This window comes from Rissa tridactyla, chromosome 12, assembly GCF_028500815.1.
Source record: "Rissa tridactyla isolate bRisTri1 chromosome 12, bRisTri1.patW.cur.20221130, whole genome shotgun sequence".
Classification (NCBI taxonomy): Eukaryota; Metazoa; Chordata; class Aves; order Charadriiformes; family Laridae; genus Rissa; species Rissa tridactyla.
Window position 1 is genome coordinate 16,396,545 of NC_071477.1, and position 137,839 is coordinate 16,534,383.

General features: G+C 57.6%; 2 protein-coding genes across 14 annotated transcripts; both read left to right on the plus strand.

Moving 5' to 3' along the window:
* The first annotated feature begins 15,830 nt into the window (after positions 1-15,830).
* On the plus strand, positions 15,831-87,672 carry EPB41L1 (erythrocyte membrane protein band 4.1 like 1). Of its 11 annotated transcripts, XM_054218707.1 has the most exons (24): positions 15,831-15,939; positions 26,114-26,163; positions 44,173-44,248; positions 55,202-55,374; positions 56,018-56,182; positions 58,735-58,839; positions 58,921-58,963; positions 59,650-59,725; positions 59,981-60,199; positions 60,305-60,392; positions 60,705-60,857; positions 61,644-61,741; positions 61,880-62,055; positions 62,472-62,620; positions 65,098-65,289; positions 66,641-66,739; positions 76,327-76,725; positions 78,126-78,236; positions 78,647-78,724; positions 78,916-78,978; positions 80,007-80,102; positions 81,034-81,114; positions 83,223-83,339; positions 84,537-87,672. In XM_054218707.1, the coding sequence occupies exons 4-24, from the start codon at positions 55,216-55,218 to the stop codon at positions 84,543-84,545; spliced, it is 2,676 nt and encodes an 891-aa protein (XP_054074682.1). In that variant the 5' UTR covers positions 15,831-15,939; positions 26,114-26,163; positions 44,173-44,248; positions 55,202-55,215; the 3' UTR covers positions 84,546-87,672. The 11 variants fall into 11 exon arrangements, with proteins under 11 accessions (XP_054074682.1, XP_054074681.1, XP_054074683.1 ...); XM_054218706.1 differs by lacking the exon at positions 44,173-44,248 and having other exon boundaries at positions 55,197-55,374; XM_054218708.1 differs by lacking the exon at positions 44,173-44,248.
* A 1,177-nt stretch (positions 87,673-88,849) lies between these two features.
* Positions 88,850-96,196, plus strand: AAR2 (AAR2 splicing factor). 3 transcript variants are annotated; one of them, XM_054218553.1, is made up of 4 exons: positions 88,850-89,667; positions 91,639-91,868; positions 94,121-94,180; positions 95,001-95,109. In XM_054218553.1, exons 1-3 carry the CDS (start codon positions 88,917-88,919, stop codon positions 94,151-94,153), a joined length of 1,014 nt encoding a protein of 337 aa, XP_054074528.1. In that variant the 5' UTR covers positions 88,850-88,916; the 3' UTR covers positions 94,154-94,180; positions 95,001-95,109. The 3 variants fall into 3 exon arrangements, with proteins under 3 accessions (XP_054074528.1, XP_054074527.1, XP_054074529.1); XM_054218552.1 differs by lacking the exon at positions 94,121-94,180 and having other exon boundaries at positions 95,001-96,196; XM_054218554.1 differs by lacking the exons at positions 94,121-94,180; positions 95,001-95,109 and adding an exon at positions 92,464-94,111.
* Positions 96,197-137,839: the final 41,643 nt, after the last annotated feature.

The following is a 137,839-nucleotide window of genomic DNA, read 5'->3' on the forward strand; positions in this document are numbered from 1 at the left end:
CCATGGCGAGGGCGGTGATGGGCTGCAGCGATGTGCTCCTGTGAACCAGAGGTGTCTCTGGCCCTCAACGGGGCTGCTCCTTTTTATGAGCTTCAGTGGTGCTACAAGAAGCGCTGTCTTTGTCCCCCTGTACGCAGCACTGGTGAGGCCCCTCACTACAGGAAAGACATCGAGGTGCTGGAGCATGTCCAGAGAAGGGCAACGGAGCTGGTGAGGGGTCTGGAGCGCAAATCTCATGAGGAGCAGCTGAGGGAGCTGGGGGTGTTCAGCCTGGAGAAGAGGAGGCTGAGGGGAGACCTTCTCGCTCCCCACAACTCCCTGAAAAGAGGGTGTAAAGACGTGGGGTCAGCCTCTTGTCCCAGGTAACAGGCGATAGGACAAGAGGAAATGGCCTCAAGTTGCGCCAGGGGAGGTTTAGATTGGATATTAGGAAAAATTTTTACACTGAAAGGTTTCTCAAGCATTGGAACAGGCTGCCCAGGGAAGTGGTTGAGTCGCCATCCCTGGAAGTATTTAAAAGATGGGTAGACATAGTGCTGCGGGACATGGTTTAGTGGTGGTTTTTGTCAGAGTTGGGTTGATGGTTGGACTCGATGATCTGAAAGGTCCCTTCCAACCTAAGCAATTCTGTGATTCTATGATGTCTGCCCATCAGTCCTTGTGGCCAGCCTGGGAATCCGCCTGCTAATCAGGCACCTCAATGGCAAAGGCAAGAGCTGAGTGTGGTGAGAAGGGTCATCTGGAGGAGGGTGGATGTCTGTAAGATCTGCTGGCTGGGCAGAGCCATCAGACGGCCTTTCTAGCAGGCAGCAGGTTTGCTAGGAGCGAAGGTTGGGGTGGGGGCACATGGCTGCCCACCCTCCACACCTCCTCCTCTCTTCTTTTGAGGGTCATTTGGGTGCTCAACCTTGCAGAGCTTTACCTCTCTCCCTCGTAATCTTGCAGTCCACCCAGGCTAAATAAAATTTATTATCTCCACGGTACCAGGTGGACACACAGGCAAATAGCTTCTAGCCTCACAGGGTGTTTCTTTCCTTCTCTACCAGCTGCTGGTTAATGGTTAACTTTCAGGAGTTCTCCTCCTGGCAAACAGGGAGCCCTTCAACATTTTCTTTAACCTCTTGGTTAAAGAAAAACCAAGAGCTGGTTGGAATCTGGTGAACTTCTCTCCATGCCAGGTGGAACCGGTGCCCACCTTGCAGATGCCTCCGTGCGGGTGCAATGGCAGAAGGACAGGACAACACTTCCAGGCCAGTGCAGGCTGGGGCGGCCGGCCACAGCCGCTAGTGGCGTGAAGCAGGGGAACATCCAGGGAGGGTTCACTTTCACCTGGAGGGTGTAGAAGCTCGGGCTGATGGAGTGCTGCAGATGCAGCTGAGGGTGTGGGGGGCCTGCAGTGACTGGTGGTTTGCCATCGGGAAAAGGGCTACAGTCCCCATTGGGCTGTAAATCAAAATTCCGCCCATCTCCTTCTCCAGGGGAAGTGGGCGGGAAGGGGGATGTACGCAGGGGAGCCTCAAGCCCTTTACCAGTAAGCGCACAAGACACCCTCTGGGTGCAGGCGGTTGGTGCCAAGGCATCAGGTGCTGGCAGCTCCCTGAGAGCAGTGGCCCTCGGCTCCCTCATCATGGCATTAGAACGGGTGCACGGGTTTCTGCTCACTGTCTCTAAAAGCAGAGCTGCGTCGTGGTTTTGGCCAAATTGGCCAACTGCCGGCGACAGATGCTCCCCCCCAGCCTCTCGTACATGGAGGGGAGGAGGAGAGATAAAGGGATTTTTACGAGTTTAGAAGAAACTAAACTACTTTAATGAAATATTAATAATAAAATAAAAAGGAAAATAATGAAATAGATACAGTATATACAAAACCATATTAAGCTCCCGGGATGATGTCACCAGCAGGCACTGGGGAAGTCCCAGGCTGGACTGAGCGACGGGTGGGAACTGGGTTCCAGGGCTGGAGTCAGGAACACACGGATGGGGATCAAAGGCAGATGAACAGGCAGGGTCCTCCTTGGACGCCGGCCATGAAGGAAGAGGGCTGAGCCTTTGATCCCTCAGCTTTTGTACTGAGCACGGGGCAGACGGGATGGAATACCCTGTTGGTCAGGTTTGGGTCACCTGTCCTGTCTGCCCCTCCCTGCAGCTGGGACCCCTCTACACCTTTCCGCTTCCAACCCTCCAATGGGGCAAATAACAAAATTAGCTGACCGTGGTTGTTATAGCAATAAGTATAAGCAAGAGCCTCTCCACATACCATTCCTTGGCATGAATTATAAACATCGGGTCTCATCACTCTGAGAACGAACCGTTTTCGACACCACATGCTGTTAATTTCAGAGAGTTAGAAGAGGCCTAGCAAAGAAGTAAAATTACTGAACAGAAAGTTGGTTCTGTTTTGTCTCAAACCAGGACAAGCTGTCACCCCAGAACTTCATATGTTTGAAAGAGGGTCAGATTCTGCCGGTAACAGTGCAGAGGGGCAGAATATTTTGCAGTCTTGTTTGCGCTCCGCTGATGGCCGTTCACAAACCGTCACCACGCGGTGACCCTCGGACCGTACGAGCAGAGCGACCGGGGCTGCCCTTGGGTGGCAGCAGCGTGGCATGGTGCCGCGTCCCTTCGGTCTTGACTGGCACGTTAAAATATCACTTGATTTCCATTCTCTCTGCCGCAGTGGAAAAAACAAACAGGCAAAGAGGCTTTGCGCTTGGGTTGTTAAATTCTCATGGCAATTTAGCAAGGCTGGTTGAGAGCCATTTTCCAGCTAATTTCAGTTCCTTCGCGCCGCTCCTGGGCTGCAGGGCCTGGGCTGCAAATGTGACAGCGGGGAGCTGCTCGTTTGCTGCTCAGAGCCTTGTCACGGAATAAAGCTGACCCGGGAAATGTTGTTATCAGCATTTGATAAGAGATGATAATGCTAGTTTTTGCTCCTAAAATCTTTTCCTTAATAGAAATGAGCAGCTCATATTTATGCCAGCAATTACAGCTGCAAAGAGCTCACACAGTTAGAGAATATCCACCTTCTGCAGCTGAGAGAGAGGAGAGGTTTACATGGATCACGAGGACTAATGCTAACATGGCTTTTTGAAGGAAATTCTCCATTTGGAGGATAAATCGGCACCTGGCTGTTAGAAATCGGGCCCCGTTCTCCCATGGGACGTGCTGTCCCACAGCTGCGTGAGGGACGGGCGTCTGCCAGTCCCTTGGATGCCTCTGGCTTTGGTCCTTTGCAGGATGCAGGAGGCAGGACCCGGCTCAGCTCCAGCGCCCAGCGTGGGCTTGGGCTCAAGGTCTGGCATTGGGAGTGCTATTTTTGAGGACGCCTGCAAGGGCCTTTTGCCAGAAAATGTCCCTTCCAGGGCATCGGGTCTAGGTGGGCAAATGCACCCCAGCCTCCGCTTGACCCCTGAATCCTGCTGAAGTGCGGAACTGCGTGACCTGCTGAGGCGCCACCGCGCGTGTCCCAGGGTGCCATCAGTGCTTGCAGATATCAGCCCACATTTCTCATCGAGCACGTGTGGCCTGGAGGCTCAGCGGGACCCAAGGCAGAGCACGTATGGCTCCACAGTGGGGATGCTGGGGCTGCTGCCAGGGAGCTTGTGTTCCAGGGGCACGGGCAGACCTGCAGAGCTTTTGCAGGGCATATTCTTATTTTCGCAGCAATGAGGAAAGAGTTTTCCAGCCTGCTCCGGCCCTTGCAGCACTGCAAAGCGCAGTCCTTGACTGCACGCAGCTCGCTGACTGCTTTCCGTAGCGCCAGCCATTAACCTTTCTCCTCTGCCCAAACAAATTGATGTGTCCGCAGGGCCTTTGGAGCTGGCGAGCGATGCCAGCCAGCGCCGGCGGGGGGATGGGGGAAGCGAGGAGCCAGGTGATGCTGGGGAAGACCGTGCCAGCCTGGTTTGTCTGGGTCCCATCTGGCCGCCGGGTGACCTGTCAGCCAGGAGGATCGGTGCCCGCCATGGTGGTGCCCCGACAGCCGGCCCCATGGTGCACCGGCAGCGCCAGCACTGGTGCTTCTGCCAAAGGGCAAGGGCTGAAAAATACGTCTTATGTTCAAAGCACCGATGCCGAGGACAGAGGTGAATCCCCCAGTGCTCCCACAAGCCAGCCCAACTGGTTTATGCAAAGGGGAAATCACTGGCATTTCTGCGTCGGTGCTTACGTCTGGTCCAGGTCTCATGTAGAACAGCCTCAATTTTAGCATGCCAGGACTTTCAGAAATTAGATTCTCTGACTGACTCCAGTGATTGGGCTTGTCCACGTGAGCACCTTCAGGGCAAAGCCTGCCAGTGCTGCCCGCTCTCCATGGCCGTTGACCATCATCTTCCTGTGCCCAGTCCTGAAGGGAGGAATCTGGCACCCTCCCTGGTCCCCTCCAGGACAGGGAAAGTGCAGCACACGTGTCGAGGATCACAAGGAGATATGCAAGGGGTGGAGTAGGTCCTCCTGGACCCAGATGACCATTGACCCAGCCCTTCTTGTTGTGAAAGACAAGAGTGTGTCCCCAAAAGCACCCAGCTGTCAGCGTCGGCTGGTGGCCCCTGTGCCACCCAGTTGCAGCAGGAGCTCTGCCACCCGTCTGGTCTCCTCCCCAGGCTCCAGCATCTCACAACAGCGATCAGCGAGGGCCAACTACCCACATCTGTCCCTCAAACTGGCTAACTGGAGCGTGTCACTGAGCCCAGGGCCTCTGTAGCCACCACCAGAACTGGGGTCCCCAGCCCCTCACCCAGGGCATTTCAGGCAGGACCAGGGATCAGGAGAGGTTCCTCCTGCACCTTCTCACCCTGACCAGCGTACCTGCCACCACGGCCACGTGGACTCTGCTCCTGCCAGCAGTGAGCTTTGGAGGGGGACCAGCCAGCGGTGTAGACCCTCCATGGCTGCGGTCCCTCCTCTGCACCCCCCTGCTTTCCTCCCTGAGCCCATGCTCAGCCCCCAGCCCATGGAGCCGGAGCTGGGGGAGCCTCGGGCAAGCCCTGCACTGTCTGCGAGGGGTTGAGCAAGACCACGGCAATCACGAGAGCCCTGGCCAGGCAGCAGAGCTGGCCGCTGGGCAAGCTGGCCCCACAGGCCCCTTCCATTCTTCTCGCTGATGGTCCCATTAAGCAGCATCAGCTGAACACGGCAGAGTGCTGGAAGCCTCGGCAATGCAAATAAATACCCTAAAACGAGGACCACACCTTCAAGCCTGATCCTGCGCTGCTGGAAGAGGCTCCAGCCGGGTGCTGGACACCCCTGGCAGGGACTGCCTGTGCGCGGATCTTTATTTTCCAAATATTATGCGTGACCCTGAATGTGATGAGGAATAATAAGGCTGGGATCTCAGTGTGTGCTGCTGCCAGGGTGCCTGGGCCAGGGAAATTGGCCGTGGAGGCGTTTGAAGTGCTTTCGCAGCAGGTGTCGGAGGGAGGGGGCTGAGCCCTGGCAGCCCCGCGGCTGCTCGCTGCTCTCCGTGCCCTCAGCCATGGGGTCGGGGGCAGCTCGTGCCAGAAGCTGCGGTGGAAGTTGCTCGGAGTCCAGGGAGGCAGGAATCTGGGACAAAACAGGGTTTGTTTCCCCAGCCGTGACTTCTCTCATCAGCTCAGCTGCGGGCTTGTGTTCCCACATCTCAGTGGGGCGGCATCCCCCAGGAGGATGCTCCTCTCATCCCGTGGCATTTCTGGGGTGGAGGCCAAAGCTCCTGTGTCCTCGCTGGAGCCTCGCTGGGGACATGACGACCCCCTTCTCGTGCAGCTTGTGGGACTGGGTCCTGCGGGGAGGGCTACCGCTGGCCAGGGCTGCAGAGGAGGAGAGCTCAGCGAGACCCTGGGGCACTGGTCGCGTCCTGCAAGGGGCTGGGGTGGACGGACGTGGGGAGAGGGTGAGCCAGTGCCTTTCTGCTGAGGGGCCACCCCCAGGCCAGGCTCGGGGACGCCCAGGGGAGGTACAACAGTGGGGAGGCGATGGCGTGGGGTCTGGGTCCCCCCCAGGGAGTGCACAGCTCCCCGCATCATCCTGCCCACGCACCATTCCCAGGAGTTCTGATGTTCCCAGCTTGGGGGCTTGTTGGTCTGAGGCTGTGGGGAGGGAGCGAGGCACGGCCAGTCTCCCTTGTGGCACGGGAAGGAGAGGAGAGCTGGTCCCCGGGGTTTGGCAGCCGTTTGGCCCCAGCTGGGGCTGGGCTCTTCTCCGGTCCCTGCGCTGCCCTCCCAGCCATGGGCACGGCCAGCGCTGGGGGTACAGCCACAAGCCTATCACTGGGGATTTGGCCGCTAATCCGCTCTGGAAGAGATGGCTGTAATCTAGCAATATTGGCTCAGGCTTTTCTTATTAACTTCTCCCAGGCTGCCAGATGCTTCTGGCCAGTACATCCAGTGGCGAGGGACTGCCTTCTCTCCGCACCTTCCCGGGCGTTTGGAGTGAAGAAATGGGGTGAACTGCGCAGCACCGTGTAGGTGTCAGGTTAGTGGGGTGATGCTGGGGCTCGGTTCACAGGACACCCCCCCGCCGCCATCAGGGGCATTAAACCATTTGGGAGCAAGCCCTGCGCTCCAGGCCAAGTATGAGACAGAGCCACGTGGAGAGGGCAGCGGGGAGGCAGGTCCGTCCCCAGTTTGGGAGGCTGGAGAGGGCCACGATGGCGTCTGACCCTGCGTCACCACCTAAAACAGCGACGCTGGCCCAGCTTTCGCCCTGGATCTCCATGGAAATTTGCCGGCTGGCTAGGGGGGCCTGACCAGGGGCAGGACACTCGCCACGCTGCAACGGGCCAGGGCTGTCAGGCAGGCAGGACAGCGGGCATGGGGCCCCCCCTCGCCTTTGGGGCAGCCGCCCGTGTGGGTCCAGCAGCCATCAACGGCCGCCCTGCCGTGGCTGGCGTGTGGACGGAGGGAACAGGCAAAGCTCCTGCTTCCAGCACCAGCAGTGCCAGTCAAACCTGTGATCCAACCAGGCTTGGATCCGGCTGCTCGCGGGCTCCCTGGTGTCCCTGACTCTCTCTCCCGCTGGCCTGGGAGAGGCTCTCCTGTCCCAGGAGCTGCAGAGCTCCAGTTTCCGTCAGAGATGGACCAAAGGCTGATATTCCTGAGGGATGGGACAAAGCTGTAGGAACTCAGAATCTTGGAGACCGCCTGGGATGCAGTGGGGGGTGAGTTAGGTGCCTGCCAAGGGGAGAGCCTGCCCTGCCTGCCTGCTACCGACCCCCTGCCCTGACAAGACCTGGGTCACATACGCCACCTGGGCAAAGCCTGGCTCCATCCAAACTCTTGCTTGCGGAGCAAACTAAACCCTTTTCGTGCTCTGACAGATCCCCTGTCAGAACGGTAAACAGCAGAGGCTGGGCACTAACAAGAAAAGGATGCTCCAGCTGCAGCAGCCACGCCTCCATCACAGGTGGGAGAGCAGGCTCTGGTCTGGGCAGGACCACCTCTCCTGCCTGGTGGAAACTTCTCCAAGCACTCATTTTGCAATTGGTGCTGCCTAGGGCTAGGCAATCGAGTCCATCCTAGTTGCTCCCTGCCTGCAAGACGTGCTGTGGACTAGTGGCCCTGCTCTCCTAGAGGTGGTCCCCAGGGGTGGTCACGCAGGGTCTCTCCTCACCAAGCCCCGGAGACGCTGGTTCTTCCCCATTCCCCAAGCACGTCTGCTCTTGCCCAGCTTCCCACTGGCCATGCCAGGACCCGGCAGTGTCCATCCTGCCCACTCTGTGCTCCAGGTTCAGGACAAGGAAGTTTGCAAGATACCGCTGGAGCAGTCAGGACAGGGGTAGATCAATTGGAAATAAATCCCCTCCTTACCAAAAGAAACTTGGGCTGTAGCTGATCCAATCCCACCTAAGTTATCTCGCCATGCTTTGCCAGCCTCTGCAGCAGGGAGGCTGTAAGCAGTTTCGTGCCTCTCCTGGAAAAGAAGATGAGTCTCAGGGCTTCTCCATAGGGTCAAAGTAAGTCGAAAGGCCAAGAGCCCCAGTAGAGTGCGTGCTGGTGAGGAGTCTCCTACTCCAACAGGCTGCCAATGCCAACCACATCACTGTTCTGCCCAGAGAACTCCTCCCAGGTGCCCTGCAGGGGCTTCCCCGGTGCCTGCTGCCCCGCTGATGACTACCAGCATGATTGCGGCTGTTGGGAAAATGTGGGGGACCGGTCTCTTTTTATTCAGGGAAGGTTGGAGCACCCTCCAGCGCTGGGATCTGCTTCTGATCAGTGCAATGTCTCCAAGTAAACTTCTGGCACGTACTCTGGGATCTTTGGCGGGAGATGGGAACCATGTGTATCCTGCATCCAAACCCATGAGCACCTTGCCAACATCCAGACCTCAGTCTGGCCAACATCCAGACCTCAGTACAGAGTGCTTAGGACCAAACGTGGCTTTAGCAGAGGTTTTGCAAGCTGTTCAGCCCTCCCTACATGCTGATCCCAGGACTAGAGTCCTTTTTCATTGTCCCTGGCAAGTCCGTGCAGCACAGCCCTCACAATAACGTCCCTCAGCCCAGGTGGTTTCGTGTCATTGTATCCAGGGGAAAGGTTTTCATGGATTCCCTCCATTCAGAGACATCCCAGGAAGACGCTGACAGTAGCCATGGGGTGCACTAATTGCTTTGAAGATACTGGAGGGAAGCCTCTGCTCCTTGTCACCCACGTCCCTACAACAACTTCTTCGCCTGTCTTCATCGGCAGGGAAGGGGGTTGTGCCCACCTCTTCCTTAGCTTCAGCCCAGGTACGGAGCACAGTCTCCTGGGGACCCTTGGCAGACAAAGTGTTGTTCTTCCTACACCCGTCCCAAATCCTTCCTGTACGAAACTGAGTCTCAAATGTGTCTTAAACCCACAGACATTCACTGGCATCCCGTATGAAGCCGAAAGAGATCCAAAGAGGGTTGCAAGCCCAGCTAGGGTCAGAAGAACCTGCGTGGCAGCAGCAGACCGAAGAACTTCAGCTTGTTGGGTTTTCTCCAGGAGAATGCCCAGAGGTGCACGTGGGAGCCGCAGGCACCAGCGTGGGGACAGGCTTGTGCGTGACAGAGCACTCTGTAACCAACGCTACATGCAGCAAGACCTAGTGGCTGGGAACCGGAGATCCTTAAATTGTGGCTGAGATGCTGCTCATGCAGCAGAGGTCATGAACTTCCTTAGGACAGTGGTCAGTTCACCATCACTCTTCAGCTGGTTGTCCTTCCCACGGACACGTGCCTGCCCAGCCACCAGTCCTGGACCTCCAGTCCATGGCTTGGTGCCTTTTCCACCTAAAAAGATCTTTAGATCGTTCTTGACCCTCTCTGGATTTGTTTTCTGCCATCCCAGCCTTTAGGTTTCACATTTATTATAATTCACTGTAATTAATGTTGCACCCTCCACTGGGGCTCCCCGAAGCAGAGCGATTTAGGACAGTCAGTGTTAAGGAGCATCCTTCTGACAAGGGATGAGGGATACAGGAGCCACGTGAGAGGACGAGACACTTCATTGCGGGGTTGGGGGGGGGCTGCAACATCAACCTCATCTTTCCCGCCTCGGAGCAGCGACGTGAGCAGAGGGGTTAGCAGAACGCTCCCCGCTTTGCACCTTGTTCTTCGTCTTTCCCCCTTTTCTCTCTCTTTGGTGCCACGAGTTTCCGCTGGGGGTCTCAGCTGTTCTCCGTGGGGCAGGCGGGGGTCAGACTCACCTTTGTTCAATCCCTGCCGTCATCAAACTGGTGGTTGATTGAGCTGTCAGAGCCTTCCCTTTAATCAGAGCACGTCAGACCTGTGCCAGGGGCTCCCCTCAGGAGAACCGCACTTCCCTGGCAGTGCCGGGATGGAAAGGCACGGGATATCCCATTGCTCTGCCTGTCGCGCAGAGCCTCAGCCTCTCTACGTTCCTAAACAGGATGGGACCGATGCTCTCCAGGGACCCGCAGCCCAGGATTGCGTCCAGCCGGTCCGTGCAGAAAGCCCAGCTGAGGAAGGAGAGGCTCCCATGGGGCTCTCTCCTGTGTGGGGCAGGACGTGCCCTTCCTCCTTCCCCTGGCCGCTCACGGGACAGGAGTCACCTGTGGACAGTATCATCGCTCTCTTTGCTGGTGGCTCCTCACCCCACTTGCGGACTCGCTGGGGACCCCATCTGCCCCCCAGGCCTGCTGAGGTGGCCGTAGCACAAGTGCTTTCTGTGGTTACTGTGCTCCTTGTCACAGCTCTGTTGGGTGGCATCAGGCAACCCACATCCCGCCCCAGGTCTCAGGCTCCCTGCCTGTAAATTGGGCAAAAAAAATCCTTCCTCCCCGTCTCCCAGGGCTACTGCAATTCTGTCCCCCGCAATCCTCCTACCCCTGCAAGGTGTCAAGGTGGGAGGTGTCATAACTGTTACTGGGGTCATTAATCTCTTTGAGTTAAATTAAAAAAAAACAAAACAAAACGCATTTCCTGCCTCTTTTGTTCCTAGTTCTCCATCACATGCAAAACTATCCAAAGTCATGCCCGACTGTCTGAAGGCCCGTGGGCATTGACAGTCTTTGAGCGCTAGGTCCTGCTCCTTGGGAAGCAGAGGATGAAGGCAGTGGGAAGCCCGCTCGTCCCCCACGACTTCAGTCCTCCAGACACCCAGGGATAGTAAGGGCTTGATGTGACGTCTCTGATGACATCTCAGTCCCAGGGACTTCTTTGAGCTTTGGATCCCACTCAAACAGCCTGGAGGAAGATGGCACCAAGAGCTGGAAATGTTTTCTTTGGATGGAAACCTTTACCTGGAGATGCTGGAGGGGAAGCAGCCTGAGCTCACCATTGTGTTCCCATCATCCAAAACGCGTGAAGGGCAGAAGGTGCCCAGGAGCTCTGCGCCAGCAGCTGTGGTCCCTCTCCTGGGGGGTGGCCATTTCCATGAGCCCTCCTCAGCCCGCGGGCACCCCCAGGCCTCCTTGCGGGCACAACTTTGCCGAGGGGGATGGAGCCGAGGAGCACACAGGGAGCGTCTCACTAATCCCAGCTGGCAGCCAGCTCCCCGAGCTGCACAAAGGGCCTTTTCATGCCCTGCATAAACAAGCGAGAGGCATGAAAGGTTGTTATCGCAGAGCATCAGCACTAGCAGTAGCTCAGGCGGGGATTCCCAAAATAGCCTCCTCCCAAAAGCGCATAGACATGTACACCCCTTTTTCCCTGCTGCTGGGCTTTATGGAATAAAGGTTTCGGGTGCACCCAGCTCCTGGGCTGAACGCTGTAGCCCGAGGGCTGGCTCAGCCCTGGGCCACCAGTGCCTCCTGCCAGGGAAGGCAGAGCTGGCGGGGCACCAGCACACACGTGTGTCTGCGTGTGCCCGCGCACACGTGCACGGCCGTGAGCGTTGGAACTGAGGAAGAACACTTCAACCACGCTTCAGCTTCTGCTGGGTCCTTGCGCTTTTAAGTCTGATGAAGAATACTCTGCGAGGATTACTGATAACTGGCGGTGTCCTTCCCTAACACTGGTATTGCGAGGGCTAATTGCCAGTTTGCTCCGTGCTCGGAAGGTGGAGCTCCAAGGTGTTCTTTCTTGGAGGAGGTTTCATCTTCATAGCTGCACCTGTGAAGCCGGATCCCTAGCTGCACCCCTATCTCACCTGTCTTCTCCAAAGAAGAGCAGGTTTCCATGTAGAAATACACCCAAGGGTCACTAGTGGAGGATGTGCTGATCCTCTTTGCTTTCTGTCCCGTAAAGCCAGGCCAGAGACGCTACAGGGTTAAATTGTAAGGGGAAAACTCGCTGGAATAAAAGAGCTTGGACGCTCTCAAGGAGATCATAGAATCTACAGAGTGGCTGGAGTTGGAAGGGACCTTAAAGACCATCTCATTCCACCCCCCTGCCCTGGGCAGGGACACCTCCCACCAGCCCAGGTTGCTCCAAGCCCCGTTCAACCTGGCCTTGAACCCCTCCAGGGATGGGGCAGCCACAGCTTCTCTGGGCAACCTGGGCCAGGGGCTCACCACCCTCACAGCAAAGAGTTTCTTCCTGATATCTCGTCTAAATCTCCCCTTTTTCAGTTTAAAACCGTTCCCCCTTGTCCTATCCCTCCACTCCCTCATAAAGAGTCCCCTGGTAGAGATATGACAAGACCCCGGTGACCGAACCCGTCCTAACATTGAACCATGAAACACCTGCAATGCCTTGCAATTTATGCCAGTATTTATTTGTGTGGCATTTGTCTCCCCTGAGGTCGTTGTTTCAAGTAGATTCTGCCGGACAACAGGAATCTCGCCAGGAGATCCTCACTTGAGTCTCAAGAACGACCCGACTCCCGAGAGAGTGATTCCATGGAGCTGCTGCCCGTCAGCGAAGAGGGCTCGCAGGCTCCTCCAGCCACGTTGCCGTTGTGGGAGGCTCAAAGGTTTCCCTCGTGCGCCGCTGGGCAGCAAAGGTCTCCAGGGTCCAAGGGGCAAGCGGAGAGGTACTTCCACCCAGCGGCGCAATGGCTGGCTTTGGCGTTTGAACGTCTCGCTTTTCTGGAAATGGATTCGGTTTATCCGAAAAAAATAACCGGACAAATGTCAGCTCCCTTAAATTTCTTTAAATTCTTTCAATTTCCAGTTCAGCTCCTGAAAACCTCGTAAAGTTTACGGTTCCTCAACGTTTTCTAGGGGAAAACAAAAAGTCTTGCCGTCCCCTCCCCGCCACCCCGTCTGCAATGTGTGGCCGGAGCAGGTATCTCCATCGCTCCCGTCGCTGCAGCAGGAATCTGGGAGAGATGCGGGAAAGCTCGTTTGTCTGTTATTGAATAACCAGGAGAGGGTCCAGCACACAGTGGGGTGATGAATAGCTCACAGGTGATTATTTTGCAAATTAAGCTATTTTCCTCATTTCAGCGGGGAGGGCTGTACGGGCATAAATTGCATTTTCTATCACTTCAGGACTGTTGAAGAGTTTCCAGTTTTAGCTTGGCGGTAAGCGGAAGGCAGTTCAGGCTGGGCTGTTGGCACCAGCGTGAGAAGGGGAATGGAGGATTCGCTGGAGGAATTTCTTCCACGCGTTCTTCTCCTGGCTCCTCGGCTTTGCAAGGGGAACGCTCCCTGCGGTGGGTACTGGGGAACTAGACCGAGAGTATCTGCGCTCCTACCTCTGCCAGTGCCGTCACCCACTGACTTATTTGACCCAAATTCACTCAAAAAGGAATTTAACCTTTACATTTCTGAGATTTTCCTAGATTTTAGAACATGAGCCGTTGAGCAAAATTTGCTATTTTTCCTTCGAATGACCTCAAAGATGAAAACAGGCAGTAACGGGCCTCAAGGCGCCGCACAGAGCTACAATCGCCATTATTTTTTGCAACAGGACGGCGCAGGTTTTCTCCTGTTCCCTACAAATGCGGCTCCGTGTGGCACATGAATGACGTCACTTGCAGCGCAGCCACCCTGGCAGCGAGGTGAAGGAGCCATTCAGCATCGTCCCCTCGCGAGGCGCAGTGGTGGAGGGCCAGAGGTGAAAACCATGGCTGCAAGGGGAATCTGAGCAGCCAGTTGAAATGTCTTTTATTTGTAAATGAATGCCGTCCCTCAAGCTTGGCTCTGCTGCGGTGGGTCGTTTTTTTTTCCAAGAGGTTCCTGCTATTTACCCAACTTTCCAGCTGGGCTTCTCCGAGGCACAAAGAGGCAGGACCTGCCTGAGTTTGTACAGTGAGTCAACAGCTCGGCAGGGGATTAGAGCCCACAATCCTGCTGGCATCGCTGCCTTGGCTCCAACCACTGGACCATGCAGCCCCATTTTGTTCCTGGTACTCTCTACGGGTATGTGGTTTGTCGGGAAAAAAGCCTCAGTGTGGCTAATAAAGGAGGCGCTTTAGAAAGCGGTAGAAAAAAGCCTGCCTCCTCCCAGCGCTTCGTCCCCATCCCGCTGGCGCAGGGGGTCGGGCTCCCTGTGGGATTGGGAACGGCAGGTTCCTGAAGGTTGGTGGAGCGGGAAGCTGGGGAGCAGCACCCGGAGGCAGCCGGCGCAGGGCGCTGGCACCCACCGCTGCCAGGCGGGCGACCGTGTGCCGACACACGGAGAGGAGACACCCCGGGCCAGCCCTGGCTTGCAGAAGACAAGCAGAAGCAGCCCGGTCAGAGTCCCCCAGGCTTCCCCCTCGCCGCTGGAGACCTGCCTTTGCCGGGGTCCCGCGCAGAGCTGCACCCTTCTCCCTTCGGAGGACCACTACAGGAGCTAACGGCAGGTGAAGGGCAAAATGAAGGCCCCGCAGGGAAGTCCAGGGGCACGACATGCTGCTTGGAGCCCTACGGGATGCGGCAAGTGGTAGTGGGTGCTGGGTGCCGAGTCAGGGCTAGCCACAGGCTCTGGGAACGAGGAAAGCTGACCCAGCGCTAAAACCTGTGCCTGACATATCCCCTCCGTCCCCGGCTCCTCAGCATCAGCAAGGCAGAGGGCTGAGTGTGCAGCACGCCTCTAATCTCCTTCCTCCAGTTTATGAGCGCCACTCTGACTTCTCCAAAGTCCTCAGTGGCCATTGCAGCCATGCTGTCCGTCCAGTTCATCCCTGCATCCAGGGCATCCATGCTGTCCATCCAGTGCATCCCTGCACCCAGGATGTCCATGCACCCATGGCATCCATGTTGTGCATCCCTGCATCCTGAGCATCCATGCACCCAGTGCATCCCTGCATCTTGGGCATCCATGCTGCACATCCATGGCATCCATGCACCCAGGGTGTCCCTGCACCCATGGCATCCATGCTGTGCATCCAGGGCATGCCTGCACCCAGGGCATCCATGCTGTGGATGGACACGTGTATGGTGGAGCAACTGCGTTCCCCCACCCCGCGGTCCCTTTTCATCTGCATCTCCTGGAGGGGGCTGCTTGCCCTGACACACTCAAGACATGCAAGTCAGATCAGTTGATGATGTGGAGATCTCCTGGGAGTGGCTTACAGATGTCCCACACAAACACCCCGTGCTCTGGGGCTGTGGGCAGCGGGTGGGCAGCCCCGGCCGCTCCAGGAAGGGCCAGCCACCCCTTGGGAGCTGCAAAACCTGCCGAGATGTCCCACCCAGCTCCTTCCTCGAGGAAGGGAACCTCAGTCTGGGGCTGCGGCTCTCCACGGGGATGTGGCAGGAGGAGGCTCTGCAGGGACGGGAGGTCTGGCGGGGAGAGTGACTGATGCACCAGTCTCACCAGCGGTCTCCCCGGAGCGGAGCAGAGGGGCAGAATCCCCCCGCCTCGGCCCTGTTGGCCACACTGCTGCGGATGCAGCCCAGGCTTCGGGGGGGCTTTCTGGGCTACGAGCAAACATTGCCAGGTCATGTTGAGCTTCTCATCAACCAACACCCCCAAATCCTTCTCAGGGCTCTCTCAGGTGGTCGTCTGCATGGCTAAACCATGAAGGTGAGCATCCTGTGCTTGCTGGCTGGGTTGGTGGGCAGTCCTGCCCAGAGCTGGGCTGGCAGCATGGTCGACGGTCCTGGCGCGGGAGCCAAGACACTCGCTCCCGGTCCCCTCTGGAGAGTCCCCCTGCGGTTCCTGCCGCAAGCGTGTCCCCCGCGTGAAGAAGCAGAGCCCCGAGCAGGCCGGGCTGCTCCCCGCGGCGGGGCAGGACTCGGGCTGCGGGGTCTTTGCGTGGGAGCGGGGCTGGGCTGGGCTGGGCTGGGCTGGCAGCGGGGGCGCAGGGACTGAGCTCCGCGACGCCTCTGCGGGACCCTCTCCGCGGCGCGGGGCGAGATACTCGGGACGAGCGTGGAAAAAGCCCCGTATCCCCCCCCCCCGCCCCGCACCATCCGAGGGCCGCAGCGGAGCCGAACCGCCGCTTGCCCCGCCCTGGGCGGCGGCGCGGAGCCCCCGCACCCCCCGGCTCGGCCCGGGGGCGGCTCCCGCGGGGGCGGGGCGGCGGCGCTGCGGAGGGGGAGCGGCCCGGCCCGGCCCGCCCCGCACGGCGGGCAGGCGGCAGGCAGGGCAGGCGGCGGCCGCTGCGGCGTGGGGCCGCGCCCGGGAGGCGGCGGCGGCGGCGGAACGGAGCGGGCTGAGCCGAGGTGAGCAGCCGGGAGGTGGGTCGGGCGGCGGCGGCAGACCCAGGTGCGCTGCCTGCAAGGGAGGAGGAGGAGGAGGAGGCGGCAGCAGGCAGGGCTGCAGGCAGCTGCTGGGAAAGCTGTTCCAAGGCGGGCCTCCCCTCCTCGGCAGCGCGGGAGGGAGGGAGGGAGGCAGCGCATCCCGCACCGCGGCCCGCCGGGATGCTGAGCTCGGGGCGCGGCTCCCCGCGGGGGGTCCAGCCGGGCACGATGTGGGGTGGGGGGGGTGGGACACACGGCGCTTCCCAGCCGCCAAAGAGCAAAGCGGAGTGCGGGGAAAGATCAGTGCGGGTGGGATCCCGGCCTTGCGGCGGGATGAGCCAGCCCCGGGGATCCGTAGCCCCGGGCTGCGGGTTGCCGTAATAGCGTTTAACTGCCGGGCTGTGATTTCAGGGAGACGATTTACATTAGAGGGAGAATGCGGAGAGAGCCAGGAACAACTTGGAATGGGTCCTCGCATATTTCTGTGGTTATTTTTGGAGTATCGTCATATGGCAGGAGGTGGGCTCTGGAGGTATCCTTGAGCTCAGCATTTTCCCCATAGGCTGGTTACCCGGGAGATTGTGTACTAGAGGACCTGCGTGGCCCTTTTCTCTATGTAAAACACTATTCCTCTGCCTGTTTCTGCGGTGGTATTGTTTTCCTCTGGCGTCCCCAGCCCTCGGCGTGTTATGGTGGGGACCTTTCTGTGGACAAACAATGGTCCGGGTATGCGTGGCGGAGTATTCGCGGTGTGTTGCGGGAGCAGGCGATGGAAAAGCTGCGTTTGATTCAGCTGTAGATGGTGTGTGAGGTGACTCCTGATCAGCCCCCTCTCCGATGCCGTGGATGAGGTGTGGCTTCTTCAGCATCCCCAGAGAGACCAGCCCATGCATCAGTCTCCTTCCTGCACTTAACTCTCACTTTCCCTCCAGCTTTCTCATGCCAGACTTGTCCAAAGGGATTTTTTGCTTCCAAACAGCTTGAGATGGGGGAAGCACGTTGTCGCCAAGGTCTGCTCCGTGGGTCCGCCTTGCAGATCTCTGCGTCCTTTGCGACCCGCTGGAGGACTCGGCATGTGCCACGTCCCTTTGACCACGGCTGCGGCAGGCTGGAGAGCTGTTCTGGTGGCCTTCAGTTGCATGCCCTTGTTGCCATCAAGCAAGTTTGGAGCTGAAGGAAGGCTGGGTTTGGGTGACGATTCTTGCAAGAAGGGAATTACTCTTTGATTATGGTGTGGTGGTTTTGTTTTTTGTTGGTTTTTTTTTTTTTTAGAGTCTGGATTGGTAGGCATGGAGCCTGTCTGTGGAGGTCCCCCCAGGGTGCTCAGTGCTGAGGTCCCCCCAGGGTGCTCAGAGCCGTGCTCTCGATGAGGACCCCTCTCTCTGCTGAGCGCGGAGGTGCAGGGCATGTTCTGGAAGCTGTGCCAGACCCTGGCTGTTACAGCGTCTGGTCCACAACCACCCTCTTTCTCCCAAAGCGTTCCCTCCTTATGCAGGGGTGACCTCTCTGTTTGGTGTCAAAGGACCATGACGAACCCATCCTTCGGGGGCTGCGAGCCGCCTCCCCGCCTGCGGCCCCACCTGGGAGCGGGGTTTTCACCTCTCCCCTCTCTGCGCCACCCTTGTGCCGTGTTGATTGCTTTAGCCTCAACTCCGGCAGATAACGCAGTCGTTAAACCAGGCGCCACCGCACACAGGGAGCCCTGGCTTGGGCTGCGGGGGCTCTCGGCGGGTGTGATGCAGCTCCGGGTGCCCGTGTTTAGGCTGCAGGTGATGTGTTCTTCCCCCGCTGTTTTGGTTGCTCGTTGGTGTGGTAGCTAGACTCTCAGGGGAGGTGTTTTGGTTTGGAGGAAGCTTCTAAAAAAGGGTTTTGAAGGCCAGAGTTGTATTTCTGGTCAAAAAGCAGGAGTGTAGAAGACAGCCTGTGCTCCTGGTGTGTGGAGGGTGAAGGTTTTGGTACCTTTCCTGCCCAGTGCAGGCACGGAGCTTGCTGGGCCCCCTTTCCTGGGCAGCTGCCATGGTTGCCACCACCACAACAACCTTCCAGGGTAAGCGTCTTCTGGCACATGGCTTATGGGCAGCCAGGAGGGGTGGTGGGGTCAGCCGAAGGAGTCACCGCAGTGCAGAATGGGGAAAAATCTTAAAAATCAATTGTCTTCCCCCGGGCAGTTGAGCTCCCGGTTAAGCTGTGGGTGATGACCTTGGTCATGGCGAGGAGCTGGATCTGTCATCGATTTACGGAATAACCTTTCACGCTGGCAGCACCGAGCCCTCGTCCCGTGTAGAACTCCAGCGTCGCTCTGCGTTGCCCGCGCTCCTCCCTGCTCTAGCGCTGCTCATGACTTCTGCGTTACTAGAGGAGGTTTTCGGAGACAGACAGACCTTTCATATTGTCCCTAAAAAAAAAACCAAAACGAACCTGACACCTTTCCCGTAGCTAATTAGGATTTCTAAATGAGGAAGTCGCAGAGAACGGCCTGTGGGTTAAAGGGCGGGGGTGGGCTCGGCTGTTCCCGGGCTTGGTCCAGGTTTCCTACTCAGTCCCGCAGTCATCGCTTGAGTGTCCTTTGCCTTAATTTTATTTGGCTATGGACCGGGGACATTTCCCTGCCGCCTCGGGCACAGCGCTACGGCGCCTGAGTGACAGCTGGGATAGCGATGGGGAAGCAAGCGTGTGCGAGGAGATGGGCTGAGTACGGGCTTAAGCTTTGCGGCAGATCAGCGTGGGCGTCTGTAAGGCCTGTGTTTAGCTCTATAGTAGACTTTCATGCGGTGCCTGTCACTTGGAGGTCTGAGCCGAGTCTGTAGCTCTGTTTTAAGCATAGATGCAAAAGAAGAAACGTGAAACGGCGGAGGTTCCCGAGTCCCCAGTTGCTGGAAGCTCCCATGCAGGAAGAGTTGTGCAGCTACGAATACGTGACTCTCATATGGCATCTAAAAAAGTGCTTGTGCTGAGGCTGTGACAGTGATGGCTGCGTGGCTTATTGTTCTCATTAGAGCAGTCGGGTGGCTCTGAGTCAGCAGGTTTGGATTTGTCACAGCCGGGGCGATTGCGGCGGGGAGACCTGTGAGGTTCCGTGGTGATGGGTGGAGGGGTGGCCCCGGCTGTCCCCTCCTGCCTGGGGACGCTGGCGTTTGAGCCTGGACTTGTGCTCGCTGTTGGCTTGTGCTGTCACTCCTGCCGTGAAGGAGTTGTATGTATTTGTTGGAGCTGGAGGACAGTCTCCCTTGGGAGCTCCTTTCCAGCACCTGCCCTGTGCAATTTGGGTCTATAGCGTTGAGCATCGCTACTCCCAGGGGTGCAGCTTGCCGAGCGGACCGGTTGTTCTCATGCACGTCACCTTGTCTGGATTACAGGAGAATGGGAAGCGTGGTGGGAGGAGACCGTCTTTGATGGGGACGTATTTCCTTGCGGCTGCCGATCCATCTTTCTTATCCTCCCAGCCCTTGGGTGGAAGCTTATGGGTCATCCAGGACCTAAGTGTGCCTTAAAGGGAAGAGGAGGAGATCTGGGCAACCACGTCTTCCACTGTGGAAGTGGTGGATGTCCCTTGTCTGGGATGAGAGCTGCTTCTTCCGCCCTGCCTTGCTGCAAGGAGGTGAACCGTTTTGGGGCCGCACGGAGGCATCTGTACCATGGGCTGAGGTTTTTTTGTACGGCTGGGCCAGGAGCCAGGGTTTGCTCTCCCGGCACCGGACAAGGAGCTGTGGGACTGGGTGGAAAGGGGCTGTCACCCCAGAGCCCTGGGTGGGTGATTGGGTACAAACGCGTCCTGTCTGCTTGTCCCAGTCAGTGCCCAGTTTATAACGTGTGCGTGCCCGTGTGCACGCTGGTGCACCCCCCGCCAGGGTTGCTGTCTGCGAGGCTGGGAGTAGCAGACAGAGCCTTAAAATCGGGATGATAAGGCTCGGGAAGAGAAAATTCTTTCCATCTTCTGCTGATGATCAGATTTTGCCCCCCCCTTCCCCGCCCCCCGGAGGGCAATACTAGCTCCCCCTGGGGCTCAGCAGCGCCCAGCGTCCGAGAGCAGCACCCCGGGTCCGGCGTGACCACAGCGCGGAGAGGAGACCGGGCTGACCCTATTGTGCTCAAAACACGAGACAAATGAGGCTGAAACTGCAGATCCGCGGTTGCCAGCAGGTCAGCAGTTTTGCTCGGGCACTTGGGCTCTTTGTGGAGACGAAACATGGTGGCAGTTTAGGATCTGCTCCATCCCCCTTTCGGAACCAGCCCTCTGCCCGCCAACTGTAACTGGACCATCTCACTGGGCTTTTGCTGCCCCCGAGTCTCGGTCCCGAAGGCTGACGCTCCTTCGCGAGGTATCGGGCGATGAGGCGGAAACCAGGACCAGGTGCCGCGCTGGTGTAAAACGCATCCCGCGTTTGAGGCGCCGCTGAATGAGGATTCACAGCGCAGCCCCGCTGCCAGGTTCCACCCACCGGCTCCTTCCTCCCTCTGCTCCTACTAACCCACTGCCGGGGCCCCGCTCGCCGCCTGGCAGCGGGGATGTGTGCTGGTATCCTTCCCCAAGCATCAGATGGAGAGGAAAACACAGGGTGGAGTCATCTCTCGCACAAAGGAAACGTTGAGGTATCGTTTCTGCCTTCAGTGGATTTTTTTTAGGGGGCTGGGGAGAGATTAAACGGGATTTTAACACATCCGCAGCCCCCTTCCCACCTCGTTTTCCTGCGAATCTGTTGCTGTCACGGTATCTTTCAGAAGATATTTTTAGCTTTGTCTTTTCTGTTTTCCCACCCTCCCCGCCCCCCCCCTTCCTCGTATCAGGCTTTTGAAGGGAAACATGTTTCTATGGGAGAACAGAATGAGCCATTTCACGAGACATTTTGTTATGGGCAGAAGGGCCGGGAAATCTGATTGTGCGTTTTTTTTAAATGACAGCGTTCCCCTTTGTAATCAGCTAATGGTGCTCACTGGGGTGAGCGCCAGCAGAAAGCCACGCGCGCCGGCCCGGCCGAGGCGAAGGGGATGGACCAGGCCTCCTGCGCATCCTCCTCCTCCTCCCGCCCGTCCACGTGGGACCGTCGCCCAGGTGGCCACGCACGAAGGGCTCCGGGCTGGGAGGGGTCCTCCAGGCTTTTCTCCTTAATGATCCTATTGGGGAAGCAGTGCCCCTGCGTATGAGAGGAGCAATTAAACGTTCTAATTAGGTGCGCTATCGATCTGGCAGTGTTTCTGCTGGCAGGAGCTCCTGCTGAGCGTGGGATGGTGTGGCATCTGACACGGCTTTGGGTCTCCCGCTTTGCCGGTGACGGGAGGGACGTGACGAAGGTCTCGAAGTGGGAGGGCGGTGCTGTGTTGAGGGCTAAGGGCGCTGCGGCTCGCAATGGGAGGGCGCAATTTTTGACAAGGCGGCAAAGCCAGCATCGATGGCGAACTTTGGGGTGGGGAAACTTCCCGCCTGAATTCTCAGCAGTGTCGCCCTTTAGGAGATTTGCTACAAGTCCTGGTAGGTGAAGGTCCTGCCGAGTGAAGTGGCCAGAACAAGAGAAACTTGCTTCGCAGTCCGATCTGGCTTTGGGTGTACACATGCCTACGTGAGGCGGGGGCTATTTGCCTCTGCGAATTCACTGGGGCTCTTCTCCAGGGAATCAAAAAACGCTTTCTGGTAGTATGGCATGAGTAAATCCCTGCTGGTCACCTTGTTCTCGTGCGTGATACAGAATAAGGGTAAGGAATGCAGCTGACTTCAGGGTGACTGTTGGGAGTGCTCCAGGATGGTAGAGAAAACGCAGCTGGCCACGTTGTATTTTGGCGGCAAGTTCCACTGTTGCTGTAAGCCCACCCGGTCGCTTCTGGGCTGCTGCAAGAGCTTTGGAGCTCAGTCCCACCCCGGCGCGGTGCCGCGCGTGGAAGCAGGGTGTTGCGTGAAAAGGGGCAAAGCGGTTTTAGCAGAAGATAAACCCCCTTGCGTTCTAACACTCCTCACCGAGGTGGGAGGCTAGGTGCGGCTAGGTTTAAATTCTGAGTGATGCCCAATTCAGCACTATCAGTCCAATCGCGTTTAATATATATTAAACTATTACGATTTGGATACACTAATAGTGGACTGCACCTTCAGTCTAGTCGTGCTCATGAACTAGCACGGCCACTCTTGAGTTTTTGGTCGCGTTCAGTGAGAAAGCGAAACGACTAGCTACTTAAAAAAAGTGCAGTTTATTTAAACAACAGATATATAGGTTCTTAGGATTGCCGGTGATAAATACACTGTCTGCAAAGCACGTGCAAATGAAAGTATTGTTACATATACAAAACGCGCGACAAAGTTATAAACGATACAGCCTGGCTTTAAATGTAGGAAAAGAGAGTCTCTAGAGAAATTTCTAAGTTTCCCGAGGAAGCACTCGGTATAATCTAAGTCTTACCCAAAGGCGTCCCTATGGGGGGGAAGAGAGGCTCAGCCCGTCGACTGATCCCAGAAGTCAGTGATGTAATTCTTTATGATGGTGTCTTCCCTGGGTATCCCCCCTCTCTTGGGCTATTTTTATACTATTTGTTATCTTCAAGGTGGAGTTTGAGTGACTTTAGTCATACATACTTTTATCATGATTGGTGTAAATTTCTCTCGCTTCACAATTAAAGGTATAGTTTACGAGAAATTCAGGGCGCAGACTCAAGAAGGAGTGGTCGCACCTTGGAGGCGGGTAGCCTTCGGGATGGAGGTGTGTTTTGGTATTATAATGACATTATAATGAGCAAAGTTCGCACAAAGGACAGCATTTCATCAAAATTTGACAAAATGTTGGCTCTGAGCATCTAGCGGGCAGCTAATTGGCAGCTTATCTGTTTCATGGTATCATCCCATTCCTGTATCCGCTATACATCATAAGGTAAAGCCACGGAATAATTGCATCCCGTCCCGTACCTCATGTAGCTTATCAGGGAACCACAGATATTGTGTCCTTCATGCCAGCTGCGGCTATTTTCTACCTCAGAAGCCTCTTGATTTTATACTTTTCCTTAATGTGTGAACAATGCTGTACTTTTGTATTTTTTAGCCAATTTAGTATTTATTCCACACAGGGCAACCTGCAAGGCCCGTGGTGCTGTGGTCCGTGGTCATCTCCTGCTGAGCGCGGGTTGGGCTGTTCCTTCTCAGCTCGGCAGGGCTGATGTGATCCCAGCCCAGGGCGGACCTGTGCACGGCTGGACCTCTCCCCGTCGTGCTCAGCTGAGCTGCCCCGGGGCTGCTGCCCTGTTTCCGTTCCTGCTCTGGGGGACAGGGAAGGGAACGGCAGAAATCCTTGTCCCCTTCCTTGCCCTTTGTTGGATGCGTGAGCATTTTTGCAATGTGCTGGCCCAGATTTGAGTGAGCTGGGCTCAGCGTGTGGCTCCTTCCTAACCCCATCGAGAGACCGAGCCAGCCAGCGGTGCCGGCTGTCAGTGCCCCTTGCACGGACCGAAGCCTTCGCCTGGCCGCCCTCGGTGTCCCAGCACCTGCTTCCCCAGCCAGCATCCGCTCTCGCCCCGTCAGGGTCAGGCCGGATGATGGTGTTGACGATGTTGTGACAATGTGGGTCACTCTGGGATGTTTTCAAGCCCGGGGCACTGTCTGTGGCTGAGATGGTTTATGCGCCGGCCTGGCGCTGGGGAGAGCTGCGTGGCAGGAGGCGGCGATGCAATCTAGCATGGATTTTTGCAAGCAGGAGCGTTATGGGGAGCCGCTTGTTTGCGGGCAGAAGCGAGCAGGGTTGGGGGAGGGTCTCGCTCCTTCTGCCTGTATTCTCAGAACGCTTCATTAATACAATACTAATTGATGCAGTAGCTCAGATCCCAAAATGTCTATAGCTCAGAGCCCGCCGCGGTGCAGCCAGCCCTGGTGAATGCTGCTTCACGCAGCAGTGAGGAGGGACCGTCGGTGTGCGACGGAGAGCGCAGGGGCTTTGTTTGGCAGCGTTGACAGAGGCAGGTTGGGGAGCGTCGAGTGCCACTGCTCTGCCTTTGGTGACAGCATCCCCCATCCTGCCTCGCAGCAGGAACACGGTGCAGCCCTGGATGCTGGGGCTGCTGGTGTGATACCCCTTCTTGGGGGTCTATCGGGAGCCGGCTGCTCCTGCGCCGGGCTGTGTGTCCGCCCGCCCGTCTCCGCTGCGCGTCCCTTGTCTCGCCCTCGAGCTGGGATGGGAGACAGCAGAGCATTTGAACCTGGGAGCGGCGCAGGGCCCCCACAAAAGGCACTGGGCTCGGCAGAGTAGGAGCAGGGCCACGGAGGCTGCGCCGGAGAGGGGAGCAAGCCCCACAGATCCCCTCAGCTTTGCACGACCGTCTGCGGGTGGGAGCAGGAGCTGCTGGTATCGGAGAACGTTCCCCACATCGGCCTGTTGAGCACCCGTGTGCCCTGCCATGGGAGAGGGCAGAACCATCTCCTCCGGATGGGGCTCCTTCTCTCCTGTGGCTCGTTTGCCCCTGAGCAGCAGCATCTGCAGGAGAAGAGGAGGGAGGGATGTCCCGGGCTCTGGGATGGAGGGGTTTGGGAACGTAGGTAATGGCACAGGACAGTAGCCTCCACACACCAGCGGCATCCCTGGGTCCGTGGGCAGCGTGGGCTCTGCATAAGTGGGTGGTGAAAATGCCGTTTCCAGGTCTGGGAGACCGGGCCACCCATTCAGCTCCTGTACTGGGCACTGACGTGGAGGTGTTCGGGCCCTGTGACACCCCGCGGTGCCTGCGGGTGGGGGGACGCAGGGCTGCGGGTGCAGCCGGCGCTGGTGCCAGCCAGCCGGGTACAGGGATGCCCCCCGTTGCATCCCAGCCCCACTCGGTGAGACAGTGGAGCCAGTAAAACCAGTCTACATGGTGGCTGCGAAGGAGTCCGTCCCTGGTGGGCAGGGGTGTACAAGAGCATGCCCCATGCCCGTGCCCGATGGCATCCCGCTTGTGCTTCCCCTTGGGTGACAGCGGCGGAGAGCTGGGACAGGACCACGCACGCGGTGGCGTAACTCCCTCCTCTTTCCCCATCTCTCATGCAGATCATTTTGGGGGTGCAATTTCTCCCCGCTCAAAGGTGATTTTGTTCCCTTGGAGGTGACGAAGTTCCTGGCCTTATTGCGTCAGGTTTTCTGCCTGGGGGACAGCAGCGGGTCCTGTCCTTGCCCGGGAGGGAACGGCCGCAGCCCCACGCAGCCACGGATCAATCGCCGCCTGTCACCGTGTTGCCTGGGGACTGTGTCCGAATGGAAAGCGGAGCAGCTTTTGTGCCCCGAGCGAGCTGTTGGGAAAGCGGCTGCGGATCGGTGTCGCTCAGGGCAGGCTGTGCCGGGCCACACGCAGCTGGCGTTTGCCCCGCGGGGAGCGCAAGGTTTTTTGCTGAATCCGTGGCTGCGCTTGTGGGAGGATGGTCCTTGCCTGTTGAAGGGACGATGGAAAATTAACCCTTGGAAAAGCAGGAGGTATCCTTGCCGTGCTGTGTGGGACTGTGCTTCCTCCTTCACGGAACTGTAGCGCCTGCTGGGCAGTTTTTCCTCCCCCATCAGGTGCCGTTGTCGTCTAAAAAGCGGCCGTGAAAATGCTGTTGCAGGATTTGGGCTGTTCCTGTTAAAACTCTGGGTGCGCCGGAGCTGCTGGTCACTCCATGGACGGGCGAGCGGGGCTCCCGGGGGGTCCTGCATCACTGACCTGCGTCGTTACCTGGGGGGAAACGTCCTGCTGACCAGATGTTGCCCTCGGCATTGCCGCAGGGACCGCGCCGGGGAGCCGGAGGGACGGGTGACAATGGGGTGGCACAGATGGCCCTGAAAGGAGAACTTGGGTAGCGCCCGGCGGCGCGAGCCAGGAGGGGTATCTGTTTCACTTCTCGGAGGTGTGTTGGTTCTGCGGCACTGCCCGTAGTAAATATTTGCTTTTTATCGCTCAACCGAGCAGCGCTGGCACGCAGCGCAGGCAGCGGGCGGGCTGACTGCGCGAGAAGGTGCTGTTTTCACGCCGGTCTTTTTGAGAGTCAAGCGGCATCTCACGTAATCCGGAGCTTACGTTCCCCAGCAAAGCAGATTCGTACGGAGTCCGAAAGCGGTGCTCAAGCCGTGCGGGCACCATCTTGTGATGGGGAGCCCGGCTAACGTCCCTCCCTCCACTTGCCATCATCTCTGCGAAGGGGTTTTTTTTTCCTTCTTTTTAACCGAATCTGATTTCTTCTTTGCAGGTTCTGAATTGTGCCCGAGCAGAGCGCTGAGAACAGCCCCTGGAAGCAGCGTGAGTTTATCCTGAACGCTTTTCTTCTCCTTTCTAGATCCCACGTCAGGCTGAGTGGGTTTTGTAGCGCAGAAGGGGTTGCTCAGCCCGGAGCTCCTCCGCCAGAAACCCCTGGCGGGACTGGAAATTTGGCCGGCTACCACCGAACCACGAAACTGCTGGCCTTGTTCTGGCGTTCCTTATGTGTTGGGATTTTTTTTTTCGTGGTTTAGTTAGGAGTCGGGCAACAGAAAGGCTCCTACCGGCTGCCCAAGCCTTTGCCCGCTGACGGAGTGGGACGTCGCGCTTATGGCTGAGTTTCCGTGCTCTCTCTTGTGCAGCGGAGTTGAGGGAGGTGGTGTGTTTGCAAACCAGCGTCGGATTTTGTCGGGTGTGGGTCCGAGTCCAGGGCGCAGGTCCCCGGGCTCGCGGAGTCCGGGCACGGCCGGGCAGTTGGGAGCGGAGGCCGGGAGGGGACAGCGGTGGGTCTGAACTGCAGAATTAAATTGTTGGGATGCCTGGAAGAGCGGAGGGCTCGTGGTCCAGGCCTTCTGGGAGACCCCTGGGGTCCCTCCGGCGGGGTGGGCTGCTCCGCTCCACGGCCCCGGTGCGCAGCGGGTTTGTACGGTGCCGTCCCTGCGAAACCGGTCGGGAGCTGCTCCCGCGTGTCCCGCAGATGGTGTGTGGCTGGGGAGGACGAGGAATCGCTTCTGCTTTCGCTCCCTGAGCCGCGGGGTGAGCCTGGGCAGAGCAACGTGGCCACGCTCCCTCGCTCTGCGTCCAAAGTGGGAGGAAGGTGTCACCATCTGAAAACTGGGGACAAGAAGCTCCGTGCCTGCACCCCTCTGTTTTGGCTCTTTCCCAGGAGACAGGAGCTCACTGCGTCCACGGATCCATGCTTCCCGGTGGGGTTCGGCTCCTGCCCGCAGGGAGGCAAAGGGTGCAGAGGCAGGCAGTGCCCGGGATGCGGGCAGGGGATCCCCGTCCAGGCCGAGGGCAGTGATGGGCTGCAGCGATGTGCCCCTCGGGGCTAGATGTGTCTCTGGCCCTCAACGGGGCAGCTCCTCGCTTTTCATGAACGGTTTCTCACCAGCGGTGCTCCAAGACCATCCCTCCGGCGGGGGGTGTGTGTCTTTGTGGGTCCAGCAAGATGCCAGCTCTACCCACGTCCAGGGCATTTCTCTAGGGAAAGCAAAGGAGAATGACACGGTTTCGTGTCCTGTCTGTGTATGCTGAAGAGTTTGGGTGCTGGAAGACCAGTTTGGGAATTGGTGGAGGCAGAGGTGGGTTGTGCGATGAAGATGCTGGGAGGGCTGGAGCCCCTCTGCTGTGAGGACAGGCTGAGAGAGCTGGGGGCGTTCAGCCTGGAGAAGAGAAGGCTCAGGGGAGAGCTTAGAGCCCCTTCCAGTCCCTAAAGGGGCTCCAGGAGAGATGGGGAGGGACTCCTGATCAGGGGGATAGCCACAGGACAAGGGGCCATGCCTTTAAACTGAAAGAGAGGAGATTTAGACTAGATCTGAGGAAGAAATTCTTTGCTGTGAGGGTGGTGAGCCCCTGGCCCAGGTTGCCCAGAGAAGCTGTGGCTGCCCCATCCCTGGAGGGGTTCAAGGCCAGGTTGGACGGGGCTTGGAGCAACCTGGTCCAGTGGGAGGTGTCCCTGCCCAGGGCAGGGGGGTGGAATGAGATGGCCTTTAAGGTCCCTTCCATCTCTGCCCATTCCATGATTCGATGTGATCCCGCATCACCGCGTGCCTCGGTTTCCCTCTAGCACGGAGCAGGGTGTCTGTGAGCTTCTGCTCCGGGGCTGTGTGAGAGGAAGGCTACTGGAGACGCTGGGCGCTGGCCACCGCTGACATGGGAACATTTGTCTCCTGGTGGGAAGCTCTGCCTCTGCACTGGGGGGTGAGTCCCTGTTGGGGTTCCCTGCTCTGGGGTGGCTTGGGGAGCAGGAGGACACACACCGCCTCCATGGGACCCTGGCACCCAGACAACCCCTTGCTTTCGCTGGTGGCCTCAGCGTCTCAGGTCCAGCTGGTGGTCAGCGGCCCAGATCTGGGTGTCTTTGGGTTCATGTTTCCCTCTTTTGGTTGCGTCTCATGAGCCAACACCGGGGACTTGGGGAAGCACTTGCCCGGCAGAACTGCTTACGGCTTTGTGCTCTGAGCAGCCTCACGAGCCCTGTGCCAGTCCCCTGCGGGTCCCAGCTCCCTGGCAAGCCTGGGCAAGAGAGGCCTTGCCAGCACAGCCCGGGCCGGCTGCCGCTTTGTGCTTGAGGGAGTTGTCCCTCCACTTCTGGAAGGGTTGGTGACGCTCCCGTCACGGCACAGTAATCGTGGTGATAAACTTCTCATTACTCTATATTCCTACAGCTCCCTCTCAGCTCATGAGACGTCCTACCTCCTGCACGCCATGAAGGGCTTGCTGCTGGGATGTGGTAGGCAGGCACGAAGGGAAAGCACTGTCTCCTTGGGAGCTTGCTCGAAGGAGGTGGTCGGCCATCAGTTGGACTAGGTGATTGCTGTAGGTCCCTTCCAACTGAACTACACCCATCCTCCTTCCACCGCGGAAGAGGTGTGCAAGACGTGACCGTTGCCTTGGGGGAAATGGCAATTTGTAGCCACTGCTTTAGAGCCCAAACAAGGCTCTTCTGGGGCTGCAGATCAGAGGACGATGACCGTAGGCAGAGAGCTTGGCCTTCCGTTGGAAGGAAAGAGAAGATGGGAGAAGGCAGGGCCGAGCATGTGCCTGAGCTGGGCTCCCTTCGGTGGCTCCCCTTGCTCTAGGGGCTCTTCACCTACTTGAGCTCCTCTCCTTCCAGCGCGCTGCTTACAGGCTGGCCTTGTGGTTTCCAGGGTGTCTGGCCCTCTGTTCTTCTTCCACATAAGGCATCTGCTGTCCCCTGGCTGCTCCATTCCATCGCGAGACGGCTGAACCCGCGGTCTCTACCTTCCTCCGCTTGCTTTTGTCCCCGCGTCGTGATTGCCGCAGAGGCAGGGGGTGACCTGGGGCAGGGGGTGCTCTCCACCATCACCCCCGTGATGGGTGGTCCACGTGGTTTGCAACGCCCCTGCCTGCTTCTGGCCTGCATCTGAGGTGCCTTGCAGGTGCTCTGCAGTGGCCAGCCACAGGGCGTCCCTGCAGCCGGGTGGACTGGGTTCAGAGAGCACTGGTTGGTGCCATCACAGCCTTTGGTTCCGTCGCCATCCCTCTGCGGCACCAGAAGAGCCCTGGGCTCCACTCGGCTGCCGCCCCTGCCTGAGGCTCGGAGTAGGAGGGGAGGGACGGCTGCAGCGCGGGTGGTCCCGGGGTCTCCCTGGAGAGCCCGCTCCCTGCCTGGGCTGACTGCTCCGTTTGGCCGCGGCCCCTCTTGGACAACCCCTTCCCCATCCAAAAAAGCGCAGAGGGGCTGGTGGCACGGCCATCCCTGCAGCAGGACAGCCCTGTCCCCCCTCAGCAGAGCCCCCAGCTCTGGATAAGGCTCTGGGATGGTTTAGCCCCGTAACTCTGGTTTGTGGTGGCTGCAAAGCGCAGATGAGCACAGAGGTGTGTCGTCCCCCCCCTGCTGCCAGCACCCTGGGCAGGATTAGCCCCTTATTATAAGAATTGGCCCAGGATGGTGCACGGATTGCCTTTTGCTGGAGAAACGGCCTCGGTCTATGTTACGGAGCAGTTAGGAGGATGAAGCTGGTCTCTCCCCGCTGCCCTTCACCCCGTGCAGCGGCGGGAGCCCGGCGGGAGCTGGCAGCGGGTGTTTGCAGTGCTGGGGAGGCTGCGCCTGCTCCGGCTCGGGGCTGCTGGTGCACTTTCCTCTTGATTTGGGGCCCGTCCTCGCTGCGAGACGTGCCTTGGTCAATGGAGCTTGCTCTGTGCCATCCCAGCTGCTCTGGCCCGGGCTGAGCAAACAGGTTTGCGGTATGTGGCAATGCGTGCCCCGGAGGCTGGCGAGAGCTGCCAGCTCCCTCAAACTCCGCTTGGGAAAGGCTGGCTTCGGGCCAAACCCCCCGCTTGCTTTGGCTGGTACTTTTAACCTCTTCTGCATCACGTCGGTTAGGAGCTGGGCTTCCCCCGTGCTGGGGGGGGGCAGGGGGGGTGTGTTGGGATGCCCACCCACCTCTGCCCCCCTCTGCCTGGTTGTTGAAGGCTTCTCTGCCTGCGAGCCGTGCTGGGGCTGGCATCTTGCCCCACCTTTGACACGCGGCAGGAGATGGGGCTTTCCTTGGAAGATGCAGCTTCGCTGCTCCGATGGCGCTCGCCCAAGTCCTTGGCAGGTCTCGGCGCGGCAGAGAGCTCTGTTCCCGGGTGATGTACCACCCTCTCCGCTGGTGTTGGGCAAGGGTGTGAAGGGCTGGGACTGCTGCTGCCTTGCTAAACTGGTGATCCCACTGGGGCTGGGTGGAAAGGAAGGGCTTGTCCATTCTCAGATCCCTGCGGAGGAGGACTTGACCACCCGGGACTGGTGTTTCAGCAGCTTTTTTGGCACAGCGGGACCCAAGGGATGCGAAGCTGTAGGCAGTGCCTGAGCAGGCGCAGTGCGGGCTGGGGACCTGCAAGCCTTGCTCCCAAGGGTGGATGTGGAGGCTGGACCACGTGCAGGAGAGCACCCAGCCCCGGCGTGGGTATGCTCCAGGGCATCATCTTCCAACAGATGGGTGCTGGTGGTGGCACCTCTCTGGGCTTCTTCCAGCCTGGCTCCCCCACAGCCCTTGCTTCTCTCTCCTTTATTCTGGGACGGAGGCTTTTGAGTTTCCTTTCTTGGCTTTTCCTCCCTTTGCTGAGGGGTTAAACAGGGTTTGGGCCGCTTCCCATCCTCAGCAGCTACAAAAGCATGGGCTGAGAGCTGCTGGGTGGGAGGCCAACAGGTTCTGTGGGGCATGATCTGCTCCCCTCATTGCAGCCCGCGGGGCTCAGCCCCATCTCGAGCGTGGGTCCGGGTGCTGGGGCTCGCCTGCCTCCCCAGGGGATGCTCCTTCCGTGGGGGCTGGGGGCTTGTCACGCCTCTGCGTACAGCATCTCGGCCTGCTGAGAGGGTCTGCAGCGTGGTGTTTTCTCTGCGGTGGCATTGCTCAGGGACCTCTGGGAAGGGCCAGTTCTTCCTGGAGCCGTATGCTGCCCTGGGACTCAGGTCTTGGTTTGTGTCCTTCCCCACCTGCAAAGAAGGCAGGACTCTTGGTAGGGTGATGGAGAAGCTGGTGGGGCACCAGAGGGAGCTTTGTGCTGCGGTGAGGAGCTTCTGGAGCCTCTGAGGCCACCAAACGTGCCGGATGGAGGGTGAGGTTGGGTCTCCTCCACTGGTGTCACCTGGGGGATGCTTGTCCTGCCCCTATGTGCGCGTAATGGCTCAGGCCGTTTGAGGCAGCCGGCATTGAGACAGCGCCTGTCACTCCGTATGCGGCTGCTGCACAGGTCCCGCTTTCCCCCAGCTGTGACAGCCCAGAGGTACCCAGTAAACCCCACGGTGGTGGTGGTGGTGCTTGGCGGGGTGAGTGGGAGCGCTGCCGCTCTCCATTACCCTGGCACGGTGCTTCGTGTTCCTCACTGCAAGGTTGTGCTTTAATGATGAATTTTGAACGGAAAGGGCAGGAGGGCAAGGGAAGGAGAGGGCTGCTGTAATCCCGCTATGGATTCGGCGTGGCTTTTGCTGCACAAGACCGCTGGGCTGCAAGTAAGAAGGCGCCGGTACCCAGGTTGCCGGGGAGACGGAGACGTTCAGCCGCTGGGGAGATTGTGGTGGATGCTGCGGCCGTGCCGGGCGGATCGCTGTGCCACCCCTCGCTGCCACCAGGGACAGTCCCAGTGGCTGTCCCTGATGCTGTCGCAGGGGACGCAGTGCTGAGCGGTGTGGGTGCTGCCTTGTCCCGAGAGGCATTGGTCATGGAGTCCCCACACCAGTGTCTCCTGGTCGCTAGTGGCCACACCAGTGCCCTGGATGGATGCCCCGAAGCTGGGGCAGGCTGGGAGAGCTGGGTGAACGTGGGTGCTAATGGCATTGATCAGGGGCCTGCACTCCAGAGCCATCCCAAGTGGGTCCCTTGTGCTGACCCTGGTGGGGTGATGCTGCGGGGGGGTGAGAGGCTGTCTGGGGTGGCGGTGGCCTTGCCGCCGCTGGGCTTGTCCACCTGGTGACTGAGACGGGCAGCCCCGTCTCTTGGGAAGTCCAGACCTCTTGTAGAAGGGCCTTGATCCCATAGAATGGCATCATGGGCCACCTTCAGGTCCCTGAGGGGTGGCCAGGGACCGCTGAGCAGAGGCACGTGGTGCCGTGCCAGCCCGGGGGTGGGTGCAGCGTGTTGGTGCTCTGCCAGGGCTACAGCCCTGCCTGCGTCCCCTCATGGCTGTCACCCATCCAACACCTCTTCCACCACCACCCTTTCTGCCCTGGGCAACCTCCGGCAGCTCCCCTGTACTGGTCCCCCACGCACCTTCCTCCCGGCTGTGGGACAGCTGTCCTGCCCACCCTCCGGAGGCCACGGTGGGAAGCGGCGAACCCATCAGGGACGGCTGCTGGGTAGAAGAGGCATCTCTGTCTTGTTCCCCTCATGCTGTGGTGACAGCGCTGGAGCCTCATGCTCCTGGCAGACGTGGCGACACTGCTCCGTGCCCAGTAGCCCCAACTGCCAGGCTGGGCTGTGTGGGACAGTGGTCAGGCTGGGATGGGCCTGGCTGAGCCCAGAGCCACCACTGGCTTTGTGTCCCCAGTCCTGGCTGAGGCTGCCCCAGTTTAGCTGGGAGGGCAGGAGCCGTGCCAGCCCGTGCCCAGGTCTGCTTGGCACAAGCCGTGTGCCGGGGAGCGCCGCCGCCTCTGCCAGCCGGGTCCTCGGGACAAATTTCTCCCTTGGGCTGTGCCATGGTGGGGCTCGGCTGCGGCGGTGGGGGTCCCTGCTCCCCAGGTTCAGGCTGGCCGCAGCACCCTCCTGTGCCGGGAGCAGGGTTTTTTGCCCAGGGTGCCTGCGCTATGGATTGGGACCTTCCTCTCCGGGCATGAGAGGAGGAGGCACTGGTGGCCACCATGGGCTCTGCCCTCCTTGGGGCTGTGCCCTTGGGTGCGGTGGGGAGGAGAGGCTTCATTCAGGTTTGCTTTCTTTCCTCCTTTATTTATTTATTTTATTTTTTTTTTTATTATTTAAAAACTTCTCCTCCAGCCCTTCCTTCTGTTGTCATTTAATTGTGCAAGTTCCCTGAATACCCGTCACCTGCCTGGGGGTAGAATTTGAGACACATCAAAGCTGGCTGAGCTTCTGCAGGCGCTAAGCGTACATCCTCTGGGAACTGGAGAGAGATTAAACAGCCGAGAAAAACAACTGCTCAGGATTGTCCAAGAGGTAAAATGGAAGGATTGGGGGAGAGCTAGGGAAAACCGGCAATATTGACTTACCAGAAAATGTCTGCCTCGTCCTTGGGCATGGCGGGTCCCCCCCCCCCCGGGGTGAGGCCTGGAGGGTGCTGGCTGGGGGAACACGGGGCTGGAGCGGTTGTGCAGTGGGAGCTGGGGGTCTCTGGGCATCTCTGCCAATGTTGACCCTGGCATGGGTTTGTACAGCTGTTGTTCAGGTTTCTATCTGTGCGTCACCTAAATGACTCTTGATTCCCGTCACCCCTCTGGCAGGGTTGGCGTCTGGTCGCGTGGAAGCGGAGGAGCGGTGCCAGGGACGGGAAGGGTTACAATGAAGTGGCAAACTCGGCGTCGTACCTGGGCTGGATTCCCTGCGGGGGGTCTGCGGGGGCTCTGCGGGCACAGCGCGGGCAGCCGTGAGCCCGGGCTGCGGGAGCGGAGCTGCATCCACCCGGCTGCCTGCGACCAGTGGGGACCCGCCTGCGCCTGGGGGTGAATCAGACTTCAACTGCCAGTTGAAAAAAAAAAAAAAAAAAAAAGAATTTGAGCTTTGTGTTTGAGAATAATACAACGCAAATGGAGTAAACCGCCATTGTAGTGTCAGGACCAGACCTTTCCACTCCCCTGAAAAACCTTTGTGTTTGAGGATGCTGGTGAGTGGGTTGGCTGTGGGACACTGGGCAAGGCCGGCTGGTCACCTCTCCTGTGCCACCCATCGTGACCCTGGGCAGGGGTGCGAGGGAAGACGGGGACCATTGGGAGGGCGGCCTCTGGAGACCCAACTCCAAGTATCTCAGGCTTTTGCCTCCCGTGGTGCTGGCACCCAGTGCCAAGCTGCAAGGAGGCTGTTACTGCAGGGCTGAAAGCTCGTGGAAGCCCCTCAGCTTTTTGGTTTTTTAAGGAGACTTTGGGGCAACGTGCTTGCGGTCACATCGATTTCTTGCGGCACCGATGATTAATCGGATTTTCAGGCGCCAAGCCGAAGGAAAAGCTTGGTTTGCTTCTCTAGCTCTGACCCAGGAGAGGTCGGACCTCTGCTAGAGACACCGGTGCTGGGGACAGTTTCAGGAAGCCCCAGAAGGTCTATTTTCCAGTCTCGATTTTCCATGGTTAACATACCGATTTCCCACTCCTCTTTCCAGCTAATCTGTCTTCACTCAGAAGTGAGATGAACAGCAGCATGAAGTGCAGGTGGTGTCCAAGAAGACATTTGCATGAGCAATTCCCTTCCTTGACCTCTAGCTCCTTCTGTTTCACTTCCTAATCTGCTGCTTTTCTTCCTTATAAACTTGTGGCATTTTCTGCCCTGCGAAGGAATTTTCAGATGTTGGGAGGGATTTTCCCAAGTAAGTTGGCCTCTATCACTTGGGAAGCAACAGCGATGCCGAGGCTTGTGATTCACAGAATCATAGGGTCAGAAGGGACCTCTGGAGATCACCCAGTCCAACCCCCTGCCAGAGCAGGGTCACCCAGAGCAGGTGGCACAGGAAGGTGTCCAGGTTGGGTCATGGAGCCACCTCTCAGCAAAGATTTGCCCTTTGCAGCTTGGGGACTTGCTAGGAGGGAGCCAAGCTGCGAAGGATGATGCTGACCAGGGCACAGGGTGGGGGCTCAGATGCATCGGTGTCCTCAGGAGAACGGGTTGTGTGATGCTGTGTGATGCTCGTTCCAGGTCAGCTGGGCTGGCAGCTTGAGATGGGCTCAGATGACGTAAAGTGGTTTCCGTTTGTCCTTCTCCTTTCCCTGTCTAGCATTTATCAGCTTCTGGAGGCAGCAGCTGGGCTTGGGGTGGGATGTCTGTCTCATCTAAAAGCTTTGCTGCCTTTCCTGTAGGCCTTGGCTCTGCGGCAAGGCTGGGGGCTGAGACGTGGGGACCGACGGGGCGCAGGGACAGATCGCAGCAGAGCGTGTCCCCGGCACAGCCAGGCCCCCGGTGCTTCAGCGGGAAGGGGGAAGCTGGCGGATTCCAGGTGAAGGTTTCTGGTCTCACCTCCGCTGCCAGAGCCGTTGCGGCAGAGCTGGCGCTGCTGGCAGGGACGTGCGGGTGAGGTGGCTCCTGCGGGATGCCGGTCGCTAAGCAACCGGCAGAGGTGGAGCTTTCTGGGTACCATTCCCAGCACCGCTGCCTGTCTGCTCCGGCATCGCCCGCATCTTCCCCAGGCAGCACATGGAGGTCCTGCCACCACGCTGGCCGCCCCACGCTGTCCCCAGCCACAGGGGCACCCCAGGGCATCTCTGGGCATGGCTGAACCCTGCTTTGGGGTTCCTCTGCCCGAGATGGCTGACACCCTCGCCCTGGGGAAGGAAGTTGTCTTGAAGCTCTGTTGACCCTTTTGGCTGGGGCTTTCGCCTCGGTGCTGCTTCCCTGCCTGGTTCTGCCGTTTTGCCACGAAATGGGGCAAAAAGCTGGGAGCCCCAAGGCTCCGGCACCCTGTGGCTCGCATTCAGCCGGGGGCTGTGGGTGCAGGGGGGGCTGTGGGTGCAGGGTGGGCTGGCTGTGAAACGCTGGGGGAGCCTGTTTCCCCTCTGGGACGGTTGTGCCAATGGCGCCTGGGCCTCCTTAGGTGGTGGCTGTGTCGGGAGAGGCGGGGGGTCAGGGTGGTACGGGAAAGCTGGGTGATGCAGAAGGGTTTGGGGAGGTGTCGGTGCTGCGCTGCTCAGGTGTCCCTCCTCAGGGCTGTCCCTCAGGGTGACTGCAACCCTGCCCTGAGTCGGTCCCTTTTCTTTACGACCTTCCCGAGGGCGGGTGTTGGTAAGGTAGTTGGAAAGTCTTTGGATGAAGTGTCATCCTGCAGCGTGGGAAGGAGCCGTGTCGCTGACTGCTCAGGGGCTGGACGATGGGGAGGGTGCTCTGGGTGGTGGCTTAAACCCTTCAGTGCATCCACAGGGCTGGTTCACCACGTGCCGTCGCATCGGAGGATGTTGTGTGCCAAATGTTAAGCAACCTGCTGTCTCCCTTGCCCTCTCCTGCGATATTCCTGCCTGCAGCCGGTGCTTCTTGCTGGACCTTTACTGGAAGAGCTGAATGCCCCGGGAGCACCGTCGTATCATAAATCTCTCTCCCAGCTCCTAGCGTGCTCCGAACTCTGCTGACAGCGCAAGCATGCCTTTTAAAAAGGTATGCGTTTGCCTGGAAGAGGCACATTCCTGGTTTTCCAGGGCCGCCTGACGTGAGGGAGGAGGCAAGCTGGGCAGCCTTTGGTTTTGCAAGAAGCCTTAATGAACTCCCACACCTCCCACCTCCCCGGGCTCTTTCCCGGAGCAGCAGGATGTGGGGAGCAGCGGAGGGTGATGCCGGCGGGGGGGATGCTGGCGGCTGTATGGTTTCTGGCAGAGAGGCTGCCTGGTTTCCCACTGCATCCTGGTGCCCGGGCCTGTCCTGGCTGCGTCCTTCGCTCCCGAGCGGCCACGCTGATGGTGGGAGCTGGTGCTCGGGGCTGAGGGGGGTCCCCGTAAGCCTGCGGGCTGGTGTGACTGTACTGTCACCAAGGTGCTGCATGGTGGTGTGCCCACCCGGTCTGAGGAGCCGTTCCCTGCTGAGATGTGCCCCTGTCCCTGGGAGCCGGCGACGCGCCGGCATGGGGCAGCCTTGCCACCGGGGCTCTTCCTGAGGAGGCGGCGAGGTGGCCATCGCCGCCTGCCTGCTGAGCCGCTTTGGAGATGCTCTGGGGTGGGTGGGCAGCGGGGATGGCTCTCGGGGAGCAGCAGCAGTGACGCTGCCTGGCAGCAGGGCATGGTTTTCAGCTGGTTGGTGGCGGATGGGCATTTCTGCTTGTGCTCCCGGGCGGCTCTCGTCAGGGGGAAGGAGCTGAAGTGTGAGGGGGTCAAACCGAAAGTGGGGAAGCTCTGGAATAGCTCCTTGCCACCTCCAAAGGCTGCGGGACTGCAGAGCTGTTGCCCTGGGCAGGCGCAGGCAGGGCCCTGCATGGCCAAGGGCATCACAGACACAGACTGGTAGGGGTCGGAAGGGACCTCTGGAGATCATCTCCTCCAACCCCCTGCCAGAGCAGGGTCACCCAGAGCAGGTGGCACAGGAACGCGTCCAGGCGGGTTTGGGATGTCTCCAGAGACGGAGACTCCCCCACCTCTCTGGGCAGCCTGTGCCAGGGCTCTGCCACCCTCAAAGTCAAGAAGTTCCTCCTCATGTTTAGGTGGAACTTCCCATGGCCAAGTTTGTGCCCGTTACCTCTTGTCCTGTCGCTGGGCACCACTGAGAAGAGCCTGGCCCCATCCTCCTGACACCCCCCTTTCGGTATTTATAAGTGTTGATAAGGTCCCCCCCCTCAGCCGTCTTTTTTCCAGACTGAAGAGACCCAAATCCCTCAGCCTTTCTTCATCAGAGAGGTGTTCCAGTCCCCTCAGCATCTTGGTAGCCCTTTGCTGTCCCCTCTCCAGCAGTTCCCTGTCCCTCTTGACCCGGGGAGCCCAGAACTGGACCCAGCACTCCAGGTGGGGCCTCCCCAGGGCAGAGCAGAGGGGGAGGATGACCTCCCCCCACCTGCTGGCCACACATCGATCGCCCTTGGCTTGTGGAGGGAAAAATGGGTGAGACTGGAGGGACCCGTGGGTGCCGAGGAAAGCAAAGAGATCCCCAGAGTGCCGAGCAGGTGGGGCATGGTCTGCTGAGAAGACAATGCCAGGGTGTCTGGGCTCAGCGATGGCACATGGCACGCTGCGGCTGATGCTGCCGGTGCCATCCCACGTGGGCCTTGGGGAGAGCAAACCGGGGGGGACGAGGGGTGGCTGGGGGTTGCGGTCTGCCCCCGCGCCTTCATCTGGCTGGGGGGTGGTGTCTGGGTGGCACTTTCATCTGGAGAAGCGAAGGGTGTTTTTGCAAGGGCTGAATCACCGCCCTCCTGCCCCACCGGTTGAGAGATCTTCGTTTGCACGTTAATGAGGTTGTGTGGAAGGGGCTTCTTGGCTTCCCAAGGTGTCTGCTACGAGGGGTCGCAGCAATGTATTCCTGAACTGGTTTATTCACCTGGGATGTGTCACTTGAAAAGGGTAGGAGTGAAACCTTCTGTAAAATGGCCCGAAATTGCCCGGGTCTTGCAAAACGACTGTGTGCCGCTGTGCGTGGTGGGAGCGGGGCAGCAGGGAGGAGGACGTGCTGCTTTCACATCCTGGCAGGCTTGGAGGAGGAGGAGGCGCCTCAGCCCCGTCCCCCTCCCCAGGGACACAGCAGGGGTCACGCTCCTCTTCCCTGATTTTTGCTGGAACCAAAGGAGGGAGCGAGCTGGAAGGAGGGAGCGAGCTGGTCCCTCGGGACGGACTCTGCCCCGGCTACTCTCGGCACTGGCAGCTGAGCCGGGGAGGGGGCGAGTTGCCATCGCTGATTTGGGGGACAGCCCTGCCCTCTCCCTGTGAACTCGGTGGCTTTTTAACTTTGTGCTTTTTTTTGCCCTAATTTTCTCATGATTCATTTTTGACCCATGACACCGTGCCTCTGAGCCGCCGGGGGAGCCTGAGCCCGGCTCCCGCAGCGTAGTTTGGTGAAATAGGTTCAGGCTGCTTCGTTAACCCTGGAGCAGGGCGATGCCACCCTGGGCAGCGGGTCGTTGCCCATCTCCCGCAGGCGATGCCCGCGGAGGACGGGGTGGTTTGTGGCGGGGGAGGCACTTTTCTGCCCGTCAGCTGTGTTTGCAAAAGCCCAGCATCCTGCTCTGGGGTCAGATGTCTCCGCGCTGCCTGGCTCGCACATGATGAGCGAGCAGATGTCTGGGCTCTTGGCAACTGCTGACATAATGTAAATACATAATTGCCCCCAAACAGATTCAACACGTGTCAATTAAGTCTGAGCTAGCTGCAGGAGAGCAGCTTTGCCAGCCCTGTTCAGAGAGGTGGGGGAACTCCACGCCATGGACTTCTCCCATGTGGTGGGTCCCAAAGCTTGTGGAGGCGTTACGCAGGACCCCCGCTCTCACGTGAGCATATTGCCGTGGGATCATCTCAGCCTTGCTGCCTTTACTCTCATATTTTTCCCCGCTTGACCCAATTCATCGCTTGGCAGCTCCAGCCTGGCCGTGGTGCCCCCTGTCGATGAAGAGCCACCGTCTGCTGCTCGTCGTGGTGCTCGGCGGCTGCTCCAGCCTGGAGCCTGGCTCCTTTTCCCCGGCTCAGCATCCCTTGGGAGCCTCCAGGTCAGGTCAGCGGCTGCAGAGCACACCAACCCAACAGCCCAAGCTTGCCAGGCTTGCTTGGGGCTGGAAAGCAACCACCTCCCCTGACAAAGGTGTCTGGAGTAGCCATCAAAGCCTACGTTGATTTAAGACCTGCTGGTGAGGCAGGCTGGGGCCTGCCTTCAGGAAGGGACTGATCCAGACAGCCTTGATGAGACCTTCCTGCCCTCCATCGCCAGCCGGGCTGTGAGCTAGGCCTGTCATCTCTGCTGGAGGGACAGGAGCTGACGTGTCCTTGCAGTTTCACTGGGAGCAGCCTCTTGTGGTTAGTTGGTGGCGATCTCCTGCACCAGCAGGTTCAAACCTCGTTGCTCTTCCCTACCTGAAGGCAGGAGCTGTGGCAGGGCCGGTCCTGCCGACGCTGGGCTGGTGTGTGGTGGGCCAGCCTTGGTCTGGTTAGCAGGACAAGGCAGCGGAGCTTGGTCGGGGCGGCGCGAGGTCTGCTCGCAGGCTGGCGAGAGAGGCATCCAAGGTGAAGAGGGAGCGCTCACGCTGTCCTTCGCCTTCCTAGTGTGACCTACTTGAGCTCCCACCATCCTGCTGGGCAGGAGAACATCCTGCGGTGTTGGTCTGACGTCTCCTTTCCAAACGCTCCTGGCAAGGGGGTGGGAGGGAGCAGGCTTGGAGGTGGGGGGAAAAGGGTGAGTTATGGGCAACGTGGCCGTGAGGCTACACGTGTCTGCAGTGGCGTGGCTGGACGCGGCGTGCGAGGCTCGGGGGTGGACGGAGCGACGACGTCTGCAAGCAGCCCGTGGTGGCAGGGAAGGCCAGCTGGCTGAGCTGGGTGGTGGTGGTGGAGGATGGGAGGGCAATGAAGCTTCTCCCAGCACCCCAGTGCCCTGCTGCTTCTGCGGTAGTCGAGTCCTGCCGCGCAGGGCGCTCGCGGGGTGCGGTGCCCATGCTCTTGTGCTTTAGTCCTGCCCCTTGGGTGCACGTTCAGGTGTTCGCTGGGCGGAGGAGCCGGGTCACCGGGAATTGGAGGATGCCTTTGGTGTGAGGCGAAAGGGGAACTGCTTTACTGTAAATGGAGAACATCAGAAGAGACTGCGATTGTCTGGAAAAAGACTCGGGTGCTAAAACATCCATCTGTGTGACTGATTTGAGGAGCAGAGAGAAAATAGCAGGATATGAGGAGGGAATGTAGAGAATGGGCTTGAGACAAGCGTGTGGGCATGAGGGGTCTTAGAAAGCTGTGGTTACGCACCAGACGGCAAGTCTCAGTGCTGCGATCGCAAAGCCTTGCTGTCCTGGCTAACAGGGATCTTCAGGAGCCAGGCGGAGACGGGAGGTGAACACCCAGGTCCATCTGGCTACCAGGCAGCACAAGGGGCACGTGGACCTCACGGCACGGCCAAGGCCCTGATGGCAGGAGGAGGAGCCCAATGCTTTCGGTTTGGACCCAGCAGCGCTCAGTGCCCAGCAGCCCGTGCCTCTGCCAGCTGTTTGCTGCTCTTTGAGGGTTGAGCAGAGAGGACCTCCTGGGCCTGGTCCTGCAGGGACCTCCCTGGGCAGCTGCCTTTGCCTTGCTTCAGTGGCTCTGTAGACCTGCTGCTCTCTGAGGGCCTCCAGGTCGTCGCTGGGAAGGCCCAAGGCTGGAACCTGATGGACCTGAAAAGGCACCGTCCCGTCAGGGTGGCCACCAGGTCCTTCTGGCTGAACGGTGGCCACAGGGGTTTGCTGTCCCTGGGCTGAGGGAGCTACCGCAGGTGTTGCCTTCTCCTCCCTGCGGGGTCGAGCTGCTGCTGGCACCGGCTCTCTGTGGGGCTGCTCCCGCGGAGGGGTCACGGTGGGCTGGGGACAGCAGGGAGCTGCGGAGCTTGGAGCAGCGGAAGGGCAGGAGCTCTGCCCTGGCTCCTCGGGACGGGGACAGCCACAGCCCAAAACAACAGGGCAGGAGGTTTGGTGAGACGCTGGAGAATACCTCTCGGATGCGACGAGGATAAAGCCCTGGCGCAGGCAGTGGTGCAGGGAGAGGAGTTTCCACCGCAGGAGACTATGAAAGGTGTGTTGAGCCAGTCGGGATGGAGCTGCTCCCCGCGTTGGGCCGAGTGGGATGAAATGACCTCTCGAAGCATCGCCTCCCCGCCGCAGCGGAGGGTCTGCCGCCGCCTCCCCGGGCGCAGGGGCGGCGTGGGGACCTGAAGGAGGGCTGTCGGGAGCCAGCTCGCGGGGGGCCGTGGGGACCAGGGCTCCTGCGTCAGCCGCCTCTGGAGCCTCACCTCTGTGAGTCAGCGTTTCGCTGCCGATGATTCACAGCGGCGCTGCAAGACAGCCACGGGCTGGTGCAGGGCTGAAATTAATTGTCTGGAAGGAGGGCAGCGCGAGAGGAGGAGGGAGAGAAGATGTTTTCCCTCATCTTATCAGCGTTTCCCAAGCCTGGCTGCGAGGTACGCCAGCTCCGAGCTGGAGAGAGACGCGCTCTGCCTGCAAAGGGACCTCCACCTTCTGGTCCCTTCCCTGGCAGTGCCCGGGGCGCAGCGTTTGGCGCCCTGGCACCTTGACGAGCCGGTGGCTGCATCCAGCCATCGTTGGCCCAACCCGAGAGCACAGTCCCCTGCTTGGCTTGACCTCCTGGTGTGCCACGTCCCCCCCCCGGGACCCGACGGGGGGGTGGCGATGCCCTGCCGTCTCCCCGTGCGTGCATGGGCAGGCACCTCTGGTCCCGGCAACCCGCGCTGCGGGGCTCCTTGCCGAGCAGGTGTTTCTCTGAATTTCTGTAATTCAGATTAAATGTGTGTGTGGGGGGGGGGGGGGTCACCTCCCTTTTCCCGGGGGGAGGCGGGTTACTCCCCGCACATCTGGCCCAACTGTAAATCCGTTGAGCTATTCTGAACCAACTCGAGGACAAGGGACAAGTCCTCAAGTTATGCTTCCAGAATATTATTTGGGTATCTTTCCACGTCTTTTTCTGGGCTTGGATGCCCTCAACCCGAGACGTAAATTGTCGGTCCTGCTCACAGGTGTAATCCTTTCGGGAGGCTTGGCCCTGACTTCCATGCTGTAGCTCACAGCTGGGTCGGGGGCATCCTCAGCGCACGCGTGTCCAGGTCGGCGCTTTCCAGCCTCTGATTTCCTTCTCTGAAGGATTTTTGCAGACCAGGTGCCCTGCAGCAAGCCGAAGCCTGATGGCAGTGGATATTTTTGGTTGCATTTTGCAAGTCATCGAGAGGTTTTCCATTTGTACTCAGTTTGGGTGTCCATAGTGTCCGGACAGTCGGATGCCAAAGGACGGATTCTCCCCAGCTCTGCGGGGAGACAAATGCTGTTGCTTGCAAATATGTATTGGAGTGAGACTAGTGAAGTATTTTCTTCTTAGCAAAGCGGAGTGGAACCCGGTAAGAAAGGTTTTTTCAAGGCCGTGAACGTCTTGCCGTCCATCTCCACCAAGGTAACCACGTGAAGGTTGTTTTCTGCTGCCGATGGGGAAGCGTCTGGCTGCCCGCCCCGTGGTCCTTCTCAGCACGTGTAACCCAGGCTCCTGGTTGCTATTTCTGGCTCCTGCTCCAGCCCTGTGACTTCCTTAAGCTCCTTTGATACCTTGTCGGTCCTTCCGTGCGTCTGTGAAATGCTTCAGAGCGTGGAAATTTCAGAGTTCCCCGTTTTCCCCGCAGCAGCTGGAATCCAGCTATGCCGCGCGTATATTTTAGGACTCGGGCGTAGGAGCGGGCACTGCAGCGCTGGTCGCTGCGGTCACGGATGGGGACTGGCGTCACGGTGGCTTTGGGACCCGGACCTTCTGAAGTGATGGTGCGCGGCGCGTTTGACTGCGCGGTGATGACGCTGCGTTGGTGTATGTAATACATACGTTATACATACATCCTGAATATAAAAGAGGCAGGGAATGCAGCCCGGGCAGAGCTCGTTGCTGCTGAAAGACAAACAGGGGACAGATAAGGAGTATTAAGCAGGAGGGAATGGGAATAAATCCCTTCTCGAGAACTGGTTGTCTGGTGTGCGGGTGCTTCTCGCCTTGTGCCGCGGCGAAGCTGGGGCAGGGCCGAGGGGAGATGGCGCCCCAGGTCCTGGGGGTGCGACCTGGGGGGGAGCTGATGGGAGAGGAGACGGGGTCCAGGAGCACGTGGGACTGGTGAAGGCGGCCATGGGGCAGCCCCGCTCCTGCTCCTCCAGCCTTGCTGACATGGCCTGTCCCCTCCCTGCCCCCTCTGGGATGGGTGGGGGCCCCTCTCCTCCTTGGGTTCCCTTGCCTCCTGGAGGGTTCCCGACAAGGGGGACCCGGGGGACACGGCGTGTCCTGCGCTCTGGGGTGGCGGGAGGTGGCAGGACCCTGGTGTGGGCAGCGCGAGTCAGGGGGGTCTGGGCTGGGGCGCACCCCACAGTGCAGTGCAGTCCTGGGGCAGGACCGAGGTACCTTCTCCTTGGCCCCGCTTGAGCAGCCGGGACTAGTGGGAAGTGTCCCTGCCCAGGGCAGGGGGGTTGGAACTAGGGGATCATTACGGTCGGTCCCTTTCAACCCGAACCACTCTATGATTCTATGTATTATTTTTTTTTTTTTCTCCGCAGTAGCCCCAGATCTGCCCTCATGGCCCGAGTTCCCCGCAGTGTTCCACGGTGTCCCACGGTGCCCTCTGTGTGGAAGGTTAGAGCTGATGATGGAAGCCCATGTGCTGCCCCCACCCCACGGCGGCTCCGAGCCGACTTGCTTTTCCTTCTCCCCACCCTCCGTCATCCCTCTTCCGTCCCTTCCGGCTTTTAAAACATTTATCTTTGATAATTGCCTGCAAGGCTTGAACGTCACCAAGGCCTCAGAGCCTTGGAAAAAACTAAAAACCTCTTTTCTCTCCTGCCTGGGCACCTGCAGAGGGTGCGTGTCCTTCTCTGCGGCAGCCTGCGAAGCCGCCGCATCCTGGGCATCGGGGGTGCTGGGGGAGGGAGGGGGGGGGGGGGATATTTTGGTGCGTAGGACAGGGTTCCTCCTCCTCTGCCCGCTCCTGGTTGGAGCTGCGGGTCTTCACCAGTGGACAGGCTGCTCCCCACTTCGCTCCTGCCTCCTCCGGTGGGTCGGTGCCCCCCGACCCGGCTCGTTAGCGGGAGATTGAACCCCGGGATGCGTCGGGGTGGGGCGTGCTGCGCGTGCTCTTGTGGTTTAGTCTTAATTGGCGACGCTCTGGGGTTTCTTAGGGTCCCGATCCTGCTTCAGTCTGCTGTCACCGGCGGGGATGTGGTGCGTGGCTGCGCAGCCGCCAGGGTGCCGTGAGTCCCCTCTGCCGGCCACGCGTTCCTCGTGGCTGGGAGAGCGTGGGATGGGGAGAAACCAGAGCGAAGCCTGTGCTGGTGTTCTTCAAGGTATTCAGAAAGCGTGAGCCAGGCACCCCGGAAGCGCGGGAATTGGGTTAAAACCCACCAATATTCTTGCAACAGCCCTTCCAGCGCTTGCTTCAGCCTGTGCGAACCTCCGAGGGAGGTGCCGAGCTCTTTTGTTGCTAACGCGAGGACAGAGCTGAACAGGCAGTGACAGGGACAAGTGGTTCCAGTGGGGTGTCTCGGGAGAAGACCGTGTGGGGCATGGCCCAGGCGTGCCGCGCCACAGCCCCTGGCCCCCCGAATCCTCCCTCCTGCTCGGGCTGTGGGGGGCAGCAGGGGGTGGGCACGGTGTCCCCCACCCGGGGCGACCAGCCGCGGGGTGCCTGTGGATGCCTCTGGTGGCTGGAGGTTACAAGTAATGATTGGCTCTTGGATTTAAAGCCCCCTGAGGATTTATGTTGTGTTTTGTCCTATGCCCGTCCCTCTCCGGGGGCGGCAGCTGGGTGCAGGGGGGTGGTTGCAGGGTGAGGCCCGTCCCAAACACCTACATCCCCCTCGGGGTGGGAGTCAGGCAGAGAGCATTGCTGTGGCGGCTGTGTGACCGAGCCCTGCGTGCCTCAGTTTCCCCTGCTAGGAGCTGGGCAAGCTCCCAGCTGTGGAGGAGGCCACCCCCGCTCCCCGCCTGAGCCTCCTGGGGTGATGGGCGTCGTGTCACCCTGCTCCCGGTGTGCGGGCTCAGGGCCGGGGTGGGGACAGACCCCATGGTGGGGCAGCCCTGGGGGACACAGCCCAGGGAGGAAGGTGCTTTCAGCCCTGGCACGGAGCAAAGGGCTGGTGCTGCAGAAGCGCTTGGCGAGTCCCGACCCCTGCAGCCCCACAGGCCCCTTCCCCAGCAGGGAAAGCCATCGTGGCCACCCCGGCTGCACCCCCCCCAGCGCTCCCCTCCATCCCTGCGGGCAGGCGCAGCAAAGGTGGTCCTCCGCGAGCCTTCCTTACGTGAGGTGCTTCTTAGTTTTCTAAATGCGAGTTTGGGTGAAATGGAATTTTTCCAGTATTTCCAGGGCAGGGTTTGGCTTTGTCAGCCCTGGTTTGGGTGTCCCACCCCCGCAAGGTTAATTCCTACCAAATCAATCAGAAACATTTTGATGCTCGAAATCATCAGAGGCGATCTCTGGGACTGAAGGAAACCTTGAACCAGCTTGTGGATAGAGCTGCTCCATGCAGGAAGACCTCTCTGTCTTCCTCCGGGTTTGCAAACGCCTCCGAGAGGCAGCCGGCTTTGCCAGGCTGGTGGGGGGAGGATAAGACCGGTGCCCCTCTGCCCCCACAGCATTCTCCGCTGGGATCTAAGGACTGTGACGCTGAACTGAAACCTAAGCCCAGCTTTGCCCTGACCCCTTCTAAGAGTTGAGCTGTGCCCCACCGTGGTCAGAGGGAGCTGGCTCCGCTTCGGTGCCCGAGTCACCAAATCGCGCTTCGGGTGGCAGTGGGGAATGCAAACGGTCACCTCCTGTGGCGGGTGGGATCGCCAGGACACGAGGGAACCGTGCCAGGGGGTCAGCAGGGGTGGTGGGGGCAAGGAGGGACTCGCCAGCAACCACCGCCTTTGCAGGAGCTTGGCTCAGTGGCATGGCTCAGTGCGTGCTTTGGGGGGACACTTCTGGGGTGAGCGGGTCCCCAGGCTGCTCCCTCCCCCGGGAGGGGTCTTGATGTGGTGGTTTTGGTGGGTGAGGAGGTGCAGGATCAGGCCCAGCCCATGGGTCACATCTCCGTGGGATGACCCAGGCGTGGGTTGCCCGGTGGCACCGTGGCTCTTCTCTGGGGTGGTACCGCGTGGCCGACGTCTTTCTGCTGGCCCCAACCCTGTGCTGAAACGCACATGGAGGTCTCGGGCGCTGCCGGGACTCTGCCATCACCTCCCTTTTAAAGGGAAAAATGTGCCATGGCGAGTTGGCCTGTGCCACCCTGTGGAGCTTGTCCATGGGGAAGCTTCCCCCTGCTCCCAGCAGCACGTGCCATCCTTGGCCGCTGCCAGGGCTTCCTGCCAAGAGGACGGAGCCAGGCTCTTCTCAGCCTAGGGACAGGACCAGAGGCCATGGGCACAAACGGAAGGTCCCTCTGAACATCAAGAAACGTTTTTCCGCTGTCAGGGTGACGGAGCACTGGCACAGGGTGCACAGGGAGGTGGTGGAGGCTCCATCCGTGGAGATACTCAAAAGGCTCCTGGACACGGTGCTGGGCAGCTGGCTCTGGGTGGCCCTGATGGAGCAAGGGGCTGGACAAGGTGAACTCTGGAGGTGCCTCCAACCTCAACCACCCTGTGATTCAGTCCTCAGGCACAGCGTGGTGGCCTCTAGCGTGGGCAGCGTGAAGGGGTTCAGCAGAGCGCAGTGGGGTCCTCGATGGGGTGCAAGTGCAGACACTGATGCCACAGGGACCAAGGCGCCAGCAGGACTCTCTTGGAAACCCATTGCTGTTCAGTGCGTCCCGTGGGTCTCACTAGCGGCAGATTTTGGAGCCAGGGACAAGGGCATTTCCAGAAGCACCTCCATCCCCGCTAGGGTGTAGCGGGCGCAGAAGGTCCCTTCCAGCCCGGCCCCCTGGGGCCCGAGCGCCTCCGGCTGGGTGCATCACTGCTTCTTGCCAGGCATGGAGGGAAGATCCTTTCTGCTCTTGTTTTCCCTAGGCTGCCTTCTGGAGGTGGCACAGGGATGTTTCATGGGGCTCAGTGCTCATCAGAGAGGGGGGACATCCCATGGACATCGCCTGCCCCCCACCCAGGCTGGCTCGCTCACTCCCCAGGGGTGGGCAGGCGTGGGACAGTGGCAGCTCCTGCTGCCTTCCTCCTGCTTCGGGCAGCGCTCCCCAGGCCCGGGGTGTTTGGCTGAGCCAGGGGGTTGCGCGTGACATGATAAATTAGGTCTTTCCCATCACGTGTCAGGTCCGATCTGAGGCATGGCTCGGGTCTCGGGGTCTTTGTCTGCCGCCGTCTCTCCCTTTCCCCTCCTTTTCCTGTCTGTGTTTCGTCTCCTCTCGCGGCTCTGGGCTGACGTTTCCCCCCGCTTTCTGTGTCTCCTCCTCCTTGTTCCTGTGGCGGCTCCGCACAAGGAGGTTGTGCAGCTGTGGGCGCTCAGAGATGGGTGACGCCAGCCCTGGCCACCGTGGGAGGGGTGCAGAGCAGCCGAGAGCTGGTGGCCCCTGGCCCCACACCTCCACGACCGCAATCCCCGGCAACGCTCGTGGGCACTGCACTGCCAGGGCTGGGGTGTCGGGTGAGGGTGCAAATGGACTGGGCGAGGATTTTGGAAGTGGGGGGGGGGCTTGCTGGGAACTGGGGGATGACTGGTCCTCCCTCGCCGCAGGCTTCTGCATTTTGCGTGACAGAGACCCCCCGCCCCCCCGTGGCTGCCCTGCTCCCACGGCTCAGGAGTCCCTGTGCGGGGAATTCCCATGGCGTGCGCCAGCCTGGCTGAGCGGTGCCTGGCTCCGCTGGGGGCTCGTGGCAGGGGGAATGTCAAGGGTGCAGCCAGGTCCCTGCCCTGCCGGTTCCCCCAGGGCTGATGTTCATGTCTGGGGGGGGTGGCCCGTGAGCATCCCAACCCACGGGTACCATTTGGGGAACTCATCCTGGTGGGCAGTTGAGGCTGAGCGGGGTTTTGTTCCTCTGCATCCAGCGTGGTCAGGCTCTGCGTGGCCTTTGGGCTCCTGGTGGCTTGGCACGCTCTGGAGTTTTCATCCATTATGTGTCCAAACTGGGGGGGCTACCTGAGCACTGCTCCCCCCGGCAGCCCGCCCAGCCGCAGCCAGCCCTGCCTGCCCGGGAATGGGGTGCTGGGCACCCGCTGCCGTCCTGCAGCTGCTCTGCCGCTGCCCCCCGCCTCTTCTCTGGGGTTTCCCACCGCTCACCGAAGGCAGGATCCGTCCCTCCGCTGGTGGTGCGGGTGCTCTGCTTTATGGACGCTTCGGGCTGTTGCGTTTACGGGGGTACGAGGCACCTTTGTGGTGCCCCAGCCCCAATGTTTGCTCCTTGGTATTGTCCCTTGGGGGGGACAAGGAGGGGACAAGGCCCCACGTGCCCTTGTAGGCAGGGATGTGCTGGGTGTCACGCTCCGCACTTCGCTGCGGACAGAGGCCATGAAAGAGCTTCTGTTCAGCTCTCGCTGCTGGTACGTCTCCAGGCTGACTGGTGCAAGTGGGGCGCTTGGGTGCCTGCTTTGGAGGCAGCGCGGTGTTTGCTGCCCTAGGACCCACTGACGAGATGGGATGGGGGGGCGGGGGGTGATGGAGGAAAGTGCCGGCTTGACTCGGGATGAAGGTCTAGAGTGGGTCCAGCTCCTTGCTGAGCAGCCAGCTCAGGAGCCGAGTTCTCCTTCCCTGCCGGTGCGTGCATGGGGAAGGATCCTGGCAGATCGGCAGCCTGCGCCGGCTCTCCGGTGCCTGGCCCGGGATGAGTCAAGTGTTTGCAGGCAAGGAGAGGGTGGGGGGCGGACGGGGCTGGCACCAGCACCCACGTGGCACCCTCCGACCAAGCCAAGAGGCTGCGGTGAGGGCACAGAGCTGCTGGCGAGGGCGGGGGGAGCCCAGCGGTGGGATGGGAAGGCAGCCCAGTTCCCAGCTCGGCTGCGGCTGCGGTACGCATCAATCACTGCGCGGGGGTGTTGGGGTTGGGGAAGAGACGGCTCTGCAGAAAGCGCTGCCTCGGCCGCGGCGGCAGCCTGGCAGCGACGAGCTGCGCTGGAGGCATGGGGACCTGGCACCAAGGTAGGACTGGCCCCGCCGTGGAGGAGACAACTACGCGGGATGCCCTGCGGCGCTGCTGGCTGCCCGAGGGATGCCCTGGGCTTTAGCCAGCAGCGGGTGCCCCGAGCAGGGAGCACGAGCCTGGGTGAGATGCGGGTCCTGGAGCCTGGGGAGGGGGGCGGGGGGTGTGGGGGGGAAAGACAGAGAGGGCACTTTTCCAGCTGGGGAACGGTTTGGGGCAGTGCAGATCTCTGCCCCTGCCAGCCCCGTGTGAGGAGGAGCGATGTGCTGTCTCCAGGAGCCGGGGACACCCTGTGTTTCTGATCCGCATCCCCCCCCACCCCCCCCCCCCAGCCTTCACCATAAACAGGGGGCGGCTCGTATGGTGTTTTGGCCTTGCTGCAGAGCAGCACCGGGGAGCTCTCTGGGCTGCCCGCTGCGCTGCGGAGGGATTTGGGGATTTGCTTGTCCCCCGGTGCCAGAGGGTGGGTGGCAGGGGAGGCTCAGGGGTGCTGCGTGCTGCCGGGGCTTCAGGCACCGCTTTCCTTGTTCGCTTCTTATGTGTCCCGGGAGGATTTCCAGGACTCCCCGCTGGGGCTGCTCTCGTGGTTCCAGGATGGCTGCAAGGCGCTGGCCTGTGCCGTCCTGCCCGTCCCCGGCCCGCTCAACCCCCATGGCAGGGCTGCTGGGTGCCACAGCCCTGGGAAGTTCCTCCGTCGTTCCTTGGGGGCTGGCGAGTACCTGGACCTCCCCCCCCGCCCCGGGCCTGGTGTCTCGCAGCCGTGGCCACCCCCGCAGGGTTGCTCCCTGTGCCCGGCTTGCTCCCCGTCTCTTTCCGGCCATCTGTCCCGCAGCACGGTGGTGGGTTTGGCTGCCAGGATCAGCCCCACGGAACCCTTGGCAACTGCCGGAACGCAGTGGCGAGGGAGGAGGGCACTTGGTTGTCACCCAGCTCTGTGCACCCCGGGGAGATGTGTTTGGTCACTCGGCACGGGGCTTTGCACAGAGCCTTGGGCCTGTTCATGTCCGTGATGCTTCAGAAGTGAAGCATCGTGGACGGGGCAGTGTCCTCAGCAGGGAGCGAGGAGGGGAAAGCAGAGCCCAGGAGCAAAGGGGGATGCTCAGCCTCGAAGAAACCAGCCCAGCAGCAGGGAGTGAATGGGCAGGGGGAAGGGGAAAGCAGGCTCGGGCGAAACTCCGTTTGGAGGTGGCAGGGAAGGAAGGAAAGGCTCTGGGAGGGGAGCACTGCGGAAGCTGGAGCTGGGATGCGCTGGGGAAGTGCGGGGGCAGAGCGTCTGGGAAAGCCGTGAAGCCACACTCCAGCTTGGAGGGGGAAGAGGAAAACACCAAGGGAAGGAGGAGCAGGCAGGGAGATGATGGGAGGAGATTATAAGCATGACAAGCAGGTCTCCCTCGGATCCCGCTGAGGCTTTCTTTGCAGTCACCGTTCCCACGTGCCTGTTTGGGTAGCCTGGAGCTCTGACCGGCTCCAGCCATTTCACCTGCTCTTTGCCCTGAGGAGAATATCCCCCTCTATTTTGGGTCCAGCCGCAGCAGAAGTGAGCCAGCCCTTGCTGAAAACCGGGGTTGTGCTTGGCACGTGGCAGTGGGGACCGTGGGTGCGGAGGAACCCTTCAGCCAGCGCCCGGCACGGAGGAGGGGGCCGGAGATGGTGCCCGCTGCCCAGGCAGCTGCCAGCATCGGCACGGAGCTGCTCTGGCCCTGGGTTCGCTCCCGAGGGGACATCTGTGAGCAAGGCTGGGTGCCGGGAAGGGCTGGGACAGCCCCCATAGGCTGCCTGCCCTGCAGGATGGGGTCCTGCTCCTGCTGTGGGTAATAATTAGAAACAAACTAAATGATTTTGGGAGAGCGTTTCCACTAGTCTCGATCGAGCTCGCTGCGGTTGTGGTCTAAACCTGCTGTAAAAGTTTTGTGATGGCAAATACATCCGTCAGATTGTCCCTTTGGCAGCATGCTGGGACCCACCTTCTTTCTCGACCCGTTGCCCCCCACATCGGGGTCTCCTGGGGCAGCAGGAGCTGAGTTTTGTGTCTGGAAGATGCTGGGTGAGGGCAAGCGCTCCGCACCACCAGCTTCTCGCTGGCTGAAAGTGGGCTTTCTGCCTTTAAATCGGGGGTAGGTCCTGCATAAGGCACAGAAACGCTTCCATAATCAACATCTTTTGAAGCTCTTGGGTGCTGTAGGAAAAGTCCACGGGGAAAAAAATCGAGCTCCCACAGAGGGGGAAGAAGGGGCTGGGACAGGTCGCACCAGCTGCCTCCCCGTGAGCGCTGCTCCGATCCCTACGGAGGTCCTGCAGGTGTCCCCAGGGCGCTGAGCACCCCGAGCTGGGCAGAGGGAATGGTTGGGGTGCTGGTGGCCGTGCCAGCCTTGGTGGCCTTCTCCCATGGCTGGGCCTGCAGCAGCCCTGGGTGCAGGTGGCCGGGCTGCGGTGAAGGGTGGCAGCGTCCCACTGCTGGCCCGAGCCCTGGGGCTGGGTGCCACCGGGCAGAGGCTGACCCTGGGTGCCCAGCCAAGGCCTGAGCCCCCCCGGCCCCACTGCCACAGGAGAAGCAGCGTCGGGGTGAGGGGCAGTGCTGCGGGTGCTCCCCACCTCTCTGCTGGGCTCCACCACGGGCAGAGGAGCCCAGGAAACAGCACTGCCCACATGGATGGGCTGAGAGAGTTGGGGGGGCGTTCAGCCTGGAGAAGAGAAGGCTCCGAGGAGACCTTAGAGCCCCTTCCATTAGGGGGGATTAGGGGACTGGAACACCTCTCTGATGAAGAAAGGCTGAGGGATTTGGGTCTCTTCAGTCTGGAAAAAAGACGGCTGAGGGGGGGGACCTTATCAACGCTTATAAATACTGAAAGGGGGGGTGTCAGGAGGATGGGGCCAGGCTCTTCTCAGTGGTGCCCAGCGACAGGACAAGGGGTAACGGGCACAAACTTGGCCATGGGAAGTTCCACCTAAACATGAAGAGGAACTTCTTGACTTTGAGGGTGGCAGAGCCCTGGCACAGGCTGCCCAGAGAGGTGGGGGAGTCTCTGGCTCTGGAGATATTCCAAACCCACCTGGACGCGTTCCTGTGCCACCTGCTCTGGGTGACCCTGCTCTGGCAGGGGGGGTGGACTGGATGATCTTCAGAGGTCCCTTCCAACCCTACGATTCTATGATTCCAGTCCCTAAAGGGGCTCCAGGAGAGATGGGGAGGGACTCTGGATCAGGGAGGGGAGCCATGGGATGAGGGGGAATGGTTTGAAACTGAAAGAGGGAGATTTAGATGAGGTATCAGGAAGAAATTCTTTGCTGTGAGGGTGGCGAGCCCCTGGCCCAGGTTGCCCAGAGAAGCTGTGGCTGCCCCATCCCTGGAGGGGTTCAAGGCCAGGTTGGACGGGGCTTGGAGCAACCTGGTCTGGTGGGAGGTGTCCCTGCCCAGGGCAGGGGGTGGCACTGGATGATCTTTAAGGTCCCTTCCAACTCTGATTCTATGACGTGGCACCAACACCCCACCGGCTCCTGAATGCGGCCGTTGTGGCTGTGCTCGGGAGTGTGGTGGTGCCAAGCGTGGCCCCCCCCTCGCCTGCACAGCCTGTGCCAGGGCCGTGCGCATCTGCAGGGCTGGGCTGCAGCCGTGCTGCGTCTAGGTGTTGCTGGCTTCCCTGCCGGCCCCGTGTCCCTCGGGACATCTCCCGGACCCTTTTATCCCGGTGGTGAGTTTGCCCTGGGGGTTTGCAGACCCCTTTGCCGGGGCTTCGCCACCCTGGTGCTCCCGTGTGGTGCTCTCATCTCCTTCAGGCTCCCTGGATCAGGCTCCTTGTCCATCATCACAAGGTTTGAACTGGAGCTTAATATGCGAAAGTAGGGCTGGCTGAGAGAGACGGGATGAATTCCCAGCCTGCCGTCCTTAAAGAGCCCCCATGAGTTCCTCAGGGATTGGTGCTTCCCCGTGCAGGGGAAGAAGTAGTTTGGAAGAAAATTTAGAAACCTTGAGTGAAAAACTCAGCGCGTTTTTGGCCCAAAGTGCCGGTTGTCATTTTTAGAGGTTTCACATCAATTAAAAAATTCGCACGCTGAGATCCAAACGGAAGCGCTTGGGAACGGTCACATAGGGACCGGAGCTAGAAGCATGCCACCGCTTGAATCTGCAGTGGAAAAACAGCAGATCTGTTTCCTCTGCAGAAAAAATAAACCACTGGTGACCTTTGAAATCTTCTCGTGCCCTCGGCCGAGCCCTGGGGTCTGTTAGGAGAAGCTGAGCTGATGTTTCTCAGGGGCTGGTGGCAGGTTGTCCTGCCTGTTCTGGCCAGGAGAGCGTGGCCCTGGGGCAGGGGGGTGAAATCCTGGCTCTTTTGGTGTCACCCAGGTCCCCCCCGCGGTGACCACACAGCGCTTGCACAGCCGGGAGAGGGCTGCTCCCGGGCAGGCTGACTCGCTCCGTCTCCTCCGTCCGTCTCTTGTCCCTTCCCTTGCCTCCCGTCTGTCCCCTCCCACCCGCGGGAGCCAGTTGTAGCAGTTTTTCTGGGTAAGGTTTCACGTCTCCCCATTGTGCTGAGGACACCTGAAAGGCAGAGGGAGGACACGAGCTGTGGTGTAACGTGTTTTCCGCGTAAAAGAAAGTCAGCAAGTTTGCGGGGGACACCGAGCTGGGTGGTGCGGTGACAGGCCAGAGGGACGGCATGCCACCCAGAGGGACCTTGGCAGGCTGGAGAAGTGGGACCGTGTGAACCTCATGAAGTTTAACAAGGGCAAGTGCAGGGTCCTGCAGCTGGAGTTGGGGCAAGCGCAGACCAGGGGGAGAAGGACGACCCGAGGGGCGGGTGGGTGACGGTCACAAAGGGTGCTCGGTGGCCGGTGTGTGCATGGACTGTCCCAGGAACCCTTGCCAGCCCCGCACTGTATTTGCGTAAAGGCTGCAAAAACACATTACTGAGCATCCCGGCCCGGAAAGTGCCTTCCCCTCCCCTGTTCTTGGCCCCGGCTTTGTTTTTGCATCTCACGCAGGATGGGCAGCTGGAGCCGGAGGCAGGTTTTGTCCCGCCGCCGCCGGGGGGTCCGGCCACACCGGCCGTGGGAACCCAGCGTGCTGCTGCTGCTGCTGGGAAGCCCAGAGAGGAAAAAACCAGCCATCCCGGATGCAATATGTGGAGTTGTCCGTGTTTGCAATTTCCTGTGTCAGTGCAGCCTTTAACCTGACTCACAGCCTGGTTTTTCCTCCCAGAATAAACCCTTCCAGTCATAAAAAATACTAGTGGAGGTACCGAAGGGCCCAGGGCTGGGGGGAGCAGGGGGTTACGGCCAGCCCCGCTGTGAGTGAGGGGATGGGGCGGGAGCCCTGTGCCCTGACTGTGGTGGGTCCCTGCCACCGGTGTCCCTCCCCTCCTGGCAGCGGATCCGTGCGTGCAGGCAGCGGGCGGAGATGGGCAGGTCCCACACCTGCCCGTGCAGCCAGGGCATCCCGGGCTGCTGGCTGCCCGGCCAGCATCCGCCATCCCCGTGCGCCCGGGTGACACCTCCTGTCTCTCCTTGTGGGTGGCGGTGGCAGAGCAGGGTGACCAGCGGCCATGACGACGGAGACGGGCCCCGGTTCGGAGGTGAAGAACGCGCAGGAGGAGGCTCCGCAGCAGCAGCTGGAGGCAGCCGCAGCCACCAACCCCGCCGGCCGGGACGCTGAGGCTAATGAGAAGCCCGGGGCGCAGTCCGATGCCCGAAATACGGAGCCGGTGAGTGGGTGACAACTGGGTGCCATGAGACGTGTCAGAGAAGGAGGCGCAGCAGGGGAAGGGGACGTGCCACCTCTCTCTGGCTGCCCATCACCGTGTCCTTGCTGCAGTGCTGGGGCTGCAGGGAGCCCGGTGAGGTGGGCACGTCCCCCGTGCTGTCGGCCCCGGGGGCACATCCCAGAGGGGACCCCCTACAAGCAGGGCAGGACGGGCAGAGGAGCAGTACGGCAGCCCCGAGCGCTGACCGTTCTGGAAATGGCACTGCCGGCCAGGGCGGGGGGACAAGGGGGTGGCCCTGTCTCCCAGGACTGAGCCGCCTCTGGCAGGGCTGGAAGCAGCGGCTGCACCCCGATGTCAGCCCCGGAGCGGGCACGGTGCTGCCCCGGCCCTGCCTGCGGCACCAGGCGGTTGGGCAGCGAGGTGTTGGGTGCTCAACTCATGGATATCCATTTTCCAGGGACCCAAGTCGTGCCGGTGGCGTGGGGTGGGGGAACTGGGCTTGACTGTGGACTCCGAAGAGGCCACCAGCCTCCCCGCCATCAGCTGCCCTCTTCCACCTGCTGTTGGAGGGCTTGTCTCGTCTGTCTGTCCATCTCTCCGGGCAGTGGCGCTGGGTTAACCCCGTGCCGTCTCCCTGCTCCAGGGCACAGACATGGAGGAGAAGGACTACAGCGAGACGGACGGGCTCTCTGACAAAACGACCCCCAGCAAGACCCAAAAGTCGCCCCAGAAAACCACCAAGAAAGTGAAGAGTGCCCTCTGCAGAGTGACCCTGCTCGATGCCTCCGAGTACGAGTGCGAGGTGGAGGTGAGTCCCAGCGTCAGGGGGCTGTGCTGGCACCAAGGAGGGGACACGTCTCAGCCCGGGGACCCTGCCCAGCCCACCCAGTCCCTGACGTCAGGGTTCTTCTAAGGACAGCTTTGTAGTACCTCTCTCCTATGGAAAACAATCCACAGAAAAGTTCTAAAGTTGGAATTTCAAAATAAGGAAAGAAATCCGGAAAGACAGGCCCTAGCAGGGAAATTTCAGCCCAGTGAATCCAAATTTGGCAGCCCGGCGAATCCAAATTTCTATTCGCAATAGGAAAGAGTGTCTAAAAAGCAGACATTTAATAGACGGGGGATAGAGCTCTGCCTGACAATACGTGCACGGCGCATCCGTGTGCCAGCCTGTCTGCCGCCACCTCCAGGGCGCAGCGTGTTGGCTGTCCCCTGAGGCGAAGGACGTGTGTGCACGTGTTGGCGCAAAGAGGTTGACGCGCGTGGACCCTCACGGCTGCCCCAGGCGGGTTTGCCTCCAACCTCTGCGTATTCATCTTCTTGTCCCTCCCCATAAAGCCGGGGTCCTCATGGGGAGCGCGTTTCCCTGGTAGTGGCTGTCACCGCAGGGAGGGACAGAGGGGGCTGGCGCCTGCGTTGGGAGATGCTTCAGGGCTGCTGCAGCCGCTGTCAGCACGGCGACCTCCCCTCCTAGGGCAGGCTGGGGGACCCCCAGGATTAAATTGGGGGTGGAGGCTGGGTTCTGTGGCAGGGTCCTGCGGCCCTGCCGCGGGGGCGAAGGCAGCTGGAGGAGAAGCGCTTGCCGGGAGCGCCTGTTTCTATCCCCAGCGCCCGCCGCTGTCTCCTGCCTGCCGCATCGCCCCGGTGGGAGGGACATTTGTAAGGAAGGACTGGCAACTCGGCTTAAAAATGCAAAAAGCTGAGGTTGTTCGGGAGCAGAAATCCTGGAGCTTTTGCCAGGGAGCGCTTTGCGCTTGCTGCTGGCGAGCGGGCAGACGGGGTTTTGTTGGCAGCCGCTCGGAGCTGGCTGCGCAGAGCGGACCGGCATCTGTACGCAGGACCTGCCTCCCCCGGCTCGGGGCCGCGCAGGATCCGCGGCCATCAGGAGGGTGGCTCCTGCTCGCTGTGGCTGCCTGGCGCGGGCAGCGGGGCCTTGGATCTCGGCTCTCCGGCAGCCCTGGCTGTCGCTTTCGCGGTGAAATTTGTCACAAAGCTGTGGGAAGGTGGGTTGACAAGAAGATGAAAGCCCCCCTGAAGAAGAAAAGGAGGGGATGGCGGCGGGGCTCACGGGGCGCAGGAGCAGCTTGTGCGAGCCCCCGGCGGGGTTGTCCTTCTCCCAGCTCTCCCGGTAGCACTGGCCGAGCCAAGCCGGCGTGCAGGCAGAAGCCGGGCTGCCAACAGCTTTGTGAGCAGAGCGATGCCCCTCGCCGGGCCTGGGTAAGGACGATCTCTCCGCTGTTGCGGTGCAGAGGATGGGGTTGACTTTTAAAGAGCTGCTGCTCTCTAAAAAAAGCCACCTGGGGCACAGGGGGAGAGGGTTTAGCGTAGAAAGGCTGGTGCTGCGTTTCTTTCTTACCCGCAGGCCCCGTGGCAATAGTTGTGCCTTGCCCTTATGCTCAATTAAGGCTTAATTCAGTAAAAAATCAAAAAGGGGAGTCAAGCCGGCACGTGTGACAGCCCGGCACGTGCCACGGGTGAGCCCCTGCCTTCAAAACCCGGGACAACGGGAGGGAGGAGACCCAGGAAGCAACGGCTGGGAGAGCTTTGCAGAGCAGCGGGAGCCCAGGGTTGCCGTCGGGGGCAGCGGGCTACCGGGGCTGTGCCGCTTGGTGCCCTGGGCATGCCATCCCTGAGGCACATCGTGAAGGTGCTCCAGTAAACGGATGCCTTGGAGAGGGCAGATGGGAGCTGCCAGGCTGTATAGAGGGGAGAAACGCGCATGGGAGGGGTTGTTCAGCCACCTCCAGGAGCGAGCCTGGGCCTCGCTGACACTGGTAATGAAGGGAAATGCAGGGGACCTCAAAGGACCAGGTGACGAGGGTGCCCTCCATCCCTGCATGTGGCTTGGGCTCTTTGTGGCTCTCGTTTGCCGTGCCCGTGCTTCAGGACCCAGCCGCCGCCGCCACCAGTGGGGAGGGTGTGGGGAAGGAGCTTGTCCCACAGTCAGTGCCGGCCACCAGAAGCTCTGGGGCGCATTTGTCCCAGCAGGGACATTTGTCCCAGGGTCTGGAGCAGAGGTGCCTGGGCCGGCTGGACCCCTCTCCGGTTTGCCATCACTGTCTCCTGGTGTGAGGTGGGCACCGGGTCCCCCTGGCCCATGGGACCTGCTGCCCTGCACCGCACTGGCTGGGCTCGACCGTGCCCCGTCCCTGCAGCCCTGGGACTGCCTTGATGTCCCCAGAGCGGTGCTGCCGGGTGAGAGGGCTGCCAGCACCTTGTGGTGGTCGCCTGGGGGGCCAGGGCTGCCCTGAGCATCCCCAGCGCTCCCTGCCCGCCCCCAGCGGGTGCTGCCCGTGCCTGCCGGCTCTCCAGGGGAACAAGAGAGCTGGCTCACCATCAGCCTCTCCGTGTCTCCGACAGAAGCACGCCCGAGGCCAGGTCCTCTTTGACATGGTGTGCGAGCACCTCAACCTCCTGGAGAAGGACTACTTCGGCCTCACCTTCTGCGACTCGGACAGCCAGAAGGTGAGCGTGGGGGGGGTCCCTCTGTGGCTTGCCCCCTCCGTTCTGGGGAACCCTGCCTGACCTGCTGTCTCCTCGTTGCAGAACTGGCTGGATCCTTCCAAGGAGATCAAGAAGCAGATCCGCAGTAAGTGCCTGGGGAAGGGTCCATCCTGCCCAGCCCTGGGGTGTCCCACAGGGCTCCTGGATGGCTCAGCCATGGCTGTCCTGCAGCAGGTCCCCTCCCCACCTGCCCTGGCGGGGACCTTTGGCAGCTGGCCTGGGGACAAGGACGGTGTTGCTCGTTCAGCTGCGGGTTACCCACCTCTCCTCTTACTCATGGCAGGCGTTGGCGGGGCAAAAACCCTGTCTATGCCACTGGAGAGCCGGCTGAGACCTGGTCCCTCTCTGGGCACCATCCCCACCTGCCCTGAGCAGGAAGGACAGGGAAGGGGGGAATAGCGGGGTGCTTGCTGGGAGAGGTCCCGGAGTGACTTTGCCCATGGTGTTGCCTTGCTGGGGTGGCAGAACGGCTGTTGCCAAAGTGTCACCTTCTGGGACGCGTGAGCCTTTTGCTGTGACGTTGGTGGTCATGCTGAGCTGATGGCTCCTGAAGTTGTGAGGCTTTTCTCTCCCCAGCTGTTTAGGGCGGGTTAACCGAGCCGTGCTGGTGTCCTGGTGGCTTTTCTCCCGACAGCTTCTGGAACCCCCTTGTCCCTGTCCTGTGCCAGGCTTGGGGGGACTTGTGGGACCCTTAGTGGATGCCCGCATGCTCCTGCACGCCTGTGTGTAGCCAGCATGGGTCCTGCCCTTACTGCTCTCTCCCCTCCCTAGGTGGGCCCTGGAACTTCGCCTTCACCGTGAAGTTCTACCCTCCAGACCCTGCCCAGCTCACGGAGGACATCACACGGTGAGGACCAGCCCTCCGTGGGCACAGCTGCCAGGGGATGGGCTGGGAGCGTGTGGAGGGGCAGGATGAGGGGGAATGTCTGGGGTCTCGCTGCCTGTGACATGTCTAAATCATGCCGAGCAGGGCCGGGAAGGTGGCCGTGGGAGGTGGCAGTCCCCGCGGAGAGCAGTGCAAGATGGGGTGCCCGCTGCCGCTTCCTGGGGAGCCCCAGCCTGCTCCAGAGGGCACACTCTTACCCTCTGCCCCCTCCTGCAGATACTACCTGTGCCTGCAGCTCCGTGCGGACATCATCACGGGGCGCCTGCCCTGCTCCTTCGTCACACATGCTCTGCTGGGTTCCTACGCCGTGCAGGCCGAGCTGGGCGACTATGATGCCGAGGAGCACGTGGGCAACTATGTCAGCGAGCTCCGCTTTGCCCCCAACCAGACACGGGAGCTGGAGGAGCGCATCATGGAGTTGCACAAGACCTACCGGTGAGCCCCAGGAGAAGATGGGCTGGTGGCGAGGAAGGCACCAGACAGCTGGCCCACGCCCGGTGGGGCACCTGGCCATGTGTCCCCCTCTCTGTCTCCTTGCAGGGGAATGACCCCCGGGGAAGCAGAGATCCATTTCCTGGAGAACGCCAAGAAGCTCTCCATGTACGGAGTGGATCTGCATCACGCCAAGGTATGGGGCCATGGGGCTGCCAGAGCGATGGCCAATGCTACCCCATCCTGCCCTGCTGCCTGCACACCCCTCCCTGCCCAGCCCCTTCCTCCCACGATGAAGGTTCAACAAGGATGTGGTCCTGGGCAGCCGCTCTGGGTGGCCCTGCGTTGGACCAGAGGACCTCCAACCTCAACCGGTCTGTGATTCAGTGACCCGTCAGCTGGTCCCCCATAGCAGAGCACCGAGCAGGAGGGAGCGTGGTACTGTCGGCCAAACCGGTTCTTACCAGGCATCCGAGCAGTCCCCTCCTGTCCCTCTTACCTCCTCCAGGACTCCGAGGGCATCGACATCATGCTGGGCGTCTGCGCCAATGGCCTCCTCATCTACAGGGACCGGCTGAGGATCAACCGCTTCGCCTGGCCCAAGATCCTCAAAATTTCCTATAAGAGGAGCAACTTCTACATCAAGATCCGCCCGGGTGAGGTGGGTGCCGTGCACCAGTGCGGCCCCAGGGTACGGCACAACGCCTCCTCTGCTGGGCTGGGGCTGCCTGGCGGGGACGTCCTCGCCTGGCTCCAGCCTCTGCCCCAAAGGTCCCAAGTTAATGACCGCATTGGCCAAGGGAGCACATCTCCTGTGGTATATGGAGGCTTTCAGCAAGTGCTTTCTTGTTCGTGCTCTCATTTTCTCACTGGCAAAGTGACTTCAGCAGGCTGAGGGCACCCAAGGGTCCCTTCCCCACCAGCCAGATGCTGGAACCCTGCTGGGATAGGGAGGTCTCCCAGGAAGGGGGGGGTTGAGGGCCATTTTTGATGTGTCTTCTGTGCTTCACAAAAAACCATCAGGAAGCTTTTTCGTTCGTTTCCTTGACTTCATTTTCACTCTTGTCACTTTTATGTGTACTGACGGGAGAATGCATTTCCACCCACGTTTTCCAGCGGGCAGGAGGGCACGGGCAGCGCATCTAAAAGGGAGAGTGAGGCACTCTCACCAAAACGAGCTGTAAAAGGTTTTTGTTTCTTGAGGGAATTTATCTCGCACTGAAAAGCTATTTACAGTTGAGGAAAGTGCTTAGGCCAAAAGTGTGGGGGCGTGATCCCACCACCCAGTGGGACTGGGCACGGACCTTTCCAGCACTGCTTTGAAGACTTTTTTTGGCGTAGTCATGGCTCCTGCCAGGGGAACCTGAGGGCCTTGGCGAGGTCCCATCCCATCATGTCCTCTACGGCAGGATCTGCCTGTTAACGGTGTGTCTCTGTCTCCCCCAAGTACGAACAGTTTGAGAGCACCATTGGCTTCAAGCTGCCCAACCACCGCTCCGCCAAGCGTCTCTGGAAGGTCTGCATAGAGCATCACACCTTCTTCCGGTGAGGAGACCTTCTCCAGCCCTCTCTTCTCGCAGGCAGACATACTTCTGCTTCTGCCACAGTGGGTAAATGTTGGGGGGCAGTGCCTGGGGACATGGCTGGGGCTCACCGATGGCGCTCCACCTCTCTCACCCCTAGGCTGGTGTCCCCAGAGCCACCCCCAAAGGGCTTCCTGGTGATGGGCTCCAAGTTTCGCTACAGCGGGCGGACGCAGGCGCAGACGCGGCAGGCCAGCGCCCTCATCGACCGCCCGGCTCCCTTCTTTGAGCGCTCCTCCAGCAAACGGTACACCATGTCTCGCAGCCTTGACGGAGGTATGCCCCAAATTGGGGAGGGGGAGGGAGATTGGTCGGCTGGCGGGAGCGAGGGGCATGCTGCAAGCTGCTCAGCTCTGCCAGCTGCTCGGGCCCGTTTGGCAGGGTTACGGCAGCCCTCAGGCTTCCTTCTGGAGGCCGTCCCCAGCCGCATCCCCACGGCAGAGGGTCTGTCCCCACCCTGAGTGGTAGCCCAGACTGCGCATGAGCAGGGGGACGTGGCAGGGCTGGGGTTGGGCAGCTTGGGGATGGGGCTCGCCCCGGCTGCCTGCGCCCCGAGACCCCTGGGACCAGCCGTCCCTGCTGCGGGGCTTTCGGGGCTCCTGGGCACCCAGGTCTGCGGGTGGGGGGCAGGGACTGGGGTCAGGGTTGGGGTTGGCAGGGCTGGGGTGACCTGGGCTCCCCACCACGGGCAGAGTTCTCGCGCCCAGCCTCCGTCAGCGAGAACCACGATGCCGGGGCGGAGGGCGAGAAGCAGGATGAGGATGGTGAGTTTGGCAGCAGGAGACGGTCCGAGACGGAGGATGAGGAGGTGACCACCCCAACGAAAATCAAGGAGCTGAAGGTACAGAGGAGGCGGGCAGAGGAGGGTGGAGGCAGAGGGGTCGGCTGGCTCACGCCTGGAGAGGGCAGGCAGGGGACCGGGCACAGGCAGCAGGGCTGGGCTGCAGGCAGGAAGGGTCACCCCGGGGCACCTTGCAGTCCTTTCTGCCAGCCGTGCCGCAGGCTGGTGGGACCCTTGGGACACAGCTCTTGGCCTCACCGGTGGAAATGGGGCTGTTGCAGGGGCTCGGCTCATCTCTGATTCCCCAGCGCCCTCCTGAAGTCTCAAGGCTCGTCCCCAGGCAGGGCTGGACCTGGGAGCAGCCCTGCTCTGGGACAGGGATGGGGACGGGGACAGGCCAGGCACACCGGTGCCCACTTGTGCCCGCCACTGCCCAGGCACAGCCCACCCACTCCCGTCCCAGGCACCTGGGCTGGCCCAGGGACACCCCAGACCATTTCAGCCCCACGCTGCGAGGGGAGGGGGGGGTCCCGTCCTTCTGCGCCCTACCAGCCCATCAACTTAACTGTGATGTTTGTGACAAGTTCCCTCGACTGACCCTGCTGGTTACTTTTAACCCTCTCTTTGCTGCCAGCCGGAGCACGAAACAACCCCCAGGCACAAGCAGGAGGTATTCTCTCTCTGGAGTATCTTAGTCCTCATCGGTGCATCATATTGTCCATCCTTTCCAAAGCAACACTGTGTGTCACCCTATTTACTGGAATACAAGATGCACCGGGGCGGGGGGTTGGATGCTAGAGAAGCCCGAGGAGCAGACAGCTGGGGATGTGCCCCAGCGCGCACACGGCATCTTCTATCCCACTAAGTAAGGTGGTCCTAATCGTACGTGTGAGCAAGAGCCCTCCCAAGGCGCAACGGCCAGGCCCCCGCGCCGAGTCCTTGGCCCGTTGGGAAGACCTGGCTTCTGCTCGTGTTACTGACTCCGCCATGTCCTTGCCTCGTGTCTCCTCTCCGTCCGGCCCTGTGGCCCTAGCTCTCCTGCGGAGCCTGGTCCCATCGCTCCCGCTGCCGCCCCGATCCGCACTCTGCTTTTGCCTGACCCGAGCCCCTCCATCACCCGCCCTGCCGAGCCGGGCTCAGCTCCTCGCAGCGCTGCCGCTGCCGTCCCACCCCGCCGGGGCAAACGAGACTCTGAGCTGCCTGCGGGGACACCGGCACCCAGCCCCTGGGCCAGAGGGCGGCTGCCTGTCGCAGAGAAGCGGGAGGCTCTGCCCTCCCCTGCACAGACTCCCGTGTCCGCAGTGGCCCCCCGTCAGGAACGAGTCATCCCGGCCTAAAATCCACGGCTGCTCCCCGGGGGTTTCCCCTCCGCTCGCAGGGGGATGTAGATCCTCGCCGGAGCTGTCGATGGGGGCAAACACAGCCGGGCGACGGGGTTTGCCGCGCTGGCACCACGCAGCCCTCACCGTCCCGCTGGGCACCGCAGGGCAGACCCTGCCGGGGCGGTGGGCACCGGTCCCGGTCCTCCCCTGCCCGCCTCATCGCTTACCCCGCTGCATGTGCATGTGCTGCTCCCCTGGCGCACCCCCAGCCCAGAGGTGGGCAAACCGTGAAGCGCTTCTCCACGGCTCAGGCACGCGGGTCCACGGGGGGAAGTTTTTTTTTTATGAGTTGCGCTGAGCCTTCAGGGCCTGGGTAATTCGCTCGGGCTTTTCGTGGGACTCTCTTGGGTCTCTGGGCTGTTGCTGAGGAGAAATACCGGGGAGGTATTTTAGGTGACGCCTTTCGAACCTCAACAGAGGTTTGAGTGTGAAGCAGAAGCCAGGGTTCTTGCTCTTGCTGGTTCTGGCTCTGAGCCAGTTTGCCCACCTCTGCGGCGGGATGAGGGGAGCCACCCTGGTGCCTGTACCGTCACAAAACGATGCTCGAACGCCTAAACCCCACCTTGCACTTGAGCGCTCTGAGCTGTCCTCTCTCCACAGCAGGCCAGGCTGCCGATGGGCCAAGGCTGGTCCATGGTGGTCCAGGCTTAGATCCGGGCTGGACATCTCTGACCAGCCCTTGACCTCCTGCCCTTTAGCAGTAGCTCACTTTGAAGGAGCTCCGTTGGAAATGCCGGTTCCCTGCCCTGCTGGGGCGGAGGCTCGGGCTCCCTTTGTGCCTGGCACGAGAGAGCAGCAGAGGAGGCGGCTGGTATTTCCAATCCCTTGCTGAGCCCAAGGGAGAGCCCACTCTTTTCCTCCAGGTGGCTTAGCTTGTCCTCAGCAGGCCGCGCTGGACATGCTGAAGGAGCATGCTGTGCCCTTCACGGAGGGAAGCCCTGCCATGCACGCTCGGCCACGTGCTGCTTTTTTGCTGCTCCCTGCAACGGTCTTAGTGAGAACTTGAGACCAGGGTGCTCTGACGCGCTGTTCGTTTGGCCCTTGAGACCCTAAATTCAAGCCCAGTGTGAAGCAAACCCTCCCAGTGCCCCTGCTCGTCTCTTTTGCCTTGGCTGGTGCTTTAATCATCGTTATCTTCCTCTCTCCTTCCCCAAGTTTTTAGACAAGCCGGAAGATGTTTTGCTGAAGCATCAGGCCAGCATTAATGAGCTGAAACGGACCCTGAAGGAGCCCAACAGCAAGCTGGTTCACAGGGACCGGGACAGGAGGCTGCCTTCCTCACCAGCCTCTTCCTCCCCCAAGCATGAGGATGAAACACCAAAGGGAACCCCAGAAAAGGCCGGCGAGGTTCGTTTTGCTGCTTCTCTTACGGAGGGGATCAGGTTGTTCGCGGGGAGGAGTTCCTCAGCTCTTGGGCTCTGGGTCTCTGCCTCCTGTGCTACCCTGGGGGAGCATGGTGGAAATTAAGTAGGCGGTGGGGGAAATTAGGCGGCGGGGGGTGGAGGGAGGGGGCCTTTGGTCCTTGTCTCTAAGTTTTGTAACGTGCTAACGATTTTCGCACTGCTGGTAGTGTTCTCCCCTTGTGCCCAGGCACTGCATGGGGTTGAATTTCTCATCCTTCTCCGGAGAGCTGTGTTTTGGGGGTACCTGAGAGTTGGGCTGTGGCTTTTGTTGGCCCGTGAAATGGGGTTCTTCTCACCCCTCGTACCAGCAGGGCTGGTGCACGGCAGTGCCCGGTGCAGCTCTTGCCCGAGGGCTGTCCTCGGCAGAGCAGGAGGTGCCTCATGGTGCTCTCACCGGCGCCAGGACCCGGGTGGTGGGAGTAGACGGAGGGGTGAGCGGTGCCACGCTGGCATCCTGCACCCACGTCCTCCCCTCCTGGCGCTTTGCCGGCTGGCTTTGTGGTGGGACCACGACTGTGAAACGATGGCGCCTGGGGAGCTGGAATTGGGGGCGCCAGGACATGCGGAGCCCCCTGTGCTGCCTGAGGGGCGCGGATGGCGCAGCTGAGTGCTCTGTGACACCGGGTTCCTGGTTGGCTCGGTACAGGCAGCGCGTGGCAAGGACATCCGCCAGCCTGGATGCCCTCTCGCTGCCATGGACCCTCCCTGCTTGCTCACCCCTCCGTGGGGTTCTCTCCTCGACAGGGGCTCTGGAGCCAGTCCTGTGTCCCCAGCAGTGGGCATGGCTCCAGGCAGGGTGGACACCACACACGGGCCCACTTTGCCCTGGTTCCCTCCCGGGACGGTCCCAGTGGGGCTGGGCTGCCAGGAGGGTGCGGGGTGGCTGGGCCAGGGGCTGTCTGCAGGGGGATTCGTGATGTGCACGTGTGCCTGCCAGTCCCCAGCGCCGGCCGGAGAGCCGGGGCTGCAGGGGGACTCGGGCAGAGTTGGGCTCACAGCCCCTCATCAAAGCACCGCACTGGCAAGAAGGGGGACTTCGCCCCACATCTCTTTTACAAGCAAATAGATAAAGCGCAGAGATGTAAACGGAGCATCTAGAGCTGGCATAGCTGTGACTTCTGTTCATCCATCTATCCACCCGGCCTTCCTTCCATCCATCCATCCACCCACCCAACATTTGTTTCTTCATTCCTCTCATATGCTCTCTCTCTCTCTCTCTCTGTGTCTCTCTGTCTGTCTCTCTCTCTCTCTCTCTCTCTTTCCCCGTGGGTGCTGGGGTTTCCGTGCTGGCACAGACGATGGAAGAGGACACCCTAGACGATTTTGCATCTGAGCACGGAGCTTCCCTAAGCATGGAGTCTTTCACGCAGAAAAGCCTTGTCTCCTCTCCTGAGGTTGTCACCATCCTCCTTCTCTCCCCACCCCTCGCTCTCACAGTTTGTCCCCCCCCCACCCCGTGGGGCTTTCTGTCCTGCCGAGGTGCCTCCTGCCCTCTAAGCAGAGCTCGAGCCATTTGCTGGCCCCCCCTGGGTGGGTCTCCTCTCCAGCGGTGGGCAGGATCCTTCGCCAGGACAGGGCTGTCGGTGAAATTTACTCCCCGGACTGTTTCTTCTGGGCTGTGAGACAGGGGCCTGGGAGAGACCTCCTGGTGGAGCCCTGCTGTGCACCCCCGGGGCTGGCGGGGTGAGGGGCCCGTGCTGGAGGCTGGTGCTGGGGGTCCTGAGGCAGCGCTGACCCTATGGCACAGGCACTCTGGGGGTCTCCACTCCGGGTGCAAGCAGGCAGGCAGCTACAAGCTGTCTTTAGCAATCCCTTGTGCTTTCTTTTCACTTTGGCTACACTTAGAGTTCCCCGGGCCCAGGCACCCTGAAATAGGGCATCTCAGGAGGCTTCCGAAAAGTTGGTCTTATGCCTGTGCAAAGCAGGGTCATGCTGCCTTCAATGTCCTCGCGCGGTGCCCACGGGTGAGGACTGCGGGCTCTCGGCATTGCGTGCATGCAGGGTCTATCTCACGTGATGGTGGTTGTTTCCCAGGACAGCCAAGAGAAGACTTGAGAAGGTCTTTGAGACTTGGTTCTGCTGTGGTGGGATGCGGCCCTGCCATGGTGTGGTGCCCAGTGGTGCTGGGGTGCGTGTCCTGCCTGAGTGCCCCCACAGAAGACAGTGTCGGGCAGGGACAGGCGTGAGGCTGGTCCAGCTCTTGCTCCCTGTTGTCTCCCTTAGTGCAGAAGTTGCCAGCGGCGGCGGGCTGTGTCCCACCAACACAGCTGGAGCCCGAACCTGGGCTGGCTGGAGCCTGTGTCCCCAGGAGGCAGTATGGGCGTGCGTGAGGGCTTGGGCACAGCCTCGGGCTTCAACAAGGATACAGGCATCTTCAGTGAAGCTTGGGCGCTGCAGCAGCATCTCCTGGTCCGCAGGTGGACCCTCTACGTGCCAGTGTTTAGGAGCTGGTGGACAGAAACAGCGGAAGTGAGGTGCGCTCACATCTCTCGATTCAGTCTTCCCCTCCATCCTCTGGGGTGCCAGGGCTGTGCTGTGGTGCAGGTGCCAAGGTGGCCTCACTGGTGATTTCTCCACAGGCATTAGTGGCTGAGACTCAGTCGTCGATATGTGGCAACTTGTCCTCTCCTGGCCTGTGGTCACTATGAGGAATTTGTGACCCCGAGAGGGTGATGACATGAGGACAGCACATCCGCAGAGCTTGGAGCTCTCATCACGCTCAGCCTGAAAGTCCCTTGATGCCCGTGGGCTTCAGACGTGCTGAGGTTGGGTTATCTGTCACCCCCAGCTACTCATGTCTCCCCCCTCCCTTCCATCCCTCAGTCCTCACTCCTGCTGGAAGACCAGAATGCTGTGAGGTGCCAGGAGTCTCTTCAGCTTTGGGTGACAAAATGACCCAATGTGTCGTCTCAACATCTTGGATTCACTCATTCTTCCCTCCTTGTTGTGAGGCTTGTGCTTTCCTCTCAAGTGAGCCGGGTCTCCCTGAGGAGCAAAGAAAGATGGCAGGGACATTGAAGGACGCCGAAGGGAGAGGACTCCTGCCTGCCTTGGGCTCTGCCGAGGTTATGGGCCTTGTTGGCAGAGGCAGAAGGCTTTTTTCTTTTTTCTTTTCTCTCTTGTGACGTGTAGGTCACGGTGAGAATGGCCTTCCCAAATGCTCCTCCTCTTAGAGCAGATCTGGGGCATGGGGGAAGTGTGAAAGTAAATTATCCCTTGGGAAGTCGAGGTTGCTCCACAGACAGCATCATTCCTTCTTAGACTCAGCTCCTGCCTTGGCACACAGTGTCCTGCCAGCCCATTGACCTCCAAAGCTCCAGAAGTTCTCTTCCTTCCTGGAGAACATACCCAGGTATCCGGATATTTGTTCTGAACATCCCCCAGAGTCCTCAAGCTCTAGAGACACAAGGGCTGTCATGAGCTGTGGAACCAGAGCTGTGGCTGGAGCTGGCACTGAGCCCTCCGGAGCGGCGTGCGGATCATACCACAGAGTAGTTGTCTGTTCCCTTGGAGTGGGCTGTTCTCATCCCAACAAAGTTTGAGGAAAAGGAAGCTGGTTTAGAAATAAATCTGGAACTTTTGGGTTTTCCATTGTGGTTAAGAGGTGCTGCCATGGATGAACGCACTGTTCCAGCTTCAGAAGACTTGTCTTAAGGCTTTTTGATCTGCAATGAATATCTCAAGCCATAACTCAGAGAAGGAGCCTGAAGAGACTCGTCTTCTTTGTCCAGGGAAGGTCTCTTCCGAAGGACTCTGGTTTGCAGCCAGAGAAGGGGCGAGAGGGCTTCAATGAAGAGCGTGCTCACGTGCTTACAACCTGCCCATCCTTGCCTTGGCTGCAGAAGGCAATGAGACAGCAGTGCAGGAGCAGAAGAGAAGCTGTACACCCAGGAAAGTAAGCAGTCTTCTGGTCGAATCGGCCATGAGCATCGCTACTGAACGGGAAGGCTGGTGTTGAGGGAATGCCAGAGACCGGCCTGGGCTTCCCGGCAGGCCCAACGCAGCCGCCGAGTTAGCGATAATATTGCTTCCATGGGTCAGACCCAACTGTGAAAGACCTGGGTGTAACCTGGTGCTCCTGACAGTCACTGGCTGCCTCTGTTGCAGTTCCGTGGACTAAGGAGAAATAAAACCTGTGTTGGAGGGGGCTGTGGAGGAAGAGACCAGGAGAGCAGACGGTGCTTGGGAGCGCAGGGTAAAGGGATGTCGGAGAGGTTTGTGCGAGCGATGCTGGAGGGAGCTGGCATGGGACAGGTCTCCTTGAAGATCTGGCTCCTCCAGCATGGGTGCGCAGGGACCTGGCTGCGGCAGGGTGCAGGCGCCATGGCAGAGTCCTGGGCACGGATCCATCTTCCACCTGTGGAGGAGGATGCCCTTACTGCCGCGTGCGTGGCATGGCTTGCGGCGCATGTGTGCCATCCCAGGGGCTGTCCTGGCAGCACGAAGAGCCTGCACCCGCCTCTGCCCTGGGGTGGCTCGGCATTCTCGCAGGGGGCTAGCGTCGGGCCGTGCCCAGGCGCGGCCCCCATGGTGTCTCCTACCCAGGCACAGCCCTGCTGGCACTTGGAGAGGATTTTCAGGGGGCAGCCCCGCTCTTGCCAGAGCCCGGAGCAGGGGGACAGGCGTAGAGGTCTGCGGCTTGCCCGGGTGGTGCCAGGGCAAGGCCTGGGGCACCGTGCCCAGGGAGCTTCGCTTGCTTTGGCACCTGGTACAGAAGGCAGGAGCTGGGAGGTGGCATTTTTCTGCTGGGGGGCTTTCAGCGATTTCTGATTCCCTTCCTTTTGGAAGCCCTTCCACTGGTAACTGGTTTTCCTCCTTTCTCTCCCTGTCTTCTAATCCTATCTTCTTTTCCCTTCCCTCTTGCTGTGCTTCTTCCCTCTGACCCCCCTGTTTCCCCTTACTCAATATCAGTTACTCGGTTTCCGTTGCGGGTGCAGCTGCTCCAAACGTTCACCCTGACACCCCTGCGTGGGGCATGGCTCGCGTTTTCATGGATTATTTTTCCTAGTTGGAGGGGGGGAGCGGGCAGCCAGCCCCCCAACTCCCTGGGGCTGGAGTGTGTCCTGGTGCCACGGAGGGTCGGTCCTGCCCAGCCTGCAGGAGTGATGCCGGCTCTGCCCGCGGGCTGGTGTCAGGGGCAGAGCCAGCCCCATGGTGAACTCGCAGGACCGTGCCCGCAGCGTTTGCCCTTCACGTGTAGGAGGGTGGCTGAGGAGGCTGCTGGGCTTCCTCACCGGTGCAAATGTTTTCCTGCTGCTGTCTTCTCATGGGTTATTTTCTACCGTCTCTTCCGGCAGTGGTTGAATTTTAGCAGTGCTTTGTTCTTGGCACTTGTGAGGTCTTTAGCTGTCTTGCAGGACAAACACGTGAATGTACAAAGTGTGCATGTTAACAGCAACCTGGCATCCTCCCCTGTGCAGCAGCAGAGATAGACGGTGTGGTATATCGCATACCCACCGTGTCCTTGCTGCAGGATGCTCCGCAACCTTTGCGTGGTCCTCGCTGCAGTACCCATAGCTGTCTCAGCTGCCGAGCCCGTGGTCTTCTTTTACATTTCACAGATAACCTTTTGCAGGTTACATTTTCTGAATCGCTTGGTTTCAGCATTGCTGGAAACCTCTGCTAAATAATTGCTTCTGATGGGATTTGCCTGGAGAGCTGGAGAGGAAGGATGGACTTTGGAGTAAATCTGAGCTGCTGCATCTTGTAGGAAGGGGAAAGGGCCAAAAAGTAGTTTCTTTTCTTGCTCGCGCTCCTGGAAGTCTGACATAGTCTTAGGGCCTGTGGATGAAGCTGAGAGTGAAGCTGCTCAAAACACAGACCATAGCCTACCATGAAACCTCAGCCTTTGCTCATGGAGATTGCTAGAGCCAGCTGAAAGCAGGTGTTAGATCGGGGGGTCCCAGTTGGGTTGAACCAGCTGTGTTCCCCTGCCTCATGAGAGACGCCCCGACGGCTGTTAACGTGTCTGCTGGGAGCGTTGCTCCCGCTTCCATACTTCCAACAAAGCTGCGGATATTGCAGGTATGTCAGTGAGCCACCACCCGGAGCAAAACACGGTCCCTGCAGAGGATAGAGGGGCTTAGTCCCCGTCACGGCATCAGCCCCCTTATTTTCAGTCCCTTCCCTCCATCAGCAAGTTGCCAGGCTCTTTGCATAGACCCTGCCTCAACTCTTGCATGAATAATAATAATGAATTTAGTCCTCCCTGTTGGAGGCAGCTCAGCTTTCTGTTACTCATGCCAGCAGTCATCAGCAGTTAGGTAAAGTATGTTTGATGCTAACTCTTCTTGCTCCAATTGCAATGCAGGGCTCGGAGCATTGGGTATTTATAGAGAGAGAAACTCCTAGGCTGGAATCCATAGCTCTAAAGAAAGCTCTGGGAGTCAAGAAAGAAGAAGCCCATGCAGGTACCCCAGAGGTGAAAGCGAGTGCGAGCATATCAAAAGTGGAGATGGCAGTAGGGAAAGCCAAGGAAGCGGCAGGCCAGGAAGAGCCAGCAGATGCAGCCCTGGATACCCGGAGGAGAGCAAAAATGATCGCTAGTCCCGAGGATTTTGAGTCTGTCTGGGATGATGAGATCTATGAGAAGGAAAGCAGGGGGGAGCCCAGCCAGGAGGCAGAGCGCCTGCCAGCTCACAGTGCAGAGGAGCCCCAAGAGCAGGGCGAGGAAGCAACTACCCGTGAGCCGGGTCTGCCCAAGCCATGTCAGCAGCCTGAAGAGAGGCAAAGGTCCAAGATTTTGGGAGAAAGCGAAGTGGCCTCCAAGGAGCATGCTCCTGCAGCCTCCAGGAAGCAGGAGGCGAGAGTGCTGGCCACAGCCACAGAGCTCATTAAAATTAAAGTGAAGGCTAGTGACGACAGCTCGGAGACTTCTGCCACCCAGAGGATCATCTACTTAGGAGATCCAGAGGAAGAGGAGAAGGACAGTAAAACACACCAGCTCTCGGAGACTGATGGGCGGCTTGGCTTGGAGGAGAGCCCAGAAGCCACTGTGAACACATCCGGGGAGGGATCTGGGCATGTGGCACCTGTGACAGAAGGGTTCCAACCCCCTCCCTCAGCAAGGCAGCAACACAGCGCAGTGTCTGGAAAACCTGCTGAAGCATCGGAGCGGCCCCGGACAGGCTGCGATGGGACCAGCCTGGTGGGACGTCCCACCTCGGGTCAGGAGGAAGGGCTGCTCCCCCAGCAAGAGAAGACCTCTGCGGGGCTGACAGGCTGCGAAGTGCCCGAGGGAGGTGAAGCTCTACTGTGTTCCCAAGAGGTGGGACCGGAGGAGATGGATCTGCAAAGCCCAGTGGGAGGCTTGAAACCCTGTGGCCTGGCAGAGGACAGCCGTGGGGCTGAGGAGCACAGAGGGGGCCCAGTACAGAGCCCAGACACCTGCACGGCAGTGGAGGGTCTCTCGGAAAGGATTGGAGCAGATGGCGACAAGGAGGAAAGCGCCAGAGTGGTTCTTCAGATGGAAGAGATAGAGACCAAGTCGCCTCCATCAGCCGTGCCTTGGCAGGGCCACCCTCACACCGCCGCGGGGTCGGAGGGGGATGAACCCAGCACTCCTGTCCCTACACCCTTTGCCCAGCAATCCAGGCCTGTCCCTGCAGAGCCAGCCCCGGGCACCGAGCCCGAGGGCAGAGACCTGTCCCAGGGCACCAGCCCTGTAAGAGGTGTGGGCATACCCAAGGATGTGAACCCCCCGGCGGAGGTGGCATGCGAGGAGGCAAGTCCTGGAGTAGGCAAAGGAGCACCCAAGGACATGAGCCCTGCAGCAGAGGTGGCAATCCACAGAGGTGCCAAACCTGAATCTGAAGAACAACCCCAAGACATGGGCTTTGCTAGATGGAAGCCACACCAAGGTGCAATTCCTGTTGCAGGAGAACCACCCCAAAACACAGACGCTGCAGCAGAGCCGATCCATGTCAGAGACCCAGCCACAGGGAAGGTGTCCCAGGACATGGACCCTGTCGCAGCGAGAGCAACCCAGAGTGAAGTCCCTGGCACCGAAGAGGCGCTCCAGGAGGAGAAGCCCGTGATAAAAGAGCTCTCCCAGGGCATAGGGCCCACATCAGGGAAGATGACCAGAGATGAAGTCTCTGGGATGGAAGAATTATCCCAGGACAAAAGCCCTCACATGGAAGAGCTGCCTCCCAAGGCAGAAGAACCAGAACAACAGACCAAGGCCATAATAAGGGACCTGCCCCAAGAGGGTCCCGTGGCTGGAGGGCTCCTTCCCACTGCAGATCCCAAAGCACAAGAGCCACCCCGAGACTTGGAGTTTAATGCGGGACAAGATCTACAGGGCAGGAGCCCTACGGCAGGAGAAAATACCAGGGACAGTGACCTTGCTCCAGGACAGCCATTGCAGGATAAGTCTCCTTCCAAAGAAGCTGCTGATGTCCCGCAGTCCCGCTCCCCTGTAGCAGGATTGTGTCAAGGAAGCAAGACGTCCCCGCTCTCTACCTTGATCTATGAAGGCGGGGGAGAGCTGCAAGCAAGCAGTGGGACACATCCAGTAGAGTCTGGGTCGTTGATGTGCGTGACTGGGAGGACAGGAGCTATGTCCCAGGAGCATGGAGATGTCCCCGTGGCCCCAGGTAGCTGGCAGGACAGTGAGAGCTACAGGAAAACCTCAGTGGCCTCTAAGATTAAGATGTTCGAGCAAAGCGAAGTAGAGCAAAGCGCAGCCCAGGAGGACCAAGAGCGTATGCCTGAAGCTGAGACATCAGCAAAAGCAAAGGGGAAGATGGGTCTGGGACAGGACATGCTTTTGAACACAGGCCTCACCTCACCACCGGCAATGCCAGTCACTCCGGTGGGACCTGCGTCTCGTGTGGGCTCCTTGGCCCTCAGGCAAGGGGCTAGCTCAGGAGACACCTCCCAGCCTCTCTCTTTGAAGGAAGATGTTTCTGTTGACCTGGAGCACGAAGGAGAAGACAGTGCTGACCTGGCCTCCCCCGACTCTGGCTGCGAACTCACACTGGCAGAAGCCGTGGTAACTCTTCCGATGAACTGTCCGGACGGAAAGTTCATGCGCATGTTGTGTGGCTCTTTATTATCATGTTCAGTGGCTCCTCACACATCCATTGACTGACGGCAGTCGCTTTGCATCCCCTGTCCTTTTATGTATGTGCGTGTGGTCAGGCTTATTTGCTGAATGCAGACCCGCTGGCCCGTTGGTTCATCAGCTTTTGTTTTGTGACTGCCCCCACCCCCACCCCCCCCACCCCCGACATTTTGGCTCCCTGGAGAATGCCGGCTCGCTAAACCTGAGAGCGAGCACCCAAGCTTTGTGTCCAGGAGCAAGGGAGAAGACGGGGGGTGGCTGAAGGAGCTGCGACTCTGCCACGGACACGCACACACTCCTAGCAGCAGCGTGCCCACGCTTCCAGCTTCACCCTTGCATTTCTTACGTTGATATCCCTTCTTGCTTAGCTCGCCGGCCTCACCCACCCTCCCCTGTCTTGGGCAAGCTGGTGGCTGGATGATGAAATAGCTTTCTTTGCTCTCGTAAGCACTAGATCAGCTCCTGTAGAGTTCATTTCCTTACAACTAACCATTTTCTCTAATCCAGAGCAAATCTCAGGAACCAAGTGGGGAAGAAAAGGATTTATCTGACCCGTCAGTAAAATCCAGCCTGAAAGAAGAGAATTTAAAGACTGCTGTTCCAGTGGTCTTCCAGGTCTCAGTGCTGTTTTACTAACTGCTTCTTACCGTAGTATGAAAGCTCACCTTAACCAGCTGAGGGCTGTGTGCTTCCAGCTCCTCTCCCCATGGCAGAGCTGTTATGTCTATGTTTATACACACACACACACACGAAAACACGTGTGCAGGTGTGTTCCTCTGGAGTTTGCTTGACACCCTGTTTCTCATACCTCTCAACATCCCAGCAGTGCCAAGGGAAGGTTGGGCTGGCACAGCCGGGCCCGTTGCGGGGCTGGCTCTGGGCTGCAAACACTTGGAGCAGAGTCCGGGAGATGGGATTCCTCTGGCATCAGTGGGCTTAGACCTCTTCCTGAGGGAGAACTGCCTCAAGCGAAATGCAAAGGCCAGCACTGGGTCTAGGTTTCCCAAAGTCCAGCACGGCTCTAGATTTCCCATGGCTTCATGGCAAGGTGTGGGGAGGGGGGATGTGCCCTCTGATGGTGGAGTTGAGAGGTATGTCCACGTCTGGAGAAGAGCTATGGAGGGAGGTCATCCCTTGGCTCTGACCGTGCTGTCAATTACACTGACCAAACACTCAACCAGGTCATCCCTAAGACTCACCCCCAGCTGCGTCAGGCCTCTGGAGGGGGGGTGCTGTGTTGGTGGCGCAGATTCTTCCCCCCACCCTGCCCCGGCACAGGCAGCTGCCCCGGTGCGCAGGGCCGGTGGGCAGTCCCGGTGGGGATGGTCCTCCTGCCCTGGGGCGATGCTCCGCAGGGTCCACGCAGATGCTCAGTGGAATTGGCACATTCCTTCGCTTCTCCTTCGCTGTGCGTGGCTGATGGGGCCCTTTTCTTTCAAACTCTTCTCTCTTTCTTTCCCTTTGTTTGGTTGGTTGGTTGGTTGGTGTTTTTTGGGCGCCCAACCCCACTGACATCCGATGGCACTGGCGCCCGAGCCGTTTCTGAATGTCTCTTAACAGCCCTGTTGTTTTGCATACATCTGCTTCCACCGGGTGCGCTGACGTGCCTCCAAGCTGGCCAAGCTTTTCTGTGTGACTGACCCTTTTTTGAGATGATTAATTACCACTAGACTTTTGCCAAAACCAGACTGAAGAACCCTTCTCCCCCCACCCCGCCCCTGCAAAGTCGCTACTGTCAGAAAGGTTTCAGTCTCCATGCTTGAGTTGTGTTTGACTCTACTCTGTGATGTTTGCTGCAGCCTTCCTCCTCCTCCTCCTCCTCCTCCTCCCTTCTCCCCTGTCGGCACTGCCAGCGTTGCCGCCCCATGCGGTGCTCACTGTCTCCGTCTCTCTCCGCCATTGTGTCTCATTCAGAGAGCGGGCTTGAGGGAGGGCGCCGAGGAGAAAGCTAAGCCACCTCGGCACAGGGCTCCTGAGAGTGACACCGGCGATGAGGAGCAGGACCAGGAGAAGGACTCGGTCTTTCTGAAGGACAACCACCTGGCCATCGAGCGCAAGTGCTCCAGCATCACGGTCAGTTCAACCTCCAGCCTGGAAGCAGAGGTGGACTTCACAGTGATTGGTGACTTCCACGGCACAGCCTTTGAGGACATCTCCCGGAGCCTGCCCGAGCTGGACAAGGACAAGAGTGAAACGGAAGATGAAGGTCTGGTTTCCTTCCAGCACACTGACAAAGTAGTTGCCGGACTGGAAGAGGATATCAAAGGCGGGGAGAAGGTCTCCCAGCCCAGCTCAGATGTCTCCCAGCTAGAGGTACACAGGGACACCATTCCATTGAGACTGTCTCAGTGCCATCACGCCTCCATGTTCCTTGTCTGGGTGCCCAGTACTGCCTTGCTGGGGTGCACTCCCACATTGGTTTGGAAGAGCATGCCAGCTTTCAAACATCCCCAGGTTCCTGTCCGGTGTAGCTGTTTCCCCCCGATGCACGCTGTCGTCTGTGTTGCATGGCTCTGTTGTGTGTTTTGTGCATCTGCTAACCAGGAGAAGTCACCGCCATCTCTTCATCTCCTGCCTTTGGCTGCCTACCCCGTCCCTCGCACCACTACAGCATGTCAGCAGCTGGAAAGGGCACGTGTCACTAACCAGCGGCTCTGTCCTTGTGTTTTGCATGAAGTCAGTGACCAGTTTGTGTAGTGAAGAGAAATGTGCTGCCAACTAACCTCTCTGGTCGTGCCGGGGCTGGGAGGGGTTTCCAGAGGAGCCTGGGGGAGCCTCTCCAGAGCTTGTGGAGGGTCCCTCCTATGCTGGGAGCGATTGTAACGGGGTTGAGAAAAATGCATGCGGCATGCGTGTGGGATTTGAATGTACGCCACAGGGAGAGGACGGTAGAGCCGGTCCCAACTTGGACGAAATGCAGCCTTGCCTCTGCTCTGGGCCAGGGCCATCTCCTGCCCGGTCAGTGCTGGGGCAGCCCTCCAGCTCTGGCAGGTAAGTCCCCAACACTGGCTGGAGCTGCCAGGGTGAGTCTGGAGATGGAGTCAGGAAAAAGCTGCAGAATTAAAGACAGCTTTCTCTGACCCAGCCTGGAAACCCTTGTGTGGAGCATCCGACGCTGTGGGGTCACAGGGGGGCCGTGGGCAGGGGTGATCAGCCCCGCCGTGGCCGGTGCTTGGCAAGGGAGGCCGTTGGCCAAGCACGCCCTGTGCAGGAGCCCTTGGCAGCTCCAGTTTCCTGTAACAGGAGAGCGCTGGAAACCTAAACGTATCCCCATTCCGCTGAGGTTCTGACGCCCTGGGTGTGACCACAGCCGCCGGGAGCTGGTGCAGATCATAAACGCGCTGCGGGGTGTGAGTGAAATGGATTTGGTGGGTCTCACCCACCTTTTAAAGACCAGTTTGACCTAACCCATGGTGTCTATAAATCTATCCAAAAAAACTCTGAAAACCCCAGGGGCAGAGCATCAGGTGTGGTTTGGGGTACATCAGTCACACTGGGCACTTTGCGTGGTGGCCGTCCGCCCAGGGCGGCAGCCCGGCCTCCGCTCCTCGCCCAGGTGGGGCTCGGCACGACACTTGCAGGTCATCATACATGTGGGGCACTCGTGGAGGAGTGGGGCAGGGATGCTCTGCTCGTGGGGGCTGGTGCACAAGGAGCGCTCAGAGCTGTTGGCGTCGTGCCCCAGCGCCTGACTCGCTGTGTTTCTTCTGCAGTCGTCAACCCCAAAAACGGATGCTGTGACCGTCGGCCTGGGGCCGGGCGTAAAGAAGCCTGAAGCAGACGGCTCTGCTCCCCACCAGGTCGGCACCACGGACGCAGCCCAGGTGACGCGGTGGCTCTGTCCTCCTGGCCTTGCTCCCTGATGGCTCTGCCAAGCCTCAGTCCAGCAAAACTTGTCCTCAGACAGCAGCACGGGGGGGGCAGGTGGCTGAGTGGGGCGGCTGGGGGCCTCTGCTCCCCCTCGCCTTGCTGGAGTCCCCAAAACATCACAGCAAAGCCCACCCAGAGATATTCTGTGTGAGTCCCCGGCCCCATCTGCCATGCCACTGGGCAGCGCTGGCACATGGGGATGTCTCCAGAGGGTAACGGCCACCATACGTGCTCTACCGCACGTGTCCATGGCGTCGTCACCCTCCCTGGCTTCCTCTGGCAGCAAGGACGGCCACACCGTCCCTGAAAGTGTCACCCCCTCCCTGGCATCTCCAGGCTCACCAGGTTTCCTTTGCCCCGGCAGGTGGAAGGAGGCACCCCGGGCAGGGACGCCACCACCACTGCTCACGCTGGCACCACAGAGACAGCACTGGCGACCTCAGTAAGCAGGGCTGGCCCCTCGAGAGGTGGGGGAGACCCTGTCCCCTGCGGTCCCTCTGCTCCAGCGAGGGCGACTGGGGCCAGCGGTGCTGGGGGGGACCCTGCCCCACCGGGGACGTCTGCGGAGGGCGACCTGCCGTGTTTGCCCCCGCGTTGCATCCGAGCCAACGCGCCCGTCTGCTCTTCTTTCAGGATCACAGCACCAAGGCTGGGAAAGGAGCTGCTCCCGTGACAGACCTTCGCTCCCTCTCACCGGTGAGGGGGGGATGTGGTGCCAGCAGCAAGGCCATATGGGAGGTCCCTGCGGGGCTGGGGTGGGCTGGGGTTGGTCCCACAGGGACCTCTTCTGTGTTCCCAGCAGTGGCACCCTTGGCTGGTGTGTTGGTACTGGGAAGAAAAGGAGGATGCTGTGCTGGTTTAACCCTCGCCAGCAACTAAGACCACACAGCCGCTCGCTCACTCCCCCCATGGCAGGATGGGGGACAGAATCGTAAAAGTGAGGAAAAACTCACAGGTTGAGACGAAGGCAGTTTAATAGGTGGAGCAAAAGCCGTTCGCGCAAGCAAAGCAAACCAAGGAATCCATTCACCGCTTCCCACGGGCAGGCGGGTGTTCAGCCATCCCCAGGACAGCAGGGCTCCATCGCGCGTAACGGTGACTTGGGAAGACAAACGCCATCACCCCCAACATCCCCCCCTTCCGTCTTCTTCCCCCAGCTTTATATACCGAGCGTGACGCCACATGGCGTGGAACATCCCTTTGGGCGGTTGGGGTCAGCTGTCCCGGCCGTGTCCCCTCCCAACTCCTTGTGCCCCCCCACCCCAGCCCATCACTGGTGGGGTGGAGTGAGGAGCAGAATGGCCTTGAGAGCTCAGCAACAACCAAAAACATCGGTGCGTTATCGCCCTATGCCCATCCCAAATCCAAAACATGGCATTACACCAGCTGCTAGCAAGAAAGTTAACTCCATCCCAGCTGGAACCGTGTCAGTGGGGAAGAGCGAAACACAGCCATGAAATCATCTCCCGGCTGCAGAAACCCTTTCCTGCAGCTTTGTGTTTGGCATAGCTCTGGAAACCTCTCCCTGGCCCCCTCGAAAAACCTGTGTCCAGTTGGAAGCGTGGTGCAGTGTCTTTTTTTTCCCTTGACGCTCTCTCCCTTCCCGGGCTTGGCCGAGTAGGTGCATCCCGGTGGGAAGGTCCCAGCTCCCTGGGAGCCAGCACTGGGGACTCCCCTGTGGTGGCCCTGCTGATGCTGCTGCTCTCTGTCCCTCTGTCCTGCAGATCACCAGCGGCTCCGCTGGGAAGGAAGTGCTCACCAGCATATTCAGTGCCACTGCGGAAACCCTCTCCACTTCCACCACTACCCATGTTACCAAGGTAAGAGCAGCTCCAAAGGCGGGAGCCGGGGGGGTTCCTGCTGCAGGCCACTGGAATTTGTGGAGGGGTGGGTTTATATCGTGGTTGGTACGGCAGAAAATGCCCCTCTCCTCCTTACGAGCCAAAAAAGTGTATGCTATCCCGTGGGGGATGGTGAGCCAGCACAGCATCTGGCTCAGCCCTGCTGGCCTCTCCCAGCCAGCCCATGACCCTGGGCAAGGACAGCCAGGCATCAGGTGGCCATCACCCGCGTCCCACCCACGGGGACTGCGAAAACATGCTGTGCCCACCTCTGCTCGGTAGGTTGGGAGGGCAGGGAGACGTTGGGGCGAGAAGGAGGAGCAGGGCGGTGTCACTGACCTCCTGATGCCGACTGCCGGGGTGGAAGGGACTCGGAATTAGGCTGCCAGCAGCGTGCATGCGAGTCCCTGCCCGCGCAGCTGGGGTGAGTGTTCCCAGGTGTACCTACAGCCAGACCCCAGGTCCCCCTGGCCCAAGAAGCCCACAGCACCAGTGCTGGAGCATCTCACCTTGGGTCGGGTTTATTAGAGCTGGAGCGGCACAGGCAAGGGGGAGTGACAGTAGGAAATGGAGGAGATGACGCTGCATCAGAGAAACCTCACCCATGGCCGTTTAGTTCCAAATTAAGTGCACATAAATGAAAGCAGAAGCTCAGGGAGGGACCGGAGCAGGAAGGAGGGGTGCTTGGTACCCGCCACCCGGCCTTTTCCTTTCCTCCTCGCCTGTGGCCAGCTGTGTCTTGCTGGTTCTAACCATGCACCGAGTCGAGGGTAGTGGGAGATGCGCTAACTTGCGGGGGATTTCCTAAGGTGATGCTGGCATTGTCCCTCCTCCCGCGGGCCGAGCTGCATCCACCAGGAGCTGGCCTGTGGGACGGCTGTGGGTGAGTGCTTTCCCTCTTGTTGTGCAGACTGTGAAAGGAGGGTTTTCCGAGACCCGAATAGAGAAGCGCATCATTATCACAGGAGATGAAGACGTGGACCAGGACCAGGTAGGAGCAGGACACCGTAGCTTTGCCCGGCTCAGGCTGCCCCCAGCTGCAGCACCACATGCTTCTGGTTCTAGCTCATACCTGTTTACTCCTTCTTTCCAAAAACTGTCCCTGAGACCCCAAACCCACCGGCTCTGTCTGGCACCCACGTGAAGCCCCAGCCCAGCTCCCATCAGCACCCATTGCAGCGGTGGAGCGGCAGTAGAGATTACATGCCAGCACAGAGCCCAGTGATGGGAATCACCTTTTCATTTTCTTAAAACAAGTTTCCAGTTGCCCTTTCGCTGCTGAAACACTCCAAAGTGACCCAGGTTCTTCCTCCCTTTCCAGCACACTCTCACTACAGGTTGACTCTCTCCAAGTGATGGTGTTTTGCATCTGCCTCTGTGATACAGGAACAAAAAGTGACAAACTGTTATGATGAAATAACAGAGATTGACACGAATCTCTAGGGCCGCAGGGTAGTTTTCCTGTGGCCTAACCCTTTGGGATTTGTTGCTTAAGAAGAAAAATTAAAGAGCTAAAGTATTGAAAATGCTTTAAAGTAATGTTTAGATGTTGTTAGAATTAGGATAATAAATTTAATTACATTATGATTGTAGATTTTTATAGAATCATAGAATGGCTAGAGTTGGAAGGGACCTTAAAGATCATCTAGTTCCCACCAGGAACTGCTGCAGAGAGAATTGCTGCTCTTCCTTTGCTTGGGTTTCAGTTGGGAGCCTGGGACATGGCGCATCTCTACAGAAAATAAACCAGCAAGAGAAAGGCAGTGCATGAGGCATCCCAGTGGCATCCCAATCCCCGATCAGTGGTGGGCTCCAGCCTCTTCTGCCAGGCTACTGTGGGTTCAGCTTTGAACCTCTGCATCCATGTCCTCCTGGAATCCCACTCGGCTCCAGCTGCTTTCTGTCCACTGGTTCTGTCTGGCTGAGGGCGATGTGCCAGGTTGCAGGGAATCATAGAATCGTAGGGTGGGAAGGGACCTCTGGAGATCACCCAGTCCAACCCCCTGCCAGGGCAGGGTCACCCAGAGCAGGTGGCACAGGAACGCGTCCAGGCGGGTTCTGAACGTCTCCAGAGACGGAGATTCCCCCACCTCTCTGGGCAGCCTGTGCCAGGGCTCTGCCACCCTCAAAGTCAAGAAGTTCCTCCTCATGTTTAGGTGGAACTTCCCATGGCCAAGTTTGTGCCCGTTACCTCTTGTCCTGTCACTGGGCACCACTGAGAAGAGCCTGGCCCCATCCTCCTGACACCCCCCTTTCAGTATTTGTAAATGTTGATAAGGTCCCCCCTCAGCCGTCTTTTTTCCAGACTGAAGAGACCCAAATCCCTCAGCCTTTCTTCATCAGAGAGGTGTTCCAGTCCCCTCAGCATCTTGGTAGCCCTTTGCTGTCCCCTCTCCAGCAGTTCCCTGTCCCTCTTGACCCGGGGAGCCCAGAACTGGACCCAGCACTCCAGGTGCGGCCTCCCCAGGGCAGAGCAGAGGGGGAGGATGACCTCCCCCCACCTGCTGGCCACACTCTTCTCGATGCACCCCCAGGATGCCATTGGCCTTCTTGGCCACAAGGGCACATTGCCGGCTCATGGTCATCCTGTTGTTCCCCAGGACTCCCAGGTCTCTTTGCACCGAGCTGCTCTCCAGCAGGTCAGCCCCAACCTGTCCTGGTGCAGGGGGTTATTCCTCCCCAGGTGCAGCACCCTGCACTTGCCCTTGTTGAATTTCATAAGGTTTCTCTCTGCCCAACTCTCCAGCCTGTCCAGGTCTCTCTGGATGGCGACACAGCCTGCCGGTGTGTCAGCCACCCCCCCCAGCTTTGTGTCATCGGCGAACTTGCTGAGGGCGCACTCTATCCCCTCGTCCAGGTCATTGATGTATATTGATATACTCTTCAGTATATTTACTGAAGAGGACTGGACCCAGTACTGACCCCTGGGGAACACCACTCCTCACTGACCTCCAACTAGACCCTGTGCCCCTAATCACGACCCTCTGAGCTCTGTCTTTCAACCAGTTATCTATCCACCTTACTGTCCATTCATCAAGCCCACTCTTCCTAAGCTTCCCTATGAGTGACGAGAAATGCTTTCATCCTTCTGGTTTCTAGGCGTTGGCTTTAGCAATCAAAGAGGCAAAACTACAGCATCCCGACATGCTGGTAACCAAAGCTGTGGTATACAGAGAAACAGAACCTTCTCCAGAGGAAAGGGACAAGAAACCTCAGGTAGGTGGAGAAGTTGCCAGGTGTGATCTGTAGCTGCTGTGAAGGGGTGGCTGTAACTGGGCAAGTGTCTCTGATCCCCACCAGCTCCAGGTTGCTGCTCCTCAGCACTAAGAGTGGCAGCTCTCGGCCAGTGTGATGGCCACCTGGTTGTGGTTAGAAAGCCAGCACCATGCCACCCAAAGCAATTCTGCAGATGTCACCTTGCTGTCCTGCTCAGCAGAGGGCTCAGAGTCATTTGCATGTAAAGAAGAAAGGACCCGCTTGTCCCCCTGGGTCGGCGAGGGAAAGAGGTGATACCAGTTTTGTGGATGGGCTGAGAAACTTGGCTACAGGTTCTGCAAAGCCAGTCCAAAGGATCAGAGCAGTGTTTGCAAAAGAAAAAAGAGGTTTCTTTAGTCCCCTTCAGATGCCCAGGTTGTCCTTTTATACACACGCAGGTGCGGGCAGCGGCACAACAAGGTTTGCACCTCCCCACAGATGCCCCAAAGACATTTTTCCTGAGGGCAAAGCTGGCTTGAGGAGCCCTGCCCCGCTTTTAGCCCCCCACTCCGACCCCAGTGCTGCCCCCTCAGCCGGGTCGCTGCGGGGCTCGGGCGGTGGCACAGCCCAGCAGACCCGTGTGTAGGGTAGAGGATCGTGGTGGAATGGAGAGGGGTAGCTTCCGAAGGCAGCTTCACTGCTGGAAAATGTACGAGGCGCTGTGTCAGCAGCCAGGCTGCCCGCGCATTTCGAGAGGCCTCTTTGGCAACGGGAGGTTTGTGTTTCTTTATCGTGTGAAGATTTTGATTTGTCGGCTTTTACGCTTGGAAAAGCGACCAGCTCCGTTGCAGTTTGGAAGGTCAGAAGAGGCTCTTGCATCTGGCTAACCTTACCTCCTACGGCAGGGTACAAACAAGCGAGCCCAGACTCTTCTGCGGTCACTTAGGGAGCCACCCGGCTTGAACTGAATGGCTTAAAGTAAGGGAGCAGTGACCCACCATTATCGCCCCCGTACACCAACATACAGCAGGAACTGAGAATTCCTGCTAGTCACCAGAAATCCTGGTAATTAAGTGCCAACTGCGGCCCCAAGCGTTTGCAAATTTACTCTCCAGTGCCCTCGTACAAAGAGGAGCCCTTTTATAGCCAAAGAGATCAGCCTCCCCTCCTCCCGCCCCCGCGCCGCCATGACCGGTCGTTTCCATCTGCCTTATACAGGAATCTTGACCAACATGTTCATGGAAGTCGGCATCTGTATTCAAACCCGGAGAACAGCGGAGAAGGAGCCTTCATGCTGGGTTTGTCAGCAAGACATAGACATCCCGGCTGCAATGTTCATGGCGAGAGACAAAAATTTTTAAAAAAGGAATAGCAAATATATTATATATATATATACATACATACATATATATATATATATATAAAAAAAAAAAAAACAGGAAACAAAATGCATCCTTGCACTGCTGCTATATGCTGGAAATGAATGGCAAACAACACCACCAACAAACAAAGCCAACCCTCTGCAGATAAATTGAAGAATTTACTGGATTGGTGATAAGATAAGATTTAAAACATCGTAATAATAACAATAATATTGTTAACAATACAATAAGCCACCATCTTGCATGTTACATTAAAGGATACACAATCATGAGTTCATTTGTTGCACACTGAATGGAAAGGAAAACTGCTTTGCAACAAAGCAAGAAATAAGCAAACTGAGACAAAAAAAACCCACAAGCAGAAGCAAAACCATTCCCCACCTCTGGAAAGAAGAGAGAAAAACATTGAATTTGTTACCTTAGAGTTATTTTCTGATTTGCAAGTGTCGTTTCGCCCTTCTCCTCATTTCATGCTGGTTCTTTTGCATCTTTTGGGGTTATGTTAACTCTTCCCCTTCCGTTCCTTGCCTTCTTCTCTGTGCACTTGTCCAACCTCTTGTTCTCTGAAGGTATTTAAGAATGGGTTTCATTTCAGACAAAGCAAATGATATGTATATGGTTTCTCATTTATAAAAAAGCAGCCTGTAGGGGTTTCACATGGATGTGCATTTAAGTTATGTATATTATTATATATAACGAGGGGGGAGGGAGGGAACAATACTGAAATAATTCAACAGTGCTGGTAAATATGATGGCGACATTTTTAAATTATTAACTCTTTGATTGACTGTGGTTGGTGTATTTGGAGACTCTTAGATCATTCGTGGGACTCTCGGTCCTGCAAGAAGAGAACGGGGAAGGTTTCAGCCGCTGCTGTTCCGCGGAGGGGGGGGGAAGGGAAGAGGGCAAGAGACGGGAGATGTCCCCGCGGGCTGATCTGCAGGGGATGGTGGTTGGATTTGGAGGGGCAGTGGTGACTTGGAGGGGCAGGGAAGGAGTTTGAGGCTGTGGCTCTGGCAGCTGTAGGCAGGATGGTCTCCCCGGCCCCCACCCAGAGCCACGGGAGCCAGATGGGAGCAAGGTGGCAGCCGCAGGACTGCGTTCATTGCTCCTCTCCGGCCCACTGAGCCGTGCCGGTGGTTGGGGTGGTTTTGCTTTGTTTCTGGATCCCAGTAATGAAGTTACTTGAGCTTTTGTAGTAGGGTCGAAGGCGGAGGGGTTGTTTCTGCCCTGCCTCCCCCGCTGCCTGGGGTTTGATGGCAAGGGCTGCCCGAGGCGCTGCGGGCTGGTGACAGCAGTGGCAAGGCGATGGCAGTCCTTCCCCTGACCTTCCTTGGGGGCGGGCAGCGGAGAGGCAGTGCTGTCTCCATCACTGCAGAGCGTCCCCAGCATCCCAGGCTGGATGAGAGCCCAGGTCCTCTGCGTAAGAAGGGGCGTGTCGAGGAGATGTCAGTGGAGCTGCCTTCCCCCAGCTCATCCCAGCTCGGCCTTTAGCCACAGGCTTCTTCTCCGGCTGCCTTTGGAAGGGGATCATGGGCCAAGCCCAGGGCCTCGTACACTGTGAACCAGGCAGTTAGGGTAGACTTGGAACCAAAATCAGAAAGGAAAGGAAATAAACGGGTTTCCTTCTCGGAATCGTCTCTAGCTCCTGCGGAAACAGAAGGGCCCACGATTCTGCACCATTTTGCCTTTAGTCTCCCACCCCTCACACAGACCGTGCCCAGCAATAGGTGCGTTTTGCCAGGTCCTGCAGTGGCTCGGAGGAGGACAGGGAGCAGGAGAGCCTGCACCGCGGGGATGTTGTGGCCAGACCCCGCTTGCCGCCTCTTCTGTCCCAGGAGAGACCCTGATCCCTGGCAGCCGCGGTTCACCAGATGCTTGCTAGTATGTCCCCGTGAAGTCTGTTCTCCTTCTGGCAGAGAGGTTTCTGCTCCAGGCAGGAGCACAGGCTGCTTGGGAAGCGGACGGAGCTGCTGGCTGGCCCCAGCGCTGCCAGGTCCCAAGGGTCTCCCCAGCTTCCACCCGAGCGCCTTCAGCTACCTTTAGAGACCAGATTCCCAACCAAAAAAGAGTTAAGGCGGTTGCAAAGAGGCTCCTTTTCTCTCTTTTCTTTTTTCAATACACCCAAACCAGCTGTGATCAGCAGTGGCACTTACGGAGGGAGAGGCGGGCTGGCGGGGGGACTTGTGGTGCTGGTGTTCATCGGCACACTGCGCGTTCCCTACCCAGAGGAGCCCACCTGGCTCCGGCACCTTTACAACCCACCAGAGGCTACTGTGAAACTAGCTACTTGCTTTTGACATTGTGTACAGGTAGGAAATCGAAGGTTACCGTTAAAATTAGTGGCCTTACACAGTTAGACTTGATGTGCGCTTGGACTGAAACGAGTTACGTTTGGAGTGAGCAGATCCAGTCCCTGGCTTCCGCAGCGTGTTTAATGGGTGGCAGTGTTTTAGAAACTTAAAATAAATTTAAAAAAAAAAAAAAAAAGAAAAGAAAAGAAAAAAGAAAAGAAAAAAGAAAAGAAAAAAGCTCACTGCTTCTTCGCCTGGCAGGGTGTGGGCTTCTGCTGCTCAGCAACAACCGATGCCGCCGCGGGCTCAGCTCCCCCAGCCTGCCCATCACCGTGCTGCGTTTCAGATAGCTGATCACTGCGTGGTTCCTTCCAGGGGCCTTTCTGTTGAAAGGGGTGGGAGACACGAGTGCCTGTTTTTACCTGATCCCACAAATTCATTCCAAACCTGGCCTGCGATTGCATGAGTAATAACAGTAACAATAATAATAATAATAATAATAATATTTATTTTTATTTTAGAAGCACCTTACCAACCAACTGCAACGCTCTGTTGTTCCTTCACTAACTCTCCTTCCCTTGTTCTCCCTCTCCCCCCTTCGGTCATACTCCTTTTCAGTGCTCGGTGGTGTATGCGTGTGTGCTCACTGTTCTTGTATTCAATAAAAGTGAAATAAATGTGTTTGATGCTAAATCAGCCTGGGGCCTCAGTGGACTCTTTCCTGCCAAGAGGGTGGAGAAGTGAAGGGGGGACCTTGCAACCGGGGTCTCGCACGTGGAAATACTTCACAACCCATAACCAAACTTGGCCCTGTCTAAAGCGAAGATGACACCAGGTTGGGTACTGCGGTGGTGGAGCTGGGAGCAGCGGTGTGTGGCAGCTGCTGACCATCATACACAGGCGTGGGGCGGCGAAGGAGGTTGTGAGGATGCTCAAAAGGCAGAGAGAGGAGGCATCAGCTGCCCCTGAGGAGCCTGACTCTGTCATCCGGGGAGGGAGGACGTGGTGCTGTGAGGGCATTGAGAAGGACATGGACCTGTTGGAGCAGGGCCAGAGGAGGCCACGGAGATGCTGGGAGGGCTGGAGCCCCTCTGCTGTGAGGACAGGCTGGGAGAGCTGGGGGGGTTCAGCCTGGAGAAGAGAAGGCTCCAGGGAGACCTTGGAGCCCCTTCCAGTCCCTAAAGGGGCTCCAGGAGAGATGGGGAGGGACTCTGGATCAGGGAGGGGAGCCATGGGACGAGGGGGAACGGTTTTAAACTGAAAGAGGGAGATTTAGATGAGGTATCAGGAAGAAATTCTTTGCTGTGAGGGTGGCGAGCCCCTGGCCCAGGTTGCCCAGAGAAGCTGTGGCTGCCCCATCCCTGGAGGGGTTCAAGGCCAGGTTGGACGGGGCTTGGAGCAACCTGGGCTGGTGAGAGGTGTCCCGGCCCATGGCAGAGGGGTGGCACTGGATGGTCTTTAAGGTCCCTTCCAACCCAAACCATTCTGTCAGTCTATGATCTGTCCCGCTGTGGGGTCTCCATGTCTCTGTCCCGCCGTGGGGCTCTGGGTCCATCTGTCCCATCGCAGGGCTCTTCTCCCTCTGTCCTGCTGCAGGGCCCTCAGTCCCGGGCTGGGAGGACTGGGGTGCCCGGGGGAATGGCTGCCAGCTGGGCGGCTGGGGCTGGGGGAGCGAGACCGCCTTTGGGGGACGTTGGGTCAGAGCGGAGCAGCCATGGATGGTCCTGGGAAGGCAAAGGGGAATAACGTCCGCCTCTGGAGTCCCGGGAGCAGCGGGAGGATGAGGGGGGGGGGCGCGGAACGACCGTGCCCGGAACCGCGGTGCCGCCCGGGCGCTTTTCGGGAAGGACCGGGAGGGCGCAGCGGTTCCGGGCGCTGAGGAGCGGGCCCGGGGCGCTGGCCGCGGCCTGTCCTGCCCCGCCATGGCGGCCCCGCGGCTGGAGCCCGAGCTGGCCCGGCAGCTCTTCTTCGAGGGCGCCGCCGTGGTGGTGCTGGGCGTCCCCGAGGGCACCGAGTTCGGCATCGACTACAGCACCTGGGCCGTGGGGCCCCGGTTCCGCGGCGTCAAGATGATCCCGCCGGGCCTCCACTTCCTACACTGCAGCGCGGGGCGGGCGGGCGGCGGCCGGGAGACTGGCCCCCGCACCGGCTGCTTCCTCAGCCTGCAGCGGCGGGAGGTGCGGGTGCTGCGGTGGGACCCCGCCGGCGAGGCGGTGGGGCTGGCGGCCGCGGGGGAGGCCGAGGCCTTCCGGGAGAACCTGCAGGAGATGGACCCCTTCCTCGGGCCCTACCCCTACGAGACGCTGAAGAAGTGGGTCTCCCTCACCAGCTTCATCAGCGAAGCTGCCGTGAAGAAGCTGCAGCCGGAGAGCGGGTGGATCTGCGCCTTCTCGGAGGTGCTGCCGGTGGTGGCCGGGCGGCACACCCAGGACCGGGCGGAGCAGCACCTGCCCCGCTTCGACGCCGAGTGCCGGAGCTACGCCGAAGGCATGGCGCGGCTGCCCCAGATGAAGCCGAGAGCCGGCACTGAGATCCGGTTCACTGAGCTGCCGAAGCAGATGTACCCCGACGGTGCTACGCCGGAGGAGATCACCAGGCACAGCATGGACCTCAGCTACGCGCTGGAGAAGGTGATTAGCCAGCGGTACGCCAGCCAGCCTCTGGATCTGCTCGGTGAGTACCACCTATCACTGGGTAGAGTCTTGGAGTGCTTTCATAGAGTCATAGAATAGTTTGCGTTGGAAGGGACCTTTAAAAGCCATCTAGGCCAACCCCCTGCCGTGAGCAGGAACAACTTCAACTAGAGCAGGTTGCTCAGAGCCCCATCCGACCTGACCTGGAATCTTCCCAGGGATGGGGTATCCGTCACCTCTCCGGGCAACCTGGGCCAGTGTCTCACTGCTCTCATTGTAAAGAATTTTTTCCTTCCATCTAGTCTGAATGTCCCCTCATTCAGTTTAAAACCGTTCCCCCTCGTCCTATCACTCCACTCCCTGATCAAGAGTCCCTCCCCAGCTCTCCTGGAACCCCTTTAGGGACTGGAGGGGGCTCTGAGGTCTCCCCCAGAGCCTTCTCTTCTCCAGGCTGAACAACCCCAACTCTCTCAGCCTGTCCCCATAGGAGAGGGGCTCCAGCCCTCTGATTATTTTTGTTGCCCTCCTCTGGACCCGCTTCTGCTTTGGAAGAGTAAAGTAATTTCTCTGTAAAGTGAGAGCCCTGGGATGAAACCTGCACCTGTTATGTGGGCCCTGTTCCCTGGTGCCCTGAGGCATCTCTCGTAATGACAAGACAGAAGTTTGTGGGGTTTTTAGCAGTTACAGGGCCTGTTCCAGTTGCGCTGGCGCGAGGACATTGTGCTCAGTGTCCAGAGCTGCCAGCCTGCCACGTTTGCCCCTTTCACTCCTGGGTGCTGTGTTTGGTGCCCAGGTTGCCTCAAATTAAGCCAAAAGCAGCAATTGCCGGTGGCCATGAGCTGCACCTCATGCAAAGGGGGCCTGTCATCTGGCACCAGCCTGGCACTCTGCCTGTGAAGTGAACCTCCGAGGACGGAGCTGACGGAATCCTGGAAGAATTGAATGGGGCTGAGCAGACAATTTTCAGGTTCTTGTTCCCATGTCAGTGGTATGGGGTCTCCCAGCAGGCAGTTTCCGAGGTAGTAGCCGGTCCCCTCCCTCGCTGGAGCAGCAGCAGCTCTGTTGCGTGCTGCTGGCGACTCTCTGTGGCAGCGTTCGGGGTTTGCCAGCCCTCCCGCAGGAGACACCCACAGCGAGGACTGCGGCTCCCGCTCACAGCGCCTTAATTACTTGCCAACCTTTTTTGGCAACTTGTGATATGAATAAGTATCAAATCTGTAGAGGTCCTGAAGTGTGGTTTTGTTCCATGGTAGGATGGAGGGCGGGCTCGGGAATCCAGCTGAGCTGGAGCCTCAAGGCTGCTGAGGTTTGGAATAAGACTTTGTTTTTACCATCTTCCATTTTTCTCTATATTAACATTATACAATTTAATCTTTGTCGAAGACAACTCTAGGATATACAATGAATGAATTACCTTAGGAAATGGTGATGCCATTGTTCTGATGCTGATCGTAGCTGATGCTAAGCATCCAGTGAGATGAACCCTGGCTCTTAATTCAACGAGATAAAAACATCCGTTAATGTACTGCTCACTTCTCCCAGTGTTCCCACAGCCCTCGCGTTCAAGGGCAGTAGCATTTGCACTCCTGTGTGGCTCTGGAAACCCGGGCACAGGCGGAGTGAATGCTTGCAGAATAACAGCAATGTGTGACTTCTTATTTGAGTGTCATTTTGAGAACACAGATGACCCTGGAAGTCCTTAGGTGGCTGTGTACTCCGATTGCCCGTAAAGTCACTCTCCAAAGATGATAATTGCAGTTACAGGTGGACCTGCCCGATTGTGCTTTGCCTTTTCTCCAGCTGAAGAGCAGAACATTAGGAAATAGTCAGTGTTTGGAGTATTGATTGCTATTAGCAGAATCTCTGGAAGGGCAGAATGCGTGTGCAAAAGGCAAACCCAGAGTTTTATGCGATCATATACGGAGCTTTTGAAAGGACATGTACCTTGGATGTGTTTTTAGTCTTATGTGTGTTTTGTTTTGTTTTGTTTTCCTTTGCTGAATATGCACAGCTGAGTTGCAGTTTGCTTTCGTCTGCTTCCTGATCGGGAATGTATATGATGCATTTGAGCACTGGAAAAGACTCTTGAACATCCTGTGCCGATCTGAAGATGCCATAGGGAAGTATCAAGACCTTTACATCAATCTCATTTCTGTGCTGTATCACCAGCTTGGTGAAATCCCAGCTGATTTTTTTGTGGACATTATTTCTCAGGACAACTTTTTAACCAGCACCTTACAGGTACGTTTGCGGCTCTCTCTTGAAAAATGAGAGTGAGGAGAGGGCACGCGGGGCATCAGAGCAAATTCAGGGCGAAGCTACAAAAGCAATTAAGCTGCTGTTGAGCTGCGTGGGAGATACTGAGCCTATCTAAGCCCGCGCATATTTTCTTTCCCTTTTTCCCTGTGTTATTTACAAAGAAATGCCATTTCCTTGTTATCTCAGAGTTTGACCATCTCAAGCTATGCCTAGAAGCGTCTAATGCAGTATAAAATTGAGTTAATCTGCATGCAGAGAGGCCAGCAAAGGAAAGGCTAATGAAGATGGCTGCAACAGAGGCTGGGGACTGTGGGTTTTTTATGGTGTTTTCCTTGGAAATAGTGCTTAAAGTAGCCCGCTACATTGCCATGCTCACATCTGATGTGAGTGGACTGTGCTAGCATACTTTTTCTAAAAAATTTTTAAGGCCTTTGGTTACATGAAGCTGATGAGCTGTTAGAGAGGCTGAGCAAATGCAAGATGATGTTTGTTTGTTTATTTTTTTCCCAAATGCCATTCATTCTTTTTTTTTTTTTTTTTTTTTTTTAATAAAAACCCCAAAACTTTGGCATAAAAGGCTGCTGATGCTGATTTTTGGTCATCTTGAATGCTATGCTTAGTATGCAGAGAAGTTGCCGTGAAACCTTATCGAGCTTCGGGCATCGATAGTATTTAAGAAGCTTTTCCATTCCTGTTAGCCTTAAGCAAAGCTGAAGATTTTCTGTAGTCAAGTCCTTATCCAGAGGGGATTTATGGTTAGTCCCAAATGCAGAAACCACTGCTTCTGCTGAGACGGGCATCGGTAAATCTGCAATTCGGGACTAGTAAAACCAGTTACTCCCACTGCTTGTAACCACGCTAACAGCTCAGCAAACAGGCTAATGAAAACTTGGTTTGGAAAAAAAAGAAAAAAGAAAAGCCAAAACCAGATACACTGTTGAAGCTCAGCACTGGCAACTTAATCCCAGCAGAAACAGTTGTAAGTTATGTTGCAGGTGCTTGATGCAAAGCCCTAGCGCCTTCGCCTTTCTCCAGGCGTGGCTGCGTTTCTCTACTTGTGACTCCAAGTTCATGCTCTAGATTTGGGGAGAGGGGAGGTGTTTGTTTTTAATTTGCTGGGTAAAATGTTACAGGAGGCATTTGCTTTAATCGAGTGACTTTCTTCGCTTTTTTGGAATTTGGATTCGTAGAAGTCTCAATTTTTTAAAATGGTTATTTTATTTTCATTGGTGGGTTTTTTCCATCCCGTTACGGGACTGGAAAACCCAGCTCTATTTGCAGCAAACTCACGGATCGACATTTTGCACTTGTCCGTTTACAACAGTACAAAGAATGTGTCAGCCAGCCATTCTCTCCATCCGGTGGGAGTTTTGGAAGCACCCTCTCTTGCTGGCTGTCTTTCCTTTTTGGATACCTGGGTCTTGTCCGCCCTTGGATTTCATCAGTCTGTGTTTTCTACTGAAGCGGTGGAAGCTGATGCCTTTAGGTGGCTGCGCGGGCTGCAGGATCACTGCTGAGCCCTAGCAGGAGTCCCTGCATTCCTAGGAACAAAGAAGAAATTTGCCTTATTGCTGAACTGAGCCTCTCCTTGCTAAAAGTTCTCTGTTTCTCTGTTCCCGTGGGATTTCCATGCTGAAATAATGCCAGGGAACCTCTGGGACTTGCCTCACCCAGTCGCTTTATGTACACAGCCATCAGAATTAACAACCTTAACTGGGTGTAGGCAGGTGGATCGGAAAAAGTGCAAAACGGTGTGCGTGTGGGGGTGTATTATCTGTGCGTTAGCTTTTGCTCAGCTTTTGAATACAGCAACTTTATTTTTGGAGTCTGATCTAAGGTAAGAAGAGTACACCATAACCTCCACCCCATATGCAGCCGTAACAATGTTTAAAGAAAAAAAAATATTGATGAAATAACTAATTTCATGTGCAATTCATTGAGGAGAAGTGGGAAGTATAATCTTTTAAATTTTTTTTTTTTTTTTTAATAGCAGCCTCGCTGGGTAAGGGAGTTCTGTTATGAAGAGGCAGTTTCCTGGTAGAACGAACAAGGAAAAGGCAAATTTTCCTAAGCAAAGCAGCAAACTTTGCTGCTCGTTGTCAGTGTTTTATCCAGCTGTCAGTAGATCTCTCCCAAATAAGAGCCTGCTTTTTTCCCAGGGGGCTTTGCCTTCACTGCCATTAAGCAATGATTTTTTTTTTTTTTTTTTTTTCTGTTTGGCTTTGAAATACAAGTTTCTTCCTATGGAGATGAGTTCCGGATCATGAGTTGAGAAGAGGAGCAGAAGCAGGCTGGTGAGAGTTGGGCTCTGAGGCTAAATGCCCTGTTTAATTGCAGACAGGTGCTTTAACTCTCAAAGTGCTAACAGAAGCTGTGAATTTGTGAAAAGTTAATAGATTTGTGTTTGTCTGGATGACGGAGAGGAGCCAGCCTTAGAGGTTAGTCCAGATTCCAGTGCCCTGTAGCCAAGGGAATGGTTGTGCTGGGGATAATTGGACTTTTTCCGGAGAGCTCCTATTCTTCTCTTACCTTCATGGTCACTTTATTAAAATAGTTTTTGCTGCGTCCCAAGGTGTTGGTGATACCGTATTACAAAAGTACTTTGGGGGTTCTCCTGGACCATCCGACCATGAAAAAGACGGGTGTAATTACCTGTTGGCCTTTTTGAAACATGCTGTAAAGTTGGCTATGTGGCAAATGAAAACAGATAGTCCTCTCTTTTTTTTTTTTTTTTCTTATTTTTTCTTTTTTCCCCCCCTTTCTGCTCAGACATTTTTCTTTGCTCACACTTTGGAGTATTTCAGAATTTTGTAGCAGGTCTTTAATTACATGTGTACTCCTTGAAACAAAGTTGTTACCTTAATACAAATATTTCTAAGGCTGAGTCAGTGGAGCGGAGGCGGGATGTCTGTCTTGGCGGTGGGATGAGAGGAGACGTGTAGGCTTTGTTTAGGTAGCCCCAAAGCTGGAGTGGTTTCCAGGGTGGCAGGTCCCTTACCAATGGCCTACCTGAACCTTTTCCTCCTACGCCCTGTTAGTGACATCTTTGTAGGAAAGGGAGGCACAGCTTGTGCCGTGGCTCAGTTCTTACTGACCTCTACTCTGTTCTTTTAGGTGTTTTTTTCCTGCACGTGCAGCGCTGCTGTTGACGGGACCCTAAGGAAAAAAGCTGAAAAATTCAAGGCTCACCTAACGAAGAAATTTAAATGGGACTTTGAGGCGGAGCCTGACGACTGCGCTCCTGTAGTGGTAGAACTTCCTGAGGGCGTGCAGATGGGCTAAGCAAAATGGCCGCTTCGGAACAAACAGCTTTTTAAAATAACTCTTTCTCCACATTTTCTCCAGCCTTGCAAGCTTCCTAGAAGCTGACTCCAATTTCTGCTCTAGAAGCAGATGTGGAAAACCCAGGAGGATTCCTAACTTCGCGAGGAGACCAGAATTAATGGAAGAGTTTGAGTATTGTCACACAGCTACTTCGGACACCTTGTTTTTTACCCTCGCTCTTTGGCAACATCTCCTCATTCTGTACTCAGCTGACCTCTAGATCCCTGGTCCCTTCTGTCCTCCTGGGCTAGAGGTGACACGCTGTTTGGAGACCGTCTGTGGTTCACCCTTGAAGCCTTTGCTGCTCCGATTTGGTACCTCCTGAGCGAGGAGCGTAAGCTCACACGGCTGGTCGTTGCAGCTGTTGACAGCCTGAACTCGGGCTGCGAACTGAGTTCTGCTCTTCCCAGGCTTGCGTTACAGGGCCGTAACCACAACTCTTTCGAACCTGTGGTGGACGTTTATGCTGCTTACCGTGATTTATTGCCATGGTCTGTTGTGGAGAAGGACACACAGCAAAGCTCCTCCCATTTCATACCCCCCGTACTGAGGTATCTTATTCCTCCCATTCTGTTAAAGCCTTTTGTATTTACTCTCTGTTTAGCCTGATGTAAAATAAAGTTAACAGTTTGCTAACAAGAAATAGAGTTACGGGACAGTAGTTATCCAGGTCTTGAAGAAGACAGCCAGCACGAGACTTCCACGTGAACTGGGTCCTCTGTTTTGTTATAATTGGAAATCCTACGTATTTTCACTGGTGACAGCCTCTTCCCATTGCCCAGCCCCCATTTCCCACAGGTGGGCTGTGAGAAAGCTGGTGGTGCTCGTTCCGAGCTGCACGGGTTCTTGGTCCTACCACGTATTTGTTCCTTTCTCGGCCGTAAGACTCCTTCAGAAATTTGTCTGTGTGCATGTCTAACACGGTAACGCTCTTTTGTTGGTCTTTTATGGTTCAAAATAAAACTCGGGAGCACCTTGCCTGTGAATAGTCTTTTAGCTATTTAGCCACAGCTTGTGGTCCAGTGACACTGCCCTCTATTTCTCATCGGGGATGTCCGGTGTCCCCCAGAAGTAACGTCACAGTGGTATCCGTGACATCCAAGGGCGGCTCCCAGTAGAATGGTACGTGGCGTGGCACAAAGCACAGCGTGTTCTGGGAGGAAGGTGTGTGAGGAGGGGTTTCCAGGTAATCGGGAGCTTACCACGGGAATCGGCTGTCAGAAGCCCTCGCCTGCTGCTCGGTGCTGTTTCCTCAAGGGCTCTGCACTTCATTACTCTGGTGTCTTGGTCTGTTCGTTTTAAACGCTCTCTGTGTTGACCACAGGCCCTCAGGGGAGCTTACTCCGATTTGGCAAGTTGTTCTTAAATCTTTCTTTCCGGGCTTTCTCGTCCTTAACGCCCTTGAGATGTTTTGTGCAGTGCTTTGACTGTGCTCTCCTCTTGTTTTCTCGCTCTTTGTTTCTATCCGCAGGCAGGGCGCTGTCTTTGCAGTTGCCAACTGGACAAATCATTTGTAATGGCTGGTCCCGGCTTCGATGAAAAGATGCCGTTGCCGTTTGTTGGCTCGTTGCCCCAACCCCCCGCCCGGTTCTGTTGCTTTGGAGCAGAACGCCGGTCGCTGATGTGAGTAGCGAAGGCAACGTGGAGCCTGGGGACCTGCCCGTCTGGAAGGGAGAGGGGACCAGCGCTCCGTGGCCGCAGAGCAGGCGGCATCAGTGCGCCGTGGGCCGTCCTGGCAGCGTTCCCGCTTGTTTGATGGATAGGTTAATTTGAGCGCGTCTTTGTTAAACCTCCAAAACAACTGAAAATTAACTTCCAAAGTGTGGAAGAGTCAGGTTCCCAGAATGAACTACGCTTCTAGCAGCTGAGAAAAGAGAATGTCGTTGTACTTCCATTGTGCTTTTTTTTTTGTTTGTTGTTTGTTTCTTTTTGCGAGGTTGTAATAGGGAGCGGCAGTATCTCTTATTAGACCCACAAAATAGGGAGTACGTGGTAACGTAACAGAAAGAATATTTTCTTGCCCTTATATAGCCTGAGGCCCGCTATGGCCGTGATAACACTCCCCCTTCTTCCAGCTAAGACGAATACAGTGATCTGAAAGCAGAAGAGAGACGGCGTGCGTGTAAATATGCGTTACTGCAAGCGAACGAAGTGTAACGTGTGACGTGTTTGCAACACTGATTCAGCAATGAATTCGGGTCGGGAGAAGCAGCTTTGGGTGCGTTGTGAAGTGGCACTGAAGCATGAGGTACGTTGGCCTCCTGCTCACGTGGAGAGTTGTCCGGCTGCCAGAGTTGCGCGAGTGAGGCACGTTGGCGCCGCTCCTGTCCTGTGACGCGCTTTCGCTGCAGGTTGTGTTGGAGCACGAGCCCTGGGTGAGGCTGATGGCTTGGGGATCGGCGCTGGCATGAGCTGACCAGTGGCTACCCCCAAAAATGCGCAGCACGCTGCATTTACAATGCGTAGCCCGGTGTGAGTGTATCCAATCCTCAGAGCTGCTATTCCTTTTTTTTTTTTCTTTTCCCCCACTTTCCCCGTAGGCTCAGTAACATCAGCCAAACCAGAGCTTTGGGACTCAGTGATATTTATCCCGTATGGAGCCTCCACCTTGTCCTGCACCACACCAAAAGAGAGTTGCTTCTTGTTTCATCGACCCTGCGGATTCAAAGATGCGGCACGTGGTGCCTGAGGCTGCAGAGAGCTGCCTGCCTGTGCCAGTGTTGTAGTACTTTCCTTTTTTTTTTTTTTTAATTGGGAAGAGAAACGGCCCGTCTCGTTCGTGCAGCTTCCTTGGCGATTTCCACCACCCCCTCCCCAGCTGCCACAAAAGCAGACAGACCGCTGTGGCCTTTGTTCAGGTGGATTGCTGCCGCTGACTTCTCCGTGTCACTGGTGAACATCCACCGTGTAGATTTGCTGTTCAAATTGGCTTTGTGTAGCAGCTGTCTCGGCAATCCTTTACCTCCTGTGACAGCAAAGCCGGAACAGCACCGAGTTCGTATGGTGTTAGGTGCTACCCAGACACGTGGAGGTCCTTGTCCCCCAGCTCTTGGCCTCCGAGTGCAAACTAAAGACGAAAGGCGGTAGGTGGGGAAGGTGGAGAAAGTGATCAGCGACTGTGTCAGGCCTTATCTCTCTGAGAGCAAACCGTTTCTGTGCAATATGCTGTTAATTTTCAGAGAGTTCGGTTAGTTAGAAGGGGCTTAGCTAAAAAGTAAAATTACTGAACGGAAAATTGGTCCTGTTTTACCTCAAACCAGGACACTGTGGTTTGTTAATGCTGTGGTCTTCAATCTGAAGTGAGCTCAGGGTTAGTCACTATTTCAACCAGCAACTCTTGGTGCCTTCACTTTTACTGCTTCACGGTAAGTTGAATTTTTGGTTATTTGTTCAACTTTCTTACGGTAACCCTAGCCTTTCTGTGGGCGTCTTGTTTCAGTTCAGGTCTTTTTCTATTTTTATTAGGCTTTTTTAGCGTGCCTTCGTCTTGTACACTTCTTTTTCTAATCCAGAAATAACAAGTGATGGACATTCATTTGCCGTTTGTGCCTCTGACAACTAACGGGAGTGAGAGATTTTCCAGGGTCTCTGAGACATACACCACCTTTGTTTGGAGCAGTGTTTAGTTCTGCTACTGCTTTGGCGGCTGGACGTAGACTGTGGCAGCTGCCGCACGTGGAGTGGCTGGCGCTGAGCTCCTGGAACACGGAAAAAGATGAAGTGGAACATCTTGATCCCTTTCTCTGAAAAAGGAAACAATCTTCCCCTGACATTGCTGTTCGTTGTCCAAGGGAGCTACGGCAGTGGCTTGTTCTGCAGCCCCGTTACTATAAAAGGCATGTGCTGTGAAGGGTCATCCCTCCCGGTTGTGCTCAGCTATTTCCCAGCTGTTTCTGACCCCCCCTCCCAGCCTCTGCCCCTCCTGGGGGGTGCTGGGCAGCCCTGGGCTGGGGATGGAGCCCGTCCCACGGAGGCAAGTGGTGCACAAACCACAGAGCGGAGCTGGGGAGGATGCTCCGTTAAAGCATGGGCTGTGCTGGAGCCTGTAATTAATGCGCGGGAGGCATCGACTCTGCAGGGGCCTCATTAAGAGAGAGTAAATGAGCTGCAAGGCGGCCTTACTACAAATAAACAAACTCCAAATGGGTTAATCAATAGGAGGAAAAATCCATATACAGCGACCATCGGATGCTTTGGATGCGTTGGTGCGACTCGCTGCTCCGCCTGCCTCGCTGGGGCTGTGTCAGCGCATTCGGGGGGCTGCGGGTTGTCATGGGGGGCTGCGGGTTGTCCCGGGGAAGGAGCCGCTCTCAGGGTGCAGCAGAAATGGGTCGCGCAGCTGCAGGCGGGCCAGCGAGGTGCCAGCTCCGTGCCATGCCCACTTCCAGCAGAGTTGAGCTCCTGCTCCAGCGGCTCTTGTCCGCCTCAGCTTGAGGGGCTCCGTGGATTTGAAACAAAAAGGCTGCGCCAGGTCTCAGCTTTGGGCAGGCAAGAAGTGAGAGGGAGGAGGAAACGGCGAGGGGATTGACTTATCCCGTGCAGCCATGGCAAGGGCTGTGTCCGTGGCCCGGCTGGTGGGAACCCCCACGTCTCGCCCGGGATCACACGGGACGCTCAGCTGAAGTGCAGAGGAGTTTCCCAGACTTCGGATCCCTGGAGACGGAACACTTGAATGTTTTTTCCCCCCCCCGCCCCAGCCTCTGCAAGGGAGTTTACAGCTCAGTCGCTCCCTTCAGATGCCGTGCGAGGCGGGTAAGAGAGAGGTGCCAGCACCCGGCAGCGCTCCTGCACTGTCCCTTTGCGATTTACTTAACCGTCTCTTTGCCTGTAAAAAATCCCATCTCCTCCCGCCATCATCATTAACTGGTTCAGGTAATCAGCTGGTATTTGTAAAGGAAGAGTGGTGCAAAAGGCAGGCGTTGAGCGGTGGGGGGGAGCCGAGGGACAGGGAGCAGCGGGGACAGGGGGGGCTGCGCTGGCCCCTGGAGCTGCTCAAAGCCCCCGGGCTGGGCTGGAGCTCAGGGGCCAGTGTTTGCCTGGGGCACGTGCACGACTTGCCAGAAGGGGAGTGAGTTTTATCCTGTGCTGCAGGTTTTAGCACTGGTTTGGGTTGTTATTTTTTTTTTTTTTCCCCCCAAAGGCAGGTTTAGCCGCATTTGATATATTTCTGAAGAAGTTGATTTTATTTTTTTTTTTAAAAGCAAAAATCCCTTCTCCTCCCCGGCTCTGGTCACTGTCTGAATTCCTTGGGATAAGAGGGCAACGTAAAGGTGATTACTGTGATTTTTATACATTACAGTAAATTTAAACCCTAATAGAGATGGCAAGTTTCAAGTTTAAAAGTATTTATAGAAAAAAAACTAAAAAGAAGGAGGAAAAGGTCATTGTTTTATATTCAAAAAATCCCTGATTTCTGCCTCAGCTGGGGAGCAGCTGTGAGGAAGAGCAGGTGGCATCCAGGAAGGCTTAACCCGGGCTCTGTGGTTTGGAAACGAGGGACATCGAGGATGTTGTTCTTGGAAAAAGCTGGGTTTGGAAAAGACATTCCCTCTGCGGGCTGAAGTAGGCGCGGGTTTGTGCTTGCTTGGGAGGTATCGGCTGTTGCGTGAAACAAGAGCTGTTGCTTTTGATTAGACAGAATTTGGGGTGGTTCTTGCGCTTGAGCAAGCAAAGAGGTGGCCTTGTCTGTTAGGAAAGGATCTCTTTTTTTTTTTTTTCTCCTTTTTTTTTTTTTTTTTTTTTTTAAATATATGAAGCATGTTTGTTTAAACAATGGCAGTTGCTGTTGATTGTTTTTCAGGAGCCTGTGTTGAGTACCCCAAGCCAACTCCATGGCTGGAAGGTCAGCAGTGGCACGAGTTACCCGTGGGACTCTTCCCTTACTGTGAAAGTTGCTCGTAACTTCACCGAACTGGGAAGAAGCTTGTGAGCTAATGTTCCAGGAGCAGTCCTGTTCATGCTGTGAGTTTTTACGGCTTTCCCCCCCCCAAAAAAAATGTCTTTACTTGTGTTCTGGGAGGGAGGGCCCGCTTGCTCTGCCTTTTCTGTGAAGGTTTCCGAGAGGAGAGCATCGCTGGCAGGAGCGCGGGATTTGTCGTGTGTTTGAAGGCAAACTTTACCATTAAAATCCGTTTGGCTCGAGAAAGCTGCTCCTTTGCAGAGAAGGGCTTTTCAGTGAAGGAGAAGGACCTCTGGGTGGCTCCATCTTCACAGGTTTGGCATTGGATGCTGTAATTTCTGCCTGCGTGCTACATGACCAACTTTATTTTCCTGATCCATCCTCATGTTTTAAGTACTCGGCAGCAGTGAATGTTCACGCCAGGCTAACGCTGGAGATCCTCTTACTCCAAGTCAGTCCAAGGAATTGTTTGTAGCAGGTGGTTATCCCTGGAAGCGCTGCCTCGTCGCTGGGCACTGGTGGGGTATCTCCAAGTCTGTCCTGGGCGTCCCGGCTGGGAAAGGGATGCTTCCAGCCCGTGCTGAGGGAAAGGGGCTGCCTGCTCCCGCACCCAGCATTGCCTCCTCCACGGAGCCACGAAACAGGCTGCGCACCATCTAGTTCTGCAATAACCTGCATTTCAGGGACGGTTGTTCCCTGCAAGCAGAGAGGGGATTCTGCCCCTCTGCTCCGCTCTGGGGAGACTGTAGTCTCTGCGTCCAGCTCTGGAGCCCTCAGCTCAAGAGGGACATGGACCTGTTGGAACGGGGCCAGAGGAGGGCCATGAAGATGCTCCGAGGGCTGGAGCCCCTCTGCTGTGAGGACAGGCTGAGAGAGTTGGGGGGGTTCAGCCTGGAGAAGAGAAGGCTCCGGGGAGACCTTATAGCGGCCTTCCAGTACCTGAAGGGGGCTACAAGAAAGCTGGGGAGGGGCTGTTGGCAAGGGCATGCAGCGCCAGGACGAGGGACAATGGTTTAAACTCGAGCAGGGCAGGGTTAGATCAGACATTAGGAAGAAGTTCTTTCCACTGAGGGTGGTGAGAGACTGGCCCAGGTTGCCCAGAGAGGGGGTGGAGGCCCCATCCCTGGAGACATCCAAGGCCAGGCTGGATGAGGCTCTGAGCAACCTGATCGAGTTGAAGATGTCCCTGCTGAGTGCAGGGGCGTTGGACTAGATGGCCTTTAGAGGTCCCTTCCTGTCCGCACCATGCGCATCTCTCGAGTCCCACTCTCAGGCGGGCCGGGGGGGGGCAAATGACTCAGATTTGTAAATCCCCAATGGCATGGGCCTAAGGTGAGAGAAGTCTCAAGGTCCGTATACAAACATTTATTAGTTTCCCAAAATGGTTAGTGTAGGTCTTAACAAGTCCACAATAATTGGTTAGGTGTATGACAAATGATGGCAAGCGGTGAGGTGTGCGTCGTGTTACTTAACAACGGGTCTACAGCAACTTATGGCAAGCGGTACTTAGGGTCGTACTTAAGGTCGTTACTTAACAGCTGTAAGAGTAAAGAGAAACTGAGGGATAGAGAAGGGAAAAGACGGAGAAAAAGACAGAGATAAAGAGATCACCGGTCCTGGTTACAGCATCTTTTTCAGGGAATCTTCCCAGGCATAATCTTCTTCTTTCTTGGGAAAAATCTTCCCAGGCACGATCTTCTTTTGTTTCTTCTTTGTTTCCCTCTCTCGGGGCACTTATTTTCCTCTTTTATGATCCTTTTATGAGCCTCGTCTCAGGCTTCTCCCTTCTCCCAGGTGACGTGTAGCATGATTTGGGTGGAGAGACGAGCGCCATAGTCATACATGTGTAGCATGATCTCTATAATCTTCATTAGCGTATGCAGGGTGTGCGCTTTCATATGCGTGTCACAGCTAATGAAGCAAAGGTCACTTATTGGACACAATGGCCTGGAGAACTGAGAACTAGCGAGCTCACCACACGAGTGGCAGAGCTATCCTGTCTTCACAAAACAGTCCTCCCACGTTTTCGGGCGCTCGAAGTGTTAGCCTCATCGGTTCTTTGAAGGCCAGGCCTGCACAATTTGTTTTGTTATGAGTGTTTGAGGCGTTCCGTTGAAGGCTTGGAGGGCCTCCTGCCCCTCCTCAGGGTATTTTCAGTCCGTCTCTTACAACACCTGACCGTGTCTGTGTGCTTCCCAAATCTTGCTGGAGCGAGTTCCTGGCGTCTGGGCAGGAGGTGATGGAGCAGGGTTGAGCTGTCGGACCTGGCGGCAGCTGGGGAGAGGGGATGATTGGGGCAGGAGAAGTGCTGGGTGGCCCCATGGGCTCAATTCTTCCGTTTGTGCTAAGCGCGGCCTCTTGTCTGGTGGTATTTTTGGTTTGTTTTTCAAACAGCCACTTCAGGATTTAAAAAGCATCACTTGAGAGTCTGCTGATCGTTGCTGTGAGCTTCACAGGCTTCTGAGAGACCTTCCATCTGCAATCCAGCGGGGACCTGTTAAACACATCACCCAGCTGTGGTGTGTGGTCACTCGGGGCCTCTAACGGCTTTATTTCATTAGCAAGAGTTCACTGGGGAGGGCTGCGCGTGTTCATTGTTGCTAGAAGTTCACACCGCCCAAGTGTGTTCATTTAATGGACTTATTTTCTTACCACGACCAATAACCAGTGTGATCTAATGTTCCTTCTGGGACTCTCATTCACTTTATTCCTCAGCAGAAGCAGGCAGGTCAAGAGCTCTCCTGCATTAGCCAGGAGATGTTCCACCTTCCTTATTTTGCACCGTTCCCTGCAAAAATTCTTTTAAACTCCCAAAGAAAATGCTACCTTTGATTTACTTCCCCCCTCCCCCTCCATCTTCTTTTGCTTCTTCAGTGACAAAACATTTATCGCTGCCTCAAAAGACCAGACAACTTCTCTTGTCGTGTCAGGGGTCCTAGTCCAATTCTGATGTGATTTAACTGCATCAGCCTTGCCCGTGCTTCAGTACCGAAAGGAAACGGCAGGTTTTGTCTTGTGCCAGCAGTAAACCAGGTTTTTCAACATGTTTCTTTCAGGTCACCGCTCAATAAAAGCATCTTCTGGCTGGCTTTACCAGTGCCACCAGGTAGGGTCTCTCAGAACTGGCTCGTGTACGTGAAGTCGTAGGTGTGTGGGTGCTGCCAGGGTGTGCACCACGCAGCTGGGTGGGTTTGGGCCCTGGAGTAACAGCTCTGCTTCTTCCCCTGCTCCCTGCCGAGGCCTCTCAAAACCTCCTCTCTCCCCCTTGTCACACGGCGGGGGACGGCAGGGCTCCAGCCTGCGCCGGTTCTGCTCTTGCAGTGCAGGACGGGAGGTGCTGGTGCCTCGGAAAGGGCTCGCACCCGTCCTCTGAATCCACACAAAGATCCAAAGGGTGCACCGGTGCAAAGCAGGGGTGAAATGCTCCATGGAGTACGGAGCAAGGGAGACTGAGGCCTGGGATGTCATAGAATCATAGAATTTATTGGGTTGGAAGGGACCTCTAAAGGCCATCTAGTCCCACCCCCCTGCAGTGAGCAGGGACGTCTTCAACTCCATCACGTTGCTCAGAGCCTCATCCAGCCTGGCCTTGAATGTCTCCAGGGATGGGGCCTCCACCCCCTCTCTGGGCAACCTGGGCCAGTCTCTCACCAACCTCATTGTAAAGAACTTCTTCCTAATATCCAATCTAAATCTACCCTTCTTCAGTTTGAAACCATTCCCTCTTGTCCTATCACTACACTCCCTGATCCAGAGTCCCTCCCCATCTCTCCTGGAGCCCCCTTCAGGTACTGGAAGGCCGCTATAAGGTCTCCCTGGAGCCTTCTCTTCTCCAGGCTGAACCCCCCCAACTCTCTCAGCCTGTCCTCACAGCAGAGGGGCTCCAGCCCTCGGATCATCTTCATGGCCCTCCTCTGGCCCGGCTCCAACAGGTCCATGTCCTTCTTGTGCTGAGGACTCCAGACCTGGACACTCCAAGATATCCTGATGTTGATACATCTGATGTGTCATTGATCTCCTGATGATGGACACAGTACTCCAGGATGTCCCAAGGATGTCTTGGGAATCAAAGCGCTGTTGCAAGGCAGTGAAATTGGTTCGTTTGGTGTGTGTGAGCGGGGGGTTGCTGCATTCAAGTTGGCTGGTGGAAAAGGACCCGTACAGCCTTGGCTGCGGTGCCCATCTCAGAGCCTTGTGTCCCTGAAATTAAGCCACAGCGTCTGGGCTTGTTCTGCAGTTAGTGGAGGTGAGGGAAGAGTTGAGGAACGGGATCTCCTGCCTGACAGCTGCTGTTCAACAATAGTCCTGTGCCTGTGCCCTGGGTTTCAAAGCTGTTTCTCCTGCTCTCCACCACACTGATTTGCTCCTTTGCTACTTAACCTGGCCTCTCCCGTTTCTGCTGTGAGTTGATGGGAAAATGCAGTGGGGGAGAGCTCTGGATGCCTTTCCTGCCCTGGTTGCTTCCCGAAGGGAATGGGGACGAGCGGGTGGATGAATGCCCACTTGACCACCGCCTGCCTGCGCCAGCAACCGGGCAGCCCTTCCGCTGGCTGTGAGCTGGCCCCTGCTTGCCGTGGTGGCCGTCCAGAGCCGTAATGCGAGCTTTGACAGGAACCTGTCCTGGATGACTGGACATCAGATGTATAAGTGAAGTGCCCAGGATGGTGGGGCTGGTCCTACGCTGACACAGCGTACAGTGGAAGAGCTCTTTACCCCGAAGAACCTGCAGGGTCAAAGGCAGGACTGGAGGATGTGCCTGAGATGGTTTGCACCAATTAAATCTAGCAAGATGTGGCTCATTGGAGGTGTGAAGAAGGTGTGGAGATGCTGGTCAGGTGAGCTGCGTGGCGCTGAGGCCTGGAGGGACCATGGGCTGGGCTGAGACAGTGCTGGAAGTATCCCGCTCCCTTCCAGCTTTGGAGTCCCTGTGTGGCACCAGCAGCCCTGCTGGGTCCAAGAAAACACAGGGTGGGGTCTCCGTGAGAGCACTGTGTTGGTTGAATCCCTGCGGATGTAGGGAGGAGAGGAGTGGTTTGCTCTGAAGACCTTCCCCTGCGCGGCTGATGGCCTGTGTCGTTGGGAGATGAGTCAGTGGTTGGTTTTAGGAGATGGAAATGTGAATGCTTGGATTTGGCAGGAAGACATGGGGAGCACAGTTCTGGGAGGCGTTTGAAGAAGATGAGGGGTGCTGCAGGTAGGATGGATAGCTGACTGTGTGACTTGGGGTACGCGAGATGGGTTGTGTCTGCTATGGTGAGGAAGGACAGCGAAATCTGGCAGAGCTGGAGGGCTGGGGAGACGGCCGGGAGGAAGAAGACCTCTGCCTGTTCCCCCTCCCTGCAGCTCCTCTTCCTTTTGATGTGCTGGGCCGGGGGTCCAAGCAGTGAAGAGCTTGACCCCAGGGCTGCGAGTGCTCCTTGGCTGCTGGCCCCCAGCGCAGGCAGATGGCAGCCCACCCATCCAGTGGGCACCGTCCCCGGGAGCTGGGGGCTGCCGGCAGTGCTGGCACCTGTGCCTCTGGCAGCAGGAATTCCCTGGGGGGGACCTCGGTAGGGGACAGACCCAGGGGATGGCTCACAGCAGGGACGGAGACGCGTGGGTGCCTTGTGGCAGGTCCCAGTTCTACAGCGAGTGACCCAACCAGCATCTGTCAGTCACTACTTGACGTGGGTTGGAAATGTGCTGGTAGGACGACGACTTTGAGGAGCAGGATTTCCCCCCGAAGGACAGCAGGCCGAGGGGTGGCTGGGAACCCGTGCTGCTGTGTGTGCAGCCCTGCCCAGAGCCGGGGCAGAGCTGCAGGGACATCTCTCTTCCAGCCCCTGCAGCTTGACGTGCTCCCGAGCTGCCTGGCTGGAGAGTAACACCCGTGTAAGGAGGGACCTGCCCGAGGGGCAGCACCGGGCACCTCGCGATTGTCCTGAACTCCACTATACACCCGGAGGAGGTGGGTGCAAGAGCAAGAACGCCCCATCTGACCTGCAGGCTTATGGCTCTGCTGGGTCTGAGGCATGGGGTTGGCACCTCCTGTTGGTATTTGGGGGGCATCGATGCTTCCCGCTGCCCTTCTGTCGGTTGAATCACCCTTTTGCTGAGTAGCAAAGTCCCGCAGGCTGTGGGGAACGTGTGCTGTGAAGGCTTCAGGAAATAATCCTTCTCCCTGTGTCCTTGCAAGCAAGGAGAGCTAGCGTGGAGGACAACGGGAGGAGCTTTTCCTTGAGGTCACCTTTCCTGGAATGGTTCTGCTTTCCTTCTGATCCTGCCTGGGCAACATCTGTCAGACTTTCTGTTCTCTCGCGGCAGAGACAGGGCCGGAAGACGCTCACGGGAGGAGAGCTTGCGCTCCCTCGTCGTGACGCCGATCGAAGCCAGCTCTAATATTGTAGTGCGGTGTAAGGCGCAGCAGCGTGAGTCTGGGTGCTGTCCTTAGCCTGGTCCCCTTCCCAAAGGGAAGCAGCTTCCGACAGCCCTGACAGCAAGTGCCTTCACACCGTGTTCATTTGTTTATCTGTCCCCGAACCCTGGCACCGCCCAGGGCAGGCGTGAAGGGCAGCACGCAGCGCGCTGAGGCCTGGCAGAGCTGGAAGGAGATGGTGGCCACCTCTGCATGGGCAGGACTGAAGTCCTGCAGAGCCTGGTGAGGGCTGCTCCCCCTTACGGGCCACAGGTAGATCCGGTGAGCAGGCACCAGCTGTGGTGGGCTCCGTTAGGTGAATGGAGTTTTCAGCTGTCCCTGGAAAGCGTTTTGAGGTGGCCCAAGCACTAGACGTACTATTTGGCTGTAGCTGGCAGAGGTATGCTTGCGTTTCACCTGGAGAAACTGGTTGGCGTCATCTCAGCTCATCGCACAGGGAGAGTGTGATGGAGCCGGGAGGAGACCTAAGGCTTCTCCAAACATCATCTTGGCTTCTCCCACTTCTCCGCCACCGTACTCCCCAGCCAAGGCTGCACTCGACTGCTGGGGCGACACTGGTACCTGGCTGTCTGCCCCAGCCGTGTGGTGGTTGATAGTGCCGAGACACACAGCACAGGCATGGTGAGAGCACCCACCTGCGCTCAGGACTGCGCTGGCCTTGGGGATGCGGATGGGAGCAGCTTGCGGCCAAGCGGTGAGGCTGGGTGGTCGAGCCCTGATGCCCCAGTGTCACATCCGTCCCAGGAGGAGCTCCCGACCCTGCCTGCCTGGCACAGCAGGAGGAACGGCGAGTGTCCCCTTCCCACACGTGGCAGCCCCAGGCGCAGAGGAGTTGAGGAGCAGCTAATTGCTGTGCTCCAGAAGAAGAAATAAATAAAAAGGACTTCTGCGAAGAGTATAATCTCCTGGGGAAGAAATCGCTGCTCTGCTCCACCCACACCATGCATGAGTGGCCTTCATGCACTGACTCATCCCTTCCTTTCCAGTGGCCGTGGGCAGGGCTGTCTGAGCCCGCTGCTGGGGGTGCTCCGCTGGCCTTCCCACCGTGGGGCAGGACCAGGGCTCCCTGCCCCTCTTATCCCTCTGCTGGGCAGCTGGGAAAGCAGTCCTCCATGGGGCCTTCAAGGGACATCAGTGCTTGGAGGGTTTCGGCTCTGAGTGACCGTGGTCCTCCAGGAGCTCTTGTGACTCGGCCTGACCCTGCCAATGCTTCCCCCTCACTCTGCGCTGTCAGTCCGTCTGTCTCCTGCTCAGCCGGCACGTCCTTGTGCTCCGAGGGGACCCAACGGGTGTCAGTGCCCAGGCACCCACTCTGCAGTGACGGGGCTGTGGGTGGTGATGGGACGATGTTTGGGGATGGTGGGGGTGTGCCTGTGTCAGCACCCACCGCTGAACACCCTCTCTGAGAAACCAGAGAGGTGGGACTGGGGACAGCTTCCATGGAGCTGCTGGGAAGCACCCGATGACCTTGGAAGCATCCGTGCACCCAGCACCCGATTTGCTCGTGAGGCGGTTTCTCACAGGGCATTGTAAAGACCGGAACTATGAAAAGATATTTGAAGGAGAATGGGGCAAATACCTGCAACCTCTGGCCGAGGAAACACCCCAAATGTGGCTGGCCAGGAAGAGTGTAACGTCTGTCCCGTTCCCATGCTGTGGGCCCTGGTGGAGAGGAGTCTGGGGGGTTTGCAGGTCACGGTGATGAGTCCTCGTCCCTCCCTCCTAGGTGCGCTCATGGGAGCTGGTGGAACAGGAGGGCTGTTTCTCGAAGGTGGCTTGTCCACGGGTTCTTCTGGATGCCCCAGTCCCACACAAGTGTCTTGGCTTTCCTCTTTGCAATTTTCTGCTTCTTAACCATTTCCTGATGCCCTTTGCCGTAGACACCTGCGTGAAGCATCTGCAAACATGGCGCCGAGGCCGGAGGCTGACTCTTGGCTGAAGGGCTTGTGCTCAAAGCGTGGCGCTTGGCGCTGGCTCGGGGATTTGGGGTGAGTGGTGGAGGGACAAGCTGTGACTCTCGGCGCGGTCCCTCCCCTCTCAGTGCTGACACAGCCCATGAGAGGCTGCTCCTCCTCGACCGTGAAGCCCGTCCTGTCGGTGCCTCCATCCTTGTTGCAGGGGAAGCAAGGAGGGACGTGGTCAGGGGCCCCATGGGGTGCCCCAGCAGTGTTTTGCTCTCCGTATGGCACGTCCTGGTTCTGGTCCCTCGTAGGTGCCCCTCGGGGACACGATCACAGCGGTGACGGGAAGGGGAATGAGCGGAGTTGCTCGGCCCCCCAGCCCTGGTAGCTCGGGATGAGGGACGCAGCCTGGCAGCTCGCCTGGACCTGTCGACCGCAGGAGATCTGGGTTTGTGGCTTGAGAGTGAAGGCTCAAAGTGCAGCCCCCCCTGGGTGTGCACGCGTGCGCGGTGCTGCGCGGGGTGTTGGAAGGCACATGGCAGATGACGGATGAGAGTTAGTGTTGCTCTGCTCTTTGCAACGCAATTTGTCTGGCTCGTACCGAAGGAAGCGCTGAGCTGCAAGGAGCTGCCTCCTGATGAGGACACAGTGTACCAGAAAATCAGGTGCGTGGCTTGGTAATGATACGATGATACAATTTGGGCTCCTACAAGCAGTAACAAGAGACAGGAGCAGAATTCACGGAGCCAAGCATCTCGTGAGAAAAGAACCAGAGAGAGAGATGCGGGGAGGAGACAGGGAAGACTAGACCTAGGCTGCGATAGGGCTGTTGCCTCCGGCTTAAGGCTTCGGATCCATCCATCCTGGGGAGAGGATGGGTGGGCAGAAGATGGCCCTTTTCTTTACTGTCTGCCTGGTAGAGGGATCCTACCTTTGGCTACTGTCACGCGTGCGGGAGGGTGACAGTGTTGGTTTCCCTCTCTCGTCTGAAGTCTGCTCTCTGTTGGCAGGAAGGGGTCGGCTCCCCACACCAGGCTGTTTTCCTTTATTTTTTTTTTGTTTCGTTTTGAGTTTTGTTTTCTTAATAGAAGAAAACATTTGGCCATGCAGCCACCGACTCCGCGAGCGGGCTGCTGGTGCTCAGGGGGATGCTGGCTAACAAGGCAGGAAGCATCACTGGGGAATGCTTCACGCAAATACATAATGTGCATAATTTACGGAGACATTAATATTAATGACCAACCTAGCCTAACCCCTTGTAAAAACAATCAGCAACAAAACTGCTCCTGCAGCTGTGTGGAGGTCTCATTTCTCCACCGGCAGCAGCAGGGCTTTCCTTCCCGCTTCCCCCTCGCGCCCGCTTGGGTTCCCAGCTCCTCCTTCAGTGCCAGCCCGGGCGACGAAAGCAGCTTTTAACAGCTCCGTGCCCCTCTCCAGGGCCACACCGGAGTCCGTCCTGCACCTCCGAAGCTCAGCACAGCCTCAGGACTCCTTGCCCTACCTCTCCTTCCAGGCGCAGGGTAGATTTGCACCCAAGTGGCTTTGTGACTTAAGTTTATTGTTATTATTTTTTGTCTTTCTCCATCTTGGGCCCAGTTTATCCTGATGCCTCTTTCCCACCCTGCTGCTGGGTAGCAGCTGCTTATTACTTTATAGTCACCGATCAAATTGTCTCCGCTGGCACAATATGATGTATGAGTCAATGCAATAAGAGTAGATTGATGTCTCCTGTAATGAACCTCCGTTCCCGTGTCCAACTCCATTCAGACCTTCATGGATTGCAGCCCTGAGTCCATCCCAAAGGAGCTGGTTACCACGGAGTGGAGCCCAGGTCTGACCCCAGAGACGGTGGCTGTGCCACCAAGGGGACAATACCCTTTTGGAAATTGCTTCAAATGGTGGCCACTTTTGGAGGCAAAAGCTTCTGAGAACTTCTCTGAGAGCATCTCCAGAGAGCCTGGTCCACTGAATACCCACAGCCTTATGGGCTGATCTCCCTGCCTATGCCTGTTGACAGCGCCCTGGTGTTTTGGAAACATCCCCCCAGTTCTGGCTCCTGAGCCCCCAGTGATGGGGGTTCCCAGCAGCCGGGGAGAAGAAGTCTCAATTTGTGGCACCAGCGAAGCTTAGAAGTTGGCAGCGTGGAAGGTGGTGGATGGGAGGGAGGGATTGAGGGAAGGATAATGCACCGGCTTCTTTCCAGCCTGCCCTCACACCAAGGAGGCAGGAGGCCAGCCCAGGCTGGTGCTCGGGTGCCTCTTCCAAGGCGTTTACATACCTGTGTGTAAACTGGTGGGAAGGCACGGAGAGGGCTCTGCAGCGCATGAGGTTGGCCATTAGCAGGTCCCCGTGCACAGAGCAATGGTTACCCTCTGCCAGAAAGATCAAAGGTGAAGCAGTCGCGTCCCCTCCCTCCTGCTCTGACCTTCCCTGGCCTTTCCTCTCCGCGGACACCCTGGCCTTTTTTTCTAGAAACTCTCGAATTGTTTGAACCTGAGTAAGCCTTCCAGTTTTGGGGTTGGAATGCAGGAACTGCCGCCTTCCTTAGTGACTGCACTTGAGCAATCTTTCCTCCCAGAAAATGGGAGACTGAATGGAGACCATCAACCCGTAATGCAGCCTTCCTTTCTTCTGCTAATGCTCACCGCCAGCGAGGAGGGAAGCTCTCAGCTCCTGCCAACCAAGTGATGCACTGTCATTAAAGCTCTGAAGCAGCAAAATGCTTAAGGATATCCTTGAAGTGCTTTCCAGAGCCTGGAGTGAAATCGCACAGCTGCAGGGCAAGGCTGAGCCCCACCAGATGCTTGCCCAGGTCTGTGCCAGCAGATGGGACAGCCGGGACATCTCGGATGGACACGGCCAAAATCCAGCCCCTTCCCTGGGGCTTGTGGGGACAGGAGACGTCCCCCGTGAAGTGAGCGGGGAGGTGACTGTGTGCGTTGCAGTCAGGTTTGCGTTTCCCTGGCGAAGCTGACCACGCGCTTGGCTTTCTCTGTTTATCTCCTGCTGTTTTGAACCAGGGTGGGGGTTGCGCTTGGACTGTGGCGGTCCAACTTGGTGATCCTGCAGAGAATCCTTACCTTTCGTTGAGAAAGTAAGGACTGCCACATGCAGGACGTGTGTGGGATGTCCTGGGGTCCTGGTTCACGCTTCTCGTGGCGTCTGAAGCTCCCCGGGTGTCCACGACACGGCGTGGGGCTGGCAGAGCGGTACAGGACCCGGGGCGGGGGGGCGGTTGGGGCTGCTGGCAGCCTGGCAGGGGGTGCTGGGGGGCCGATCCTTGGCTGAAGCAACTCAGAGCCACGGGTCTGCCCTCCAACACCCCTCCTCTGCCCCTTTGGCACAGCCCCACTGCCCTTCTCCCTGCGCCCCACAGCTCCCGTTCCCCACAAGTGCCCTTGCTTTCACGAAGCAGGGAGGGGGGAGCAGAGGGGGGCACAGGAGAGGAGCGGGGAGCAGAGATGGGGTCAGCAGGGCACCCCCTTTCTCACCTCCCTGCGCCGGGGAGGAGGAGAGCGCTGCTGGGCGCGGAGGCATCGCCGCTGCCTCGCGGCCGCGTTGCATTGCTCATCTCTCCTCCCTGCTGCTGCCCTCATTTGGCTGCTTTTTGTAGATGAAAAGTGGCCTTTAAAATATAGGACAAGGTCACCCTTCCCTCCCCACGCAGCAATCGCGGCCCCGCGCGCGGCTGTGCCGTGGTGATCGGTGACAGCCGCTTTGCAGAGGCACTGCCTGCGCGGGTGCCGAGGACCGTCCCACGGGGATGCAGCACCGCGGTGACATGTGTGTCCCTCGGGTGGGCTGGGCAGTTGGTGCCCTGCTCTGGTGCCACCTCAGTGGCCAGTCAGGGTGTCACCGGGCTGGTGGCCAGAGGGCTGGAGCTGGCGTGCAGCTGTGCCACCGCTGCTCTGTAGCAGGCTTCTTGGCATCGCATGTCTCCTACACCTCCCCCCGCTTCGGCCATCCTGCTGTCTGTCCCTTCGTGCCCTGGCCAAAGTCCCGCTGCTCACCCTGCAGGAGGGATGCCCAGTCCTGCCTGCGTGTCTCCGGAGCAGCGGGACTCGGGTGGTTGCGTTTGCAAGTCACTCCTGGCCCAGCGTGAGCCACTGCGGGTGGAAGTTTGTTTCCACGTGAGCGGGAACTGTTCCTCCTGCTCGCCACTGGGCTGGCTTGCTACTCCCGGCGCTTCCAGGGCTACCGACAGCTTTATCCCTCTGTGATGTGAGCTGATGTGGGGGGGGGGAAAGGCACGCCAGCAGCACAGCCAGCGTTTGTAGAGTCGATGCCCTGCAGACTGGTGGCAGGTGGGCACGCTCAGTGTTCTCGTGAGGTGCCACAGTGGGGCCCCAAGGGCTGTCTGGAAGGGGTCATCCGCATCAGGATGGCCCGAGTCTATTTTATTGCACCTTTCTGCTCCTTTCGTTGCTGCTAGACATCGTCCTCTGAGTGCCTGGGCCCTCTGTGGTCCGGACTGTCACCATTCCGGCCCGACCGAGCCACGGCGAGGTGTGCAAACGAACTTCCTTGGGAGCACTCCAAGCCTAAAAGTCCTCTGCCCTCCTTCCGAGCGTAAAGATATTGAGTATAAACAGGCTCGTTATCTCAAGGGGAAACGGGGGTCTAAGGCAAAGCCTCCCAGAAGCAAATGCTGAGCAGCAGCAGCGGCCGCCCTTCTTGATGAGAAGTTTCCTCCTGCCTGTCCCTGATGGCTTTCCAGGTGGATGCCAGCACTCCCATAGTGCTTTTAGTTAATGGAGAAAGATAATCCTGATGTCCTGGCCAGGGCTGTGTCTGTGCGGTGCCCAGGGCTGTCCAAGCTGCTGACGACTGTTCTGTTTCTTTGCGCTGCTGTGTGCTGCCAGGACCTAACGCTCTGGCTGGAGTTCCTGGTGCCCCCAGGAGAGGACAAGCTGCTGCCCCAGGCCTGGGGACCATCCTGTTCTCGGGGGTGCCGCAGCGTGCAGGTGGGGCTGAGCCAGGGGTGGGGGGCAGGAGGCCGAGGGCAGCGCTGGCCTGGGCACCGAGGACACTTCTCCACCGAGGTGTTGGCTGGGTGCCTTCTACCTGCAGCCCTTCCATTGCAGTCTCTTGGCGAGGAGATGCTGTTACTGAAGAGAGGAGGCAGGTGGTCAACCCAAAATAACCAGATGGTGCTGTGCCTCTGAATGTAGGACAGGTTGGACCTGTAGCTCCCAGTGGTCTTGAACAGTGTCTGAAGGTCTCCTTTCAGATCTCTGAATACAAGCGCGCGGCTGGGATTGATGCTGCCACCTCCTGCCCCAGGAGAGGACCCAAAGGACCGCGAGAGCCGTGGGGGTCCTCAGTCACACCCATGGGCGCTGTGCTGGAGACAACGCTGGTGCTGCCGCAGGGGTGAACTTGGCCCCCCGGAGCCGAGGAGCTATTCCTCTCCCAGCGGCGCAGCAGACGGCGGTTTTGCTGTTTGGGCTGAGATTATTTCCGACCCGATGTCTGAGAGACAGAGCTGCCGGCGCAGCAGACCCCGGTGCGGTGCCTGCCCTGCCCGGAGCTCGGGGAGAAGGTGGGCTCCAGCCCTGCCGCTGCTGGAGGAGCAGCGGAGCAGCCGGCGTGTGCTGATGGCAGCGCGCTCCTCTGGGCAGCGTCCTTCCTTGCACCTGCACGTCAGATGGTGTAACAAAAGCGCTGGCTCTGTACACCCGCTGTGGATGGCCCTATCGGGGGTCTGGGCCCCCGAGTGGTACCAGGTGAAGCATCTGAAAGGTTCCACGTTCTTCAGCAGCAACCTCCTAGGTCTGTCTCTGCCTGAGACTGGGCGATAAGCTCTTCTCAAAGGGTGTATCTGGGAGGTCCTAGGGGTGACTGCCCGTGACAAAGAGGTGTCTGGCTGGTTCTTTGCCTCGTGCGTTTCTCAGGGATGGCTTTTGGTCCTGCAGCCCAGACGCATCTTTCAAAGCCAAGAACTCTGGCTTCGAGATTTATAACTCCATTAGGATATTTTGTTTATTCACTTACTATATTGTACCGTGGCGTGACCGGCATCCTTCCGCCTTTCCTCTAAGGAGATAATCCCACTAGAAAACGTGCCCATGATTAACTGCGAGTCTGTTCGCTCCCTTGACAGTGCACACAGCTGACTCCTGTCCATTTGCGTCCTGATGGGTGCTCCTGGGTTCGTCCCCCAGCTTGGGCTGCGATTCCAGATGTGGAAGGGAAATGATTGACCCTTGACCCTTCCCCACCCTCCTGCTACCTGGCTTGTTCCAGCTGAATTTGAAAATAAGAAGCCTGGTGTCATACCAGAGCCCTGGGTGGTGTTTGCTGAGCCCGGTTTCTTCCAGTCTCCTGAACACGCAAGGCCTGAGATCCCATTTCGCTCTCAGGTCTCAGACTGGTGGCTCTCAGTTCTCAAACCTGTGGTGCCCGGAAAGGCTTGTCTCCTTAGATCCTGGCAAACTGGGAGTCTTCCACGCATTAGTCAAAAGAGCAGTCCGGCCCTTCAGACTGGGTTTGGGGTAGTCTCCAAAAGCATTACGGATACGCTAGGAACAACCTTCGGTGCCTGTGGAGCGTTATATGTGCCTAGCCTGGTAGTTGACACGGAGCTGATGTGAACTGGCTCTCTCAAAGGCTTAAGCCTCTCTTAAAGATTTAAGCAGCTTGTTGATGCCTTTGGCTCCAGGCTGGGCTGGATGGGCTTCCAGCACCGAACCGCAGGCAAGGGCCAGGCCGGGGTCCTGCCCTCGCTGTGCTGGAAGCTCTACTCAGGCAGTCCCATGGGTGCCGAACACATCTCTAACGGAGGGGCAATCGTTTGGTCTTTCAGGCGTGTTGCAAAATCACACTGGATCTGTGTCCTGTCCATTACCCACGTCTGCTTGGACCAGCCCCCTCCAGACGTCTTCTCTGAGTGACAGTAAGAGCATTTTGCTGGCTGAACTCTTTAGCCCAGCCTATCTTGGTTCAGAATAAAACCCGATGGTATCTGGTTTTAATACCTAGAAAGTATATTTTGACCGTGCTGACTCATGTACACAAAATATCCACATTGCATGATGTTTTCTCTGCTGTCTCATAAGCACAAATGCCACGTGGCCCACAATAGCTTGTTCTTCTTGCTGACAAGTCAAGTGAAGAAGACACAGTGGGGACGAGCTCTTCCACGCTCCCTCCACCAGGGAGTCTGTGAAAGAACTCCGCTGTGAGGTTGAGGCACCATCAGCCTTTATTAAACATCGTTAAACTTGTCCCAGCAGACTGGCGACATGAAAATTTCATGTGGCTCTCAGTAAGGCTGGGCGGAGCTTTTTAAACATCTGCATCTTGAGAAAGACGCAGGAAAAAAAATCTGTGCCAGGCGAGGCGATCAGGAAGTACATTGAAACTAGCCCAGCGTGATTTCAGGACGGGAGGTGACCTGTAGTGAACCCCCGATGACTCTGTCAAAATCACGCTTATTTTTTAAGTATCTACCTGATTTGGGGGCATAGGTTATAGGAAGGAGCTGCTTGTTGCAGAAGATTTTAGAAGCTCTGACCTGAGATGACCCTTTTATTCCTGTACCAGTGAGAGTAGGGAGTGAATGAAAAGAGTTTAAAGGCGGCTTGATGTCCTGGTCCCACTGCTGCTCCCAGCGACAGTTGGAAATAGGAACGAGCCCATGGCAGGCGTTGGCTGCAGCCTGCTGCAATTCGGTGGTGGCAGAAGAATTCCAGAGCTGCCTGGCAGAAAAGGACCTGGGGGTTCTAATTCACCAGCGGCAGAACACGAGCCAGCAGTGTGCCCAGGTGGCCAAGAGGGCCAATGGCATCCTGGCTTGTATTAGAAATAGTGTGACCAGCAGGAGGAGGGAGGTGATTGTCCCCCTGTACTCAGCACTGGTGAGGCCACACCTTGAGTATCGTGTCCAGTTCTGGGCACCTCAATACGAGAGAGATCTCGAGGTGCTGGAGCGAGCGCAGAGGAGGGCAACGAAGCCGGTGAAGGGCCTGGAGAATAAATCTGATGAGGAGCGATGGAAGGAGCTGGGACTGTTTAGTTTGAGGAAGAGGAGGCTGAGGGGAGACCTCATCGCTCTCTACAACTCCTTGAAAGGCCATTGTAGAGAGGTTGGTGCTGGTCTCTTCTCCCAGGTGATTAGTGATAGAACAAGAGAGAATGGGTTCAAGCTGCAGCAGGATAGGTTTAGGCTGGACATTAGGAAAAAATTCTTCACAGAAAGAGTGGTGAGACACTGGAATAGGCTGCCCAGGGAGGTGGTGGAGTCGCCATCCCTGGATGTGTTTAAGACGCGTTTAGATGTGGTGTTAAGGGATGTGGTGTAAGGGAGAACTTTGTAGAGTGGAGATGATGGTTGGACTCGATGATCCCAAGGGTCTTTTCCAACCTAAATGATTCTATGATTCTATGGTTACTACGGGCAGCATCAAAGAAACAGGTCCCTCCGCATCAGTCTGTCAATAACTGTCAGTTCGGTGAAAGTGGAAAGACCAAAACTTGCAGCAGAACAGAGTTTTTGGTACACAGACCAACCATGGTCTGTAAGACTTGCTTCTGTGAGGTCAAGAGCTGAGAGGGTGCGGGATTTGTCCAAACTCTACTTCTGGTTTCACTGTAGGGCACTGCCAGCCCTACGCTTTTTTTGGAGAAAGAGCCAAAAGCTGCCGTTCCTCAAAACCATTAGCCTCCTGCAAAATGCCTGAATGCGGGCATGTTCTCAGTACTCCTCGGGTAGGAAGGGTTTACACCCCGAAAGCCTGGCCCACAGGCGGGGACGCGATGCTGTACGGAAACAGGACCATGACGGCACGAGTGGGAGCGCAGTGAACTAAACCCAATGGAGTCATGGGGGAGCTGGACAGGCTGGGAGGAGGGTGGACCGCCACGGTGTGGACACAGGTAGGGAAACCTGGCACAGGCCGTGTCCAGGACCACCTTGGTCCTGGCAGCCTGGATGAAGGCGGCTCTGCAGCTGCTCCATCTCGCTACCACCTCCTGCTCTCCAAGGCATGGGAGGGCATGCCGGGTTGGCATTTGCCATGGTCGTGCTGGTCCTGAGCCCCCTGGTAGGTCTGCGAGGTTAGTTCCCCCGCACTGTTTGCACCGTGCTTTTTGGCCGTATGTTCTATCGGAGCTGTGGACTTGGCGGGGCTGGGACAGAAGCGTCTGGAGAAGAGAAGCAGTCTGTCCCCCAGTGGCCTGTGGCAAATGGCCCAAGTGGCAGGTACCCCCAGACTGGGGGGGATGGGGGAGGGGGGGGGGGCTGCTTTTCATCCTCCTCCAGGGGCTGCTTCGCACTCGCAGACCCCAGCAAGGAGGAGCGAGCCCGGCTGGGGACAGTGCCCACGCTGCCCGCGCGTTCCCAGCTGAACAAAAAGGCTTGGGAACTTCCCAGAAGCGGGAGCCTACTCAAGTGTGGGTTTTGCCAAGTGACAGACCTCGAGGTTGAGCTTGCAACCCAGCGATAATTAATGTAGCACTTATTCTAATGACTGCCACTAATTGCGAAAGCAGACAACTCGGCACCCGCGTGTCACTGCAACCCTGCAGGTGATCCATGACTCCGCGCTTGAGGAAGAGAGGAGGGGGAGCCTGGGTTTTCCTGCTCCCACGGCGACACTGGGTCCTGCTCCCCCGTATAATCCCTTGCAAGGGATTGTACAAAGGACCACCCTCCCCTGTGGGTTGCACTCCCCCCACAACGGAGGAGCAGCAGGACTTCGTAGTCCTGTAGACTCTCCCGTCCAGCCCTCGGATGCCCCGGGAACGCCTGCAAAATGCCTGAATGCGGGCACGTTCTCAGTACTCCTCGGGTAGGAAGGGTTTACACCCCGGAAGCCTGGCCCACAGGCGGGGACGCGATGCTGTACGGCAACAGGACCATGGCGGCACGAGTGGGAACGCAGTGAACTAAACCCAATGGAGTCCCACCCAATGGAGTCCCACCCAGTGGGGTGCCACCCCACAGTCCACACTGTAGGGCAGTTGCTCTCGTGGAAGGCAATCTCTCCAAGCACAGCTGACCTCTGGACCCTATGAACTCGCACTGTCCCTTGCCCATGGCCAGTCTCTGGCCCTGATGCCATTTGAAGTCTCCCACCTCACTGAGCTGCTCCCCGCTGGGGTGAAATCCCAGGCCGTGAAAGAAATGCTCTCAGGTGGGGGGGGACCCTGAGAGAGATTTAGCATTTCAAGCGCAGAGATGAGCTCTCCTTTAGAGCGTACGAAGCAGAGGGTGAGACCTGCGGAGCACGGTGTGATCACCGAGGGCTGAGGCAGGAGCCTTCAAGCTGGAGAAACAGGGAAGAGCCCAGGAAGCAGGGAAGAGGGTCTCCTGCGGCTGGTCCTTCCTTTCTGAGCTTTCCCTCTGACCTCTGTCTCTCTCCTTGCCTGTGGAAAGCTCCCTAAAAGGCAAAAATCCCCATTATTTTGTTTCCCCAGCTTTAAGTTAAAAAATATCTGAATAAATATTCCTGATGCAACAGGACTTTTCAGCAAAGGCAGCAACACGATGCTCTAGGTCTTGCCATGGGGTGGGATGGGGATGCTGGAGGGCAAGAAGCCATCCTGGAGACCTTCCAGGGTGTTTGTGACGAGCCCGGCCCACCAGCCTTGCCACCCAAACGGGGCATGCAAAACCGGGCACGCTTAGGGCATCAGCCTGTGTGTGCCGAGCGGTGGGTCCCTGTGTGTTTGGAAAGCTGGCTGTCTCTGTTGCTGCTGGGGAGGGGGAGAGGGCTTGTATTTGTTGGTGATCTTGGCTGTTGCTTCGTGTAAATCCTGCCAATACTCGCCGAGGCTCGTGGGCTTGGCTGGGACGCCAGTGCAGCGAGTGTGGTACAGCGGTGCCTCCTGCCAAACCCTGCTGCTTGCTCTTGCTCTCGGGGACTGAAGCCAGCGTCTTACGGCAGGACGAAGCAGGCTGGCTTGCCCGAGCTCCTGCAGTCCTGGGAGTTCATAGAATCATAGAATCATAGAATGGTTCGGGTTAGAAGGGACCTTAAAGATCGTCTATCTCCAACCCCCTGCCCTGGGCAGGGACACCTCCCACCAGACCAGGTTGCTCCAAGCCCCGTCCAACCTGGCCTTGAACCCCTCCAGGGATGGGGCAGCCACAGCTTCTCTGGGCAACCTGGGCCAGGGGCTCACCACCCTCACAGCAAACAATTTCTTCCTAATATCCAATCTAAATCTCCTCTCTTTCAGTTTGAAACCGTTACCCCTTGTCCTATCAGTACACTCCCTGATCCAGAGTCCCTCCCCATCTCTCCTGTAACCCCCTTTCAGGTACTGGAAGGGGCTGTAAGGTCTCCCCGGAGCCTTCTCTTCTCCAGGCTGAACAATCCCAGCTCTCTCAGCCTGTCCTCACAGCAGAGGGGCTTCAGCCCTCGGAGCATCTTTGTGGCCTCCTCTGGCCCCATTCCAACAGGTCCATGTCCCTCTTGTGCTGAGGGCTCCAGAGCTGGACGCAGCACTGCAGGTGGGGTCTCCCCAGAGCGGAGCAGAGGGGCAGAATCCCCTCCCTCGCCCTGCTGGCCACGCTTCTTTTGATGCAGCCCAGGATGCAATTGGCCTTCTGGGCTGTGAGCACACATTGCCAGCTCACGTTGAGCTTCTCATCCACCAGCACCCCCAAGTCCTTCTCCTCAGGGCTGCTCTCAAGCCATTATCAGTTCCAGTCACTGTTTCTTCTAGGGCTAAATCTGGACATTGCTGTAAGCTGTTGTTGGCCTGACCAAGACCTCGGTCTGCTTTGCATGACCCATCCTGCAGCGATCCTTCAGCAAACCCGCTCCTCTCTCGCTGGCACTGGTGTGATGGGCGGCGTTGTCTCAGGGAGGCTGGTGGAGGTCCCCTGGGGTGACCTGGTGTTGGGGACAGTAGCTCTGACTGAATCGCAGGCTGGCAATTTGGTTTGTTGGGTGAGGGGTAAAGCAGGGATGCTCCAAGGAAGGCGAGGAGGGGGGTGAGGGCTGCGCTCCCCCACCTCTCTGCTGTAGCACCCCTTGCTGCAGGGTCAGGATGGCAGGAGAGGCTGCGCATTCCTTCCTGCCCGTGTCGGAGCGGCACCTGCCTTTCCACAGCCCACAGCCGTTACTCCAGTTGGCGTGCACATGGCCACCTCCTTTTGTAAGTCCCGTTCTCAAAATGCTGGCTGGAATGTGGGGGCCTTTGCCTGCGCCCACTGCTGCCTGCTCCCCTGGTGTCACCACCTCACGCTGGCTCCGGCACTGGTGGCGCTTTCACCTCATAGGGCAGAGATGCTGCAATAAACACCCTCTTGGGTGGATGCAGGAAGAAGACAAAGTGGGAATCGCGTTGCCCCTAATCATCAAGCTCCTCAGCCAAGGACAGAAAGGGTGGGAGAGGAAAGCCGTTCCTCCAGTCCTTCTGCCGCGGCTGGTCCCAGTCTGAGCCCTGGCGCCACGGATGGGGCTCCCGTTCCGCTCCGTAGCCGGGATTGCCGCCTCCTCTGCTGCTGGTGCCGCAGCGGTGGCCGGAGACGGCTCCTCGCCAAGGCACTCCGCTCCCCGGCCACCGGCCACCCCCAGCGGGATCCCACCGCCCTCCCCACCCCAGGGACGAGCACCAGGTTTCTGAGCCCATTCAAGACTTTGCAGAAGTACGGCTGGGGGTGTGTGCGGGGGATTTATTTATAACCTCCCCGGTTTCACCTGTCTCCTCAGTCATAACAGTCCCAGACACGCTGCCTTTCCTCCCCCGTTTTCCATATGCTAATGCTTTCCTCTCACCTGCCAGGGGCTGCTAATAGACTTGTTCGTGTCAGCCTGATAGACAGCCCTTTAATTTTCTCCTCCTGCAAACCGCGTGGCTGCAGGAGGAGGAGGTCACCTGCCAGGCAAGGAATGGCGGTCCAGAGGGTTCCTGAACCCCTGGGGTCCGGGGGAGGTGGGTGTCTGGATACGAGCTTTGGGCGCTTTGGGATGAGTGGCATGTGCCCCGTGCTGCTGTGCCCAGCGAGAGGTGGGGACCTCTCATCAGCTGGTGGTGGGGAAGGGCAGGTATACACCACAGCAAGCTCGGCCAGGTCCTTCAGCTCCCCAGCGCCCTGCTCCCCGCAGAGCCTTTTCCCTTCCTGTTTCCAGCCTGGCAGAAGGGCTGAACCCATCCCAACGGGCTGCTGCTGGCCCAGGAGCTGAGAGCCACTCGCCCAGCACACACACGGCGAGACATGAGGACAGAGGGAATAGGACCCTCGGGACAGGGATGCTGCAGGAACCCTCGGAGGTGACAGCAGTGGTGGAATCCCTGCCCGTGCCCGAGAGCTGGGTGCTTTGTATGACCCATTGTGCAGCGATCCTTCGGCAAAGCTGCTCCTCTCTCGCTGGCATTGATGTGATGGGCGGCGTTGTCTCAGGGGGCTAGTGGCAGTCCCCTGGGCCGCTGGCCTTTGGGCAGGTTGCTCTGCCAGCTCCCCACCTCAGTTTCCCCAGGGCAGGGCCACAGCCCTGTTTTGCCCCAGTGCTTTTGTTTCCGCTTGTCATAGAATCATGGAATCCCAGGATCAGAGAACGGTTTGGGTGGGAAAGGACCTTAAATATCATCTAGTTCCAACCCCCCTGCCCTGGGCAGGGACACCTCCCACTAGACCAGGCTGCTCAAAGCTCCATCCAACCTGGCCTTGAATACCTGGGGCATCCACAACCTCCCCGGGCAACCTGTTCCACTGCCTCACCACCCTCACCGGAAAGAATTTCTTCCTGATATCCAATCTAAATCTCCCCTCTTTCAGTTTGAAACCGTTACCCCTTGTCCTGATCCAGAGTCCCTCCCCATCTCTCCTGGAGCCCCTTCAGGTACTGGAAGGGGCTCTAAGCTCTACCCGGAGCCTTCTCTTCTCCAGGCTGAACCCCCCCAACTCTCTCAGCCTGTCCCCATAGCAGAGGTCCTCCAGCCGTTTGGTCATCTTCATGGCCCTTGCTGGGCCCATTTCAACAGGTCCACGTCCTCTAAGCTAAGGCAGTTGTGCTGGCCCTGGCTTTGCTTTAGGGGCCCCCAATCATCTGGAACTTTCCAAAACCAGGAGCAGATGTGGCACGAACCTCCATTCCTCACCTCAGCCTCCCGCATGCTCTCCAGTTCTGTGCTCCTGTGGCAAACCCGGATGCTTCCCCCTCCTCACCCTTCTCCCAGCTGCCAGAAGAGCCCAGAGCCCTCGCCCAGGACCTGCAGCCAGCTGGAGGCATGTCGGACATCAGCATCCCACAACACGCGGCAGCCTCCCCATGCCCGCCTGCCCTCCCTGCGCCTCCCCTGACGTAGGGTTATTTTTCTCACTAGATATTACTTGTGTTGAGCACCTCCCTCTATTCTTGGACGTCTTGAGCATCGTTCGTTTCCCAGGCATTCTCACCCCCCCCCCCCCTTTTATTTTTAAATTAAAAAGAAAAAAAAGAGATGTTTCCATAGGAACTTGGTGAGAGGCTGATCCCGACCTCATTATTTGCTCAGTGAAAGGAACTTTATTTTCGTCTGTTTGTGTACATTGTCAGATTTTGGCTAAACCTACTTTCCTGACTTTGTACAGTGCGTTCTTTTAATCTTCATTTCAAATGCATTCATCCCGTGGCTTAATTTATCCCGTATTGTGATCAAATTTAGCTGAAAGCGATCTGCTTTGCCAATTCTGAATATTCATCAGCTGCTTCATTCATTCACCGGAGCAAACCCTGCTCGGGGCGGGCGGCTGTGGCCCTCGCCGGATGCTGCCGAGCGGGCGCTCGCTCAGGGTGCTGCCATCCCCCTCGCCCTCCCCTGCTGCAGCGATGGTGCCCGGAGCCCGCACCCGCTGCCAGGGAGCTCTGCCTGCTGGGCCGCCGGCAGCCCCGCACCGCGACGGCTGACTCACCAGCGACAGCCGCCCTGGCAGCCGGCGGGGACGCGCTCCCCACAACCGTTGCCTTTGGACCTGTCTGAAGAGAGAAAGGAAAGGAGGCTGCCGTGTCCACGGGGAACCACAGGGAATTCGGGGATGGATGGCTTTGCCAGGTGCACCCGGGGGACCTGGAGGTGGTTGATGACGTCTCCTATGGGGACAGGCTGAGAGAGCTGGGGGTGTTCAGCCTGGAGAAGAGAAGGCTCCAGGGAGACCTTAGAGCCCCTTCCAGTCCCTAAAGGGGCTCCAGGAGAGATGGGGAGGGACTCTGGATCAGGGAGGGGAGCCATGGGACGAGGGGGAACGGTTTTAAACTGAAAGAGGGAGATTTAGATGAGGTATCAGGAGGAAATTCTTTGCTGTGAGGGTGGTGAGCCCCTGGCCCAGGTTGCCCAGAGAAGCTGTGGCTGCCCCATCCCTGGAGGGGTTCAAGGCCAGGTTGGACGGGGCTTGGAGCAACCTGGTCTGGTGGGTGGTGTCCCTGCCCAGGGCAGCGGGGTGGACATAAGGAGAGAAACCTTATGAAATTCAACAAGGGCAAGTGCAGGGTGCTGCACCTGGGGAGGAATAACCCCCTGCACCAGGACAGGTTGGGGGTGACCCGCTGGAGAGCAGCTCGGTGGAAAGAGACCTGGGAGTCCTGGGGAACAACAGGATGACCATGAGCCAGCAATGTGCCCTTGTGGCCAAGAAGGCCAATGACCATCAAGAAGAGCGTGGCCAGCAGGTGGAGGGAGGTCATCCTCCCCCTCTGCTCTGCCCTGGGGAGGCCGCACCTGGAGTGCTGGGTCCAGTTCTGGGCTCCCCGGTTCAAGAGGGACAGGGAACTGCTGGACAGGGGACAGCAAAGGGCTACCAAGATGCTGAGGGGACTGGAACACCTCTCTTGTGAAGAAAGACTGAGGGATTTGGGTCTCTTCAGTCTGGAAAAAAGACGGCTGAGGGGGGACCTTATCAACACTTATAAATACTGAAAGGGGGGGTGTCAGGAGGATGGGGCCAGGCTCTTGTCAGTGGTGCCCAGTGACAGGACAAGAGGTAACGGGCACAAACTTGACCATGGGAAGTTCCATCCCAACATGAGGAGGGTGGCAGAGCCCTGGCACAGGCTGCCCAGAGAGGTGGTGGAGTCTCCATCTCTGGAGACATTCCAAACCCGCCTGGATGCGTTCCTGTGCCACCTGCTCTGGGTGACCCTGCCCTGGCAGGGAGTTGGACTGGATGATCTCCAGAGGTCATTCCAACCCCTATCATTCTGTGTGATTCTGTGACTAAATGGTCTTGAAGATCCTTTCCAACTCTAACCATTCCATGATTCTACGATCTCCACCTCCCCACCCTCCATCCCTGTTAAAGGCCTTGTGCACACACAGGTGGAAAATTTTGTTTGAAAACTGGGATGAAACAGCACCATTCACTAAACACTTGTGAGAAAAAAAAATAAAAAGAAATTTGAGAGGTGGACTATTTTGCTGAGGGAGTGCGTCATCCCTCTGCCCCAGCTGAGGCTGGCAGGTCCCAGGGGCAGGACTCCCTGCGCCTGACAGAGCCGCTGCACCCTGTCCCCAGTGCAGTGACCCCGCTGCCGGTTTGCGGCTCAAGGGGTGCACGTGTGTTCACCCCTTGCGATGCATCGCTTTTCAGTGGTGCCCAGCGACAGGACAAGAGATAACGGGCACAAACTTGACCATGGGAAGTTCCATCCCAACATGAGGAGGAACTTCCTTGCGATGCACCAACAGCCCCACAGCAAAGCAGCGTTAGATTCAGGGTCTGCTGGATGTTACGTGATGCTATTCCACCAGACCATGGCACGTCATGGATAAAATATGCCTTCAGCCACCATTTCTTCATCCATAAGAGGCAAAGGCTGTTAGCCTTTGGATAGTTGGATAATGGATCGAACTGGTCCTCAGCTGGAAAATGGGGTTACCTGAGGTGACCATGAGGTCTTCATAGGTCTGGGACCAGTCTGAGAGCTGGATGGTGGACAGTGCTCAGTGCCTTCAGTCGGACAGTGCAGTGCTTGCTCTGTCCTGTTCTCCTCCTGGGAGAAATGAAATTAGTTAATTCATAAATAAATGAGGTTTGAGAAGTGCTTCATGAGACAGATCGGAAGCTGTGGGAGTCCTGTGGCTGAAGAGCCAGCTGGGTGAAGGATGTAGCAGTTGAGCTTGCTTTTTAGCGTGACGGAAAATTTGGGCTGAGCTTGCTCTGTCGGCTTGGGAAGGGGGAGAGAGGATATGGGTGCAAGGTCCCAGGGACCTGCCTCAGGGCTCTCGCTGATTCCCCTTGTCCCCGGGCACAGAACGAGAGCCCCTCAGCTGCAGAGCTGCATCCCGGTGTGGGCAGCGTGGGGACGCGAACAGCCCCAGGCATCCTGGCCAAAGGGACTCAGCAAAGCCAGAGGCAGCGCTTGTAAAAGGGATGGAGCGCTTTGTGCATCAACCATTCCCTGCAGAAGGGCTGGGGTGAGATGCCCGGGGTGAGACAAAGCAGAAATTCATGCATAGCGCTACCTCTAAATCTCCCATTTAATCCATCCCTCTGTTTTAATGTCACTTTGCAGCTCCTGCGCTCGCATTGCGCTGCCCCTGGAGACCAGAGAGATTACTGGGAAGGAAACAGGCTGGTGCTTTGTCAGGGGCTCCCCCAGCACTGTGCCACCTTACACCCGCTGAGCATCTGCCCCTAATCTGGTTTAGCCGCACACAGCTCAACAAAACCACTAAGTGGATTGTCTTATCTCTCCTCCACTAACCCAATCTGCAAATTAGATCTGGCTGGTTTTCGCATGGTGTACGAGTCTGTCCCCAAATCATTGAGGAAATCTGTACAGACGGGCTGCCGCGGAGGCTCGGTGCCATCCCCGAGCCGGCTGGCTCCAGCCACCTGATGCCAGGCTATTGGGATCACGCTGTGGTGTGCCATGGCCCCGCCAGTCCCGGGCTGCCGGGCAGGGTAAAACACGCCTTCCCCCATCTCCTCTGTGTCCTTGGCACAGCCACGTCACCTCCCTTTGCTTGCTGCAGCAAGGGGAGCAGCAGGATGAGCCCCTGGACTGATTCATTCCCTTGTCCAGATGGACAAGACTTGAAAGGCAGGAGCTGGGAGTGCTGCGGGACAACCATTGCTGTGCCCTGGCACACGCAGGGGGACAGGGAAGAGGAAGGGACGGGCAGGGTCATGGCCATTGGAAGGTGGCTGGAGACACTGGTATGTGTAGCGCAGCTCATGTATCTGTCCTCCGTTTGACTTCGGTGGGACGGCTCCTGCCTCTGCAACCCTTCAGGCCACCAGGCTGGAGGCGTAGCACAACCACTAATGCTCACAGCTGCTGTGCACCAGGAACGGCAGCTCCCGGCCCCAGAGCACAAACACCCAGCCCTGCTAGGACCTCACGTTGCCTCTCCCAGGTGAAGAAGGCTGGGATGAAGGGCAGATGGGCAAGGGCTCAATTTGGGCCAGAGATCTCAGGCTGAGCCCCCTCCCGAGGCATCAGGTGAGCCTAGGATGCCACAAGCCACCAGCTCACAGCTGCAGGGCTCTGGCGAAGAGCGGCAGCGTGACCACAGAGCAGCCCTGCCACCGCAGCTCCAGGTACGGGGCAGGAGCAGCACTGTCCCAAAGCCAGGACCGCGACAAAATAGCCCGGACAGAAACCCCCTATTTATGTAAAAAAGTGCAACTCAAAGCATCCTCCCTCCCAAGGAAAATGGGGACGGAGGGCAGCCTTGCCCCTGAAGTCCCATCTTACCCCATCATCGTTTGGTCAGAGGGTGCCTTAGTAGAAACGAGCAGGTGAATTTTCTGCCTGCTGCTTGCCAAGGACAGGCTGGGTCTGTCACCAGCAGCGCTGCAAGAGGCGCAGTCCCTGCTGGAACCGCGTTACACCGGAGACACACTTGGCCTCCTGCAACCAGCTTTATGGCTCCCCGGCCTTTCTGATTACTGGCTTGTTCCTATCAATTCTTGTCTGCCGCTGATGCCGGCTTTTTAATTTCCCAAGCTGCTTGCTAGGCAAGAGCAAATGGCCTGCTGGAATCAAGTGAGATTGGATACGTGTTCTACTGGGACAGCCACTTTCTTGGGCTTTTTTTTTAAAAGAAAAAGAAAACCCCCAAAGCTTTCAGAGGCAGGTTAAAGGTTGCTCGACTCCTCAAGGCTCCAATTTAGATCAAGATCGGCTTTTTCTCACTGTGAAGGTAAAGGTCAGAAGGTGAATAATTTCTGGCTGTGTCCTGAGAGCTCCTCTCCTCCCAGATGTGCATCTGACACAGCTGCAAGTGGAGCACCTCGTGCTCGGCTGCTCCTCAGCATCAGTTGCAAAAAGGGACGCAGCAGAGGTGAGCGTTAGACTTGCTTTTATTTCCAGGCTTTGTGACACTAAAGCGCGCTGAGAGAGTGGCTGCTCCGAGGGTTGATGCTTTGAGCCGGGCGTTCAAGTCTAACGCCGCTCCCCCTCTGGAGACCACCACTCCCCTCTACTCCACCTGCGAAATGGTGGTGAACCTTCTGCCAGCCGTGCTCCCGTCTCTCTCCAGTGAAGCCTGAAAACGGGGCTGACAGAACTGGGACCCGCCATTCTCTTCTTTAGCAAAGAAGGGAGGGAAAAGCAGCACAGCTCCAAAACCCCAGGCCACCCGGGACCTTTCTGCCTCTCACAGGGTGCCGTGCTTTGCCTCGTCTCTCCCTTCCTTTGTGTGGACGCACATGCAGTGCCCTGTGCAGCAAGCTCCGCTCTCGCGCGTCGTCCCAGCGCGCCGGCATTCAGCGCTAACAGCAGCTAATCACTGGCCTGACTTGATTTTTAATGGCAGAATGAGGCAAGTGCTGCGCCTTGGCAGGACCTCACCTTCCTTCCTCTGCAGTGCTGAGAGGAGGAGGAGGCGGAGGAGGAGAGGAGAAGGAGGCGCGCTCCAGGCTGCGCATCATCCCTTGCTCTTCTGGGGGCAAGGAAGAGCGGAAGGGAGCTTGTGGCGTGCTGGTGGTTAACGCTTGGGTGTTTGACGCATCGTGGGACAAACAACCGCAACAATTCACAGGATTTAGTGAATGTTAGTGATTTTTGTGACCTCGCATAAGCAAAAGGTGGGGCATGCCCCTTGCTACAAATTGGGAGGATTTGGGATTTTCCATGAACAACCCATGGGCAGAGGAGGGTTGCCAGGTGTAGCCTCACCTGTGGTAGCTTGGAGTTGGTGTCGGCTCTGGCACTGTGATGCCCTCGCTATGGGTGGGACAGGGGGAGCCAGTGCTGGGCAAGGCTGTCGGTCTGCAGTGGCTTTGGCGACAGTGGCTCTGAGAGCTCCTTCGCCCGTCCGGCAATGACTGCCGGGTGCCCTGCGCCAGCCTGCTTTGGCCCCCTCTCAGCGGGGCACCGGGTGAGGATGTGAGATGGTGAAGCGTCTCCTCACAGCAGGTCTCAGACCACCTCTCCCAGTCACACGTCGTGCAATGGCTCTGTGCCACTCTCTGCCTCCGCTGGCTCGGAGGGGACAGGCATCTCTAAGTCTCCCAGCCCTGGGCTGGTGGAGGTTATGAAGGCTTTGGCACAGGTTCCGTCAATCCTGAGAACAAGGTGGCCACCTCAGCACTTCAGCAGTTTGAGTCCTGTGTTATGGGGCATTTGTGTCATTATTCTATCTACAGTGTGGGTATCCTGGTCCTCAGAGTCCCCCGTGGCCGCACAAGCTGAGGTGAATGGCTGTTTTGAGGGAGACGGATGAGGGAGGAGGTTAGATGTGATGCTCAGAGGAGCCCCTGACTAAGGCTGCAGGTGACAGTCCCAGCCACGCTGCCATTTACGCCTGGTGACAAAGGCTTTGCTGGTCTCTGCCCCCCATCCTGTGGGGCCGGAGCCTGGCTGGCAAGAAGGGATTCAGGTATATGGCTCTGGAAAGGCATCTTTTTGGTGCGCCATGCCCCAAGTTGCCTTCCCTCAGCCCATCCTGCGTGTGGTACCTGATGGTTGTGTGGCACCGGCTGGTTGTGTGGCACCGCCTCTCCTGCAGCAGGCAGACCCCCAGGGCACCGGGCCCCTAACCATGGGGCTGCCCCGTATGACCAGAACAGAGGGGGATGGCACCGTCTTTAGGCGAAGAATGAAGCATTTCTTCCCCTCTGGTGGGTGAAATGAAGACTTTGGGGCTCCTCCCGGGAGACAGGCTGCTGTGTCGCGTCCGAGCGTGGTGTTAGGAGGTTGATCTCGGGTAACCACAACTGATGTGCAGACGGGAGAAAGACCTTGGAGCAAACACGGAGCTGCCAAAAGCCCCGCACAAGGCACAGCTTCTTTGGAAGGTGGCAGAGTGGGAGGGATGGCTTAAATGGTGCTTTCCCATTTCGCTGGAAGAAGTGGGTGAACTGGAGAGGGAAGACTGTGAGAAGGCAGCTTCATTTCTGCCTGCTCTGAAGCACATGATGTTTTTAATACTTTCAATTAAGCCAGGCAGAGGAAGCTAGCTATCACAGGGTATTACAGAAAATTGAGGAGTTCCGCTCTCTGCACAAAACCTGAGCAGCTGAGCGGTGCCTTTGAATGAAGTGCAGAAATCAACGGCGAGCACAGAAGAGTTTGTGGCTCTCGTCAATCTAAAGAGGCAATATTGCCGGGGCTAATGGATCCCTGATACGAGATGAGATCTTGTAGCAATTCAGAGATGGGGGAAAAAGCTCAGAAAGCCACCAGAAGGACAGAGAATTAACCCCAGACCAATTAGGACTGACTCACTGAAGGAAGACATATAAGCCAGATCGTGGAACATGAGTTGCCCTGACACTCTTGATCTGATAGAGGATCTGGTCGTTCCAGGAGAGGACACTAGCTCAGAGTTTAGAAACAGCAGCGCGCAGGTCTGCAGGCTCTTGAGTCAAAGTGATGGATGGGAAATGGCTGTGAAGGGTGACAGATGACCTCCCTCTGCAAGGAGTTGCCGAGGGTGGGGAGGAAGGAGCTGGTTCATCCTTCGCTTGCAGGAGGAGTGCTCTGGACAGGCAATGTGCACCGCAGTGGCACCAGTAGGTGAGAAGCATTTTTGCAAACAAAAGGATGAGATAAAGCCAGTCTCCCTTCCCTGGTCACTGCTGAGGTCAAGGAGAGCTGAAGGAATACCATAACTTTGTCTGCAAGAAAACACGTTCTGCTGCCTCCACCAGTTCCCCCCTGGAAATAAATTTCTGCCCTGGTTGTATCTGCAGCATCTGGGAGATGCCCTTAGGGAAAGCATTTTTGAGGATTCAGAATCTCCCACAAGAGGTGGGTTCTTCGGTGTCCACTGACATTGTCTTCATCTCTGAGGTACTTCACAGAAAATGGTCCATTCAGGAGAGTACAGCAGGGCCCAGGTTCTCCACTGATGACCTTTTCCTCTAAGAGAAGCCATCAAAGACCACGACCAGCCTGTAAGAAGTTTTGGGAAGAGTCAGTAAAGTAATGAAAAGGATGAGCTAAAGTAACGAACTAAAGTAATGAAAAGGATGTCATCGGTAAAAAACATGTCTTGGATGATGGACACAGTGAGGTGCCAGACTTTGCTCTGAATGATCACTGGAAAACACCAATTTTACCAGTGCGAGGGAGATCTGGCCCCATTAGCAGCGGTGGGAAGTTGCCTAATGTCATCCAGACCACCAGGAACCCCGCGTGGTGCTGAGCAGTGGGGGCTGTGCTCTCTGCTGATGCTGATGTGGCTCTGGGGCCACAAGCGGAGCGGGGCAGGCTCACCTCGGGGCTGCGAGGCTGGGGCACCTAGAGGAGGTCTCCTTCCTGGACCTCTCCTGGGGAGCCAGAGAGGCCAGGATGGAGCCAGAACCACCAACCCTGGGCTCTGTGCATTGCCAACACGTGCCACCCACCGCCTGAGGTGCTGGTTTGCGCCACGAGGCATCCTTACAAACACCCTTTTGGGGTTCCAGAGGGCTGCAATTAGTCCCCGCGGTTACCAAGGGGCTGTCAGTTTGCTGAGGCGGTTTCAGATGAAACATCTTCTTTGCTGTGAGGGTGGTGAGCCCCTGGCCCAGGTTGCCCAGGGAAGTTTTGGCTGCCCCATCCTTGGAGGGGTTCAAGGCCAGGTTGGACGGGGCTTGGAGCAACCTGGTCTGGTGGGAGGTGTCCCTGCCCAGGGCAGGGGGGTGATCTTTAAGGTCCCTTCCAACCCGAACCATTCTGTGATTCTGTGATCTGTCGGCTTCCAAGGCCGCCTGGCAGCAGCGTGGCCGTGTGCTCTGCCAGAAGCCGCTGCTATCAGAAAGGGGAGAATAAGAAACGTAACTGCCTCAAAAACGCAGCGGGCGAGAGAGGGAGGGGACGGCAAGGCTTGGGACTAGGTGGGCAGAGGCACATTTCCATAGCTGTCTTTGCAATGCCCATCTCCGCCGTCTTCAGGGCTGCTGCTGGGGCTCAGTGCTGGAGGAGCCCCTGTCCTCCCCTCCCAGCCCTGGGAGGGCTCCTGCTCGCCCCCTCCAGCTCATCCCCTGCTACCCGGGGGAGGTCTGGACCCAGCACTGCTCCTGACGCCCTCCTGCAGGATCCTACTGCCCTGCATATGCCATCTCCACCACTTCAGTGCTGTCATCTTCAGGTGTCTCAGATGAGGTTTGTGGCCTCCAGTTTATGTCATTTGGGTCTCTCTGTCCTCTATATCCGAATTTTGGTCTCCCAGGGGCCAAAATGCTACTGGCACAGCTTGACATTAAGTTTCCTGAAAACTCCGAAGGAAGACAAAGCCATCAATTTTATTGCTTCTCATGCTCTGAGGAAGGCCAGAGTCCCATCCTGGAAGAGTCAGAGAGTCTTCAGGCTCATACACGGCATAACTGTAACACAGAAATGTGAGAATCAGTCCATGGGCGGGGGGGGGGGGGGGAAGTAACGGCAAGGGCACCCTACCCCAAGGGATGGTGTTGGGTGGAATTCGAGGACTTTGGTTCCTACCCCAAGCTCCATCCAGCTCTGGCATTTGGGAGATGAGCTGCAACTTGCTCTGCAGCCAACCTGGCCCAGCTGCCTCCCACTCTGCTGCGTGTGCTCCTTCCACACGTGTTCCTCCGGTATTGCTTTTATCACCAACACGCTTCCCGGGCAACAGTTATTTGGAATCAAAATGACTATTAGCGAACAAAACATTGGGGTAATATTTGTCTTCCGTAGGAGTTAAACAAGCCCATTGCGCCTTGTCCTTAGGTTGCTGCCGGCTGCTAAGCCTGGGTGGGCTGCAGAGTCCCATCCCTGCCTGGTAAGAGTCCAAAAGAGCCTTGAACCGGCAGGATGGGGGTGAGAAGGGGGTGTCCCCCTGCTGTTAGCAGTTCCCTCGCTCCCCTGAGGGACCCTCGTTAGATGTCAGCCACTAGGGGCTACCTGTGCGGACCAGAGTGGCATTTCTTGGTCTCTCACACAAGAACAGACAGGCTCTTTGGAGCAGTATTTCTTGATTTGTGGACCTGTGTTGACGCATGGGGGTGGGCAGCTTTGCCCTGACACGCCAAGGCTGCCAAAAGCAGTTGTCTGACCCCTAAGCAAAGGGACATTGCTTTCTGGGTGCTTGTCATGCACGGCTGAAAGTGCCAGTGCCACCTTCTCTGCCAGGCTTGTGAGTCCTGTTTGGCCGTGCCAGCACCCACACCTGAGAGCATCGCCCTGCAAGGAGGCTGGGCTGGTGAGACTCGAGGCCAGCTGAGGGTGGCCCATGTCTTTTGGGGTCCTCGGATGGCACGGTCTCCTCCAGGGAGGCTCGGCGAGGGTTGAGCCCCTGCCCCATCGCAGCCAGGTCCCCCGGACCCTGACCTGAGGACTGACTTTCTGGCTCAGGCCCTGAGCTGCTGCACTGCCCTGGGTTTGCTGGGTGGTCGCTGGGCTGTGTCTGACCCCAGTTACTGTCACCATGCCTGATCTGGAACCTGGCTCACTGACTTGTCTTCCCAAGCCTGGTCTTGGACCTGTCTCTTCACCAGCGACTCGCCTGATGACCACGACTCTTGGCTGACCCTGGCTGCCGTGCCTGCCCTCCTCCCTTGCTGGGGTACCGTGGGACAGACCCCACTGACGAAGCCCCGGTTCCACCAGCTGTGTGACCCTGCCCTCGCTGCGCCCTGGCAAGCGTTGCCGTATAGCGCAACACTGAAAGGATTGGTCTCCTTTGACCCGTGATGCAATGTGAATGTAGAAATGAGGCGAAACCTTGCTTTACAGAATATCCCAGGTGACTAAAACATGGCCTTGTGCATCTGGCCGGGAATTCCTGCTCTGCTTCTGTCTGTGTTCTGCAGCCAGGGGAAGGCGTGCTTGGGCAAGTGTGGCTTTCCCTCGCAGCTCGCTACGAAAGATCGGGGACAGGGAGTCACACGGTGACCTCTTGCATGCACTACACGGTACCCAAAACCTTCCCGGAGTGTAGACTAGGTGCTCGGCACTGAGCGTTTGCTGTGGGAAGAGCAGGTACTGCTCCGAAGAGCGGAGGTGGGGAACACCTGCGTTAGAGGCATTGAGGAAAGGAACTGAAAAGCTGAAGGCTTTGCTGCCGGAGTCGTCTGTGGCCAGCGGAGGATGCGCGGGGAGAAGCGCAAGAAAGACGACAAGCCCCAAACGCCTTCTCCAGCTGCCTCATTGAGGTGTCGCTGCTTGTTCAGAGACTTCTGAGGTTGCGTGCAGGCCATCCTCTCAGCTGTTGTACGTGTCCCGTCTTGAATCCCTTTATTCCCTTTGCCAACAGGATGCCCTGTCGCAAGGAGGTCCACAATTCCCTCGCGCAGTTGTGTGGACAGATCCTTCCTTTTGCATGTTTTAAACCTTCCGCGTGACGGCTTCTCGGCTGGCTTAGCTCCTGCCTTGTGAGACAGAGTGAAAAACCACTGCTGACTTGTGTTCCTGTCCTCCTCGTCGCCCCGTCTGTGCCCCCAGGACGCTGCAGGAGCAGGTCCCAGCCACCCCACAGCGTTTGACTTTTCTGATGGGACGGTTCCCTTCAATTATTTTGTTTTCCCAGAACAAAGCCTTTTGTATTGCTGAATCTGCGAAGGTAAACAAGAGCACGGGATGGTCTACGGTCTGGCTAACGCTCAGCCCAGGCAAGCAGCAGCTGTGGCTTTCCACGTGCCAGAGTCGATGCCAGGAGGTGCCCGGCCCTTCCCTGCCCACCGCCCTGTGCCGGCTGAGCCCTTCTGTCCTGCTCTGCTCCCACTTTGGCTCCAGCAAGTCCAGCCCTGGATTGTACGGCAGCCGGCCAGACAAAACCCTTCTGAATTGGCTGAAATGAAGCCGGCTGCGTGTGAGACAAGGAGCCGGGACGGAGCGCGAAATGGCTCTCTCCCTCCCCAGCAGCTAATTTCTAGATCGTCAGAGCCGTTTACAGATGTCTTCCCGCTGCAGCCTTCTTGTCCTGCAATACGATAGCAGCCAAAAAAAAAAAAAAAAAAAAAAAAAAAGATGAATAATAAAAGGGCTTTTATCCATTAGCTCTGTCTCACACGCTCACATACGGAGCACGACAATCTCACGTCACGCGGTGGGCAAGAGGCTGCAACACCAGCAGAGCTCCGGGTATGGTGACGAGAAGGTGAATCACCAGGTAGACGACGGATTCAGGCAGACAACTGCCAGGCAAGGACATGGCTGGATAACCAGAGGTACAGGAGCTGATCAGTGGGCGGAAAAGCGTTAAAGATCCTTTCATGGTTCATCTGTAGTGCAATAAATAAGACTCTCGCCAAGAGCGGAGAGCACATCTCTCCGCAGTCTGCAGGAGCGAGAGTGATGTACCTCTGGCATGATCTATATGGAGGGACGGTACGGTCCCTGATGAATAAAGCCAAAGATTCTTGTCTCCTGTGCTTCCAGGTCACACTCAACTGTGAGCTGAGTTGTGCAGAAGAAAGGGAGGATCTCAGCTCTGCAGCAGCCAAAATTTCTGCTCCACTGGCCCACCGTTTTTCCACTTCTGAGATTTTTGTTCTTAAAATTGAGCTTTTTCTCTGAGATTCACAAAATGGATATTTCCAACGCTAGGAACAATCCAGATCACACTTAACATTGTTAAATTTTTTTTTTTTTATATACTTTCCCTAGTGATTAGAGAAACAGGCCATTTTTAATGAAAATATTTGCAACATTTTGCAAATCTGTCGTGAAAACTGGATGATTCTTGCATTCATAATGAAGCGTGAGGAGACTGGCAGAGAGCATTTCCCTGTTCCATGGCACGTATTAGTCATTCTTTGAGTGGAAAAGAGAGACATATGTAAAGGCAAACAGAGAAATAAGTCTATAGGAAAGGACCACTTTGTGAATGGACAGGTGAGGGACAGAAAAGAGGAGGAACAGGGTGGAATTTGGGCAGAGTGTATGTAAGAACAGCGGTGAACCTGGATGGAAAATGCATGGAGGGGTGGCAAACTGAGCACGGGAGGAAGGCCTCTTGTTGAACACCTTCCTTGCGCCTGAGGGCTTCATCTTGTCCCTTCCACGACAGATCATGGCCTACCTGTGGTGCCCGACGGCATTAATGGACATCTCTAAGAGAAGCAGCAGGTTATGTATTGGGGGATTTGCTCCAAAGAGAGTGAGGAGCACATGCGATCCCACATGGGGCATCGTCTGTCCCAGCACACGCGGTCCCACATGGAGCATCGTCTGTCCCAGCAGAGCTGACCCAGATCTCCAAACACGGCAGCGGCTGATCTAGAGATGCTACAACAGCCTTGGATGTGGTGCGGGGCTGGAGGACTTGCAGGCCACCATGTCTTGCAGAGAGCAAGGAGAGCTCGGCCTCTTGTCCCGCTGCGCTGGGGCTGCACAAACACTTTGCCTAAAATGCTTTTAATCTAAGCTCAGAGGTGGGCAGGAGATGGGCAGCGTTCAAACCCACCCACCACCCAATTCTGCTGGCTCCTGGCATTTTTCTTATGTTTCGAAATTTCACAATTACACTCAAACTGAATTTTAATTTCGAGACTCTGCTTTCCAGTTTTACATCACTGCTAGCGTTATTTTGAGGTAGAGGTCTGGTGTACACATCATATCAAAAGACACATCACGGTGTGTACAAGCACCGCTGGTAGATCCTAATAGAATTGTTTCGTAGTGAAATGTTTTGACACTTTGAACGAGATGGGAAGAAAAGCACACAGTGTACTAATTAGAGGACCGGCAGTTTTCAATATATTAAATAATGATTTTAAGCTAACACAAAGCTATTGTGTCAAAGTATTCCATTAAAACACAAAGAAACGCTTTGATCTAGAAAATAAAATGTCTCAATCAGTGCTAGGTAAAAGCTGTTCAGGATGATGTAAAACAAATACATGTGAATAAAATAATGGAAGGGCTGGAATCCGCTGCCCCGGCGCGTGCCCGATGCGTGTTACACGGTGCTGCTGCTGACACGCCTTGAGTGATGGAAAGGTAAAGAAATACCGTTTGCATCCCCGGGAAAAATGACGAAATGAATGTTTTATTTCAAATTTTATTTGTGGATTTTATTTTAAAATGCCATTTGCACTTTTGTTTTCCCGACTGTATTTGTTCCGGCATTGCTCATTTTACCG

Bases quoted from the DNA above. Each gene is read 5' to 3' on its own strand.
- EPB41L1 (XM_054218703.1), top strand. From the start codon at position 72,628: ATGGATCTGCAAAGCCCAGTGGGAGGCTTGAAACCCTGTGGCCTGGCA. The intron at 78,237-78,646 runs GTGACGCGGTGG...TTGCCCCGGCAG, and splicing joins GCACCACGGACGCAGCCCAG to GTGGAAGGAGGCACCCCGGG. The intron at 78,979-80,006 runs GTGAGGGGGGGA...TCTGTCCTGCAG, and splicing joins ACCTTCGCTCCCTCTCACCG to ATCACCAGCGGCTCCGCTGG.
- AAR2 (XM_054218552.1), top strand. From the start codon at position 88,917: ATGGCGGCCCCGCGGCTGGAGCCCGAGCTGGCCCGGCAGCTCTTCTTC. The intron at 89,668-91,638 runs GTGAGTACCACC...GAATATGCACAG, and splicing joins CCAGCCTCTGGATCTGCTCG to CTGAGTTGCAGTTTGCTTTC. The intron at 91,869-95,000 runs GTACGTTTGCGG...CTGTTCTTTTAG, and splicing joins TTTTAACCAGCACCTTACAG to GTGTTTTTTTCCTGCACGTG.